At 48.0% G+C, this 117,073-nt stretch overlaps 5 protein-coding genes and 2 pseudogenes across 9 annotated transcripts; 1 reads left to right on the forward strand and 6 right to left on the reverse strand.

The window, feature by feature from the left end:
* Positions 1–137: 137 nt before the first annotated feature.
* On the reverse strand, positions 138–13,000 carry LOC139395767 (uncharacterized). 2 transcript variants are annotated; one of them, XM_071143127.1, is made up of 3 exons: positions 12,422–12,980; positions 3,310–3,433; positions 138–738 (listed from the first exon to the last, which is right to left on the reverse strand). In XM_071143127.1, coding segments are annotated over exons 1-3 (675 nt in total). In that variant the 5' UTR covers positions 12,424–12,980; the 3' UTR covers positions 138–189. The 2 variants fall into 2 exon arrangements, 1 of the variants encoding a protein (XP_070999228.1); XR_011630581.1 differs by lacking the exon at positions 3,310–3,433 and having other exon boundaries at positions 12,422–13,000.
* Positions 13,001–13,709: 709 nt separating this feature from the next.
* LOC139395769 (U2 spliceosomal RNA) lies at positions 13,710–13,884 on the reverse strand (annotated as a pseudogene).
* On the reverse strand, positions 13,863–22,257 carry LOC139395765 (uncharacterized). 4 transcript variants are annotated; one of them, XM_071143124.1, is made up of 3 exons: positions 21,445–22,152; positions 17,452–17,575; positions 14,063–14,880 (listed from the first exon to the last, which is right to left on the reverse strand). In XM_071143124.1, coding segments are annotated over exons 1-3 (675 nt in total). In that variant the 5' UTR covers positions 21,447–22,152; the 3' UTR covers positions 14,063–14,331. The 4 variants fall into 4 exon arrangements, 2 of the variants coding, with proteins under 2 accessions (XP_070999225.1, XP_070999224.1); XR_011630579.1 differs by lacking the exon at positions 17,452–17,575 and having other exon boundaries at positions 13,863–14,880; positions 21,445–22,257; XR_011630580.1 differs by lacking the exon at positions 21,445–22,152 and having other exon boundaries at positions 17,448–17,887.
* Positions 22,258–22,751: 494 nt separating this feature from the next.
* On the reverse strand, positions 22,752–22,927 carry LOC139395768 (U2 spliceosomal RNA; annotated as a pseudogene).
* A 23,852-nt stretch (positions 22,928–46,779) lies between these two features.
* LOC139395764 (ribonucleases P/MRP protein subunit POP1-like) lies at positions 46,780–79,968 on the reverse strand. Its single transcript, XM_071143122.1, has 15 exons — positions 79,905–79,968; positions 79,304–79,570; positions 78,867–79,042; positions 77,852–78,112; positions 72,671–72,758; positions 69,361–69,572; positions 68,178–68,464; positions 67,010–67,103; positions 66,436–66,544; positions 65,159–65,278; positions 64,166–64,287; positions 63,074–63,262; positions 61,672–61,826; positions 52,320–52,502; positions 46,780–48,378 (listed from the first exon to the last, which is right to left on the reverse strand). Exons 2-15 carry the CDS (start codon positions 79,557–79,559, stop codon positions 47,559–47,561), a joined length of 3,072 nt encoding a protein of 1,023 aa, XP_070999223.1. The 5' UTR covers positions 79,560–79,570; positions 79,905–79,968; the 3' UTR covers positions 46,780–47,558.
* A 296-nt stretch (positions 79,969–80,264) lies between these two features.
* Positions 80,265–87,466, forward strand: LOC139395763 (2-iminobutanoate/2-iminopropanoate deaminase-like). The gene is made up of 6 exons (XM_071143121.1): positions 80,265–80,441; positions 81,348–81,453; positions 85,737–85,791; positions 85,884–85,952; positions 87,002–87,057; positions 87,238–87,466. Exons 1-6 carry the CDS (start codon positions 80,377–80,379, stop codon positions 87,295–87,297), a joined length of 411 nt encoding a protein of 136 aa, XP_070999222.1. The 5' UTR covers positions 80,265–80,376; the 3' UTR covers positions 87,298–87,466.
* Positions 87,467–92,882: 5,416 nt separating this feature from the next.
* On the reverse strand, positions 92,883–100,049 carry LOC139395766 (uncharacterized; the record flags this gene model as incomplete). The annotated part of the gene is made up of 4 exons (XM_071143126.1): positions 92,883–93,214; positions 93,522–93,648; positions 98,738–99,940; positions 100,032–100,049. Coding segments are annotated over 3 exons (1,319 nt in total), but the record flags the coding sequence as incomplete, so codon positions are not given.
* Between the last annotated feature and the right edge of the window lie 17,024 nt (positions 100,050–117,073).

A 117,073-nucleotide genomic window follows, 5' to 3' on the forward strand; every position in this document is an offset into this window, starting at 1 on the left:
AAAAAATCACTTTGTTAAAAGGCTGTCTTCAGTCCCTTGTACAGGAGGGGGGTGAGTCTTTATCAAGCTCACCTCATCCTGCTCTTTCTGAATAGATCATCGTCCCGTCCTTCGGGGCCCAGAGGAGATCTCTCCCCTAGGCGCATCGCCCTAGGCGCCGCAGCGCTGTCAGGCCGTGGCCGCCGGGACCTAGGGTGTTGTGGGGGACCCTTCGCCTGGGGTCGAGGCCCCCTTCCTTCCGTACCACCCCAGGGCTTCCGTGGCTACCATGGCCACTGCCTGGGGGGTGGTCTCTACGTTTTTCGCTACCAGCAGGTTACGGGAGGACCACAGTGCTTCCTTCAGGCACGTGAGGGTGGGCCAGAGCTTGGTGAAGGCCTTCGATGGAATGGGCCTTCGGCCCACCCCATACAGCACGAGCTGAGGTGTTAGGTCCTCCCCTGCTGGCAGACACGAGGTGATCAGGGGGCCTGCTTCCTTCCACAGGTCCCTGGCGGCTCTGCACTCCCAGAGCATGTGCCTCACCGACTCTTCTTGGCCGCAGCCTGGTCGGGGGCACGCGGATGTCCTCGCCATGCCCCGTGAGTGCATAACGGCCCTGACCGGGAGGATCTCGTGGGCGACCATCCAGGACAGGTCCCGATGCCGATTCAGGAGAGCAGGATGGGCCACGTTGCGCCAAACCGTTGTGGGCTCACCTATAGCGAGCCCGCGCACTGGACACACTGGTTCCCGATCCTGCACAAGAGAGAGAAGAGAGCGGTGTTTTGTTAAAACCGTGACTGTTTCTTTTTCCAGTTTAAAATGTCTTAAAAACTTCTGGAGCTGGACGTAGTGCGGGGGTAGCAGGAAAGAGACTGGGGCTCGCAGGTCGACTGGGATCAGCCTCAGAGTCCTGAGGTAAGATCCCAGCCAGAACCGTGCGAGGGCCTGGGTCTTGTTGTTGACCGGGGAGGTGGCAAGAGTCAGATGTAACGCTGTGTAGCGGCTGCCCAGGAACAAGTAGAGGTCAGGCAAGCCTTTCCCCCCCTTGGACCTGGGCCTCTTGACCACCTCCCTCCTCAGCCTCTCCCACTTGCCTCCCCACAGGAAGTAAAAAAGCGTCCGCTCCAGGTCTAAAATGCTCCTTCGAGTGGGGATAAAAACAGAACTGATTAATAAAAGCACAGGTAAAATCACAGCTTTAATGATTAAAACCTTGCCCTCAAAAGTCAGCTGTCGTAGTCCCCAAAAACCCAGTCTCTGTCTTACCGTCCCCAGGATTCCGCTCCAGTTACCGCTCCCTCCTCCCCCCCGGTCAAACTTTACCCCCAGTACCCTTATGTCCGTCAGTTTAACTGTCAGAGGTAGTCTGGTCAAGTCTGGGTCTGCCCACGGTCCGAAGAATTGGGCCTCTGTCTTGTCTCTGTTCAGTCTCGCCCCAGAGGCTCGTCCGTACCAGTCAGTCCTGTCCAGAGTCCTGTCGACGGATAAAAGGTCGGTACATAAAATGTTGACGTCGTCCATGTAAAAGACGCACTTGGCGGTCATCCCCCCACTCCCCGGGATACCCACCCCACTGATCCCTTGGTCCCTTCTCAAGACCTGTGCCAGTGGTTCAATACAGGCCACGAACAGAAGGGGAGATAACGGACAGCCCTGACGGACGCCGCAGTGTACTCCCACTGCTTTTGACAGATGCCCATTTACAAGGATTTTGCTGGTGATGTCCCCGTACAGCAGTCCCACCCAAGCTAAGAACCTGTCCGGGAAACCCATTTTTTGCAGTACCTTAAAGAGGTACTGGTGCGAGACCCGATCAAAGGCTTTTTCAAAATCTAAATTTAGGACTACAAGCCGCATGTTTCTGTCTCTCGCATAACAGATGGCATCTCGGATCAGTATCAGGCTGTCCGTGATCTTCCTTCCGGGCACGGCACAGGTTTGGTCCGGGTGGATCACCTCCCCTAAAACAGAAGACATTCTGAGTGTTAAAACCTTGGTAAAAAGTTTACAATCAAAGTTTAAAAGGGTAATCGGTCTCCAGTTTTTCAGGTCCGTCCTGTCGTTTTTCTTGTGTAAAAGAGTCACGATCCCCACTCTAAAACTGTCGGGTAGTCTGTCGAGGTGTTCGAAGTCAGTAAAAACAGTCAGAAGTTCGTCGGCTAAAACATCCCAAAAGGTCAGATAAAACTCCAAAGGGAGGCCGTCCTCCCCCGGTGATTTACCCCTCTTAAAACGTTTCAGTCCTTGGTCGATTTCTGTCCTCGTCAGGTCTTTTTTCAGGTTGTCTGTATTGGGTAAGGTCTTGTCGATGTATGTTAAAAGGTCCCCCATTGTTCCCTCGCACACATCTTTTACCCCAAACAGTTCCCCATAAAAGTCCTCGACCACTTCCTTTATTCCCTCTGTATCTGTTTTTAAAACCCTGTCCTTGTTTCTCAATCCTGTCATAATCCTACCCTTACTAACTATTTTCTTAAAAAAGTACCTAGTGCACTTCTCCCCTTCTTCTAATTCCCTTTCCTTGCTTCTTAAAATAACCCCCTTGCTTCTCTGTTCTGCTAAAAGTGCCATTTCCTTCTTTACTTCTTTAATTTCTTGGTTAAAATCAAGGCCCTGTTGGAATAGGTTAAAATACCTTTCCAGTCGCTTTTGCAGTCCCACCATGCGTCTATCTTTTTATCTGCTTTTTTCCTTTCCTATCTCTCTAAAGAAGGTCCTTGTCCTTCCCTTCACCATTTCCCACCACTGTGCTCGCGTGTCAAAGAAGTCCTGTAGCGTCTGCCACTGGCTGAACTGCTCTCTGTACTGACTAACTACTCTATCATCTTCTAGAAGGGAGCAGTTCAGTTTCCAGGGCCCTCTTCCCACAGTCACACCCGAAGATAGTGAAAGGGTGCACGTCAGCATTACGTGGTCTGAGAAGAAAGCAGGGGTTATTCTAGCATCAGTTGGGGGACAGTCCCGGGTAAACAGATAATCAATGCGAGAGGCTCTGGTGCCATCACCACTGGTCCAGGTGAAGCCCTCCTCTCTTGGATGCAGGGTTTTAAAACAGTCAGTCAGTTTAAAATCCCTGCACAGCCCTTGCAATAAAACACTTGACCTGTCTACCTTAAAATCCCCTCCTGCCCCTCTCCTGTCTGCTCTGCTTAAAACACAATTAAAATCCCCACCCACCACTAGAGGATCCCTCCCTAGCATGTGGGACTGCAGGTCCTCTAAAAGTGCACACCGGTCATGTTTATCGTTAAAACCATACACGTTTAACACGTTAAAATCCCTCCCCATAAAAGTACAGTTGGCTAAAAGAGCACGCCCACCTACCACCACCGTGCTCCCCTTCACCACCACCTGTGGGGTCTTGATTAAAATGGCAACACCGTCGTTCTTGTTAAAATTGGAACCACTCCAAATGGAGGGCCCGTGCCGCCACTTATCCTCCCATTTCCTGTAAGAGGATAAAAAGGGTAGACCACACTCCTGTAGTAAAAACACATCAGAGTTAAACCTTTCTAAAAAGGATAAAACTGACTGTGCTCTTGTTGCTGTCTTTACGCTCCTCACGTTTATAGTGGTGATTTTAAAAGCCATAAAAGGGGTGAGTAAAAACAGTGCTAGAAGAAAAGCCATTGAAAAGTTAAAAGGGGGTTAGTCTTCAGGGACTTTCTCTCTCTCCCTCCGGGGTAAAGGAGTTTGGAAGGGAGAGGAGGTTAAAATAGGACTTAAAAAGGAGACTTGATTGGGGGAGTTGGAGGGGAAGGTTCTGGGTTCCTCCTCCCCCTGGGAGCTCTCCCACTCCACCTTTCCCTTTTTCTCCTCACCCTGTTCGGGGTCAGAGAGCTCCTCAGCGTTTCTTTTACGTAGGGGGAGGTGGTCCTTCAGAATCTCCCCCTCCTCTCCCGTACCTTCTGACACAGTCTCCATGGTGCTTTCCGACACCGACCCTATGATGTCTGACCCACTTGGGGAGCTTTCGCTGAACATCTCTCCGGACCCGTCTTTCTCTGCCCTTTCTCCTTCAGGGGTCACATTAGTCTGGGGCAGGGGGGTTGGGGTGGGGAGGGTTTTGTCCTCTCCTCCCACTTCTTCCACCACTGCACCTTCCGCGCCCTCCACTACAGCCACCACCACCGGCTCCACCACTGTCTCCTCTACCACCACTACCGGCTCCACTACTGCCTCCTCCTCCACCACCGGCTCCTCCACTACCACCTCGGCAACTGCCGTTCCAGCCCTCTGGCGCTCGAAAGCCCGGTCCGCGGCCGCCCACTCCCTCCTTCCAGCCTTGGCCCTGTTGGCCCAGGAGGAGGGGCAGTCGCGGATGAGGTGGGACCGCTCGCCACTCCTCGTAGCGGTGGCCCACCTCCCGGCACTTCATGCAGACGACCTTCTGACAGGCGTCTGCAAGGTGGCCATGTTCACCACACTTACGGCACAGCTTGGGCTGGTCCTGGTAGTGAACATGGCCCCTGTTCTCTCCGAGGACTATGGTGGATGGGATGGCTTTTAACCCACCATAGCCCCCAGGGTCCTCCCTTTGCTGGACAGTGACCCTCCAGGCCCCTGTCCAGATCCCATCGAGGTCTTTTACCTGGATCAGGGGACCCTTCACGTTGCAGTACCTGCCCAGCCATACTGCAACGTAAAAACAAGCCGTAAAAACAACACCAGCACTGAAAAGCTTTAAATACATGACTGGAGCGCTTCCTGAGCGTTGCCAAGGTAACGCCAGGATCAGAAGCTCAGGTGTCAGTACGTTATATTATGTTGAGGCACGGCAAGGCTTGTTGCCAAGGTAGAGGCGTAGAGGCGGCAGGGTAGCCTAGTGGTTAGAGTGTAGAGGCGGCAGGGTAGCCTAGTGGTTAGAGTGTAGAGGCGGCAGGGTAGCCTAGTGGTTAGAGTGTAGAGGCGGCAGGGTAGCCTAGTGGTTAGAGTGTAGAGGCGGCAGGGTAGCCTAGTGGTTAGAGTGTAGAGGCGGCAGGGTAGCCTAGTGGTTAGAGTGTAGAGGAGGCAGGGTAGCCTAGTGGTTAGAGTGTAGAGGAGGCAGGGTAGCCTAGTGGTTAGAGCGTAGGGGCGGCAGGGTAGCCTAGTGGTTAGAGTGTAGAGGCGGCAGGGTAGCCTAGTGGTTAGAGCGTAGAGGCGGCAGGGTAGCCTAGTGGTTAGAGTGTAGAGGCGGCAGGGTAGCCTAGTGGTTAGAGTGTAGAGACCGCAGGGTAGCCTAGTGGTTAGAGTGTAGAGGCGGCAGGGTAGCCTAGTGGTTAGAGTGTAGAGGCGGCAGGGTAGCCTAGTGGTTAGAGTGTAGAGGAGGCAGGGTAGCCTAGTGGTTAGAGTGTGGAGGGGGCAGGGCAGCCTAGTGGTTAGAGTGTAGAGGCGGCAGGGTAGTCTAGTGGTTAGAGTGTAGAGGAGGCAGGGTAGCCTAGTGGTTAGAGTGTAGAGGTGGCAGGGTAGCCTAGTGGTTAGAGCGTAGAGCTGGCAGGGTAGCCTAGTGGTTAGAGTGTAGAGGAGGCAGGGTAGCCTAGTGGTTAGAGTGTAGAGGCGGCAGGGTATCCTAGTGGTTAGAGCGTAGAGCTGGCAGGGTAGCCTAGTGGTTAGAGCGTAGAGCTGGCAGGGTAGCCTAGTGGTTAGAGTGTAGAGGAGGCAGGGTAGCCTAGTGGTTAGAGTGTAGAGGCGGCAGGGTATCCTAGTGGTTAGAGTGTAGAGGCGGCAGAGTAGCCTAGTGGTTAGAGTGTAGAGGTGGCTAGATGATAAAGGGAGTCTAGATGATAAAGGGAGTCTAGATGATAAATGGAGTCTAGATCATAGATGATAAAGGGAGTCTAGATCATAGATGATAAAATGAGTCTAGATCATAGATGATAAAGGGAGTCTAGATCATAGATGATAAAGGGAGTCTAGATCATAGATGATAAAGGGAGTCTAGATCATAGATGATAAAGGGAGTCTAGATCATAGATGATAAAGGGAGTCTAGATGATAAATGGTGTCTAGATGCTAAATGGAGTCTAGATGATAAAGGGAGTCTAGATGATAAAGGGAATCTAGATGATAAATGGAGTCTAGATGATAAAGGGAGTCTAGATGATAAAGGGAGTCTAGATGATAAAGGGAGTCTAGATGATAAAGGGAGTCTAGATGATAAATGGAGTCTGGATGATAAAGGGAGTCTAGATGATAAAGGGAGTCTAGATGATAAATGGAGTCTAGATGATAAAGGGAGTCTAGATGATAAATGGAGTCTAGATGATAAAGGGAGTCTAGATGATAAAGGGAATCTAGATGATAAATGGAGTCTAGATGATAAAGGGAGTCTAGATGATAAAGGGAGTCTAGATGATAAAGGGAGTCTAGATGATAAAGGGAGTCTAGATGATAAATGGAGTCTGGATGATAAAGGGAGTCTAGATGATAAAGGGAGTCTAGATCAAAGATTTTAAAGGGAGTCTAGATCAAAGATTATAAAGGGAGTCTAGATGATAAAGGAAATCTAGATGATAAATGGAGTCTAGATGATAAAGGGAGTCTAGATGATAAAGGGAGTCTAGATGATAAAGGGAGTCTAGATGATAAAGGGAGTCTAGATGATAAAGGGAGTCTAGATGATAAAGGGAGTCTAGATCAAAGATTATAAAGGGAGTCTAGATGATAAAGGGAGTCTAGATGATAAAGGGAGTCTAGATGATAAAGGGAGTCTAGATCAAAGATTATAAAGGGAGTCTAGATGATAAATGGAGTCTAGATGATAAATGGAGTCTAGATGATAAAGGGAGTCTAGATCAAAGATTATAAAGGGAGTCTAGATCAAAGATTATAAAGGGAGTCTAGATGATAAAGGGAATCTAGATAATAAAGGGAGTGTAGATGATAAAGGGAGTCTAGATGATAAATGGAGTCTAGATAATCAAGGGAGTCTAGATGATAAAGGGAGTCTAGATCATAGATGATAAAGGGAGTCTAGATGATAAAGGGAGTCTAGATGATAAAGGGAGTCTAGATAATCAAGGGAGTCTAGATGATAAAGGGAGTCTAGATGATAAAGGGAATCTAGATGATAAATGGAGTCTAGATGATAAAGGGAGTCTAGATGATAAAGGGAGTCTAGATGATAAAGGGAGTCTAGATGATAAAGGGAGTCTAGATGATAAATGGAGTCTGGATGATAAAGGGAGTCTAGATGATAAAGGGAGTCTAGATCAAAGATTATAAAGGGAGTCTAGATGATAAATGGAGTCTAGATGATAAATGGAGTCTAGATGATAAAGGGAGTCTAGATCAAAGATTATAAAGGGAGTCTAGATCAAAGATTATAAAGGGAGTCTAGATGATAAAGGGAATCTAGATGATAAATGGAGTCTAGATGATAAAGGGAGTCTAGATGATAAAGGGAGTCTAGATGATAAAGGGAGTCTAGATGATAAAGGGAGTCTAGATGATAAAGGGAGTCTAGATCAAAGATTATAAAGGGAGTCTAGATGATAAAGGGAGTCTAGATGATAAAGGGAGTCTAGATGATAAAGGGAGTCTAGATCAAAGATTATAAAGGGAGTCTAGATGATAAATGGAGTCTAGATGATAAATGGAGTCTAGATGATAAAGGGAGTCTAGATCAAATATTATAAAGGGAGTCTAGATCAAAGATTATAAAGGGAGTCTAGATGATAAAGGGAATCTAGATGATAAAGGGAGTCTAGATGATAAAGGGAGTCTAGATGATAAATGGAGTCTAGATAATCAAGGGAGTCTAGATGATAAAGGGAGTCTAGATCATAGATGATAAAGGGAGTCTAGATGATAAAGGGAGTCTAGATGATAAAGGGAGTCTAGATAATCAAGGGAGTCTAGATGATAAAGGGAGTCTAGATCATAGATGATAAAGGGAGTCTAGATGATAAAGGGAGTCTAGATGATAAATGGAGTCTAGATGATAAAGGGAGTCTAGATGATAAAGGGAGTCTAGATGATAAAGGGAGTCTAGATGATAAATGGAGTCTAGATGAGATGAAAGGGAGTCTAGATCAAAGATTATAAAGGGAGTCTAGATGATAAATGGAGTCTAGATGATAAAGGGAGTCTAGATGATAAAGGGAATCTAGATGATAAATGGAGTCTAGATGATAAAGGGAGTCTAGATGATAAAGGGAGTCTAGATCAAAGATTATAAAGGGAGTCTAGATGATAAAGGGAGTCTAGATGATAAAGGGAGTCTAGATGATAAAGGGAGTCTAGATCAAAGATTATAAAGGGAGTCTAGATGATAAATGGAGTCTAGATGATAAATGGAGTCTAGATGATAAAGGGAGTCTAGATCAAAGATTATAAAGGGAGTCTAGATCAAAGATTATAAAAGGAGTCTAGATGATAAAGGGAATCTAGATAATAAAGGGAGTGTAGATGATAAAGGGAGTCTAGATGATAAATGGAGTCTAGATAATCAAGGGAGTCTAGATGATAAAGGGAGTCTAGATCATAGATGATAAAGGGAGTCTAGATGATAAAGGGAGTCTAGATGATAAAGGGAGTCTAGATAATCAAGGGAGTCTAGATGATAAAGGGAGTCTAGATGATAAAGGGAATCTAGATGATAAATGGAGTCTAGATGATAAAGGGAGTCTAGATGATAAAGGGAGTCTAGATGATAAAGGGAGTCTAGATGATAAAGGGAATCTAGATGATAAATGGAGTCTAGATGATAAAGGGAGTCTAGATGATAAAGGGAGTCTAGATGATAAAGGGAGTCTAGATGATAAAGGGAGACTAGATGATAAATGGAGTCTGGATGATAAAGGGAGTCTAGATGATAAAGGGAGTCTAGATCAAAGATTATAAAGGGAGTCTAGATGATAAATGGAGTCTAGATGATAAATGGAGTCTAGATGATAAAGGGAGTCTAGATCAAATATTATAAAGGGAGTCTAGATCAAAGATTATAAAGGGAGTCTAGATGACAAAGGGAATCTAGATGATAAATGGAGTCTAGATGATAAAGGGAGTCTAGATGATAAAGGGAGTCTAGATGATAAAGGGAGTCTAGATGATAAAGGGAGTCTAGATGATAAAGGGAGTCTAGATCAAAGATTATAAAGGGAGTCTAGATGATAAAGGGAGTCTAGATGATAAAGGGAGTCTAGATGATAAAGGGAGTCTAGATCAAAGATTATAAAGGGAGTCTAGATGATAAATGGAGTCTGGATGATAAAGGGAGTCTAGATGATAAAGGGAGTCTAGATCAAAGATTTTAAAGGGAGTCTAGATCAAAGATTATAAAGGGAGTCTAGATGATAAAGGAAATCTAGATGATAAATGGAGTCTAGATGATAAAGGGAGTCTAGATGATAAAGGGAGTCTAGATGATAAAGGGAGTCTAGATGATAAAGGGAGTCTAGATGATAAAGGGAGTCTAGATCAAAGATTATAAAGGGAGTCTAGATGATAAAGGGAGTCTAGATGATAAAGGGAGTCTAGATGATAAAGGGAGTCTAGATCAAAGATTATAAAGGGAGTCTAGATGATAAATGGAGTCTAGATGATAAATGGAGTCTAGATGATAAAGGGAGTCTAGATCAAAGATTATAAAGGGAGTCTAGATCAAAGATTATAAAGGGAGTCTAGATGATAAAGGGAATCTAGATAATAAAGGGAGTGTAGATGATAAAGGGAGTCTAGATGATAAATGGAGTCTAGATAATCAAGGGAGTCTAGATGATAAAGGGAGTCTAGATCATAGATGATAAAGGGAGTCTAGATGATAAAGGGAGTCTAGATGATAAAGGGAGTCTAGATAATAAATGGAGTCTAGATGATAAAGGGAGTCTAGATGATAAAGGGAGTCTAGATGATAAAGGGAGTCTAGATGATAAAGGGAGTCTAGATGATAAATGGAGTCTAGATGATAAAGGGAGTCTAGATCAAAGATTATAAAGGGAGTCTAGATCAAAGATTATAAAGGGAGTCTAGATGATAAAGGGAATCTAGATGATAAATGGAGTATAGATGATAAAGGGAGTCTAGATGATAAAGGGAGTCTAGATGATAAAGGGAGTCTAGATGATAAAGGGAGTCTAGATGATAAAGGGAGTCTAGATCAAAGATTATAAAGGGAGTCTAGATGATAAAGGGAGTCTAGATGATAAAGGGAGTCTAGATGATAAAGGGAGTCTAGATCAAAGATTATAAAGGGAGTCTAGATGATAAATGGAGTCTAGATGATAAATGGAGTCTAGATGATAAAGGGAGTCTAGATCAAATATTATAAAGGGAGTCTAGATCAAAGATTATAAAGGGAGTCTAGATGATAAAGGGAATCTAGATGATAAAGGGAGTCTAGATGATAAAGGGAGTCTAGATGATAAATGGAGTCTAGATAATCAAGGGAGTCTAGATGATAAAGGGAGTCTAGATCATAGATGATAAAGGGAGTCTAGATGATAAAGGGAGTCTAGATGATAAAGGGAGTCTAGATAATCAAGGGAGTCTAGATGATAAAGGGAGTCTAGATCATAGATGATAAAGGGAGTCTAGATGATAAAGGGAGTCTAGATGATAAATGGAGTCTAGATGATAAAGGGAGTCTAGATGATAAAGGGAGTCTAGATGATAAAGGGAGTCTAGATGATAAAGGGAGTCTAGATCAAAGATTATAAAGGGAGTCTAGATGATAAATGGAGTCTAGATGATAAAGGGAGTCTAGATGATAAATGGAGTCTAGATGATAAAGGGAGTCTAGATCAAAGATTATAAAGGGAGTCTAGATGATAAATGGAGTCTAGATGATAAAGGGAGTCTAGATGATAAAGGGAATCTAGATGATAAATGGAGTCTAGATGATAAAGGGAGTCTAGATGATAAAGGGAGTCTAGATGATAAAGGGAGTCTAGATCAAAGATTATAAAGGGAGTCTAGATGATAAATGGAGTCTAGATCAAAGATTATAAAGGGAGTCTAGATGATAAATGGAGTCTAGATGATAAATGGAGTCTAGATGATAAAGGGAGTCTAGATGATAAAGGGAATCTAGGTGATAAAGGGAGTCTAGATGATAAAGGGAGTCTAGATGATAAAGGGAATCTAGATGATAAATGGAGTCTAGATGATAAAGGGAGTCTAGATCAAAGATTATAAAGGGAGTCTAGATGATAAAGGGAGTCTAGATGATAAAGGGAGTCTAGATGATAAAGGGAATCTAGATGATAAAGGGAATCTAGATGATAAAGGGAGTCTAGATGATAAAGGGAGTCTAGATGATAAAGGGAGTCTAGATGATAAAGGGAATCTAGATGATAAAGGGAGTCTAGATGATAAATGGAGTCTAGATGATAAATGGAGTCTAGATGATAAATGGAGTCTGGATGATAAAGGGAGTCTAGATGATAAAGGGTCTAGATCATAGATGATAAAGGGAGTCTAGATGATAAAGGGAGTCTAGATCATAGATGATAAAGGGAGTCTAGATGATAAAGGGAGTCTAGATGATAAAGGGAGTCTAGATGATAAATGGAGTCTGGATGATAAAGGGAGTCTAGATCATAGATGATAAAGGGAGTCAAGATCATAGATGATAAAGGGAGTCTAGATCAAAGATGATAAAGGGAGTCTAGATGATAAAGCGAGTATAGATCTGTCGTGATAAGAAACCTTCAGCCCCGCCCATTGGCCGGCAGCGGGGTGCTAGAGGTGGTTAGCGTCCAGGGATGGATTGGACAGGGCACTATAGATACTTCAGGTTATCTCGGTATAACCTGGACCGCTCGCGTAGCCCTGCCTCTCTTTCTATATCGAAGAGTTGTCCGCGTAGAGAGGTCTTTTGCCTTGTCACTCTCAACGGTCTAGCTCTAAATGGGATGTGTGAACCTCACCTTTATCCTCTAGACTCTTTGCTTCACCACTAATTGGTCCTTGAGTTGTTATTAAGCACTAGTCCTACCAGTCTCTATATGATTTCCCTGTGGTTGAGTGTTTCCCCTCTGTGATGTATCTAGTTTAAAGTGTGAAGACCTTTAGTCAACTTAGTCTCACTACTCTGCCCGTCGGCTATGTATCGCTTGGAAAATAAAACTTAGATAGATCGATAAGACAATTAAATGAATCACTACTGGACACACCTTCCTCCTTGTCTTTTAATGGTAACTCATTCTGTCATAGACCATTGATCCCCGTTTCCAGTGTCCCGGTAGCGGGGAGTGTCAGAGTTGTTATCTCCCGTGCCGTTAACTGTCTTGGGAGGGCGTTTTACTCGAGACAAAATAAGACTACCGTTTATTTTTGAAAACACTCTGTTTTTTGTCTTTTACAATCAAACACACTTCAAAATACACAATTTGTTACTCGGTCACACACAGCGTTAATCAAAAACATGCAAATGACTTAATGCTCTTATAAAATGCCTGGTACAATGATAACACTTATCTCTATATTTAAATACTTAGAATAGTTATTTAATTACATTTGAGAGATGACGAGGAGACCCACGAGATCAGGAGCAGAGTTTCACTCGGTCAGAGTTCTGTTAAGAATTTAGATAGGTAGCGACTCCCCTCTACTGGCTGAGAGGTTGAATTGGAGTCGGTGCTTTACTAAATCGAGAGATTCAAGTTTGGCTCGGATGGGAGAACCCGCTGGTGATTCCCTGCCCCAAATGGAATACCAAAAAGTCTGTGTCCGCAACGAGGTCGCGATACTGAGCTCAATCGAGAGGCTACAGAGAACTCTTCTGGATATATTTGCATCAGCATCCACGTACCTGGCGCAAAACCACAGGGTCAATTCAGACATCCATAAGAGAAAGCAAGGGATAACCTTAAGGACTAGAGTGCCTCTCAACCCCGTTGAACTACCGCAGTGTCAGTGGCTCGCAACGAGGTCGAGATGCTGAGCTCAATCGAGAGCCTACAGAGAACTCTCTGGATATATTTGCATCAGCACCCACGTACCTGGCGCAAAGCGACAAAACAGCTGTTCGATAGTTAAACGGTATATCGGAGAGTCACTTCTCAGATCCAACAAGTTAGAATCTTTTAAGTAATTTGAGTCAGGTGTCAATTTACCCGAAGTCAAATGGTTGTCTAAATGAATTCAGAATTCAAGAAGTCAGCGCCAAAGTAATGGCAAATGTCTCTTTATATACCTTTTGATTCTCCTCCCATTCCCTCAGAGCAGAGAGGGTGATGACATATCTTACAACAGGAAATACTTTTCTTACAGTGCATATATGGGCCTCTGGTTATGACAGAGCCTATTACTCTAGCAACAATGAGGAAATACTTTTCTTACAGTGCGCATATGGGCCTCTGTTTATGACAGAGCCTATTACTCTATCAGCAATGTCTATCAGCTGTTCCCATTCAGGGGTGTCATTTGAGGCAGAGGGTGATTCTTCCTGACACCAGTCAGGTTCAATAGTTAATGTTTTAACTACTTTATTACTTAGCTCTGTGTGTATATTAATGTTTTAACTACTTTATTACTTAGCTCTGTGTGTATATTAATGTTTTAACTACTTTATTACTTAGCTCTGTGTGTATATTTGCACTGTTGAGGAAAGTTTGCAAGTAAGTATCCCGTGTGACGAAAAAAATATTTGATTATAACAGCTATCGTAGTCAGTAAAACGGTGACCGATTTGATTTGACCAGCACTATCTAGCCATCACTGACATTGAAATGAAGTTGCTCAATGTGAAGATACAATATAGATCAACGAAGCAACTCTGTGTGATTTCTCTTTACAATGAAAGGGGGTGCACCGTTCCTGGAGGTACTGCAATACCAGGTCGATGCGTGGAGTGGACGGAGCAAGCCCCTATTCCATCTCCCTATTCCAAAAATCAATTTAATATATGGTCCCCAGATAGGGGACGTATCAGATATTAAACTGATAAGAACAGATTTTTTCTTTTGGAAAAGTTTTATTGATACATTTCCTTTAAAAACAGCTCATACATTTTTTACATCATTGATACACATAAAAACGGCAACAAAGCATAAAACACAGCATTTGAAAGTTACATTTAAATTTGTTAAAAAGTACATGTTGTTAAAACCAATGAAAACAACCATGGATAAAAGTACTTTCCTTGTAAAAAACATCAAATCTGTAAAAGCCATTTAAAATGTGTACTAATGATCTAACAAAGGTAAAACATTTTTAAGACATGAAAAACCATGTTAAAAAGTCACTTTGTTAAAAGGCTGTCTTCAGTCCCTTGTACAGGAGGGGGGTGAGTCTTTATCAAGCTCACCTCATCCTGCTCTTCTGAATAGATCATCGTCCCGTCCTTCGGGGCCCAGAGGAGATCCCTCCCCTAGGCGCATCGCCCTAGGCGCCGCAGCGCTGTCAGGCCGTGGCCGCCGGGACCTAGGGTGTTGTGGGGGACCCTTCGCCTGGGGTCGAGGCCCCCTTCCTTCCGTACCACCCCAGGGCTTCCGTGGCTACCATGGCCACTGCCTGGGGGGTGGTCTCTACGTTTTTCGCTACCAGCAGGTTACGGGAGGACCACAGTGCTTCCTTCAGGCACGTGAGGGTGGGCCAGAGCTTGGTGAAGGCCTTCGATGGAATGGGCCTTCGGCCCACCCCATACAGCACGAGCTGAGGTGTTAGGTCCTCCCCTGCTGGCAGACACGAGGTGATCAGGGGGCCTGCTTCCTTCCACAGGTCCCTGGCGGCTCTGCACTCCCAGAGCATGTGCCTCACCGACTCTTCTTGGCCGCAGCCTGGTCGGGGGCACGCGGATGTCCTCGCCATGCCCCGTGAGTGCATAACGGCCCTGACCGGGAGGATCTCGTGGGCGACCATCCAGGACAGGTCCCGATGCCGATTCAGGAGAGCAGGATGGGCCACGTTGCGCCAAACCGTTGTGGGCTCACCTATAGCGAGCCCGCGCACTGGACACACTGGTTCCCGATCCTGCACAAGAGAGAGAAGAGAGCGGTGTTTTGTTAAAACCGTGACTGTTTCTTTTTCCAGTTTAAAATGTCTTAAAAACTTCTGGAGCTGGACGTAGTGCGGGGGTAGCAGGAAAGAGACTGGGGCTCGCAGGTCGACTGGGATCAGCCTCAGAGTCCTGAGGTAAGATCCCAGCCAGAACCGTGCGAGGGCCTGGGTCTTGTTGTTGACCGGGGAGGTGGCAAGAGTCAGATGTAACGCTGTGTAGCGGCTGCCCAGGAACAAGTAGAGGTCAGGCAAGCCTTTCCCCCCCTTGGACCTGGGCCTCTTGACCACCTCCCTCCTCAGCCTCTCCCACTTGCCTCCCCACAGGAAGTAAAAAAGCATCCGCTCCAGGTCTAAAATACTCCTTCGAGGGGGGATAAAAACAGAACTGATTAATAAAAGCACAGGTAAAATCACAGCTTTAATGATTAAAACCTTGCCCTCAAAAGTCAGCTGTCGTAGTCCCCAAAAACCCAGTCTCTGTCTTACCGTCCCCAGGATTCCACTCCAGTTACCGCTCCCTCCTCCCCCCCGGTCAAACTTTACCCCCAGTACCCTTATGTCCGTCAGTTTAACTGTCAGAGGTAGTCTGGTCAAGTCTGGGTCTGCCCACGGTCCGAAGAATTGGGCCTCTGTCTTGTCTCTGTTCAGTCTCGCCCCAGAGGCTCGTCCGTACCAGTCAGTCCTGTCCAGAGTCCTGTCGACGGATAAAAGGTCGGTACATAAAATGTTGACGTCGTCCATGTAAAAGACGCACTTGGCGGTCATCCCCCCACTCCCCGGGATACCCACCCCACTGATCCCTTGGTCCCTTCTCAAGACCTGTGCCAGTGGTTCAATACAGGCCACGAACAGAAGGGGAGATAACGGACAGCCCTGACGGACGCCGCAGTGTACTCCCACTGCTTTTGACAGATGCCCATTTACAAGGATTTTGCTGGTGATGTCCCCGTACAGCAGTCCCACCCAAGCTAAGAACCTGTCCGGGAAACCCATTTTTTGCAGTACCTTAAAGAGGTACTGGTGCGAGACCCGATCAAAGGCTTTTTCAAAATCTAAATTTAGGACTACAAGCCGCATGTTTCTGTCTCTCGCATAACAGATGGCATCTCGGATCAGTATCAGGCTGTCCGTGATCTTCCTTCCGGGCACAGCACAGGTTTGGTCCGGGTGGATCACCTCCCCTAAAACAGAAGACATTCTGAGTGTTAAAACCTTGGTAAAAAGTTTACAATCAAAGTTTAAAAGGGTAATCGGTCTCCAGTTTTTCAGGTCCGTCCTGTCGTTTTTCTTGTGTAAAAGAGTCACGATCCCCACTCTAAAACTGTCGGGTAGTCTGTCGAGGTGTTCGAAGTCAGTAAAAACAGTCAGAAGTTCGTCGGCTAAAACATCCCAAAAGGTCAGATAAAACTCCAAAGGGAGGCCGTCCTCCCCCGGTGATTTACCCCTCTTAAAACGTTTCAGTCCTTGGTCGATTTCTGTCCTCGTCAGGTCTTTTTTCAGGTCGTCTGTATTGGGTAAGGTCTTGTCGATGTATGTTAAAAGGTCCCCCATTGTTCCCTCGCACACATCTTTTACCCCAAACAGTTCCCCATAAAAGTCCTCGACCACTTCCTTTATTCCCTCTGTATCTGTTTTTAAAACCCCGTCCTTGTTTCTCAATCCTGTCATAATCCTACCCTTACTAACTATTTTCTTAAAAAAGTACCTAGTGCACTTCTCCCCTTCTTCTAATTCCCTTTCCTTGCTTCTTAAAATAACCCCCTTGCTTCTCTGTTCTGCTAAAAGTGCCATTTCCTTCTTTACTTCTTTAATTTCTTGGTTAAAATCAAGGCCCTGTTGGCATAGGTTAAAATACCTTTCCAGTCGCTTTTGCAGTCCCACCATGCGTCTATCTTTTTCTCTGCTTTTTCCCTTTCCTATCTCTCTAAAGAAGGTCCTTGTCCTTTCCTTCACCATTTCCCACCACTGTGCTCGCGTGTCAAAGAAGTCCTGTAGCGTCTGCCACTGGCTGAACTGCTCTCTGTACTGACTAACTACTCTATCATCTTCTAGAAGGGAGCAGTTCAGTTTCCAGGGCCCTCTTCCCACAGTCACACCCGAAGATAGTGAAAGGGTGCACGTCAGCATTACGTGGTCTGAGAAGAAAGCAGGGGTTATTCTAGCATCAGTTGGGGGACAGTCCCGGGTAAACAGATAATCAATGCGAGAGGCTCTGGTGCCATCACCACTGGTCCAGGTGAAGCCCTCCTCTCTTGGATGCAGGGTTTTAAAACAGTCAGTCAGTTTAAAATCCCTGCACAGCCCTTGCAATAAAACACTTGACCTGTCTACCTTAAAATCCCCTCCTGCCCCTCTCCTGTCTGCTCTGCTTAAAACGCAATTAAAATCCCCACCCACCACTAGAGGATCCCTCCCTAGCATGTGGGACTGCAGGTCCTCTAAAAGTGCACACCGGTCATGTTTATCGTTAAAACCATACACGTTTAGCATGTTAAAATCCCTCCCCATAAAAGTACAGTTGGCTAAAAGAGCACGCCCACCTACCACCACTGTGCTCCCCTTCACCACCACCTGTGGGGTCTTGATTAAAATGGCAACACCGTCGTTCTTGTTAAAATTGGAACCACTCCAAATGGAGGGCCCGTGCCGCCACTTATCCTCCCATTTCCTGTAAGAGGATAAAAAGGGTAGACCACACTCCTGTAGTAAAAACACATCAGAGTTAAACCTTTCTAAAAAGGATAAAACCGACTGTGCTCTTGTTGCTGTCTTTACGCTCCTCACGTTTATAGTGGTGATTTTAAAAGCCATAAAAGGGGTGAGTAAAAACAGTGCTAGAAGAAAAGCCATTGAAAAGTTAAAAGGGGGTTAGTCTTCAGGGACTTTCTCTCTCTCCCTCCGGGGTAAGGGGGTTTGGAAGGGAGAGGAGGTTAAAACAGGACTTAAAAAGGAGACTTGATTGGGGGAGTTGGAGGGGAAGGTTCTGGGTTCCTCCTCCCCCTGGGAGCTCTCCCACTCCACCTTTCCCTTTTTCTCCTCACCCTGTTCGGGGTCAGAGAGCTCCTCAGCGTTTCTTTTACGTAGGGGGAGGTGGTCCTTCAGAATCTCCCCCTCCTCTCCCGTACCTTCTGACACAGTCTCCATGGTGCTTTCCGACACCGACCCTATGATGTCTGACCCACTTGGGGAGCTTTCGCTGAACATCTCTCCGGAGCCGTCTTTCTCTGCACTTTCTCCTTCTGGGGTCACATTAGTCTGGGGCAGGGGGGTTGGGGTGGGGAGGGTTTTGTCCTCTCCTCCCACTTCTTCCACCACTGCACCTTCCGCGCCCTCCACTACAGCCACCACCACCGGCTCCACCACTGTCTCCTCTACCACCACTACCGGCTCCACTACTGCCTCCTCCACCACCGGCTCCTCCACTACCACCTCGGCAACTGCCGTTCCAGCCCTCTGGCGCTCGAAAGCCCGGTCCGCGGCCGCCCACTCCCTCCTTCCAGCCTTGGCCCTGTTGGCCCAGGAGGAGGGGCAGTCGCGGATGAGGTGGGACCGCTCGCCACTCCTCGTAGCGGTGGCCCACCTCCCGGCACTTCATGCAGACGACCTTCTGACAGGCGTCTGCAAGGTGGCCATGTTCACCACACTTACGGCACAGCTTGGGCTGGTCCTGGTAGTGAACATGGCCCCTGTTCTCTCCGAGGACTATGGTGGATGGGATGGCTTTCAACCCACCATAGCCCCCAAGGTCCCCCCTTTGCGGGACAGTGACCCTCCAGGCCCCTGTCCAGATCCCATCGAGGTCTTTTACCTGGATCAGGGGACCCTTCACGTTGCAGTACCTGCCCAGCCATACTGCAACGTAAAAACAAGCCGTAAAAACAACACCAGCACTGAAAAGCTTTAAATACATGACTGGAGCGCTTCCTGAGCGTTGCCAAGGTAACGCCAGGATCAGAAGCTCAGGTGTCAGTACGTTATATTATGTTGAGGCACGGCAAGGCTTGTTGCCAAGGTAGAGGCGTAGAGGCGGCAGGGTAGCCTAGTGGTTAGAGTGTAGAGGCGGCAGGGTAGCCTAGTGGTTAGAGTGTAGAGGCGGCAGGGTAGCCTAGTGGTTAGAGTGTAGAGGTGGCAGGGTAGCCTAGTGGTTAGAGTGTAGAGGCGGCAGGGTAGCCTAGTGGTTAGAGTGTAGAGGTGGCAGGGTAGCCTAGTGGTTAGAGTGTAGAGGCGGCAGGGTAGCCTAGTGGTTAGAGCGTGGAGGCAGCAGGGTAGCCTAGTGGTTAGAGTGTAGCGGTGGCAGGGTAGCCTAGTGGTTAGAGTGTAGAGGTGGCAGGGTAGCCTTGTGGTTAGAGTGTAGAGGCGGCAGGGTAGCCTAGTGGTTAGAGTGTAGAGGAGGCAGGGTAGCCTAGTGGTTAGAGTGTAGAGGAGGCAGGGTAGCCTAGTGGTTAGAGCGTAGGGGCGGCAGGGTAGCCTAGTGGTTAGAGTGTAGAGGCGGCAGGGTAGCCTAGTGGTTAGAGCGTAGAGGCGGCAGGGTAGCCTAGTGGTTAGAGTGTAGAGGCGGCAAGGTAGCCTAGTGGTTAGAGTGTAGAGACGGCAGGGTAGCCTAGTGGTTAGAGTGTAGAGGCGGCAGGGTAGCCTAGTGGTTAGAGTGTAGAGGCGGCAGGGTAGCCTAGTGGTTAGAGTGTAGAGGAGGCAGGGTAGCCTAGTGGTTAGAGTGTGGAGGGGGCAGGGCAGCCTAGTGGTTAGAGTGTAGAGGCGGCAGGGTAGTCTAGTGGTTAGAGTGTAGAGGAGGCAGGGTAGCCTAGTGGTTAGAGTGTAGAGGTGGCAGGGTAGCCTAGTGGTTAGAGAGTAGAGCTGGCAGGGTAGCCTAGTGGTTAGAGTGTAGAGGAGGCAGGGTAGCCTAGTGGTTAGAGTGTAGAGGCGGCAGGGTATCCTAGTGGTTAGAGTGTAGAGGTGGCAGGGTAGCCTAGTGGTTAGAGTGTAGAGGCGGCAGGGTAGCCTAGTGGTTAGAGTGTAGAGGAGACAGGGTAGCCTAGTGGTTAGAGCGTAGAGCTGGCAGGGTAGCCTAGTGGTTAGAGCGTAGAGCTGGCAGGGTAGCCTAGTGGTTAGAGTGTAGAGGAGGCAGGGTAGCCTAGTGGTTAGAGTGTAGAGGCGGCAGGGTATCCTAGTGGTTAGAGTGTAGAGGCGGCAGGGTAGCCTAGTGGTTAGAGTGTAGAGGTGGCTAGATGATAAAGGGAGTCTAGATAATCAAGGGAGTCTAGATAATCAAGGGAGTCTAGATGATAAAGGGAGTCTAGATCATAGATGATAAAGGGAGTCTAGATGATAAAGGGAGTCTAGATGATAAAGGGAGTCTAGATGATAAATGGAGTCTAGATGATAAAGGGAGTCTAGATCATAGATGATAAAGGGAGTCTAGATCATAGATGATAAAGGGAGTCTAGATAAAATATTATAAAGGGAGTCTAGATCAAAGATTATAAAGGGAGTCTAGATGATAAAGGGAATCTAGATGATAAAGGGAGTCTAGATGATAAAGGGAGTCTAGATGATAAAGGGAGTCTAGATGATAAAGGGAGTCTAGATGATAAATGGAGTCTGGATGATAAAGGGAGTCTAGATCATAGATGATAAAGGGAGTCAAGATCATAGATGATAAAGGGAGTCTAGATCAAAGATGATAAAGGGAGTCTAGATGATAAAGCGAGTATAGATCTGTCGTGATAAGAAACCTTCAGCCCCGCCCATTGGCCGGCAGCGGGGTGCTAGAGGTGGTTAGCGTCCAGGGATGGATTGGACAGGGCACTATAGATACTTCAGGTTATCTCGGTATAACCTGGACCGCTCGCGTAGCCCTGCCTCTCTTTCTATATCGAAGAGTTGTCTGCGTAGAGAGGTCTTTTGCCTTGTCACTCTCAACGGTCTAGCTCTAAATGGGATGTGTGAACCTCACCTTTATCCTCTAGACTCTTTGCTTCACCACTAATTGGTCCTTGAGTTGTTATTAAGCACTAGTCCTACCAGTCTCTATATGATTTCCCTGTGGTTGAGTGTTTCCCCTCTGTGATGTATCTAGTTTAAAGTGTGAAGACCTTTAGTCAACTTAGTCTCACTACTCTGCCCGTCGGCTATGTATCGCTTGGAAAATAAAACTTAGATAGATCGATAAGACAATTAAATGAATCACTACTGGACACACCTTCCTCCTTGTCTTTTAATGGTAACTCATTCTGTCATAGACCATTGATCCCCGTTTCCAGTGTCCCGGTAGCGGGGAGTGTCAGAGTTGTTATCTCCCGTGCCGTTAACTGTCTTGGGAGGGCGTTTTACTCGAGACAAAATAAGACTACCGTTTATTTTTGAAAACACTCTGTTTTTTGTCTTTTACAATCAAACACACTTCAAAATACACAATTTGTTACTCGGTCACACACAGCGTTAATCAAAAACATGCAAATGACTTAATGCTCTTATAAAATGCCTGGTACAATGATAACACTTATCTCTATATTTAAATACTTAGAATAGTTATTTAATTACATTTGAGAGATGACGAGGAGACCCACGAGATCAGGAGCAGAGTTTCACTCGGTCAGAGTTCTGTTAAGAATTTAGATAGGTAGCGACTCCCCTCTACTGGCTGAGAGGTTGAATTGGAGTCGGTGCTTTACTAAATCGAGAGATTCAAGTTTGGCTCGGATGGGAGAACCCGCTGGTGATTCCCTGCCCCAAATGGAATACCAAAAAGTCTGTGTCCGCAACGAGGTCGCGATACTGAGCTCAATCGAGAGGCTACAGAGAACTCTTCTGGATATATTTGCATCAGCATCCACGTACCTGGCGCAAAACCACAGGGTCAATTCAGACATCCATAAGAGAAAGCAAGGGATAACCTTAAGGACTAGAGTGCCTCTCAACCCCGTTGAACTACCGCAGTGTCAGTGGCTCGCAACGAGGTCGAGATGCTGAGCTCAATCGAGAGCCTACAGAGAACTCTCTGGATATATTTGCATCAGCACCCACGTACCTGGCGCAAAGCGACAAAACAGCTGTTCGATAGTTAAACGGTATATCGGAGAGTCACTTCTCAGATCCAACAAGTTAGAATCTTTTAAGTAATTTGAGTCAGGTGTCAATTTACCCGAAGTCAAATGGTTGTCTAAATGAATTCAGAATTCAAGAAGTCAGCGCCAAAGTAATGGCAAATGTCTCTTTATATACCTTTTGATTCTCTGCACCCGATCCGCTGCTCCTCCCATTCCCTCAGAGCAGAGAGGGTGATGACATATCTTACAACAGGAAATACTTTTCTTACAGTGCATATATGGGCCTCTGGTTATGACAGAGCCTATTACTCTAGCAACAATGAGGAAATACTTTTCTTACAGTGCGCATATGGGCCTCTGTTTATGACAGAGCCTATTACTCTATCAGCAATGTCTATCAGCTGTTCCCATTCAGGGGTGTCATTTGAGGCAGAGGGTGATTCTTCCTGACACCAGTCAGGTTCAATAGTTAATGTTTTAACTACTTTATTACTTAGCTCTGTGTGTATATTAATGTTTTAACTACTTTATTACTTAGCTCTGTGTGTATATTAATGTTTTAACTACTTTATTACTTAGCTCTGTGTGTATATTTGCACTGTTGAGGAAAGTTTGCAAGTAAGTATCCCGTGTGACGAAAAAAATATTTGATTATAACAGCTATCGTAGTCAGTAAAACGGTGACCGATTTGATTTGACCAGCACTATCTAGCCATCACTGACATTGAAATGAAGTTGCTCAATGTGAAGATACAATATAGATCAACGAAGCAACTCTGTGTGATTTCTCTTTACAATGAAAGGGGGTGCACCGTTCCTGGAGGTACTGCAATACCAGGTCGATGCGTGGAGTGGACGGAGCAAGCCCCTATTCCATCTCCCTATTCCAAAAATCAATTTAATATATGGTCCCCAGATAGGGGACGTATCAGATATTAAACTGATAAGAACAGATTTTTTTCTTTTGGAAAAGTTTTATTGATGCATTTCCTTTAAAAACAGCTCATACATTTTTTACATCATTGATACACATAAAAACGGCAACAAAGCATAAAACACAGCATTTGAAAGTTACATTTAAATTTGTTAAAAAGTACATGTTGTTAAAACCAATGAAAACAACCATGGATAAAAGTACTTTCCTTGTAAAAACATCAAATCTGTAAAAGCCATTTAAAATGTGTACTAATGATCTAACAAAGGTAAAACATTTTTAAGACATGAAAAACCATGTTAAAAAGTCACTTTGTTAAAAGGCTGTCTTCAGTCCCTTGTACAGGAGGGGGGGTGAGTCTTTATCAAGCTCACCTCATCCTGCTCTTCTGAATAGATCATCGTCCCGTCCTTCGGGGCCCAGAGGAGATCCCTCCCCTAGGCGCATCGCCCTAGGCGCCGCAGCGCTGTCAGGCCGTGGCCGCCGGGACCTAGGGTGTTGTGGGGGACCCTTCGCCTGGGGTCGAGGCCCCCTTCCTTCCGTACCACCCCAGGGCTTCCGTGGCTACCATGGCCACTGCCTGGGGGGTGGTCTCTACGTTTTTCGCTACCAGCAGGTTACGGGAGGACCACAGTGCTTCCTTCAGGCACGTGAGGGTGGGCCAGAGCTTGGTGAAGGCCTTCGATGGAATGGGCCTTCGGCCCACCCCATACAGCACGAGCTGAGGTGTTAGGTCCTCCCCTGCTGGCAGACACGAGGTGATCAGGGGGCCTGCTTCCTTCCACAGGTCCCTGGCGGCTCTGCACTCCCAGAGCATGTGCCTCACCGACTCTTCTTGGCCGCAGCCTGGTCGGGGGCACGCGGATGTCCTCGCCATGCCCCGTGAGTGCATAACGGCCCTGACCGGGAGGATCTCGTGGGCGACCATCCAGGACAGGTCCCGATGCCGATTCAGGAGAGCAGGATGGGCCACGTTGCGCCAAACCGTTGTGGGCTCACCTATAGCGAGCCCGCGCACTGGACACACTGGTTCCCGATCCTGCACAAGAGAGAGAAGAGAGCGGTGTTTTGTTAAAACCGTGACTGTTTCTTTTTCCAGTTTAAAATGTCTTAAAAACTTCTGGAGCTGGACGTAGTGCGGGGGTAGCAGGAAAGAGACTGGGGCTCGCAGGTCGACTGGGATCAGCCTCAGAGTCCTGAGGTAAGATCCCAGCCAGAACCGTGCGAGGGCCTGGGTCTTGTTGTTGACCGGGGAGGTGGCAAGAGTCAGATGTAACGCTGTGTAGCGGCTGCCCAGGAACAAGTAGAGGTCAGGCAAGCCTTTCCCCCCCTTGGACCTGGGCCTCTTGACCACCTCCCTCCTCAGCCTCTCCCACTTGCATCCCCACAGGAAGTAAAACAGCGTCCGCTCCAGGTCTAAAATGCTCCTTCGAGGGGGGATAAAAACAGAACTGATTAATAAAAGCACAGGTAAAATCACAGCTTTAATGATTAAAACCTTGCCCTCAAAAGTCAGCTGTCGTAGTCCCCAAAAACCCAGTCTCTGTCTTACCGTCCCCAGGATTCCGCTCCAGTTACCGCTCCCTCCTCCCCCCCGGTCAAACTTTACCCCCAGTACCCTTATGTCCGTCAGTTTAACTGTCAGAGGTAGTCTGGTCAAGTCTGGGTCTGCCCACGGTCCGAAGAATTGGGCCTCTGTCTTGTCTCTGTTCAGTCTCGCCCCAGAGGCTCGTCCGTACCAGTCAGTCCTGTCCAGAGTCCTGTCGACGGATAAAAGGTCGGTACATAAAATGTTGACGTCGTCCATGTAAAAGACGCACTTGGCGGTCATCCCCCCACTCCCCGGGATACCCACCCCACTGATCCCTTGGTCCCTTCTCAAGACCTGTGCCAGTGGTTCAATACAGGCCACGAACAGAAGGGGAGATAACGGACAGCCCTGACGGACGCCGCAGTGTACTCCCACTGCTTTTGACAGATGCCCATTTACAAGGATTTTGCTGGTGATGTCCCCGTACAGCAGTCCCACCCAAGCTAAGAACCTGTCCGGGAAACCCATTTTTTGCAGTACCTTAAAGAGGTACTGGTGCGAGACCCGATCAAAGGCTTTTTCAAAATCTAAATTTAGGACTACAAGCCGCATGTTTCTGTCTCTCGCATAACAGATGGCATCTCGGATCAGTATCAGGCTGTCCGTGATCTTCCTTCCGGGCACGGCACAGGTTTGGTCCGGGTGGATCACCTCCCCTAAAACAGAAGACATTCTGAGTGTTAAAACCTTGGTAAAAAGTTTACAATCAAAGTTTAAAAGGGTAATCGGTCTCCAGTTTTTCAGGTCCGTCCTGTCGTTTTTCTTATGTAAAAGAGTCACGATCCCCACTCTAAAACTGTCGGGTAGTCTGTCGAGGTGTTCGAAGTCAGTAAAAACAGTCAGAAGTTCGTCGGCTAAAACATCCCAAAAGGTCAGATAAAACTCCAAAGGGAGGCCGTCCTCCCCCGGTGATTTACCCCTCTTAAAACGTTTCAGTCCTTGGTCGATTTCTGTCCTCGTCAGGTCTTTTTTCAGGTCGTCTGTATTGGGTAAGGTCTTGTCGATGTATGTTAAAAGGTCCCCCATTGTTCCCTCGCACACATCTTTTACCCCAAACAGTTCCCCATAAAAGTCCTCGACCACTTCCTTTATTCCCTCTGTGTCTGTTTTTAAAACCCCGTCCTTGTTTCTCAATCCTGTCATAATCCTACCCTTACTAATTATTTTCTTAAAAAAGTACCTAGTGCACTTCTCCCCCTCTTCTAATTCCCTTTCCTTGCTTCTTAAAATAACCCCCTTGCTTCTCTGTTCTGCTAAAAGTGCCATTTCCTTCTTTACTTCTTTAATTTCTTGGTTAAAATCAAGGCCCTGTTGGCATAGGTTAAAATACCTTTCCAGTCGCTTTTGCAGTCCCACCATGCGTCTATCTTTTTCTCTGCTTTTTTCCTTTCCTATCTCTCTAAAGAAGGTCCTTGTCCTTTCCTTCACCATTTCCCACCACTGTGCTCGCGTGTCAAAGAAGTCCTGTAGCGTCTGCCACTGGCTGAACTGCTCTCTGTACTGACTAACTACTCTATCATCTTCTAGAAGGGAGCAGTTCAGTTTCCAGGGCCCTCTTCCCACAGTCACACCCGAAGATAGTGAAAGGGTGCACGTCAGCATTACGTGGTCTGAAAAGAAAGCAGGGGTTATTCTAGCATCAGTTGGGGGACAGTCCCGGGTAAACAGATAATCAATGCGAGAGGCTCTGGTGCCATCACCACTGGTCCAGGTGAAGCCCTCCTCTCTTGGATGCAGGGTTTTAAAACAGTCAGTCAGTTTAAAATCCCTGCACAGCACTTGCAATAAAACACTTGACCTGTCTACCTTAAAATCCCCTCCTGCCCCTCTCCTGTCTGCTCTGCTTAAAACACAATTAAAATCCCCACCCACCACTAGAGGATCCCTCCCTAGCATGTGGGACTGCAGGTCCTCTAAAAGTGCACACCGGTCATGTTTATCGTTAAAACCATACACGTTTAGCACGTTAAAATCCCTCCCCATAAAAGTACAGTTGGCTAAAAGAGCACGCCCACCTACCACCACTGTGCTCCCCTTCACCACCACCTGTGGGGTCTTGATTAAAATGGCAACACCGTCGTTCTTGTTAAAATTGGAACCACTCCAAATGGAGGGCCCGTGCCGCCACTTATCCTCCCATTTCCTGTAAGAGGATAAAAAGGGTAGACCACACTCCTGTAGTAAAAACACATCAGAGTTAAACCTTTCTAAAAAGGATAAAACCGACTGTGCTCTTGTTGCTGTCTTTACGCTCCTCACGTTTATAGTGGTGATTTTAAAAGCCATGAAAGGGGTGAGTAAAAACAGTGCTAGAAGAAAAGCCATTGAAAAGTTAAAAGGGGGTTAGTCTTCAGGGACTTTCTCTCTCTCCCTCCGGGGTAAGGGGGTTTGGAAGGGAGAGGAGGTTAAAACAGGACTTAAAAAGGAGACTTGATTGGGGGAGTTGGAGGGGAAGGTTCTGGGTTCTTCCTCCCCCTGGGAGCTCTCCCACTCCACCTTTCCCTTTTTCTCCTCACCCTGTTCGGGGTCAGAGAGCTCCTCAGCGTTTCTTTTACGTAGGGGGAGGTGTTCCTTACTCTCCCCCTCCTCTCCCGTACCTTCTGACACAGTCTCCATGGTGCTTTCCGACACCGACCCTATGATGTCTGACCCACTTGGGGAGCTTTCGCTAAACATCTCTCCGGAGCCGTCTTTCTCGGCCCTTTCTCCTTCAGGGGTCACATTAGTCTGGGGCAGGGGGGTTGGGGTGGGGAGGGTTTTGTCCTCTCCTCCCACTTCTTCCCCCACTGCACCTTCCGCGCCCTCCACTACAGCCACCACCACCGGCTCCACCACTGTCTCCTCTACCACCACTGCCGGCTCCACTACTGCCTCCTCCTCCACCACCGGCTCCTCCACTACCACCTCGGCAACTGCCGTTCCAGCCCTCTGGCGCTCGAAAGCCCGGTCCGCGGCCGCCCACTCCCTCCTTCCAGCCTTGGCCCTGTTGGCCCAGGAGGAGGGGCAGTCGCGGATGAGGTGGGACCGCTCGCCACAGAGGTTGCACGACCTTCCGTTCGTGCACTCCTCGTAGCGGTGGCCCACCTCCCGGCACTTCATGCAGACGACCTTCTGACAGGCGTCTGCAAGGTGGCCATGTTCACCACACTTACGGCACAGCTTGGGCTGGTCCTGGTAGTGAACATGGCCCCTGTTCTCTCCGAGGACTATGGTGGATGGGATGGCTTTCAACCCACCATAGCCCCCAGGGTCCTCCCTTTGCTGGACAGTGACCCTCCAGGCCCCTGTCCAGATCCCATCGAGGTCTTTTACCTGGATCAGGGGACCCTTCACGTTGCAGTACCTGCCCAGCCATACTGCAACGTCCTCCGGCTGTACGGTTTCATTGTACATACGGACAATAACGGTTTTAATGCTATTATCCGTCAGCTTGGTCACCTCAAACATCGCTGTGAGGGACCCCTGGGTGTTCAGGGCGTTCTGGAGTTTCCCCCAGAACTCCCTCAGGAAGCTGGCGTTGGCAAAACTGACATCGAAGCCCTTCCTATAGGGGAGGGCTAAGATGCAGTTTACCTGCGCGGGATGAAAGCCGAGCTCTTTCTGGAGGAATTTTCTGGAGAAATCCAATCTGGATAGCTCCATTATTTTTCCTCCCCTCTCCTTTAGAAGGAGGCGCACTGCATGGTGCCTCCTCATGCCAGCCTGTGCTGCTGACATGATGGAGGCCCACTCCCTTTACAGCCCAACACCAGTGAGAGGGGAGGGGGAAGGGAAGGGGAAAGGGAGGGGAAGGGGTGTAAAACAGCCAAGGAACTAGCAGGCTCAGCCAGACTGTGCTGAACAGGGCCTACCAGTACCACGGGACACACAACAAACTATCTAGCACAGCACCAAACTAATCTTATCAACAATGGGAAGGGACACAAGGAGGGATTTTTTTTATTTTTTTTTTGTGTGTAATTTTTTTAAATAAATTTTCCCCGGAGGGGAAAGGCACGAAGGGGAAGGACAATAATGAACAAAACAAACAAAAACGGGGGGAGGGGGGTGGGGCGAACTAACAAACAAACAAATTTAGGTAAGGGGAATTAAGGGGATAACAAAAGGAACACTGACCAACACAACACCTGCCAAACTTGAGGGCCGAGAGAGCTAGCAGGCCTCACCAGCAGGCCAGGCCAAGCTAACCAGCTAGCAAGCCTCACCAGTAGGCCAGGCCAAGCCAACCAGCTAGCAAGCCTCACCAGTAGGCCAGGCCAAGCCAACCAGCTAGCAAGCCTCACCAGTAGGCCAGGCCAAGCCAACCAGCTAGCAAGCCGGCAGGCCAAAGGTCCCCCAGTTGACAACACAAGACAAGAAACAGAGACAAAAGGCAATTTAGGGGGTGAACTAGCAAGTACAAGGTGGATGGGAGAATACGGTCAGACAAACACACAACAATGCAATGCCTGCCACGCCTAAAGGGCCAGGAGGCTAGCGTTCCAACAAGCCAGAAAGCCCCTCCGGCTAGCAGGCAACACAAAACTCAAAACAGTAGGAAATAATTGAAGGGGGGAGGGTAGGATACAAGGGGGAGGATAGGTACTAAACAGGACAAACAAGGGGAAACTGAAATTTAAATTAAATAAGAAAGAAAAGGACCAGAGGGCCTTCAAACTCACCCTACAGGTGCTGGTGCACCTGTAGTCCACCACCAGACCCACCACCTAACCCAGGACAAAAATAATAGTGAAACAATACAACAATAATGATTTTAAACAAAAGTAATTAGCACAATCTCCCGGGCGCCCTCCGGCCTGCGATCGCTTCTCTGATCAAGCGCAGCACTGTCAAGGACAATGCACGTGATCTTAGCCAAAAGGCCGAGAAGCGATACCCACAATGGTTTCGGGACGAAGTGGCCGTTCTCCGACACGTTAAATTCGAATATGTTTACGTCACAATGAGCTCTGTATGCTTTTTGTTTTCCATAAAAAATAGAATGCTTTCAATAAATGGTGACTTGGAGGGAGAGTTGATCAACGCCAGGAATGACCACGTTTGACTGTTACAATGTAACACATTTGTAGGTTCTAAGAACACGTGGTCGTCCGCCCTCCAATCAGAAATGAGAGAAAGAGTTGTTAAGTTAAAACCAGATCAACAGCCAAATTGGAATAATAATTTATTACGTGTGTGTTTGTGTGTGGGGGGGGGGGCAATTTGGAGATAATAATGTTGACGTAACATTTAATCTTGTATCAAGTATATCTGGTAGCATTGCTGCCGCAAACGAACTGAAGCAATTGTCCACTTGGTGGTGCCAGAGTTCCACCGACCGTCGCTTTTTCCTGGTTGTCCTGTGGTTGTCCTGTGTGGTACAGAAAAATGCATTTCAATATTGAACCACTTGACTTCAAGACATCGTCAACGAAAATAACGTGACCAATAAAAATAGCCTCTCTTTTGTAGACTTACTCAGTCACTATAACTAACTTCATAAAATGCCATTAGGCCTAATGAAGATACAATATATGTAAGTTACTTGATTGGTGTCTTGTGAATCAACCTGTATGTGCATTAAAGTTGAATATTTCCCCTGTATTATAGGATAATAAATAACCTGGTAGTTTCCACATTTAATGAGCCCTACATTAACCACATTTAATGAGCCCTACATTAACCACATTTAATGAGCCCTACATTAACCACATTTAATGAACCCTACATTAACCACATTTAATGAGCCCTACATTAACCACATTTAATGAGCCCTACATTAACCACATTTAATGAGCCCTACATTAACCACATTTAATGAGCCCTACATTAACCACATTTAATGAGCCCTACATTAACCACATTTAATGAGCCCTACATTAACCACATTTAATGAGCCCTACATTAACCACATTTAATCGATGTCAGCTTTGCCAACGCCAGCTTCCTGAGGGAGTTCTGGGGGAAACTCCAGAACGCCCTGAACACCCAGGGGTCCCTCACAGCGATGTTTGAGGTGACCAAGCTGACGGATAATAGCATTAAAACCGTTATTGTCCGTATGTACAATGAAACCGTACAGCCGGAGGACGTTGCAGTATGGCTGGGCAGGAACTGCAACGTGAAGGGTCCCCTGATCCAGGTAAAAGACCTCGATGGGATCTGGACAGGGGCCTGGAGGGTCACTGTCCAGCAAAGGGGGGACCTTGGGGGCTATGGTGGGTTGAAAGCCATCCCATCCACCATAGTCCTCGGAGAGAACAGGGGCCATGTTCACTACCAGGACCAGCCCAAGCTGTGCCGTAAGTGTGGTGAACATGGCCACCTTGCAGACGCCTGTCAGAAGGTCGTCTGCATGAAGTGCCCGGAGGTGGGCCACCGCTACGTTGAGCGCACGAACGGAAGTTCGAGCAACCTCCGTGGCGAGCGGTCCCACCTCATCCGCTTGCACGATTCTTGCAATTCTCCTTGGACCTCTCATCACCAAGCTGTTGTCACCCACAGGACTGTCCAGCCTCTCATCAATGAGCTGTTGTCACCCACAGGACTGCCGACCTCTCATCACCGAGCTGTTGTCACCCACAGGACTGCCGACCTCTCATCACCGAGCTGTTTCACCCACAGGACTGCCAACCTCTCATTAATGAGCTGTTTTCACACACAGGACTGCCGACCTCTCATTAATGAGCTGTTTCACCCACAGGACTGCCGACCTCTCATTAATGAGCTGTTTTCACCCACAGGACTGCTGACCTCTCATCAATGAGCTGTTTTCACCCACAGAACTGCCAACCTCATTACCGAGATGTTGTCACCCACAGGACTGCCTCCCTCTCATTACCGAGATGTTGTCACCCACAGGACTGCCGACCTCTCATTAATGAGATGTTGTCACCCACAGGACTGCCTCCCTCTCATTAATGAGATGTTGTCACCCACAGGACTGCCTCCCTCTCATTAATGAGATGTCACCCACAGGACTGCCTCCCTCTCATTAATGAGATGTTGTCACCCACAGGACTGCCGACCTCATTACCGAGATGTTGTCACCCACAGGACTGCCGACCTCTCATTAATGAGATGTTGTCACCCACAGAACTGCCGACCTCATTACCGGGATGTTGTCACCCACAGGACTGCCGACCTCTCATTAATGAGCTGTTTCACCCACAGGACTGCCGACCTCTCATTAATGAGCTGTTTTCACCCACAGGACTGCTGACCTCTCATCAATGAGCTGTTTTCACCCACAGAACTGCCGACCTCATTACCGAGATGTTGTCACCCACAGGACTGCCTCCCTCTCATTACCGAGATGTTGTCACCCACAGGACTGCCGACCTCTCATTAATGAGATGTTGTCACCCACAGGACTGCCGACCTCTCATCACCGAGCTGTTGTCACCCACAGGACTGCCGACCTCTCATCACCGAGCTGTTTCACCCACAGGACTGCCGACCTCTCATTAATGAGCTGTTTCACCCACAGGACTGCCGACCTCTCATTAATGAGCTGTTTTCACCCACAGGACTGCTGACCTCTCATCAATGAGCTGTTTTCACCCACAGAACTGCCAACCTCATTACCGAGATGTTGTCACCCACAGGACTGCCTCCCTCTCATTACCGAGATGTTGTCACCCACAGGACTGCCGACCTCTCATTAATGAGATGTTGTCACCCACAGGACTGCCTCCCTCTCATTAATGAGATGTTGTCACCCACAGGACTGCCTCCCTCTCATTAATGAGATGTCACCCACAGGACTGCCTCCCTCTCATTAATGAGATGTTGTCACCCACAGGACTGCCGACCTCATTACCGAGATGTTGTCACCCACAGGACTGCCGACCTCTCATTAATGAGATGTTGTCACCCACAGAACTGCCGACCTCATTACCGGGATGTTGTCACCCACAGGACTGCCGACCTCTCATTAATGAGCTGTTTCACCCACAGGACTGCCGACCTCTCATTAATGAGCTGTTTTCACCCACAGGACTGCTGACCTCTCATCAATGAGCTGTTTTCACCCACAGAACTGCCGACCTCATTACCGAGATGTTGTCACCCACAGGACTGCCTCCCTCTCATTACCGAGATGTTGTCACCCACAGGACTGCCGACCTCTCATTAATGAGATGTTGTCACCCACAGGACTGCCTCCCTCTCATTAATGAGATGTTGTCACCCACAGGACTGCCGACCTCATTACCGAGATGTTTCACCCACAGGACTGCCGACCTCATTACCGAGATGTTGTCACCCACAGGACTGCTGACCTCATTAATGAGCTGTTTTCACCCACAGAACTGCCGACCTCATTAATGAGATGTTGTCACCCACAGGACTGCCTCCCTCTCATTAATGAGATGTTGTCACCCACAGGACTGCCTCCCTCTCATTAATGAGCTGTTGTCACCCACAGGACTGCCTCCCTCTCATTAATGAGATGTTGTCACCCACAGGACTGCCTCCCTCTCATTAATGAGATGTTGTCACCCACAGGACTGCCTCCCTCTCATTAATGAGATGTTGTCACCCACAGGACTGCCTCCCTCTCATTAATGAGATGTTGTCACCCACAGGACTGCCTCCCTCTCATTAATGAGATGTTGTCACCCACAGGACTGCCTCCCTCTCATTAATGAGATGTTGTCACCCACAGGACTGCCTCCCTCTCATTAATGAGATGTTGTCACCCACAGGACTGCCTCCCTCTCATTAATGAGATGTTGTCACCCACAGGACTGCCTCCCTCTCATTAATGAGATGTTGTCACCCACAGGACTGCCTCCCTCTCATCAATGAGATGTTGTCACCCACAGGACTGCCTCCCTCTCATTAATGAGATGTTGTCACCCACAGGACTGCTGACCTCATTACCGAGATGTTGTCACCCACAGGACTGCCGACCTCATTAATGAGATGTTGTCACCCACAGGACTGCCACCCTCTCATTAATGAGATGTTGTCACCCACAGGACTGCCTCCCTCTCATTAATGAGATGTTGTCACCCACAGGACTGCCTCCCTCTCATTAATGAGATGTTGTCACCCACAGGACTGCCACCCTCTCATTAATGAGATGTTGTCACCCACAGGACTGCCTCCCTCTCATTAATGAGATGTTGTCACCCACAGGACTGCCTCCCTCTCATTAATGAGCTGTTGCCACCCACAGGACTGCCTCCCTCTCATTAATGAGATGTTGTCACCCACAGGACTGCCGACCTCATTAATGAGATGTTGTCACCCACAGGACTGCCTCCCTCTCATTAATGAGATGTTGTCACCCACAGGACTGCCTCCCTCTCATTAATGAGATGTTGTCACCCACAGGACTGCCTCCCTCTCATTAATGAGATGTTGTCACCCACAGGACTGCCAACCTCATTAATGAGATGTTGTCACCCACAGGACTGCCACCCTCTCATTAATGAGATGTTGTCACCCACAGGACTGCCTCCCTCTCATTAATGAGATGTCACCCACAGGACTGCCTCCCTCTCATTAATGAGATGTTGTCACCCACAGGACTGCCGACCTCATTACCGAGATGTTGTCACCCACAGGACTGCCTCCCTCTCATTACCGAGATGTTGTCACCCACAGGACTGCCTCCCTCTCATTAATGAGATGTTGTCACCCACAGGACTGCCTCCCTCTCATTAATGAGATGTTGTCACCCACAGGACTGCCTCCCTCTCATTAATGAGCTGTTGTCACCCACAGGACTGCCTCCCTCTCATTAATGAGATGTTGTCACCCACAGGACTGCCTCCCTCTCATTAATGAGATGTTGTCACCCACAGGACTGCCTCCCTCTCATTAATGAGATGTTGTCACCCACAGGACTGCCTCCCTCTCATCAATGAGCTGTTTCACCCACAGGACTGCTGACCTCTCATTAATGAGCTGTTGTCACCCACAGGACTGCCTCCCTCTCATTAATGAGATGTTGTCACCCACAGGACTGCCGACCTCATTACCGATATGTTTCACCCACAGGACTGCCGACCTCATTACCGAGATGTTGTCACCCACAGGACTGCTGACCTCATTAATGAGCTGTTTTCACCCACAGAACTGCCGACCTCATTAATGAGATGTTGTCACCCACAGGACTGCCTCCCTCTCATTAATGAGATGTTGTCACCCACAGGACTGCCTCCCTCTCATTAATGAGCTGTTGTCACCCACAGGACTGCCTCCCTCTCATTAATGAGATGTTGTCACCCACAGGACTGCCTCCCTCTCATTAATGAGATGTTGTCACCCACAGGACTGCCTCCCTCTCATTAATGAGATGTTGTCACCCACAGGACTGCCTCCCTCTCATTAATGAGATGTTGTCACCCACAGGACTGCCTCCCTCTCATTAATGAGATGTTGTCACCCACAGGACTGCCTCCCTCTCATTAATGAGATGTTGTCACCCACAGGACTGCCTCCCTCTCATTAATGAGATGTTGTCACCCACAGGACTGCCTCCCTCTCATTAATGAGATGTTGTCACCCACAGGACTGCCTCCCTCTCATCAATGAGATGTTGTCACCCACAGGACTGCCTCCCTCTCATTAATGAGATGTTGTCACCCACAGGACTGCTGACCTCATTACCGAGATGTTGTCACCCACAGGACTGCCGACCTCATTAATGAGATGTTGTCACCCACAGGACTGCCACCCTCTCATTAATGAGATGTTGTCACCCACAGGACTGCCTCCCTCTCATTAATGAGATGTTGTCACCCACAGGACTGCCTCCCTCTCATTAATGAGATGTTGTCACCCACAGGACTGCCACCCTCTCATTAATGAGATGTTGTCACCCACAGGACTGCCTCCCTCTCATTAATGAGATGTTGTCACCCACAGGACTGCCTCCCTCTCATTAATGAGCTGTTGCCACCCACAGGACTGCCTCCCTCTCATTAATGAGATGTTGTCACCCACAGGACTGCCGACCTCATTAATGAGATGTTGTCACCCACAGGACTGCCTCCCTCTCATTAATGAGATGTTGTCACCCACAGGACTGCCTCCCTCTCATTAATGAGATGTTGTCACCCACAGGACTGCCTCCCTCTCATTAATTAGATGTTGTCACCCACAGGACTGCCAACCTCATTAATGAGATGTTGTCACCCACAGGACTGCCACCCTCTCATTAATGAGATGTTGTCACCCACAGGACTGCCTCCCTCTCATTAATGAGATGTCACCCACAGGACTGCCTCCCTCTCATTAATGAGATGTTGTCACCCACAGGACTGCCGACCTCATTACCGAGATGTTGTCACCCACAGGACTGCCTCCCTCTCATTACCGAGATGTTGTCACCCACAGGACTGCCTCCCTCTCATTAATGAGATGTTGTCACCCACAGGACTGCCTCCCTCTCATTAATGAGATGTTGTCACCCACAGGACTGCCTCCCTCTCATTAATGAGCTGTTGTCACCCACAGGACTGCCTCCCTCTCATTAATGAGATGTTGTCACCCACAGGACTGCCTCCCTCTCATTAATGAGATGTTGTCACCCACAGGACTGCCTCCCTCTCATTAATGAGATGTTGTCACCCACAGGACTGCCTCCCTCTCATCAATGAGCTGTTTCACCCACAGGACTGCTGACCTCTCATTAATGAGCTGTTGTCACCCACAGGACTGCCTCCCTCTCATTAATGAGATGTTGTCACCCACAGGACTGCCGACCTCATTACCGATTTGTTTCACCCACAGGACTGCCGACCTCATTACCGAGATGTTGTCACCCACAGGACTGCTGACCTCATTAATGAGCTGTTTTCACCCACAGAACTGCCGACCTCATTAATGAGATGTTGTCACCCACAGGACTGCCTCCCTCTCATTAATGAGATGTTGTCACCCACAGGACTGCCTCCCTCTCATTAATGAGCTGTTGTCACCCACAGGACTGCCTCCCTCTCATTAATGAGATGTTGTCACCCACAGGACTGCCTCCCTCTCATTAATGAGATGTTGTCACCCACAGGACTGCCTCCCTCTCATTAATGAGATGTTGTCACCCACAGGACTGCCTCCCTCTCATTAATGAGATGTTGTCACCCACAGGACTGCCTCCCTCTCATTAATGAGATGTTGTCACCCACAGGACTGCCTCCCTCTCATTAATGAGATGTTGTCACCCACAGGACTGCCTCCCTCTCATTAATGAGATGTTGTCACCCACAGGACTGCCTCCCTCTCATTAATGAGATGTTGTCACCCACAGGACTGCCTCCCTCTCATCAATGAGATGTTGTCACCCACAGGACTGCCTCCCTCTCATTAATGAGATGTTGTCACCCACAGGACTGCTGACCTCATTACCGAGATGTTGTCACCCACAGGACTGCCGACCTCATTAATGAGATGTTGTCACCCACAGGACTGCCACCCTCTCATTAATGAGATGTTGTCACCCACAGGACTGCCTCCCTCTCATTAATGAGATGTTGTCACCCACAGGACTGCCTCCCTCTCATTAATGAGATGTTGTCACCCACAGGACTGCCACCCTCTCATTAATGAGATGTTGTCACCCACAGGACTGCCTCCCTCTCATTAATGAGATGTTGTCACCCACAGGACTGCCTCCCTCTCATTAATGAGCTGTTGCCACCCACAGGACTGCCTCCCTCTCATTAATGAGATGTTGTCACCCACAGGACTGCCGACCTCATTACCGAGATGTTTCACCCACAGGACTGCCGACCTCATTACCGAGATGTTGTCACCCACAGGACTGCCGACCTCATTAATGAGCTGTTTTCACCCACAGAACTGCCAACCTCATTAATGAGATGTTGTCACCCACAGGACTGCCTCCCTCTCATTAATGAGATGTTGTCACCCACAGGACTGCCTCCCTCTCATTAATGAGATGTTGTCACCCACAGGACTGCCTCCCTCTCATCAATGAGATGTTGTCACCCACAGGACTGCCTCCCTCTCATTAATGAGATGTTGTCACCCACAGGACTGCCTCCCTCTCATTAATGAGATGTTGTCACCCACAGGACTGCCTCCCTCTCATTAATGAGATGTTGTCACCCACAGGACTGCCTCCCTCTCATTAATGAGATGTTGTCACCCACAGGACTGCCTCCCTCTCATCAATGAGATGTTGTCACCCACAGGACTGCCTCCCTCTCATTAATGAGATGTTGTCACCCACAGGACTGCCTCCCTCTCATTAATGAGATGTTGTCACCCACAGGACTGCCTCCCTCTCATTAATGAGATGTTGTCACCCACAGGACTGCCTCCCTCTCATTAATGAGATGTTGTCACCCACAGGACTGCCTCCCTCTCATTAATGAGATGTTGTCACCCACAGGACTGCCTCCCTCTCATTAATGAGATGTTGTCACCCACAGGACTGCCTCCCTCTCATTAATGAGATGTTGTCACCCACAGGACTGCCTCCCTCTCATTAATGAGATGTTGTCACCCACAGGACTGCCTCCCTCTCATTAATGAGATGTTGTCACCCACAGGACTGCCTCCCTCTCATTAATGAGATGTTGTCACCCACAGGACTGCCTCCCTCTCATTAATGAGATGTTGTCACCCACAGGACTGCCTCCCTCTCATCAATGAGATGTTGTCACCCACAGGACTGCCTCCCTCTCATTAATGAGATGTTGTCACCCACAGGACTGCCGACCTCATTACCGAGATGTTGTCACCCACAGGACTGCCTCCCTCATTAATTAGATGTTGTCACCCACAGGACTGCCTCCCTCTCATTAATGAGATGTTGTCACCCACAGGACTGCCACCCTCTCATTAATGAGATGTTGTCACCCACAGGACTGCCACCCTCTCATTAATGAGATGTCACCCACAGGACTGCCTCCCTCTCATTAATGAGATGTTGTCACCCACAGGACTGCCTCCCTCTCATTAATGAGATGTTGTCACCCACAGGACTGCCTCCCTCTCATTAATGAGATGTTGTCACCCACAGGACTGCCACCCTCATTAATGAGATGTTGTCACCCACAGGACTGCCTCCCTCTCATTAATGAGATGTTGTCACCCACAGGACTGCCTCCCTCTCATTAATGAGATGTTGTCACCCACAGGACTGCCTCCCTCTCATTAATGAGATGTTGTCACCCACAGGACTGCCGACCTCATTAATGAGATGTTGTCACCCACAGGACTGCCACCCTCTCATTAATGAGATGTTGTCACCCACAGGACTGCCTCCCTCTCATTAATGAGATGTTGTCACCCACAGGACTGCCTCCCTCTCATTAATGAGATGTTGTCACCCACAGGACTGCCTCCCTCTCATTAATGAGATGTTGTCACCCACAGGACTGCCGACCTCATTACCGAGATGTTGTCACCCACAGGACTGCCTCCCTCTCATTACCGAGATGTTGTCACCCACAGGACTGCCTCCCTCTCATTAATGAGATGTTGTCACCCACAGGACTGCCTCCCTCTCATTAATGAGATGTTGTCACCCACAGGACTGCCTCCCTCTCATCAATGAGATGTTGTCACCCACAGGACTGCCTCCCTCTCATTAATGAGATGTTGTCACCCACAGGACTGCCTCCCTCTCATTAATGAGATGTTGTCACCCACAGGACTGCCTCCCTCTCATTAATGAGATGTTGTCACCCACAGGACTGCCTCCCTCTCATTAATGAGATGTTGTCACCCACAGGACTGCCTCCCTCTCATTAATGAGATGTTGTCACCCACAGGACTGCCTCCCTCTCATTAATGAGATGTTGTCACCCACAGGACTGCCTCCCTCTCATTAATGAGATGTTGTCACCCACAGGACTGCCTCCCTCTCATTAATGAGATGTTGTCACCCACAGGACTGCCTCCCTCTCATTAATGAGATGTTGTCACCCACAGGACTGCCTCCCTCTCATTAATGAGATGTTGTCACCCACAGGACTGCCTCCCTCTCATTAATGAGATGTTGTCACCCACAGGACTGCCTCCCTCTCATCAATGAGATGTTGTCACCCACAGGACTGCCTCCCTCTCATTAATGAGATGTTGTCACCCACAGGACTGCCGACCTCATTACCGAGATGTTGTCACCCACAGGACTGCCTCCCTCATTAATTAGATGTTGTCACCCACAGGACTGCCTCCCTCTCATTAATGAGATGTTGTCACCCACAGGACTGCCACCCTCTCATTAATGAGATGTTGTCACCCACAGGACTGCCACCCTCTCATTAATGAGATGTCACCCACAGGACTGCCTCCCTCTCATTAATGAGATGTTGTCACCCACAGGACTGCCTCCCTCTCATTAATGAGATGTTGTCACCCACAGGACTGCCTCCCTCTCATTAATGAGATGTTGTCACCCACAGGACTGCCTCCCTCATTAATGAGATGTTGTCACCCACAGGACTGCCTCCCTCTCATTAATGAGATGTTGTCACCCACAGGACTGCCTCCCTCTCATTAATGAGATGTTGTCACCCACAGGACTGCCTCCCTCTCATTAATGAGATGTTGTCACCCACAGGACTGCCGACCTCATTAATGAGATGTTGTCACCCACAGGACTGCCACCCTCTCATTAATGAGATGTTGTCACCCACAGGACTGCCACCCTCTCATTAATGAGATGTTGTCACCCACAGGACTGCCTCCCTCTCATTAATGAGATGTTGTCACCCACAGGACTGCCTCCCTCTCATTAATGAGATGTTGTCACCCACAGGACTGCCTCCCTCTCATTAATGAGATGTTGTCACCCACAGGACTGCCGACCTCATTACCGAGATGTTGTCACCCACAGGACTGCCTCCCTCTCATTACCGAGATGTTGTCACCCACAGGACTGCCTCCCTCTCATTAATGAGATGTTGTCACCCACAGGACTGCCTCCCTCTCATTAATGAGATGTTGTCACCCACAGGACTGCCTCCCTCTCATTAATGAGCTGTTGTCACCCACAGGACTGCCTCCCTCTCATGAATGAGCTGTTGTCACCCACAGGACTGCCTCCCTCTCATTAATGAGATGTTGTCACCCACAGGACTGCCTCCCTCTCATTAATGAGATGTTGTCACCCACAGGACTGCCTCCCTCTCATTAATGAGATGTTGTCACCCACAGGACTGCCTCCCTCTCATCAATGAGCTGTTTCACCCACAGGACTGCTGACCTCTCATTAATGAGCTGTTGTCACCCACAGGACTGCCTCCCTCTCATTAATGAGATGTTGTCACCCACAGGACTGCCGACCTCATTACCGAGATGTTTTCACCCACAGGACTGCCTCCCTCTCATTACCGAGATGTTGTCACCCACAGGACTGCCGACCTCTCATTAATGAGCTGTTTTCACCCACAGGACTGCCTCTGACTGGATGTTGTTTGTTTGTCGTAGCGTTCTCGGTAAACCCCAGACACTGTCATGCGTGAATAGCCCAGGAGGCCGATCACAGCACGCTCAAAATCGCTTGGGTCACTCGTTTTGCTCAATCGAACAGTAACTGAATGGCCGGTCTGCCTGCTTTTTATAGCAGGCCACGTGACTCACTGTCTGTAGGAGCGAACCATTTTTGTGAACGGGGGGGGGGGGTGAACCTAAAACTATAGTCAATAATAATAATACGTTTTATTTGGTAGATGCCTTTCAGGATATCGTACATGAAGTATATTTCATTTAGGCCTATGTAATGAATTTTAAATTATGCTTGAATATTTAAAATGGGGGAAAAATATAAAAAATATATAAAATTATAGCAAATCAGCTCATCAATTTCAAAATAAGGGGCGTGTTCTGGCACACGTCACTTACTGCTACCATGTGCAGTAAACAGTAGCTATCGCTGTGCAGGCTAGGCTACACACCGGTTAGCTAGCTAACTAGGTCTCACTAGACAACTACCGACTACTGTTTTGTAGCCTGAGAGTTTACCCAGGATCGGATCCACTCTTTGCGTCCGTGGACTACTCGTCTCTATTCTTCGTGGCCTTTCTCCGCTGGAGATCTGTTGGCGGATTGGATTGTCTGACTGACCGACTGACTACCACCTTTTTTGTATACGGTATTTCATTTGTTTTGATATGATGTATACGGTGATGATTTATGTAGTTAGATGTAGTTGAGGAATTAGTAAGAGCAGATACGCTTTAAAGTTCTGTGGTAAAATGGTTATATTGATTGTATAATTTAATACTGGGTTTACGCTACACGGAATGAACGGACCAACATTGCGTGACCAAAGTCACTTGAGTTCACTTAACTCCTTTACCGGGCGGGACTCTTTTTAGGCCCGAGGTACAGGACATTTCTGGAGGAACCAGAACTCATTGTATTATATTATTATGTGTGTGTAATCCATTGATGTTGCTAATACAACCCACGCAAAAGAATAGTTGTTTTTGAAGTTCTTTCAATGTTTTAAGGGTTTATGAAAAGTTGATTTCCCTTCTGACGTTTACATAAGTCCTTTGTATGGTGTAGACTTGACGGACCAGATGGGACTCATTCCCTCCCAAACTAAAAGGAGAAACCAATGTTTTCTCTGGTAGGCACAACCTACCTGGCACCCCTATAAAAAAAATAACCTCAAGTCAAAACCGTTACATAAAAAATGGCACCCCAGATGGGACAGCTCAACATTGAGAACTAACCAAAGCAAATATTTTGTGTGGAATTAAAACAATGGATTCACCCCAAGATAATGTGCTCATCCATTTCATACCTGTCAATGGGAATACACAGGGCCATTCTGACCATCAAGCTGACAACACAAATCATAATGGGAATGGAGATAATGGAGTTGATTTGGGCCAGAGCCCTGGGAATCTGAATGCTCGGTCTGGACCACAGGCCACAGGAGGTCTAACCAGTTACTCACTTATTGACATGGATCTGTGTGAAAGTACTGAGCCAGCCCTCCATCTGACACCCAACCTTCCTCCATTGTCTGGTTTATCTCCAGAGGTTGTAGTTTTACAACTTCAAGGTGACATCCTTGATATTCGTCGGACTCAACAACATCTCCAAACTCTTATCCACGATAAATTCAAATGTCTGAGGGAAGAGCAACAACAGAGTGCCATGGAATTCAGAAACTCACTGAGCATCTTACATGTGCTACTGTCCTGTCAAGCAGTCGAGACTCGCCCAAAGCAGACTTTCCCATCTCTGATGAGACCATATGGACAGCCCAACAGGATGATCCAGAAGTACAGGCTTTGTACCAGACTATCCTGGAAGATGGAGAAAAGATGGTCAATCCTACCACAAAGCTGACCATCATGGAAGACAAAGTCTACCGTGTTGTACAACTACCTCACAGAACCCTCTACCAATTGTACATACCTGAAACTCTACGCCTACAACTGCTTCAACATTTCCATGAAGACCCATTAGCTGGTCATTTGGGCAGGTTCAAAACCTACAAGCGGTTGCAAGCGTTACTGTACTGGCCACATCTGAGCATGGATGTGAAGTCACACATCCGAAACTGTCAGGTTTGTCAAATGTACAAACCAGAAGGTAGAAAGCCTGCTGGCAAGTTGCAGCAAACGGTGGTTACCCGACCTTGGGAAATGCTAGGAGTGGATTTGATGGGTCCATTTCCTAGAAGCTCCAATCAGAATGTGTACATGCTTGTGTTTGTTGATTATTATTCAAAGTGGGTGGAACTCTTTTCCCTGCGTCAGGCCACAGCAAGGACCGTCTCTAACATCCTTACGAAAGAGATCCTGACTCGCTGGGGAGTGCCTGATTACATCCTGTCTGATCGAGGTTCCCAATTTGTCTCTGATCTCTTTGAGGAGACCTGCCAAAGATGGAACCTGAGACAGAAGTTGACCACGGCCTATCACCCACAGACCAATCTCACTGAGAGAGTAAATCGAACCTTGAAGACAATGATTGCTTCCTATGTAGGGACCCAGCACAAACACTGGGACAAGCACCTTCACGAGTTTCGATTTGCCCTGAATTCTGCTGTGCAAGAGTCCACTGGAGTCACACCTGCAGAGCTGAACCTAAGTCGTCCCCTCCGAGGACCCTTGGATATGGTGCTACAGCCCCAGCAGATTACTCCAGACGCTGCTTGCTATGACCAGGTAGTCCATCTCCATGACTTGAGAGCTCTTGTCTCAAAGAACATGACCCAGGCTCGACTCAAGCAGAAGAGAAATTATGATAAGAACAGACGAGACATGCAGTTTCAGCTTCGTGATCGGGTGTGGCTTCGCTCTCATCCTTACTCGAAAGCTGAACAATTCTTCTCTGCCAAGCTCGCTCCTAAATGGCAAGGACCATATAGGATTGTGGAGCAGATGGGCCCTTTGAACTACCGAGTGGTGAAAGAGGACACAGGTGAAGATATGCGCGTTGTCCATGTCTCACGCCTTAAGGCCTGTTACCCCTCGGCTGAGGAATTGGAGGCGATTGAGCGCCGCAAGATCTTGGATATCTTTGAAGAGGAAAGTGAGGAGACTTTTCTCGGATTCCCAGACCCAGAAGTCTCACACCTTAAGGCCTGTGACCCCTCAGCTGAGGAGCGTGAGCTCCAAAAAGTCATGAGAATTTTTGTAGAGGAAAGTGATGAGGAGACCTTTCTCGGTTACCCCGACCAAGATGTGCCTTCCAGGGCAATGGTCGGCTTTTTCCAGGGGAGGGGGTGTGTGACGGCCCTGAATTATTTTGAGCCGTCTCAGTGCTTCTCCTTCCAATAGGGTGCTTGCCCTTTAATTCCCAATTAAATAGCCAGCATCAGCTGCGCAAAAGTGGCGTTTTGTGATGGAGACGTGACTGAGGATGTGTTCCCGAAGCTTCTCTATTCCGGTTGTTTTGTTGCTGTTAAACGTGTGTTTTGTAGCCTGAGAGTTTACCCAGGATCGGATCCACTCTTTGCGTCCGTGGACTACTCCTCTCTATTCTTCGTGGCCTTTCTCCGCTGGAGATCTGTTGGCGGATTGGATTGTCTGACTGACCGACTGACTACCACCTTTTTTGTATACGGTATTTCATTTGTTTTGATATGATGTATACGGTGATGATTTATGTAGTTAGATGTAGTTGAGGAATTAGTAAGAGCAGATACGCTTTAAAGTTCTGTGGTAAAATGGTTATATTGATTGTATAATTTAATACTGGGTTTACGCTACACGGAATGAACGGACCAACATTGCGTGACCAAAGTCACTTGAGTTCACTGAACTCCTTTACCGGGCGGGACTCTTTTTAGGCCCGAGGTACAGGACATTTCTGGAGGAACCAGAACTCATTGTATTATATTATTATGTGTGTGTAATCCATTGATGTTGCTAATACAACCCACGCAAAAGAATAGTTGTTTTTGAAGTTCTTTCAATGTTTTAAGGGTTTATGAAAAGTTGATTTCCCTTCTGACGTTTACATAAGTCCTTTGTATGGTGTAGACTTGACGGACCAGATGGGACTCATTCCCTCCCAAACTAAAAGGAGAAACCAATGTTTTCTCTGGTAGGCACAACCTACCTGGCACCCCTATAAAAAAAATAACCTCAAGTCAAAACCGTTACAATGTGCAGTAAACAGTAGCTATCGCTGTGCAGGCTAGGCTACACACCGTTAGCAAGACAACTACCATGTGCAGTAAACAGTAGCTATCGCTGTGCAGGCTAGGCTACACACCGTTAGCTAGACAACTACCATGTGCAGTAAACAGTAGCGAACGCTGTGCAGGCCAGGCTACACACCGTTAGCAAGACAACTACCATGTGCAGTAAACAGTAGCTATCGCTGTGCAGGCTAGGCTACACACCGTTAGCTAGACAACTACCATGTGCAGTAAACAGTAGCTATCGCTGTGCAGGCCAGGCTACACACCGTTAGCAAGACAACTACCATGTGCAGTAAACAGTAGCGAACGCTGTGCAGGCCAGGCTACACACCGTTAGCAAGACAACTACCATGTGCAGTAAACAGTAGCTATCGCTGTGCAGGCTAGGCTACACACCGTTAGCTAGACAACTACCATGTGCAGTAAACAGTAGCTATCGCTGTGCAGGCCAGGCTACACACCGTTAGCAAGACAACTACCATGTGCAGTAAACAGTAGCGAACGCTGTGCAGGCCAGGTTACACACCGTTAGCAAGACAACTACCATGTGCAGTAAACAGTAGCGAACGCTGTGCAGGCCAGGCTACACTATACAGTAACTAACACAGTGTTTGACAGGGAATAGACTTTAGGTAACTCCGATTGGAGTGGAGGGATTTTTATTGTCAACCATTTCAACTCGAGCTCTCAAATCCAAACAAAGATCTGTTTTCACAAAAATGGGAATCGAGGCAAACCAAAGAATGAGTGGTGTCTTCTCTACAGAACCGGTACAGACTGGTGTCTTCTCTACAGAGCCGGTACAGACTGGTGTCTTCTCTACAGAGCCGGTACAGACTGGTGTCTTCTCTACAGAGCCGGTACAGACTGGTGTCTTCTCTACAGAACCGGTACAGACTGGTGTCTTCTCTACAGAACCGGTACAGACTGGTGTCTTCTCTACAGAACCGGTACAGACTGGTGTCTTCTCTACAGAACCGGTACAGACTGGTGTCTTCTCTACAGAACCGGTACAGACTGGTGTCTTCTCTACAGAACCGGTACAGACTGGTGTCTTCTCTACAGAACCGGTACAGACTGGTGTCATCTCTACAGAACCGGTACAGACTGGTGTCTTCTCTACAGAACCGGTACAGACTGGTGTCTTCTCTACAGAACCGGTACAGACTGGTGTCTTCTCTACAGAACCGGTACAGACTGGTGTCTTCTCTACAGAACCGGTACAGACTGGTGTCTTCTCTACAGAACCGGTACAGACTGGTGTCTTCTCTACAGAACCGGTACAGACTGGTGTCTTCTCTACAGAACCGGTACAGACTGGTGTCTTCTCTACAGAACCGGTACAGACTGGTGTCATCTCTACAGAACCGGTACAGACTGGTGTCTTCTCTACAGAACCGGTACAGACTGGTGTCTTCTCTACAGAACCGGTACAGACTGGTGTCTTCTCTACAGAACCGGTACAGACTGGTGTCTTCTCTACAGAACCGGTACAGACTGGTGTCTTCTCTACAGAGCCGGTACAGACTGGTGTCTTCTCTACAGAGCCGGTACAGACTGGTGTCTTCTCTACAGAACCGGTACAGACTGGTGTCTTCTCTACAGAACCGGTACAGACTGGTGTCTTCTCTACAGAGCCGGTACAGACTGGTGTCTTCTCTACAGAACCGGTACAGACTGGTGTCTTCTCTACAGAACCGGTACAGACTGGTGTCTTCTCTACAGAACCGGTACACACCCAGTGACAATCTGAAGGCAGTCCCTTCGGTGAAAACAATATTGAACTAAAAAAAAATAACTGTCATTTCAACTCTAATGAAAAAATCCCAGAAAACCTTACAGGGAATTTATTCCACTCAAACAATGTGTCATTCAATGTGTGTAATGTTGTGTGTGCATGCCAGGCATTTCATATCTAGTACCCCTAACAGGGGTTGGGGTGAAGGGACTCACACTAGGCACAGTGTTTTATTTCATATCTAGTACCCCTAACAGGGTGTTTTATTTCATATCTAGTACCCCTAACAGGGTGTTTTATTTCATATCTAGTACCCCTAACGGGGGTTGGGGTGAAGGGACTCACACTAGGCACAGTGTTTTATTTCATATCTAGTACCCCTAACAGGGTGTTTTATTTCATATCTAGTACCCCTAACAGGGTGTTTTATTTCATATCTAGTACCCCTAACGGGGGTTGGGGTGAAGGGACTCACACTAGGCACAGTGTTTTATTTCATATCTAGTACCCCTAACAGGTGTTGGGGTGAAGGGACTCGCACTAGGCACAGTGTTTTATTCAGAACACAGTCTGTGGCTTTACATAGAGAAACGGTACTGTTGTGATATGGGATTGAACCTGCAGTACTCCTCAGACCTCTATGTTGATCTTAGGGAAGCAGTACTGTTGTGATATGGGATTGAACCTGCAGTACTCCTAAGACCTCTATGTTGATCTTAGAGAAGCGGTACTGTTGTGATGTGGGATTGAACCTGCAGTACTCCTCAGACCTCTATGTTGATCTTAGCGAATCGGTACTGCAGTGACCCGGGGTTCCGTAGCAGCACCAGTCCTCTCTGGCCGTCAGGCTGTCTGAGCAGGGTGTGTATGAGACCAGTAAGGCTGAGGAGCCCCAGAGCCTCTCCACAGCCAGCCGACAGGGAGAAGTCCCCCTGGGTCACCCAGCCCAGAGTCACCCTGGAGCAGTGGGAGGTGACGCTGGGAAGGGGCTCCGGCCAGAGACCCAGAGTCAGGGCTGAGGTACAGGAGGAAGAGGGGTTGGTGAGGCTGGATGAGGAGCTAGGATCAGGACCAGGGTTGACACTAGGGACTGAGGTAGAGGCAGGGTCAGACTGCTTGGCGGAGGAAGAGGGGTTGGTGAGGCTAGATGAGGAGCTAGGATCAGGACCAGGGTTGACACCAGGGACTGAGGTAGAGGCAGGGTCAGACTGCTTGTTTTCAGGCTTGGTGGAGGAAGAGGAGGTGGTTCCAGGTTTGTTGTGGTCCTTCTTGCGTGGCCGTTTGACACGGCTCTTGAAGTGGTCAGTGTGGAGAGGCTCCTGGGGCCCTGTGCAGCCCGGCTCCTTACGTACCAGCTGGAGGTCCTCTGCGGTGGGGACACACACCAGGGCGTGCTGCTCCGGTTGGCCCTTGGTGACGAGGGAGAGACGGATCCACACCAGGCTGCTGCCACCGTGTGGCGAGAGGAGAGACGCTGCAACGTTACGGTTGAGCTGTGGTGTTGATCCCGGGTTACGTGCCCTCTGACATTGAGAGGATGTGGGGCGACACCAAGCGGACAGCTGCCTTAGAGACTTCCTGTTCCTGTTGAACACAGAGACAACCAATTAGGGTTCAGTGTTTAAGCTGCGGAACCCAATCGTGGCTCAGGGTTTATAAAATACAGCCACTACTTCTAGGAAAACCATTTTCTATCCTCAGTGGACCAACAAAGTGGTCTTAAAAAGGTATGAACCGTTGTTTTTTAAAAACCCTCCAGTGATTCCCAGCACCAAAAAAAAATAATGGATTCAGCCAAAGCGCAGTAAAAACACAATCTGAGCTCATGAAGTCAGCCATTACTCTACAAACTGCTGATTTTAGGAGGATAATCTCTCTGCAGTTATTTGGGTCTGGATGTTACCATCATGAAAGGTATGCTGGGGAAGGGTTCTCATCATGAAAGGTATGCTGGGAAGGGGTTATGTTCTCATCATGAAAGGTATGCTGGGGAAGGGTTCTCATCATGAAAGGCATGCTAGGGAAGGGTTCTCATCATGAAAGGTATGCTGGGAAGGGGTTATGTTCTCATCATGAAAGGTATGCTGGGGAGGGGTTATGTTCTCATCATGAAAGGCATGCTGGGGAGGGGTTATGTTCTCATCATGAAAGGTATGCTGGGGAGGGGTTATGTTCTCATCATGAAAGGTATGCTGGGGAGGGGTTATGTTCTCATCATGAAAGGTATGCTGGGGAGGGGTTATCATCATGAAAGGTATGCTGGGAGGGGGTATGTTCTCATCATGAAAGGTATGCTGGGGAGGGGTTATGTTCTCATCATGAAAGGTATGCTGGGGAGGGGTCATCATGAAAGGTATGCTGGGGAGGGGGTATGTTCTCATCATGAAAGGTATGCTGGGGAGGGGTTATGTTCTCATCATGAAAGGTATGCTGGGGAGGGGTTATGTTCTCATCATGAAAGGTATGCTGGGGAGGGGTTATGTTCTCATCATGAAAGGTATGCTGGGGAGGGGTTATCATCATGAAAGGTATGCTGGGAGGGGGTATGCATCAGATCTGTCAGACACTACGCTACACTCTGGGCGGAAAAGGACAAGTCATTATTAAAACAACAATAGGGGTTTCATAAAAGGACAAGTCATTATTAAAACAACAATAGGGGTTTCATAAAAGGACAAGTCATTATTAAAACAACAATAGGGGTTTCATAAAAGGTGAAACATTATGAATGAATACTATAAGTCATGCAGAGAGGATTAAACTAATATTAGAGGTAATGAAAAACACTTTCTAGTGACATTCAGGACTCTATTCGGTCTAAGGCTGAAGCACTACAGATTCAGGACTCTATTCGGTCTAAGGCTGAAGCGCTACAGATTCAGGACTCTATTCGGTCTAAGGCTGAAGCGCTACAGATTCAGGACTCTATTCAGTCTAAGGCTGAAGCGCTACAGATTCAGGACTCTATTCAGTCTAAGGCTGAAGCGCTACAGATTCAGGACTCTATTTGGTCTAAGGCTGAAGCGCTACAGATTCAGGACTCTATTCAGTCTAAGGCTGAAGCGCTACAGATTCAGGACTCTATTCGGTCTAAGGCTGAAGCGCTACAGATTCAGGACTCTATTCGGTCTAAGGCTGAAGCGCTACAGATTCAGGACTCTATTCAGTCTAAGGCTGAAGCGCTACAGATTCAGGACTCTATTCGGTCTAAGGCTGAAGCGCTACAGATTCAGGACTCTATTCGGTCTAAGGCTGAAGCGCTACAGATTCAGGACTCTATTTGGTCTAAGGCTGAAGCGCTACAGATTCAGGACTCTATTCGGTCTAAGGCTGAAGCGCTACAGATTCAGGACTCTATTCAGTCTAAGGCTGAAGCGCTACAGATTCAGTACTCTATTCGGTCTAAGGCTGAAGCACTACAGATTCAGGACTCTATTCAGTCTAAGGCTGAAGCGCTACAGATTCAGGACTCTATTCGGTCTAAGGCTGAAGCGCTACAGATTCAGGACTCTATTCGGTCTAAGGCTGAAGCGCTACAGATTCAGGACTCTATTCAGTCTAAGGCTGAAGCGCTACAGATTCCGCTATAGAAATTGAAAGATAATTTCCCATTGAGCCGACATATGCCACGTTTACCGTGAATGCAGTCTCCACTTCCGCGGTAACATCACCTTTAAATGTCAAATCACGCTGTAACACTGAACTACCGTGATACGGATTGAATAGAGGCCTAACAGGATATAAAGAGGATTGAATAGAGGCCTAACAGGATATAAGGAGGTTTGAATAGAGGCCTAACAGGATATAAGGAGGATTGAATAGAGGCCTAACAGGATATAAGAAAGATTGAATAGAGGCCTAACAGGATATAAGGAGGATTGAATAGAGGCCTAACAGGATATAAGGAGGATGTTTGACTTAGGAACTTTCCTTAACAAAACATATCATTGCAGGAGGACCAACACAAGTACCAGTCATTTGTGAAAACATGGGCTAAGCAGGATACTTACTATAAGCTAGTTGAGATAAGTCTTCTAGACGGGTTAGCTGACAACGTCACTTCAATGAGGCAAGGCCGTGTGTTGTAATGATTCTGGTTGGTCAGACAACAACAATGACAAGAAGCTGCCTTGTGGGACTCGTTTCAGCTCGTTATCTTGTTCTTGACACCAGGAGGTGTTTTGACTGATGTCAAATTTTATTTTACCTTTATTTAACCCCTCCCCAGCATATACAGTCAGTTAAGAACAAATTATTATTTACAATGACGGCCTAGGAACAGTGGGGTTAACTGGTCTAGGAACAGTGGGGTTAACTGGTCTAGGAACAGTGGGGTTAACTGGTCTAGGAACAGTGGGTTAACTGGTCTAGGAACAGTGGGTTAACTGGTCTAGGAACAGTGGGGTTAACTGGTCTAGGAACAGTGGGTTAACTGGTCTAGGAACAGTGGGTTAACTGGTCTAGGAACAGTGGGTTAACTGGTCTAGGAACAGTGGGGTTAACTGGTCTAGGAACAGTGGGTTAACTGGTCTAGGAACAGTGGGTTAACTGGTCTAGGAACAGTGGGGTTAACTGGTCTAGGAACAGTGGGTTAACTGGTCTAGGAACAGTGGGTTAACTGGTCTAGGAACAGTGGGGTTAACTGGTCTAGGAACAGTGGGTTAACTGGTCTAGGAACAGTGGGTTAACTGGTCTAGGAACAGTGGGTTAACTGGTCTAGGAACAGTGGGTTAACTGGTCTAGGAACAGTGGGTTAACTGGTCTAGGAACAGTGGGTTAACTGGCCTAGGAACAGTGGGTTAACTGGTCTAGGAACAGTGGGTTAACTGGTCTAGGAACAGTGGGTTAACTGGTCTAGGAACAGTGGGTTAACTGGTCTAGGAACAGTGGGTTAACTGGTCTAGGAACAGTGGGTTAACTGGTCTAGGAACAGTGGGTTAACTGGTCTAGGAACAGTGGGTTAACTGGTCTAGGAACAGTGGGTTAACTGGTCTAGGAACAGTGGGTTAACTGGTCTAGGAACAGTGGGTTAACTGGTCTAGGAACAGTGGGTTAACTGGTCTAGGAACAGTGGGTTAACTGGTCTAGGAACAGTGGGTTAACTGGTCTAGGAACAGTGGGTTAACTGGTCTAGGAACAGTGGGGTTAACTGGTCTAGGAAGAGTGGGTTAACTGGTCTAGGAACAGTGGGTTAACTGGTCTAGGAACAGTGGGGTTAACTGGTCTAGGAACAGTGGGTTAACTGTTCCTAGGCCGTCATTGAAAATAAGAATTTGTTCTTAACTGACTTGCCTGGTTAAATAAAGGTAAAATAAATAAATGTATTGTTGGAACTATTTCAGAGGTGTCCAACTGTCTGAAGTGTATTCACACTCTAGAATGCCCTTCTACCCAATCAGAATGGAGTATTCAACAAAACAGACGCGTGTGTGTGTGACTATAGGTCAAAACAGATGGGGTAGGCGTCGACTGTTGTCAACAGATATATTATATTATATTCAGAATCATCCAGAAGTGGCATCTACCTCAAGACTGTGAAGTTACTCTGGGGTGGTGTCACTTCCTGTTCCATTGATGCGACTGCCTCCTCTCCTCCTCCTTCCTCCTTCACGATCAGCTCCCACTCCTCGACCAGCTGTTGCCAGGGACAACGGAACGGAGCCAGGCAGCCATGTTTGATGTAATTGGTCCGTTTGGCTGGTGGGCGCCTATACAGAGGTCAGGGGGTCATGCTCTAGTCAAACTGTTTCAGGGCAGGAGGGGGAGCCCAGTCGTTTATGTAACGATGATATATAACCCAGTCATTAGCCTCCACTTGATGAAATGAGCTCAGTTGAAATATCAAACTCAAAAGGATAGTTTATATTAAAAACTCTCACCGGTAATCTGACTTGAATCTTAACAGTGTTAACACAGATCCTGTATCAATATGTTGGTTTGAGAGCCAGTACAGTATGAAACATCCAGAATACCAGTGAGTTAGACTTTATCAAACACTACCAGACACCACCTTTTAACCTGGAGTTACAGGTGACACCGACCATCTCCTCAACACACCTGGAGTTACATCAGGTGATACCAACACACCTGGAGTTACATCAGGTGATACTGACCCTCTCCTCAACACACCTGGAGTTACATCAGGTGATACCAACACACCTGGAGTTACATCAGGTGATACCAACACACCTGGAGTTACATCAGGTGACACCAACACACCTGGAGTGACATCAGGTGACACCAACACACCTGGAGTTACATCAGGTGACACCAACACACCTGGAGTTACATCAGGTGACACCAACACACCTGGAGTTACATCAGGTGACACCAACACACCTGGAGTTACATCAGGTGACACCAACACACCTGGAGTTACATCAGGTGACACCAACACACCTGGAGTTACATCAGGTGACACCAACACACCTGGAGTTACATCAGGTGATACCAACACACCTGGAGTTACATCAGGTAATACTGACCCTCTCCTCAACACACCTGGAGTTACATCAGGTAATACTGACCCTCTCCTCAACACACCTGGAGTTACATCAGGTAATACTGACCCTCTCCTCAACACACCTGGAGTTACATCAGGTAATACTGACCCTCTCCTCAAGACACCTGGAGTTACATCAGGTGATACCAACACACCTGGAGTTACATCAGGTGATACCAACACACCTGGAGTTACATCAGGTGACACCAACACACCTGGAGTTACATCAGGTGATACCAACACACCTGGAGTTACATCAGGTGATACCAACCCTCTCCTCAACACACCTGGAGTTACATCAGGTGATACCAACACACCCGGAGTTACATCAGGTGATACCAACCCTCTCCTCAACACACCTGGAGTTACATCAGGTGAAACCAACACATGGAGTTACATCAGGTGACACCAACACATGGAGTTACATCAGGTGACACCAACACACCCGGAGTTACATCAGGTGATACCAACACACCCGGAGTTACATCAGGTGATACCAACACACCCGGAGTTACATCAGGTGATACCAACACACCCGGAGTTACATCAGGTGACACCAACACACCCGGAGTTACATCAGGTGATACCAACACACCTGGAGTTACATCAGGTGATACCAACACACCTGGAGTTACATCAGGTGATACCAACACACCTGGAGTTACATCAGGTGATACCAACACACCTGGAGTTACATCAGGTGATACCAACACACCTGGAGTTACATCAGGTGACACCAACACACCTGGAGTTACATCAGGTAATACTGACCCTCTCCTCAACACACCTGGAGTTACATCAGGTGATACCAACACACCTGGAGTTACATCAGGTGATACCAACACACCTGGAGTTACATCAGGTGATACCAACACACCTGGAGTTACATCAGGTGATACCAACACACCTGGAGTTACATCAGGTGATACCAACACACCTGGAGTTACATCAGGTGATACCAACACACATGGAGTTACATCAGGTGATACCAACACACCCGGAGTTACATCAGGTGATACCAACACACCCGGAGTTACATCAGGTGATACCAGCACACCTGGAGTTACATCAGGTGATACCAACACACCTGGAGTTACATCAGGTGATACCAACACACCTGGAGTTACATCAGGTGACACCAACACACCTGGAGTTACATCAGGTGATACCAACACATCCGGAGTTACATCAGGTGATACCAACACACCTGGAGTTACATCAGGTGACACAAACACACCTGGAGTTACATCAGGTGACACCAACACACCTGGAGTTACATCAGGTGACACCAACACACCTGGAGTTACATCAGGTGATACCAACCCTCTCCTCAACACACCTGGAGTTACATCAGGTGATACCAACACACCCGGAGTTACATCAGGTGATACCAACACACCTGGAGTTACATCAGGTGATACCAACACACCCGGAGTTACATCAGGTGATACCAACACACCTGGAGTTACATCAGGTGATACTGACCCTCTCCTCAACACACCTGGAGTTACATCAGGTGATACTGACCCTCTCCTCAACACACCCGGAGTTACATCAGGTGATACCAGCACACCCGGAGTTACATCAGGTGACACCAGCACACCTGGAGTTACATCAGGTGACACCAGCACACCTGGAGTTACATCAGGTGACACCAGCACACCTGGAGTTACATCAGGTGACACCAACACATGGAGTTACATCAGGTGACACCAACACATGGAGTTACATCAGGTGACACCAACACATGGAGTTACATCAGGTGACACCAACACATGGAGTTACATCAGGTGACACCAACACACCTGGAGTTACATCAGGTGATACCAACACACCTGGAGTTACATCAGGTGATACCAACACACCCGGAGTTACATCAGGTGATACCAACACACCCGGAGTTACATCAGGTGATACCAACCCTCTCCTCAACACACCTGGAGTTACATCAGGTGATACCAACCCTCTCCTCAACACACCTGGAGTTACATCAGGTGATACCAACACACCCGGAGTTACATCAGGTGATACCAACACACCCGGAGTTACATCAGGTGATACCAACACACCCGGAGTTACATCAGGTGATACCAGCACACCTGGAGTTACATCAGGTGACACCAACACACCTGGAGTTACATCAGGTGACACCAGCACACCTGGAGTTACATCAGGTGACACCAGCACATGGAGTTACATCAGGTGACACCAACACATGGAGTTACATCAGGTGACACCAACACATGGAGTTACATCAGGTGACACCAACACACCTGGAGTTACATCAGGTGATACCAACACACCTGGAGTTACATCAGGTGATACCAACACACATGGAGTTACATCAGGTGATACCAACACACCTGGAGTTACATCAGGTGACACCAACACACCTGGAGTTACATCAGGTGATACCAACACACATGGAGTTACATCAGGTGATACCAACACACCTGGAGTTACATCAGGTGACACCAACACACCTGGAGTTACATCAGGTGATACCAACACACCTGGAGTTACATCAGGTGATACCAACACACCTGGAGTTACATCAGGTGACACCAACACACCTGGAGTTACATCAGGTGATACCAACACACCTGGAGTTACATCAGGTGACACCAACACACCTGGAGTTACATCAGGTGATACCAACACACCTGGAGTTACATCAGGTGACACCAACACACCTGGAGTTACATCAGGTGACACCAACACACCTGGAGTTACATCAGGTGACACCAACACACCTGGAGTTACATCAGGTGATACCAACACACCTGGAGTTACATCAGGTGATACCAACACACCTGGAGTTACATCAGGTGATACCAACACACCTGGAGTTACATCAGGTGATACCAACACACCTGGAGTTACATCAGGTGATACCAACACACCTGGAGTTACATCAGGTGATACCAATACACCTGGAGTTACATCAGGTGACACCAACACACCTGGAGTTACATCAGGTGATACCAACACACCTGGAGTTACATCAGGTGATACCAACACACCTGGAGTTACATCAGGTGATACCAACACACCTGGAGTTACATCAGGTGATACCAACACACCTGGAGTTACATCAGGTGACACCAACACACCTGGAGTTACATCAGGTGATACCAACACACCTGGAGTTACATCAGGTGATACCAGCACACCTGGAGTTACATCAGGTGATACCAGCACACCTGGAGTTACATCAGGTGATACCAACACACCTGGAGTTACATCAGGTGATACCAACACACCTGGAGTTACATCAGGTGACACCAACACACCTGGAGTTACATCAGGTGACACCAACACACCTGGAGTTACATCAGGTGACACCAATACACCTGGAGTTACATCAGGTGATACCAACACACCCGGAGTTACATCAGGTGATACCAACACACCTGGAGTTACATCAGGTGATACCAACACACCTGGAGTTACATCAGGTGATACCAACACACATGGAGTTACATCAGGTGACACCGACCATCTCCTCAACACACCTGGAGTTACATCAGGTGATACCAACACACCTGGAGTTACATCAGGTGATACCAACACACCTGGAGTTACATCAGGTGATACCAACACACCTGGAGTTACATCAGGTGATACCAACACACCTGGAGTTACATCAGGTGATACCAACACACCTGGAGTTACATCAGGTGATACCAACACACCTGGAGTTACATCAGGTGATACCAACACACCCGGAGTTACATCAGGTGATACCAACACACCTGGAGTTACATCAGGTGATACCAACACACCTGGAGTTACATCAGGTGACACCAACACACCTGGAGTTACATCAGGTGATACCAACACACCTGGAGTTACATCAGGTAATACCAACACACCCGGAGTTACATCAGGTGATACCAACACACCTGGAGTTACATCAGGTGATACCAACACACCTGGAGTTACATCAGGTGATACCAACACACCTGGAGTTACATCAGGTGATACCAACACACCTGGAGTTACATCAGGTGATACCAACACACCTGGAGTTACATCAGGTGACACCAACCCTCTCCTCAACACACCTGGAGTTACATCAGGTGATACCAACACACCCGGAGTTACATCAGGTGATACCAACACACCCGGAGTTACATCAGGTGATACCAACACACCCGGAGTTACATCAGGTGATACCAACACACCCGGAGTTACATCAGGTGACACCAACACACCCGGAGTTACATCAGGTGATACCAACACACCTGGAGTTACATCAGGTGATACCAACACACCTGGAGTTACATCAGGTGACACCAACACACCTGGAGTTACATCAGGTGATACCAACACACCTGGAGTTACATCAGGTGATACCAACACACCTGGAGTTACATCAGGTGATACCAACACACCTGGAGTTACATCAGGTGATACCAACACACCTGGAGTTACATCAGGTGATACCAACACACCTGGAGTTACATCAGGTGATACCAACACACCTGGAGTTACATCAGGTGACACCAACACACCTGGAGTTACATCAGGTGATACCAACACACCTGGAGTTACATCAGGTGATACCAACACACCTGGAGTTACATCAGGTGACACCAACACACCTGGAGTTACATCAGGTGATACCAACACACCTGGAGTTACATCAGGTGATACCAACACACCTGGAGTTACATCAGGTGATACCAACACACCTGGAGTTACATCAGGTGATACCAGCACACCTGGAGTTACATCAGGTGATACCAGCACACACCTGGAGTTACATCAGGTGATACCAACACACCTGGAGTTACATCAGGTGACACCAACACACCTGGAGTTACATCAGGTGACACCAACACACCTGGAGTTACATCAGGTGACACCAACACACCTGGAGTTACATCTGACACCAATACACCTGGAGTTACATCAGGTGATACCAACACAGCCGGAGTTACATCAGGTGATACCAACACACCTGGAGTTACATCAGGTGATACCAACACACCCGGAGTTACATCAGGTGATACCAACACACCTGGAGTTACATCAGGTGATACCAACACACCTGGAGTTACATCAGGTGATACCAACACACCTGGAGTTACATCAGGTGATACCAACACACCTGGAGTTACATCAGGTGATACCAACACACCCGGAGTTACATCAGGTGATACCAACACACCTGGAGTTACATCAGGTGATACCAACACACCTGGAGTTACATCAGGTGATACCAACACACCTGGAGTTACATCAGGTGATACCAACACACATGGAGTTACATCAGGTGATACCAACACACATGGAGTTACATCAGGTGACACCGACCATCTCCTCAACACACCTGGAGTTACATCAGGTGATACCAACACACCTGGAGTTACATCAGGTGATACCAACACACCTGGAGTTACATCAGGTGATACCAACACACCTGGAGTTACATCAGGTGATACCAACACACCCGGAGTTACATCAGGTGATACCAACACACCTGGAGTTACATCAGGTGATACCAACACACCTGGAGTTACATCAGGTGACACCGACCATCTCCTCAACACACCTGGAGTTACATCAGGTGATACCAACACACCTGGAGTTACATCAGGTGATACCAACACACCTGGAGTTACATCAGGTGATACCAACACACCTGGAGTTACATCAGGTGATACCAACACACCTGGAGTTACATCAGGTGATACCAACACACCTGGAGTTACATCAGGTGATACCAACACACCTGGAGTTACATCAGGTGATACCAACACACCTGGAGTTACATCAGGTGATACCAACACACCTGGAGTTACATCAGGTGATACCAACACACCTGGAGTTACATCAGGTGACACCAACACACCTGGAGTTACATCAGGTGATACCAACACACCTGGAGTTACATCAGGTGATACCAACACACCCGGAGTTACATCAGGTGATACCAACACACCCGGAGTTACATCAGGTGATACCAACACACCTGGAGTTACATCAGGTGATACCAACACACCTGGAGTTACATCAGGTGATACCAACACACCTGGAGTTACATCAGGTGATACCAACACACCTGGAGTTACATCAGGTGATACCAACACACCTGGAGTTACATCAGGTGATACCAACACACCTGGAGTTACATCAGGTGATACCAACACACCTGGAGTTACATCAGGTGACACCAACCCTCTCCTCAACACACCTGGAGTTACATCAGGTGATACCAACACACCCGGAGTTACATCAGGTGATACCAACACACCCGGAGTTACATCAGGTGACACCAACACACCTGGAGTTACATCAGGTGATACCAACACACCTGGAGTTACATCAGGTGATACCAACACACCTGGAGTTACATCAGGTGATACCAACACACCTGGAGTTACATCAGGTGATACCAACACACCTGGAGTTACATCAGGTGACACCAACACACCTGGAGTTACATCAGGTGACACCAACACACCTGGAGTTACATCAGGTGATACCAACACACCTGGAGTTACATCAGGTGATACCAACACACCTGGAGTTACATCAGGTGATACCAACACACCTGGAGTTACATCAGGTGATACCAATACACCTGGAGTTACATCAGGTGACACCAACACACCTGGAGTTACATCAGGTGATACCAACACACCTGGAGTTACATCAGGTGATACCAACACACCTGGAGTTACATCAGGTGATACCAACACACATGGAGTTACATCAGGTGATACCAACACACATGGAGTTACATCAGGTGACACCGACCATCTCCTCAACACACCTGGAGTTACATCAGGTGATACCAACACACCTGGAGTTACATCAGGTGATACCAACACACCTGGAGTTACATCAGGTGATACCAACACACCTGGAGTTACATCAGGTGATACCAACACACCCGGAGTTACATCAGGTGATACCAACACACCCGGAGTTACATCAGGTGATACCAACACACCTGGAGTTACATCAGGTGACACCAACACACCTGGAGTTACATCAGGTGATACCAACACACCTGGAGTTACATCAGGTGATACCAACACACCCGGAGTTACATCAGGTGATACCAACACACCTGGAGTTACATCAGGTGATACCAACACACCTGGAGTTACATCAGGTGATACCAACACACCTGGAGTTACATCAGGTGATACCAACACACCTGGAGTTACATCAGGTGATACCAACACACCTGGAGTTACATCAGGTGACACCAACCCTCTCATCAACACACCTGGAGTTACATCAGGTGATACCAACACACCCGGAGTTACATCAGGTGATACCAACACACCCGGAGTTACATCAGGTGACACCAACACACCTGGAGTTACATCAGGTGATACCAACACACCTGGAGTTACATCAGGTGATACCAACACACCTGGAGTTACATCAGGTGATACCAACACACCTGGAGTTACATCAGGTGATACCAACACACCTGGAGTTACATCAGGTGATACCAACACACCTGGAGTTACATCAGGTGACACCAACACACCTGGAGTTACATCAGGTGACACCAACACACCTGGAGTTACATCAGGTGATACCAACACACCTGGAGTTACATCAGGTGATACCAACACACCTGGAGTTACATCAGGTGATACCAACACACCTGGAGTTACATCAGGTGATACCAATACACCTGGAGTTACATCAGGTGACACCAACACACCTGGAGTTACATCAGGTGATACCAACACACCTGGAGTTACATCAGGTGATACCAACACACCTGGAGTTACATCAGGTGATACCAACACACATGGAGTTACATCAGGTGATACCAACACACATGGAGTTACATCAGGTGACACCGACCATCTCCTCAACACACCTGGAGTTACATCAGGTGATACCAACACACCTGGAGTTACATCAGGTGATACCAACACACCTGGAGTTACATCAGGTGATACCAACACACCTGGAGTTACATCAGGTGATACCAACACACCCGGAGTTACATCAGGTGATACCAACACACCCGGAGTTACATCAGGTGATACCAACACACCTGGAGTTACATCAGGTGACACCAACACACCTGGAGTTACATCAGGTGATACCAACACACCTGGAGTTACATCAGGTGATACCAACACACCCGGAGTTACATCAGGTGATACCAACAGACCCGGAGTTACATCAGGTGATACCAACACACCTGGAGTTACATCAGGTGATACCAACACACCTGGAGTTACATCAGGTGATACCAACACACATGGAGTTACATCAGGTTATACCAACACACCTGGAGTTACATCAGGTGATACCAACACACCTGGAGTTACATCAGGTGATACCAGCACACCTGGAGCTCCATCACGTGAAACCGACACTCTCCTCACCTCCTGAACTTGGCCAGCAGCTCAGCCTCCTGTTCTTCCTGGAAGCTTGCTCCTGCAGGGCAGTCTGGGTAGTCGTGGGGAAAGTGAGGCTCTCCTTTATTCTGGGCGTGTTTCAGACTCATCCTCAGCCCTCCGATACGTACTCCTCTATAAACCTGAAGGAGAGGAGAGGGTTACTACTTTAGTTACCTCTCCTCCATCTACCTGGAGAGGGTTACTACTTTAGTTACCTCTCCTCTATTTACCTGGAGAGGGTTACTACTTTAGTTACCTCTCCTCTATCTACCTGGAGAGGGTTACTACTTTAGTTACCTCTATCTACCTGGAGAGGAGAGGGTTACTACTTTAGTTACCTCTCCTCTATCTACCTGGAGAGGAGAGGGTTACTACTTTAGTTACCTCTCCTCTATCTACCTGGAGAGGAGAGGGTTACTACTTTAGTTACCTCTCCTCTACCTACCTGTCGAGGAGAGGAGGTTGATCTGACATATTTGTAGTAATTAGTCATTTGTCTACTTAAAGGGGCTTCTCCAAATATTCTAAGGCCATTGATCTAGAGTAGTGCACTATATAGAGAACAGTGTGGGTCCTGATCTAGAGTAGTGCACTATATAGGGAATAGGGTGCGTCCTGGTCTAGAGTAGTGCACTATATAGAGAACAGGGTGCCATTTGGGTCCTCGTCTAGAGTAGTGCACTATATAAGGAATAGAGTGGGTCCTGATCTAGAGTAGTGCACTATATAAGGAATAGTGTGGGTCCTGATCTAGAGTAGCGCACTATATAGGGAATAGGGTGCGTCCTGGTCTAGAGTAGTGCACTATATAGGGAATAGGGTGAGTCCTGGTCTAGAGTAGTGCACTATATAGGGAATAGAGTGCCATTGGGTCCTGGTCTAGAGTAGCGCACTATATAGGGAATAGGGTGCGTCCTGGTCTAGAGTAGTGCACTATATAGAGAATAGGGTGAGTCCTGGTCTAGAGTAGTGCACTATATAGGGAATAGGGTGTCATTGGGTCCTGGCTAGAGTAGTGCACTATATAGGGAATAGGGTGAGTCCTGGTCTAGAGTAGTGCACTATATAGGAAATAGTGTGGGTCCTGGTCTATAGTAGTGCACTATATAGGGAATAGGGTGAGTCCTGGTCTAGAGTAGTGCACTATATAGGGAATAGGGTGCCATTTGGTCCTGGTCTAGAGAAGTGTACTATATAGGGAATAGGGTGGGTCCTGGTCTATAGTAGTGCACTATATAGGGAATAGGGTGGGTCCTGGTCTAGAGTAGTGCACTATATAGGGAATAGGGTGGGTCCTGGTCTAAAGTAGTGCACTATATAGGGAATAGGGTGCCATTTGGTCCTGGTCTAGAGAAGTGCACTATATAGGGAATAGGGTGGTCCATACCAGAGGGACCCAGAAGGCCATGCCCCAGGCCTTGGGTAGCAGCAGGTCCCATCCCGCCCCCCAGGACCCCATCTCTGTGCCCTGGCTCTTCCCAGACTGCTGCACCAGTAGGACGGGTACTCTACCCTGCAGGGGTGTGGGGAGTCTGGAGCCTGGGACCAGAACATCATTACGCAGTCTGTTTACTTCCTGTAGACAGAGAGAAGACTGGATATTGGAGACAAACCACTTTTCCATACAACGTTTTTATGCAAGTTACACCGTATGGAAATAAATCACCACAGGTGTGATACAATTTCACAAATCGTCAACAGAAAAATGTTCCTTAGACATGTTTATTTTGTTGGTAAAAATGTATTATGTCAGGCCATGATATGCTACGTTGTACTACGACGTGGTAAACCGGGAGAATTCTCCAGAACCTGTCAGTGAACTGTTGTCTAGGGAGAATGTTCCAGAACCTGTCAGTGAACTGTTGTCTATAGAAAATGCTCCAGAACGTCTAGAGAGAATGTTCCAGAACCTGACAGTGAACTGTTGTCTAGAGAGAATGCTCCAGAACGTCTAGAGAGAATGCTCCAGAACCTGCCAGTGAACTGTTGTCTAGGGAGAATGCTCCAGAACGTCTAGAGAGAATTCTCCAGAACCTGTCAGTGAACTGTTGTCGAGAGAGAATGCTCCAGAACGTCTAGAGAGAATGCTCCAGAACCTGCCAGTGAATTGTTGTCGAGAGAGAATGCTCCAGAACGTCTAGAGAGAATGCTTCATACATTTAGTGACTCTTCTTCCTGGGTTGAGTCTCCAGGAGGACATACATTTAGTGACTCTTCTTCCTGGGTTGAGTCTCCAGGAGGACATACATTTAGTGACTCTTCTTCCTGGGTTGAGTCTCCAGGAGGACATACATTTAGTAACTCTTCTCCCTGGGTTGAGTCTCCAGGAGGACATACATTTAGTGACTCTTCTCCTGGAGACTCAACCCAAGGAGGACATACATTTAGTGACTCTTCTTCCTATGGGACATACCCTGGGTAGAGTCTTCATACATTTAGTAATGATATATTAAACAGACATGGTGCTATGGTTCAGTACCTGGTCTGTCATCTTGTTGTGTGTGACGTTGTCGCGGACAGACCGGTCCCACAGGGAACTCTGGCTGAGGGGTTCAGGGATCCCCTTCAACATCAGTTCCCTCCTCCTCTCCTCGTTCACTCCTGAAACAACAGAGGGCATAGTGCCGTATGACCAGGTACTCAGGAGAGTCACCAAACTGTGTTGAGTAGGCCAGAGGAAGCACACAACTAGTTGGCAACATCTACAGCTTCACCGAGTAGCTCTATAGGGCCTACATCCACTAAATAAGGAAGTGGGTGATGCAACCCCCAGCCAGGTACTAAAAAGGTCAATAAGGAAGTGGGTGATGCAACCCCCAGCCAGGTACTAAAAGGTCAATAAGGAAGTGGGTGATGCAACCCCCAGCCAGGTACTAAAAGGTCAATAAGGAAGTGGGTGATGCAACCCCCAGCCAGGTACTAAAAGGTCAATAAGGAAGTGGGTGATGCAACCCCCAGCCAGGTACTAAAAGGTCAATAAGGAAGTGGGTGATGCAACCCCCAGCCAGGTACTAAAAAGATAAATAAGGAAGTGGGTGATGCAACCCCCAGCCAGGTACTAAAAAGATAAATAAGGAAGTGGGTGTGGACCTCTGAGGGCGTGGTCTGAGCACAGGGTCCTGCCAGGATTCGAACCTGGGACATCTGCATGGACGAGCAGAGGCTCCCCAGGAGCACAGGACCAGAGAATGACCCACAGAACCTCCCTACCCACAAAGCCTCAGGACCTATCACATTCACAAACACAGGGCCCTGTTCAGCAGGGAACAAATCTCTGACATTTTCTTGGATGCGTTCTCATTTGAATAGTCGGCTACGTCACAGTTTCACTCTGATTGAAAAGGTTAGGAGAACTAATGATGTAATGTAAACTATATCGGACCTGTCTGAACCACCCCACCCTGTCTCCTGGCTCAGAGGTTACCATGGCTACTGGCTCAGGGGTTACCATGGCTACTGGCTCAGAGGTTACCTTGTGCCTTCCTGATGTCGGACACGGCCTTGCTTCTCTTGTTTGGTAAGGTCAATCTGGGGTCATCCACCGTCAGACCCAGAACTGAGCCGGCTGGGACCTCCGCTGTGGAGTACACACCTGAGGAGAGGAGACAGGACAGACATGAGGTACGCTTTGGAGGAGAGACAGGACAGACATGAGGTACGCTTTGGAGGGGAGGAGAGACAGGACAGACATGAGGTACGCTTTGGAGGGGAGGAGAGACAGGACAGACATGAGGTACGCTTTGGAGGGGAGGAGAGACAGGACAGACATGAGGTACGCTTTGGAGGGGAGGAGAGACAGGACATACATGAGGGTACGCTTTGGAGGAGAGACAGGACAGACATGAGGTACGCTTTGGAGGGGAGACAGGACAGACATGAGGTACGCTTTGGAGGGGAGGAGAGACAGGACAGACATGAGGTACGCTTTGGAGGGGAGGAGAGACAGGACAGACATGAGGTACGCTTTGGAGGGGAGGAGAGACAGGACAGATATGAGGTACGCTTTGGAGGGGAGGAGAGACATGAGGTACGCTTTGGATGGGAGGAGAGACAGGACAGATATGAGGTACGCTTTGGAGGGGAGGAGAGACATGAGGTACGCTTTGGATGGGAGGAGAGACAGGACAGATATGAGGTACGCTTTGGATGGGAGGAGAGACAGGACAGATATGAGGTACGCTTTGGAGGGGAGGAGAGACAGGACAGATATGAGGTACGCTTTGGAGGGGAGGAGACAGGACATATACATGAGGTTTTAACTCCAACCCTGTTCCTGGAGAGAGACCCTCCTGTAGGTTTTAACTCCAACCCTGTTCCTGGAGAGAGACCCTCCTGTAGGGTTTAACTCCAACCCCAATCTAGCGCACCTGATTCTAATGATTAGCTGGTTGATAAGCTGAATCAGGTTAGTTACAACTGGGGTTGGAGTTAAAACCTACAGGAGGGTCTCTCTCCAGGAACAGGGTCGGAGTTAAAACCTTACAGGAGGGTTTCTCTCCAGGAACAGGGTTTGAGTTAAAACCTCCAGGAGGATATCTCTCCAGGAACAGGGTCGGAGTTAAAACCTACAGGAGGGTTTCTCTCCAGGAACAGGGTTGGAGTTAAAACCTCCAGGAGGATATCTCTCCAGGAACAGGGTCGGAGTTAAAACCTACAGGAGGGTCTCTCTCCAGGAACAGGGTTGGAGAGCCCCGATCTAATCTAATGAATGTAGGTAATGAATGAGGAATGTAGTTGTGAGGAACTCACCTTTGAGCATGTTGAAGACACCAGCTTGTTGTTGATGAAGAGACATGTTACAGTCATCTCTGCAGTGATCTGGCCACCAGAAGGGAGATGGTCTGGATTTACCTGTAGCCTGGAATACAGATAAAACACCTGACTAAACACCTTACACTGGAACAAACAGGATGTAGTATCTAGATAAAACACCTTACACTGGAACAAACAGGATGTAGTATCTAGATAAAACACCTTACACTGGAACAAACAGGATGTAGTATCTAGATAAAACACCTGACTAAACACCTTACACTGGAACAAACAGGATGTAGTATCTAGATAAAACACCTTACACTGGAACAAACAGGATATAGCCTCCAGACAAATCATCCCAGGTGATTAGCTGGCCTCCAGACAAATCATCCCAGGTGATTAGCTGGCGTCCAGACAAATATTCCCAGGTGATTAGCTGGCGTCCAGACAAATATTCCCAGGTGATTAGCTGGCGTCCAGACAAATCATCCCAGGTGATTAGCTGGCCTCCAGACAAATCATCCCAGGTGATTAGCTGGCCCCTAGATAAATCATCCCAGGTTCTTACATCACAGTGTGTGGCAGGGGCCAGGGTTTCAGTCAGAACGGAATGTGATAGAGGTCCAATCAGACGATACCGCACCATCTCCATGGTGAGGTCACTGCAAAACAATAAACAACAACATTCAGGAAGTCCACATGGTTGAGAATAAAGGGAGGGGTTTATAAAGGGAGGGGTTTTATAAAGGGAGGGGTTTATAAAGGGAGGGGTTTATAAAGGGAGGGGTTTTATAAAGGGAGGGGTTTTATAAAGGGAGGGGTTTATAAAGGGAGGGGTTTTATAAAGGGAGGGGTTTTATAAAGGGAGGGGTTTTATAAAGGGAGGGGTTTTATAAAGGGAGGGGTTTTATAAAGGGAGGGGTTTATAAAGGGAGGGGTTTATAAAGGGAGGGGTTTATAAAGGGAGAGGGTTTATAAAGGGAGGGGTTTATAAAGGGAGGGGTTTATAAAATTGACAGAAAACTCTAAAATATGACTAAATCAAAGCAGTCAGAACCCACCTGATGACTATACCAGTGGTACCAGTCAGAACCCACCTGATGACTATACCAGTGGTACCAGTCAGAACCCACCTGATGACTATACCAGTTGTACCAGTCAGAACCCACCTGATGACTATACCAGTGGTACCAGTCAGAACCCAGCTGATGACTATACCAGTGGTACCAGTCAGAACCCACCTGATGACTATACCAGTGGTACCAGTCAGAACCCACCTGATGACTATACCAGTGGTACCAGTCAGAACCCACCTGATGACTATACCAGTGGTACCAGCCAGAACCCACCTGATGACTATACCAGTGGTACCAGTCAGAACCCACCTGATGACTATACCAGTGGTACCAGTCAGAACCCACCTGATGACTATACCAGTGGTACCAGTCAGAACCCACCTGAACACTATACCAGTGGTACCAGTCAGAACCCACCTGATGACTATACCAGTCAGAACCCACCTGATGACTATACCAGTCAGAACCCACCTGATGACTATACCAGTCAGAACCCACCTGATGACTATACCAGTGGTACCAGTCAGAACCCACCTGATGACTATACCAGTCAGAACCCACCTGATGACTATACCAGTGGTACCAGTCAGAACCCACCTGATGACTATACCAGTCAGAACCCACCTGATGACTATACCAGTGGTACCAGTCAGAACCCACCTGATGACTATACCAGTGGTACTGGACCTCCAGGTTACGGGTGTGGTAGCAGAAATGGTACTGTATCCCAGGAGCTTCTTGGCTGGTGGCCCAGCAGCCTCAGGCTCCCTGGAGGACCACTTCCTCTTAGAACCAGAACCAGAGGCCTGCGCCGCCTCAGGACCAGCCCCAGGACCGGGGGCCAAGGCAGGGGTAGGGGCTGGCTGTGGGACAGGGAGGTCCACTGGAGCAGGTGGAAGGACAGCCTCAGAACACTGACAGACAGCCTGCAGCTCTGGGAGGAGGTCCTGACACAGAGCACAGGGCACAGTCACGACACGGGGCACAGTCACGACACGGGGCACAGTCACGACACGGGGCACAGTCACGACACGGGGCACAGTCACGACACGGGGCACAGTCACGACACGGGGCACAGTCACGACACGGGGCACAGTCACGACACAGAGCACAGTCACGACACAGTCACGACACAGTCACGACACAGAGCACAGTCACGACACAGAGCACAGTCACGACACAGAGCACAGTCACGACACAGAGCACAGTCACGACACGGGGCACAGTCACGACACGGGGCACAGTCACGACACAGAGCACAGTCACGACACGGGGCACTGACAGACAGCCTGCAGCTCTGGGAGGAGGTCCTGACAGAGCACAGGGCACAGTCACGACACAGAGCACAGTCAGAATGAATAGTACTTGACCGATCCCAAAGGGGACATCTGATTGGATAGTACTTTACCGATCCCAAAGGGGACATCTGATTGGATAGTACTTGACCGATCCCAAAGGGGACATCTGATTGGATAGTACTTGACCGATCCCAAAGGGGACATCTGATTGGATAGTACTTGACCGATCCCAAAGGGGACATCTGATTGGATAGTACTTTACCGATCCCAAATGGGACATCTGATTGGATAGTACTTAACCGATCCCAAAGGGGACATCTGATTGGATAGTACTTTACCGATCCCTAAGGGGACATCTGATTGGATAGTACTTTACCGATCCCTAAGGGGACATCTGATTGGATAGTACCTTTACCGATCCCAAAGGGGACATCTAAGTTCACCAGATTATAGACAACAATAAAGACATTACACCATCAATGAATAGTTAAATGGTTGTTCAACACTTCTACTACTGATTGATTCTGCATATTAGTCCCTCTGACCGTTTTCATGGTGGGGTGAGCCCAGATCCACAGCTGTCTGTGTGTTGATCCCTGGGAGCCCTGGTCCTCCTGGCCCCCCCGGCCCTGCGTTGTGGGTCTCCAGAGGAATGTGACAGGCCCCAGGGGCTGGAGAGGGTACTGTCCTGCTCTGTACACCACCACACTGCCCTGTCTCCTGCCTGACACACACATGGCTGCTGCAAACGTAGGCCCTGCAGGTACAACACACGTCATCGTCAATAATACCGTAAAGCAGCGAGTCACATATTTGTTAGACCACCCGACTCAAAACAATCCCACACTCAGTCACTTTCCGTACACTTGGTTCTCATCCATCCTCCACTGACCCCAACACAGACATTCATTATACATGTTAAGTCATCAATACGATCTAATATGGCAACACGAATAAGTGTATTTCAAGCTAGAATCCAACACATCTAAACTTTATACTGAAACACTTGTATATATTTTGAGACTAATGCTGCGTTTAGACGAGGAACATGAAGATCAGTCATACCAGTCGGCAGAGCGATGCTGCGTTTAGACGAGGAACATGAAGATCAGTCATACCAGTCGGCAGAGCGATGCTGCGTTTAGACGAGGAACATGAAGATCAGTCATACCAGTCGGCAGAGCGATGCTGCGTTTAGACGAGGAACATGAAGATCAGTCATACCAGTCGGCAGAGCGATGCTGCGTTTAGACGAGGAACATGAAGATCAGTCATACCAGTCGGCAGAGCGATGCTGCGTTTAGACGAGGGACATAAAGATCAGTCATACCAGTCGGCAGAGCGATGCTGCGTTTAGACGAGGGACATGAAGATCAGTCATACCAGTCGGCAGAGCGATGCTGCGTTTAGACGAGGAACATGAAGATCAGTCATACCAGTCGGCAGAGCGATGCTGCGTTTAGACGAGGGACATAAAGATCAGTCATACCAGTCGGCAGACTGATGCTGCGTTTAGACGAGGGACATAAAGATCAGTCATACCAGTCGGCAGAGCGATGCTGCGTTTAGACGAGGGACATAAAGATCAGTCATACCAGTCGGCAGACTGATGCTGCGTTTAGACGAGGGACATAAAGATCAGTCATACCAGTCGGCAGAGCGATGCTGCGTTTAGACGAGGGACATAAAGATCAGTCATACCAGTCGGCAGAGTGATGCTGTGTTTAGACGAGGGACATAAAGATCAGTCATACCAGTCGGCAGAGCGATGCTGCGTTTAGACGAGGAACATGAAGATCAGTCATACCAGTCGGCAGAGCGATGCTGCGTTTAGACGAGGGACATAAAGATCAGTCATACCAGTCGGCAGAGCGGGACAAGAAAGCAAGGAAGAGGCTGGCGGCAAAAACAAGCCGGCACGACGGCACGCCGTTGCTATGGTGATTTCACCAAACAGTCCAAATCAACATCAGGTAGAAAACAACACAGATGGTAAAAGTTGAATTTTTTTTTTTAAACTCTGGTTGAAATAATTTTTTTAAAACTCTGGTTGCCAAGTCCCGTCTACCGTGGTGGCTGATGGCATTCACCGCCGTGCCTCAACGGCGTTTACCGTTGCGCTCTCGTTGAAAACAAAGGACATCTTTGTTTGCCGTCTACATCGTACCATCTAAAACGCAGCATGACGTCTACCTCGTACCATCTAAAACGCAGCATGACGTCTACCTCGTACCATCTAAAGCGCAGCATGCCGTCTACCTCGTACCATCTAAAGCGCAGCATGCCGTCTACCTCGTACCATCTAAAGCGCAGCATGCCGTCTACCTCGTACCATCTAAAGCGCAGCATGCCGTCTACCTCGTACCATCTAAAGCGCAGCATGCCGTCTACCTCGTACCATCTAAAGCGCAGCATGACGTCTACCTCGTACCATCTAAAGCGCAGCATGCCGTCTACCTCGTACCATCTAAAACGCAGCATGACGTCTACCTCGTACCATCTAAAACGCAGCATGCCGTCTACCTCGTACCGTCTACCTCGTACCATCTAAAGCGCAGCATGCCGTCTACCTCGTACCATCTAAAACGCAGCATGCCGTCTACCTCGTACCATCTAAAGCGCAGCATGCCGTCTACCTCGTACCATCTAAAGCGCAGCATGCCGTCTACCTCGTACCATCTAAAGCGCAGCATGCCGTCTACCTCGTACCATCTAAAGTGCAGCATGCCGTCTACCTCGTACCATCTAAAGCGCAGCATGCCGTCTACCTCGTACCATCTAAACCGCAGCATGCCGTCTACCTCGTACCATTTAAAGCGCAGCATGCCGTCTACCTCGTACCATCTAAAGCGCAGCATGCCGTCTACCTCGTACCATTTAAAGCGCAGCATGCCGTCTACCTCGTACCATCTAAAACGCAGCATGCCGTCTACCTCGTACCATCTAAAGCGCAGCATGCCGTCTACCTCGTACCATCTAAAGCGCAGCATGCCGTCTACCTCGTACCATTTAAAGCGCAGCATGCCGTCTACCTCGTACCATCTAAAACGCAGCATGCAGTCTACCTCGTACCATCTAAAGCGCAGCATGCCGTCTACCTCGTACCACCTAAAGCGCAGCATGCCGTCTACCTCGTACCATCTAAAACGCAGCATGACGTCTACCTCGTACCATCTAAAACGCAGCATGCCGTCTACCTCGTACCATCTAAAACGCAGCATGCCGTCTACCTCGTACCATCTAAAACGCAGCATGACGTCTACCTCGTACCGTCTACCTCGTACCATCTAAAGCGCAGCATGCCGTCTACCTCGTACCATCTAAAGCGCAGCATGCCGTCTACCTCGTACCACCTAAAGCGCAGCATGCCGTCTACCTCGTACCATCTAAAGCGCAGCATGCCGTCTACCTCGTACCACCTAAAGCGCAGCATGCCGTCTACCTCGTACCATCTAAAGCGCAGCATGCCGTCTACCTCGTACCATCTAAAGCGCAGCATGCCGTCTACCTCGTACCATCTAAAGCGCAGCATGCCGTCTACCTCGTACCATCTAAAGCGCAGCATGCCGTCTACCTCGTACCACCTAAAGCGCAGCATGCCGTCTACCTCGTACCATCTAAAGCGCAGCATGCCGTCTACCTCGTACCATCTAAAGCGCAGCATGCCGTCTACCTCGTACCACCTAAAGCGCAGCATGCCGTCTACCTCGTACCATCTAAAACGCAGCATGCCGTCTACCTCGTACCATCTAAAACGCAGCATGACATCTACCTCGTACCATCTAAAACGCAGCATGATTGACAATTGTGGTTGTTTGTTTGTTGAGGAGGGAAAACACGAAAGCAAGTACTTACCAGTTTCCTTGCTGGTCAGCTTAGACAGAGCAGCTAACAGCTGTTCCCCTGGCCCCTGTAACTCCACACAGCAGTAGTACGACATGTCCTGGGTGGGGGGGGGGGGACAGTATGTAACCCAAAGTGAATCCTCTAACACTTCAAAATATAATTTTACAGTTTGGAAACCGCCAAAAGACAAATTTACCAAAATGCTGTATTCATATCTGATCACACAGCAAACATTTAAAGTGGCTGTCGCTCATGTTCGTACCGTGTGAACACCAGACCTGAGTAGAAAACAGTTAATTTATTATATACTTTAGAGACTACTATTGTAGAGATCCCACAGTAAACCTATTAGAACTGTTACAGAGACTACTGTTGTAGAGATCCCACAGTAAACCTATTAGAACTGTTACAGAGACTACTGTTGTAGAGATCCCACAGTAAACCTATTAGAACTGTTACAGAGACTACTATTGTAGAGATCCCACAGTAAACCTATTAGAACTGTTACGGAGACTACTATTGTAGAGATCCCACAGTAAACCTATTAGAACTGTTACAGAGACTACTATTGTAGAGATCCCACAGTAAACCTATTAGAACTGTTACAGAGACTACTATTGTAGAGATCCCACAGTAAACCTATTAGAACTGTTACAGAGACTACTATTGTAGAGATCCCACAGTAAACCTATTAGAACTGTTACAGAGACTACTATTGTAGAGATCCCACAGTAAACCTATTAGAAGAACGTCAAGTGTTACTGTATTATATTATGCCTGTATTTTAGTCATTCTGAAACTGTTGTACTTTGAATGTTAAGATGATTCATGTCCCCCACTGTTGTCTAGATCTAGCTCAATGTTAAGATGAGTCCATGTCCCCCACTGTTGTCTAGATCTAGCTCAATGTTAAGATGAGTCCATGTCCCCCACTGTTGTCTAGATCTAGCTCAATGTTAAGGTGATTCATATCCCCCACTGTTGTCTAGATCTAGCTCAATGTTAAGGTGATTCATGTCCCCCACTGTTGTCTAGATCTAGCTCAATGTTAAGATGAGTCCATGTCCCCCACTGTTGTCTAGATCTAGCTCAATGTTAAGATGATTCATGTCCCCCACTGTTGTCTAGATCTAGCTCAATGTTAAGATGATTCATGTCCCCCACTGTTACCTAGATCTAGCTCAATGTTAAGATGATTCATGTCCCCCACTGCTGTCTAGATCTAGCTCAATGTTAAGATGATTCATGTCCCCCACTGTTGTCTAGATCTAGCTCAATGTTAAGATGATTCATGTCCCCCACTGCTGTCTAGATCTAGCTCAATGTTAAGATGATTCATGTCCCCCACTGTTGTCTAGATCTAGCTCAATGTTAAGATGATTCATGTCCCCCACTGTTACCTAGATCTAGCTCAATGTTAAGATGAGTCCATGTCCCCCACTGCTGTCTAGATCTAGCTCAATGTTAAGATGATTCATGTCCCCCACTGTTGTCTAGATCTAGCTCAATGTTAAGATGATTCATGTCCCCCACTGTTGTCTAGATCTAGCTCAATGTTAAGATGAGTCCATGTCCCCCACTGTTGTCTAGATCTAGCTCAATGTTAAGATGATTCATGTCCCCCACTGCTGTCTAGATCTAGCTCAATGTTAAGATGATTCATGTCCCCCACTGTTACCTAGATCTAGCTCAATGTTAAGATGATTCATGTCCCCCACTGCTGTCTAGATCTAGCTCAATGTTAAGATGATTCATGTCCCCCACTGTTGTCTAGATCTAGCTCAATGTTAAGATGATTCATGTCCCCCACTGTTACCTAGATCTAGCTCAATGTTAAGATGAGTCCATGTCCCCCACTGCTGTCTAGATCTAGCTCAATGTTAAGATGATTCATGTCCCCCACTGTTGTCTAGATCTAGCTCAATGTTAAGATGATTCATGTCCCCCACTGTTGTCTAGATCTAGCTCAATGTTAAGATGAGTCCATGTCCCCCACTGTTACCTAGATATAGCTCAATGTTAAGATGAGTCCATGTCCCCCACTGTTACCTAGATCTAGCTCAATGTTAAGATGAGTCCATGTCCCCCACTGTTACCTAGATCTAGCTCAATGTTAAGATGATTCATGTCCCCCACTGTTGTCTAGATCTAGCTCAATGTTAAGGTGATTCATATCCCTCACTGTTACCTAGATCTAGCTCAATGTTAAGATGATTCATGTCCCCCACTGTTACCTAGATCTAGCTCAATGTTAAGGTGATTCATGTCCCCCACTGTCACCTAGATCTAGCTCAATGTTAAGATGATTCATGTCCCCCACTGCTGTCTAGATCTAGCTCAATGTTAAGATGATTCATGTCCCACACTGCTGTCTAGATCTAGCTCAATGTTAAGATGATTCATGTCCCCCACTGTTACCTAGATCTAGCTCAATGTTAAGATGATTCATGTCCCCCACTGCTGTCTAGATCTAGCTCAATGTTAAGATGATTCATGTCCCCCACTGTTACCTAGATCTAGCTCAATGTTAAGGTGATTCATGTCCCCCACTGTTACCTAGATCTAGCTCAATGTTAAGGTGATTCATGTCCCCCACTGTCACCTAGATCTAGCTCAATGTTAAGATGATTCATGTCCCCCACTGCTGTCTAGATCTAGCTCAATGTTAAGATGATTCATGTCCCACACTGCTGTCTAGATCTAGCTCAATGTTAAGGTGATTCATATCCCTCACTGTTACCTAGATCTAGCTCAATGTTAAGGTGATTCATATCCCCCACTGTCACCTAGATCTAGCTCAATGTTAAGATGATTCATGTCCCCCACTGCTGTCTAGATCTAGCTCAATGTTAAGATGATTCATGTCCCCCACTGCTGTCTAGATCTAGCTCAATGTTAAGATGATTCATGTCCCCCACTGCTGTCTAGATCTAGCTCAATGTTAAGGTGATTCATGTCCCCCACTGCTGTCTAGATCTAGCTCAATGTTAAGATGATTCATGTCCCCCACTGCTGTCTAGATCTAGCTCAATGTTAAGATGATTCATGTCCCCCACTGCTGTCTAGATCTAGCTCAATGTTAAGATGATTCATGTCCCCCACTGCTGTCTAGATCTAGCTCAATGTTAAGATGAGTCCATGTCCCCCACTGCTGTCTAGATCTAGCTCAATGTTAAGATGAGTCCATGTCCCCCACTGTTGTCTAGATCTAGCTCAATGTTAAGATGATTCATGTCCCCCACTGTTACCTAGATCTAGCTCAATGTTAAGATGATTCATGTCCCCCACTGTTACCTAGATCTAGCTCAATGTTAAGATGATTCATGTCCCCCACTGCTGTCTAGATCTAGCTCAATGTTAAGATGATTCATGTCCCCCACTGTTACCTAGATCTAGCTCAATGTTAAGATGATTCATATCCCTCACTGTTACCTAGATCTAGCTCAATGTTAAGATGATTCATGTCCCCCACTGCTGTCTAGATCTAGCTCAATGTTAAGATGATTCATGTCCCCCACTGCTGTCTAGATCTAGCTCAATGTTAAGATGATTCATGTCCCCCACTGCTGTCTAGATCTAGCTCAATGTTAAGATGATTCATGTCCCCCACTGTTACCTAGATCTAGCTCAATGTTAAGATGAGTCCATGTCCCCCACTGCTGTCTAGATCTAGCTCAATGTTAAGATGAGTCCATGTCCCCCACTGCTGTCTAGATCTAGCTCAATGTTAAGATGATTCATGTCCCCCACTGTTGTCTAGATCTAGCTCAATGTTAAGATGATTCATGTCCCCCACTGCTGTCTAGATCTAGCTCAATGTTAAGATGAGTCCATGTCCCCCACTGTTGTCTAGATCTAGCTCAATGTTAAGATGATTCATGTCCCCCACTGTTACCTAGATCTAGCTCAATGTTAAGATGATTCATGTCCCCCACTGCTGTCTAGATCTAGCTCAATGTTAAGGTGATTCATGTCCCCCACTGCTGTCTAGATCTAGCTCAATGTTAAGGTGATTCATGTCCCCCACTGCTGTCTAGATCTAGCTCAATGTTAAGGTGATTCATGTCCCCCACTGCTGTCTAGATCTAGCTCAATGTTAAGGTGATTCATGTCCCCCACTGCTGTCTAGATCTAGCTCAATGTTAAGATGATTCATGTCCCCCACTGCTGTGTAGATCTAGCTCAATGTTAAGATGATTCATGTCCCCCACTGCTGTCTAGATCTAGCTCAATGTTAAGATGATTCATGTCCCCCACTGTTGTCTAGATCTAGCTCAATGTTAAGATGATTCATGTCCCCCACTGCTGTCTAGATCTAGCTCAATATTAAGATGATTCATGTCCCCCACTGCTGTCTAGATCTAGCTCAATATTAAGATGATTCATGTCCCCCACTGCTGTCTAGATCTAGCTCAATGTTAAGATGATTCATGTCCCCCACTGTTGGGGATCTGTATTGAAAATAGTTCCCCAGAAATGTTTTAAAATATTTCAAACTAGAGTTTTCCCAGGTCTGGAGAACTCCTAACCTTATTGAGCAGTAATTTAAAACTAGAGTTTTCCCAGGTCTGGAGAACTCCTAACCTTATTGAGCAGTAATTTAAAACTAGAGTTATCCCAGGTCTGGAGAACTCCTAACCTTATTGAGCAGTAATTTAAAACTAGAGTTATCCCAGGTCTGGAGAACTCCTAACCTTATTGAGCAGTAATTTAAAACTAGAGTTTTCCCAGGTCTGGAGAACTCCTAACCTTATTGAGCAGTAATTCGAACAGGACCCTATAAAATCAGTCAATCAAATCAAAATGTATTTCCTATCAGTTGTCCCAAAGTGCTTCCCAGATATCCAGCCTCAAAAAGCCTCGGTGGGTATAGACACTAACCTGTAGTAGACAGTGGGAGCTCATGGCTCTGTAGCAGGCTCTGTAACACTTGTAGGTTGGCCTGTCTCCCAGATATCCAGCCTCGGTGGGTATAGACACTAACCTGTAGGAGACAGTGGGAGCTCATGGCTCTGTAGCAGGCTCTGTAACACTTGTAGGTTGGCCTGTCTCCCAGATATCCAGCCTCGGTGGGTATAGACACTAACCTGTAGTAGACAGTGGGAGCTCATGGCTCTGTAGCAGGCTCTGTAACACTTGTAGGTTGGCCTGTCTCCCAGATATCCAGCCTCGGTAGGTAAAGACACTAACCTGTAGTAGACAGTGGGAGCTCATGGCTCTGTAGCAGGCTCTGTAACACTTGTAGGTTGGCCTGTCTCCCAGACAGTAGCCCCATCTCTTGACCATGTGGAAGCGCTTGGCGTGCCAGATGTGCGTCTCCAGCCACAGGTTCTTCCGCTGGCGACGGTTGAACTCCAGAAGCATGTTGCCGTGGCGACGCCGGGCTTTACGGCTCTTGCTCTTGGACGGTTCCTTCTTCACCTTCTGACCAGCCTTCTGACTCTTCTCCAACTGGACCAGAGAGGAAACATACAGGATGTTTATATTAGTCTGGTTCTAGGTGTGGCTAGTCCAGCTCTAGGTGTGACTGGTCCGGCCCTAGGTGTGACCGGTCCGGCTCTAGGTGTGACCGGTCCGGCTCTAGGTGTGACCGGTCCGGCTCTAGGTGTGACCGGTCCGGCTCTAGGTGTGACCGGTCCGGCTCTAGGTGTGACCGGTCCGGCTCTAGGTGTGACCGGTCCGGCTCTAGGTGTGGCCGGTCCGGCTCTAGGTGTGGCCGGTCCGGCTCTAGGTGTGGCCGGTCCGGCTCTAGGTGTGGCCGGTCCGGCTCTAGGTGTGGCCGGTCTGGCTCTAGGTGTGACCAGTCCGGCTCTAGGTGTGGCCAGTCCGGCTCTAGGTGTGGCCAGTCCGGCTCTAGGTGTGACTAGTCCGGCTCTAGGTGTGACCAGTCCTTCCTCCATGTATGGACATGACAATAACAGAGACAGATCTGGGACCATGCTTTAAAGTCAAGAGAGAGAAAGGACGCGTTTCACTGTGACTGAGTGTGTGTGACTGAGTGTGTGTGACTGAGTGTGTGTGACTGAGTGCGTGTGACTGAGTGCGTGTGACTGAGTGCGTGTGACTGAGTGCGTGTGACTGACTGGGTGCGTGTGTGACTGGGTGCGTGTGTGTGTGACTGGGTGCGTGTGTGTGTGACTGGGTGCGTGTGTGTGTGACTGGGTGCGTGTGTGTGTGACTAAGTGTGTTACTTAGACAAACCCACCATGTTGTTGGCCATGTCTCTCAGCCTGCAGGGCAGTCTCTTGGTGTTATGACTCATAGCCCTCCTCCTCATGTGTTTAGGAAGAGCTCCAAACACATGGGAGCTGCCTGTTGTCTTGGTGACGGCCATCAACATGGCGTTCACCTCTGCAGCCCGGGCCTTGGCAAACGCTGAGGCTGAGGAGAGGAGGCACAGCACAGCACCACACATCACAAAAGACTGGCTGGGAGTCAATGGGTTGGAGCATCAGACATTATATTTACTCATTCTAAATGCCATTTGAATTGAATGTAATAAAAGCTGTTGATTTACAGCTGGTTCAACATCGACATGCAGAAGTGCTCAGTTAGAACCTGTATCTGTTTAAAAACCCATCGAGACATGAGCATCCTTTTAAAATACATTTGACAACTGTATGCAGAGGAAGGTGTTCTTACCAGTGATGTGTGTGGGCAGAGCCTGCGGGTATCCCCCGTGTCCTTCTCTCTGGTGGCCCCGGACCCAACCCCCTCCCTGGGCATGGCCAGAGTGGGAGGACCCCTGGCCCCATGGATGTGGAGACAGATCACGGCCTCGACCTGTATGAGTGTCCCCTCCGTTCCTCCAGTGTGAGCTGCCCTGGGAGGAATAGGTGACGTTGATCGGCTGGTTCCTCATCTTCTTATCGCGCATCCTGTGCTTGGCTGTAGACATTTTTGATAGCTCTGCAGAAAATAAACATGACTCATTGATAATAAGGCTAGTGGTGCTGTCAAAAATGATCCTATCGTGGGACACGAGCAGGCTACTAGCTACGATTTAAGAGTGAATTGCACTGTCACTGATCGGATGTTATTGTCAGCAAACCTTTGAAAGACTATCAATCTCCACCTCAGCAGTATAGCTAGCTAAATTAGCTACTTAGCAAGCTTGATACACATTGGGACATCATGCGACTACTTTGCATGACACAAACAGGCTACGCCAACGAGTTTTATGAAGTTATCCACTTCCATCACACCACAGTGTATTTGTAAAGGTAACTGAAAATATATTCACTTTCAAATCCTGAATGGAGGAACAGTGATATTTCAAAACCACGCCGTAAACTCACATTTACGTCTACAGCTCTTCCGCATAAATATGACGTGTATCTTGTTCCGGTTAAATTGTGTTCATGGGAAACGTAGTATATAGTAGATATTTTGAAAATGTTATTTAAACTTTATTTATGTAGTAGATATATTTAGTCGCGTCAATAAAATATGGCAAAATTGTCAGAAAATAAATGACACTTTCTGAATTTAGCGTCATTTTGGTTTTTGGGCAAGAATTAGTACCCTGCCAATACCCACAACGATTACAATGATATAAGTTGTGGGTCTAATGAAACTCCTAGGCCCGTTTAGTTGAGACTTTACGGTAGTAGACGCGCTCCACCAGCTGATCTGTCATTTCAGACCTCCACGGGCTTCAGAGCAGGAACTTCTTTGTTTTAAGTGAAGACTTTTTTTTGTGTCCAATTCTAATCATGTCTTCGATCATCAGGAAGATAATCAACACCACTAAAGCGCCAGCAGCTATCGGGCCGTACAGGTAAGTGGTCTGTGCAGCCTTTATCACACTGTTGATCTGAAGGTGTTGAACTATTTTTTTTTTTAAAATCAAATCAAATCAAATTGATCGCATACACATATTTAGCAAGATGCTATTGTGGTTGTAGCGAAATGCTGGTGTTCCTATCTTCAACGGCGCTATAGTATCTAACAGTGCAGGAGCGCGATGTTAAATAATGGAATATAGAAATATTAGGACGAGCAATGTCGGAGTCCGGAGTATTTATGTATATATAAGAATAGTATATTCTTGTTTGCATTCATTCAGTAAGCAACTATTTTAAACATTGTTCGTGTGTCTGCGCATGGTACTATGAATCACACATGCTGTATTGGCATTTCTGTTCTGTCTGCGAAGGGACATTCGCGGTCTGTTACGGTAGGGGGTGTCACCCTTTTTACCCAATAATCGTGGGAGGTGGAGCTGTAGCGCTGCTGTAAACTAGAGAGAGAGCTTTGAGTTTTATTTCAGGGTAAAGTGCTTTTTGACTGAAGGGCCTGTGACTGGCAGAGTTGGCACAGAGGGTATGTGTTGGAATGGAGCATTCTGTGGACTGGCACTGTCGTTGCGCACTCCACGTTCCCTTAAACGCCTACTGTATTACACACTATTGTATTACATGACATTCAGAAACAGTTCCCAGTATGGTTGCTCAGTTTAACCAGTAGGTGGCAGTAAAGTATCAATTTAGATACCTGGAAAGTCAAACAACAGTGTTGTGTTCTGGATGGAAAAGACTGGGGACGTTTTATTTGTTTGTAGTAGTAGTCGTAGTGTCTATTATATCTTGACTGTGACAGAGAACAACATTTCACCTGCCCCATGTTGGTACATATCTTATCAGCTGTCCAGTCCTGTGTTCATATTCGTTGTTCTGTCTCCCAGCCAGGCGGTGGTGGTGGACAGGACCATGTACGTGTCAGGCCAGCTGGGGATGGACCCTGCCTCTGGTCAGCTGGTGGAGGGAGGGGTCCAGGCTCAGACCAAACAGGTGAGGTGAAGCTTAGAACCCGTCCCCCCGTCCCCCCTCCTCCTTCTCAGTTACAACCACAGGACATAGAACAGGGATGAAGCAGATGGGGGGGGGGGTTTGTGAAACTCACTCCTCAGACTGAAGTGTTTCCACTCTTGCGCTGCTGAATAGCTGACTCGTCAGTGGTGAGACTAGACAAGATGCTTCAGGAGATCGGTCATCAGTGGTGAGACTGGATGAGATGCTTCAGGAGGTCGGTCATCAGTGGTGAGACTGGATGAGATGCTTCAGGAGGTCGGTCATGTGTGTTTGCGAGGCAGATGTCCTAGGATCAAGCCTCGGTATTAGCTGAATCAGGAGGAAGCTGTACTCATTAAGCGACATTTTACACTCATTAGATATAAAAGTTAATTAAACATTTAGGAATAGAATTACCCCAAACAATCTCTTCTCAGGTAGCCTAGTGGTTAGAGTGTAGAGGCGATAGGTAGCCTAGTGGTTAGAGTGTATGGGCGGCAGGTAGCCTAGTGGTTAGTGTATGGGCGGCAGGTAGCCTAGTGGTTAGAGTGTATGGGCGACAGGTAGCCTAGTGGTTAGAGTGTATGGGCGACAGGTAGCATAATGGTTAGAGTGTAGGGGCGGCAGGTAGCCTAGTGGTTAGAGTGTTGGGCCAGTAACCGAAAGGTTGCTGGATCGAATCCCTGAGTTGACTGGGTACAAATTTGTCATTCTGCCACTGAGCAAGGCAGTTAACCCATTGTTCCCCTGAACAACAACAGTTAACCCACTGTTTCCCTGAACAAGACAGTTAACCCACTGTTCCCCTGAACAAGACAGTTAACCCACTGTTCCCTTGAACAAGGCAGATAGTTAACCCACTGTTCCCCTGAACAAGGCAGATAGTTAACCCATTGTTCCCCTGAACAAGGCAGACAGTTAACCCATTGTTCCCCTGAACAAGGCAGGCAGTTAACCCATTGTTCCCCTGAACAAGGCAGTTAACCCATTGTTCCCCTGAACAAGGCAGTTAACCCATTGTTCCCCTGAACAAGGCAGTTAACCCACTGTTCCCCTGAGCAAGACAGTTAACCCATTGTTCCCCTGAACAAGACAGTTAACCCACTGTTCCCCTGAGCAAGACAGTTAACCCACTGTTCCCCTGAACAAGACAGTTAACCCACTGTTCCCCTGAACAAGACAGTTAACCCACTGTTCCCTTGAACAAGGCAGATAGTTAACCCACTGTTCCCCTGAACAAGGCAGATAGTTAACCCATTGTTCCCCTGAACAAGGCAGACAGTTAACCCATTGTTCCCCTGAACAAGGCAGTTAACCCATTGTTCCCCTGAACAAGGCAGTTAACCCACTGTTCCCCTGAACAAGGCAGACAGTTAACCCATTGTTCCCCTGAACAAGGCAGACAGTTAACCCATTGTTCCCCTGAACAAGACAGTTAACCCACTGTTCCCCTGAGCAAGACAGTTAACCCACTGTTCCCCTGAGCAAGACAGTTAACCCACTGTTCCCCTGAACAAGACAGTTAACCCACTGTTCCCCTGAACAAGACAGTTAACCCACTGTTCCCTTGAACAAGGCAGATAGTTAACCCACTGTTCCCCTGAACAAGGCAGATAGTTAACCCATTGTTCCCCTGAACAAGGCAGACAGTTAACCCATTGTTCCCCTGAACAAGGCAGTTAACCCACTGTTCCCCTGAACAAGGCAGACAGTTAACCCATTGTTCCCCTGAACAAGGCAGACAGTTAACCCATTGTTCCCCTGAACAAGGCAGACAGTTAACCCATTGTTCCCCTGAACAAGGCAGTTAACCCACTGTTCCCCTGAACAAGGCAGTTAACCCACTGTTCCCCTGAACAAGGCAGTTAACCCACTGTTCCCCTGAACAAGGCAGTTAACCCACTGTTCCCCTGAACAAGGCAGTTAACCCACAGTTCCCCTGAACAAGATAGTTAACCCATTGTTCCCCTGAACAAAGCAGTTAACCCATTGTTCCCCTGAACAAGGCAGTTAACCCACTGTTCCCCTGAACAAGGCAGTTAACCCACTGTTCCCCTGAACAAGGCAGTTAACCCACTGTTCCCCTGAACAAGGCAGTTAACCCACTGTTCCCCTGAACAAGGCAGTTAACCCACTGTTCCCCGGAACAAGACAATTAACCCACTGTTCCCCTGAACAAGACAATTAACCCATTGTTCCCCTGAACAAGACAGTTAACCCACTGTTCCCCTGAGCAAGACAGTTAACCCACTGTTCCCCTGAGCAAGACAGTTAACCCACTGTTCCCCTGAACAAGACAGTTAACCCACTGTTCCCCTGAACAAGACAGTTAACCCACTGTTCCCTTGAACAAGGCAGATAATTAACCCACTGTTCCCCTGAACAAGGCAGATAGTTAACCCATTGTTCCCCTGAACAAGGCAGACAGTTAACCCATTGTTCCCCTGAACAAGGCAGTTAACCCATTGTTCCCCTGAACAAGGCAGTTAACCCACTGTTCCCCTGAACAAGGCAGACAGTTAACCCATTGTTCCCCTGAACAAGGCAGACAGTTAACCCATTGTTCCCCTGAACAAGACAGTTAACCCACTGTTCCCCTGAGCAAGACAGTTAACCCACTGTTCCCCTGAGCAAGACAGTTAACCCACTGTTCCCCTGAACAAGACAGTTAACCCACTGTTCCCTTGAACAAGGCAGATAGTTAACCCACTGTTCCCCTGAACAAGGCAGATAGTTAACCCATTGTTCCCCTGAACAAGGCAGACAGTTAACCCATTGTTCCCCTGAACAAGGCAGTTAACCCATTGTTCCCCTGAACAAGGCAGTTAACCCACTGTTCCCCTGAACAAGGCCGACAGTTAACCCACTGTTCCCCTGAACAAGGCAGACAGTTAACCCATTGTTCCCCTGAACAAGGCAGACAGTTAACCCATTGTTCCCCTGAACAAGGCAGACAGTTAACCCATTGTTCCCCTGAACAAGGCAGTTAACCCACTGTTCCCCTGAACAAGGCAGTTAACCCACTGTTCCCCTGAACAAGGCAGTTAACCCACTGTTCCCCTGAACAAGGCAGTTAACCCACTGTTCCCCTGAACAAGGCAGTTAACCCACTGTTCCCCTGAACATTGCAGTTAACCCACAGTTCCCCTGAACAAGATAGTTAACCCATTGTTCCCCTGAACAAAGCAGTTAACCCATTGTTCCCCTGAACAAGGCAGTTAACCCACTGTTCCCCTGAACAAGGCAGTTAACCCACTGTTCCCCTGAACAAGGCAGTTAACCCACTGTTCCCCTGAACAAGGCAGTTAACCCACTGTTCCCCTGAACAAGGCAGTTAACCCACTGTTCCCCGGAACAAGACAATTAACCCACTGTTCCCCTGAACAAGACAATTAACCCACTGTTCCCCTGAACAAGGCAGTTAACCCACTGTTCCCCTGAACAAGACAGTTAACCCACAGTTCCCCTGAACAAGACAGTTAACCCACTGTTCCCCTGAACAAGACAGTTAACCCACTATTCCCCTGAACAAGACAGTTAACCCACAGTTCCCCTGAACAAGACAGTTAACCCACTGTTCCCCTGAACAAGACAGTTAACCCACTGTTCCCCTGAACAAGACAGTTAACCCACTGTTCCCCTGAACAAGACAGTTAACCCACAGTTCCCCTGAACAACACAGTTAACCCACTGTTCCCCTGAACAAGGCAGTTAACCCACTGTTCCCCTGAACAAGGCAGTTAACCCACTGTTCCCCGGAACAAGACAATTAACCCACTGTTCCCCTGAACAAGACAATTAACCCACTGTTCCCCTGAACAAGGCAGTTAACCCACTGTTCCCCTGAACAAGACAGTTAACCCACTGTTCCCCTGAACAAGGCAGTTAACCCACTGTTCCCCTGAACAAGGCAGTTAACCCACTGTTCCCCTGAACAAGGCAGTTAACCCACTGTTCCCCTGAACAAGGCAGTTAACCCACTGTTCCCCTGAACAAGGCAGTTAACCCACTGTTCCCCTGAACAAGGCAGTTAACCCACTGTTCCCCTGAACAAGACAGTTAACCCACTGTTCCCCTGAACAAGGCAGTTAACCCATTGTTCCCCTGAACAAGACAGTTAACCCATTGTTCCCCTGAACAAGACAGTTAACCCACTGTTCCCCTGAACAAGGCAGTTAACCCATTGTTCCCCGGGCGCCGTGGAAGTCGATTGTGGCAATTAAATGCGGAAGACACATTTCAGTTGAATGCATTCCCTTTCCCTCTATTTCTATCCCATACAGGCTCTGGTAAACATGGGGGAGATCCTGAAAGAAGCAGGGTGTGGATATGACAGTGGTAAGTTATGATGTTTTTATAAAAACTTGTATTAGATGTTTATAAACTGTATCTAGCAAAACCATGAATTTCCTGATTTTCTTTTCCCACAGTCGTGAAAACCACGGTTCTTTTGGCTGACATGAATGACTTCGTCAGTGTGAATGATGTCTATAAAACATGTAAGTTTCTCTGTTGTTGGGATCCTTCCTGTTGAATATTCATGTTGTTGGGATCCTTCCTGTTGAATATTCATGTTGTTGGGATCCTTCCTGTTGGATTCTCTGAATATTCATGTTGATGGGATCCTTCTTGTTGAATCCTCTAAATATCCATATTGTTGGGATCCTCCTTGTTTTGTTATGCTGATATGTATTAGAAGTATTCTGAAGGTTATCTGGCACTTCACATAGTGTCCACAAGGTGTCACTTTCCCAAGAGACTGAGTATGGTATGTAAGGGAGGCACACTTCATAGTGTCCACAAGGTGTCACTGTTTCCCAAGAGACTGAGTATGGTATGTAAGGGAGGTAGGGATGATCATTTTGCGGCACTTCCCTTGAGTAGCTTTGAGCACTGCCATGACAGTGACTGGAGTTAAAGGTACCTACCTTCATACAGATTCAGTCAGCATCTAAACCTCACTGACCTGATTGACAAGCCGTGTCTGTCTACGTAAGATGAGTCCCTAACAACTTGGACTGCATGTTGGTTAAGGGCTCTGTACTGCAGCGCCAGCTGTGCCACCAGAGACTCTGGGTTCGCGACCAGGCTCTGTCGTAACCGGCCGCGACCGGGAGGTCCGTGGGGCGACGCACAATTGGCCTAGCGTCGCCCGGGTTAGGGAGGGATTGGTCGGTAGGGATCTCCTTGTCTCATCGCGCACCAGCGACTCCTGTGGCGGGCCGGGCACAGTGCGCGCTAACCAAGGTCGCCAGGTGCACGGTGTTTCCTCCGACACATTGGTGCGGCTGGCTTCCGGGTTGGATGCGCGCTGTGTTAAGAAGCAGTGCGGCTTGGTTGGGTTGTGTATCGGAGGACGCATTACCTTTTAACCTTCGTCTCTCCCGTGCCTGTACGGGAGTTGTAGCGATGAGACAAAACAATTGGATACCACGAAATTGGGGAGAAAACGGGGTAATTTTTTGTTTTTAAATAGATAAAAAATGACGTTTAATTAAGTCTTGTATCAGATCTACAGTATGTAACCATGTCTGTGTTCCTCTTTTAGTTTTCAGCAGTAGCTTCCCAGCTAGGGCTGCCTACCAGGTCGCTGCTCTGCCCAGGGTGAGGATCTGACGCTTCGTCTCGTTACACTGTTTCCATGGCGATACAGAACCTAACCATGTGATGTTACTGACAACAAACCTGAGAAGTACTTGAATGCTATTTTTGTCTCTGTCTCTCTGTGTGTCTCTGTCTCTCTCTCTCTCTCTCTCTCTGTGTGTGTCTCTGTCTCTCTCTCAGGGTGGGCTTGTAGAGATTGAAGCTGTTGCTGTTCTGGGCCCTCTGACTGAGGTCTCTTGATGTAGCCTAAACGTCAGCGACAGAACAGGAAAAAAATCAACAACTCCCATGTCCCATAAAATGACGTGCCATCACAATACCAGCGTATAGTGAATCATTTCCATTGGTTAAGATGGTCCAATAAAACATCACTTCCTGTTTAAAAATAAAGTCAAAACAAATGAATAGAATGTATGTAGCTATTTTCCAAATGATTTAAACCACTGAGTGAGTTTATTGGTGAATAAATCTGTGACATTTTGTAGAAGACTGTTGCAGGTTCTACAGCATCATTCTTATTGGCTGCTGAGGACCTACGTGATGAGGTAATGGTTCTGGTACTTCCTGACTGACAACGGTTGCTCACCACATCAACTGTGCAGTCGGTCATCAGATGATGTGGGTTAGCTGATATGTTAACTACCTATCCAGGTATCAGGTGATGTGGGTTAGCTGATACATTAACTACCTATTCAGGTATCAGATGACTATATCAGATGTGGGTTAGCTGATACATTAACTACCTATTCAGGTATCATATGATGTGGGGTAGCTGATATCCAGGCATTTGTAAGATCTGATGTGGGTTAGCAGCGTAGTCCGACAGGAATCCAACCTGGGTGCTGCTTGCAATGGCATTATAGCCTGATACCCCCCTCTCTCTCCAGCACCAAACCAACCCCCCCCCCCCCTCCAGCACCAAACCAACCCCCCCCCCCCTCCCCTCCCCTCCCCCTCTCTCCTCCCCCTCTCTCTCTCTCCAGCTCCAAACCAAACTCAGTCTAGGTATTAGTAGACAAAGCTTTATTTCGACTGTACAGACAGTTTAGTGCAGAACACAGAAAGCTCTTATCAGAATGAATATATAACACTGTTTCAAGGTCTGGCATAGAAAAGAACATCAATCCTATTGCCCAACACACACAGTCATACACCTACTGAAAATCACAGTCTCAATGGCATGCAGAGCCATTGATAAGTTCAGGGGGAGGTTGACAGACTGAACCTTTTGGGAAATGCCAGCTAGGTATTAAGAGACTCCAAAGTTGTTGTTCAGGATGAACCAGACTCATGTGGCTGTCTTATCTAATACCAAGACCTTTGTTTAATCTTTTGCATTCCAGCCGGAGGTGGTTGTAGAAGGTAGAGGAGCTGTAGTGTGTGTTGACTCAGGTCTGTGTATGAAGGGAGAGGAGCTGTAGTGTGTGTTGGCTCAGGACTGTGTCTGAAGGTAACAGATTATTCCCAGGTGAAGAGAGGACAGGTAAAAAGTAGAAACCTACAAGTGACGGCTCCTTGTAACTCCATGTTGTTATAAATAACAAAGGTAGAAATCAAAGTTTAAATAACTTTATTTTATTTTTTTAACCATTGAGTGTTTTTCACACTGAATGGTTCATTTACACTCGATTTGGTACCTCATGTCCTACTGCATCGAGATCAGGACTCCTCCTCAAACAGACAGACTCATCATGAATCTATATATAGTGACATCATGTCCTACTGCATCGAGATCAGGACTCCACCTCAAACAGACAGACTCATCATGAATCTATATATAGTGACATCATGTCCTACTGCATCGAGATCAGGACTCCACCTCAAACAGACAGACTCATCATGAATCTATATATAGTGACATTTTGAAACAAACAAGGTGAGAAAGAGGAGAACTAAACAGACTGACCAGGTAAACGCTATGATCACTTGTTAAATCAGTGTAGATGAAGGGGGAAGAGACAGGTTAAAATCAGTGTAGATGAAGGGGGAAGAGACAGGTTAAAATCAGTGTAGATGAAGGGGAAGAGACAGGTTAAAATCAGTGTAGATGAAGAGGGAGGAGACCGGTTAAAGAAGGATTTATAAGCTTTTCGACAGTTGAGACATGGATTGTGTGGCTTTAAGAGCCGTTGAACTGGGTATGGTAGTAGGTGCCAGGTGCACCGGTTTGTGTCAAGAACTGCAACGTTGCTGGGTTTTTCACACAACAGTTTCCCGTGTGTATCAAGAATGGTCCACCACACCAAAGGACATCCAGCCAACTTAACACAACTGTGGGAAGCATTGGAGTCAACATGGGCCAGCATCCCTGTGGAACGCTTTCGACACCTTGTAGAGTCCATGACCCAACGGATTGAAGCTGTTCTGAGGGCAACTCAATATTAGGGAAGGTGTTCTTAATGTTTTGTTCACTCAGTGTAAATTCTCTTCTCAACATTACACTGTACACTCCGGGTCTACTGTTAAGCTCTTAGTATTCCTTATCTACCTGTTAAATAACCATATTGAAGTCATCATTAATTAATTAATGACTTCCCCCATCAGCAGGGTTCAGTCTAGTCCAGTCTAGTCCCCCATCAGCAGGGTTCAGTCTAGTCCAGAAGAACAGGTTGAGTTCCACATCAGCAGGGTTCAGTCTAGTCCAGAAGAACAGGTTGAGTTCCACGTCAGCGGGGTTCAGTCTAGTCCAGAAGAACAGTTTGTTAGGTTGAGTTCCACATCAGCAGGGTTCAGTCTAGTCCAGAAGAACAGTTTGTTAGGTTGAGTTCCACATCAGCAGGGTTCAGTCTAGTCCAGAAGAACAGGTTGAGTCCCCCATCAGCAGGGTTCAGTCTAGTCCAGAAGAACAGGTTGAGTTCCACATCAGCAGGGTTCAGTCTAGTCCAGAAGAACAGGCTGAGTTCCACATCAGCAGGGTTCAGTCTAGTCCAGAAGAACAGGTTGAGTTCCACATCAGCAGGGTTCAGTCTAGTCCAGAAGAACAGGCTGAGTTCCACATCAGCAGGGTTCAGTCTAGTCCAGAAGAACAGTTTGTTAGGTTGAGTTCCACATCAGCAGGGTTCAGTCTAGTCCATAATAACAGTTTGTTAGGTTGAGTTCCACGTCAGCAGGGTTCAGTCTAGTCCATTAGAACAGGTTGTTAGATTGAGTTCCACGTCAGCAGGGTTCAGTCTAGTCCAGAAGAACAGTTTGTTAGGTTGAGTCCCCCATCAGCAGGGTTCAGTCTAGTCCATTAGAACAGGTTGTTAGATTGAGTTCCACGTCAGCAGGGTTCAGTCTAGTCCAGAAGAACAGGCTGAGTCCCCCATCAGCAGGGTTCAGTCTAGTCCAGAAGAACAGGTTGAGTCCCCCATCAGCAGGGTTCAGTCTAGTCCAGAAGAACAGGTTGTTAGGTTGAGTTCCACGTCAGCAGGGTTCAGTCTAGTCCAGAAGAACAGTTTGTTAGGTTGAGTTCCACATCAGCAGGGTTCAGTCTAGTCCAGAAGAACAGGTTGAGTCCCCCATCAGCAGGGTTTAGTCTAGTCCAGAAGAACAGGTTGAGTTCCACATCAGCAGGGTTCAGTCTAGTCCAGAAGAACAGGTTGAGTTCCACGTCAGCAGGGTTCAGTCTAGTCCAGAAGAACAGTTTGTTAGGTTGAGTCCCCCATCAGCAGGGTTCAGTCTAGTCCAGAAGAACAGGTTGAGTCCCCCATCAGCAGGGTTCAGTCTAGTCCAGAATAACAGTTTGTTAGATTAAGTTCCACGTCAGCAGGGTTCAGTCTAGTCCAGAAGAACAGGTTGTTAGGTTGAGTTCCACGTCAGCAGGGTTCAGTCTAGTCCAGAAGAACAGTTTGTTAGGTTGAGTTCCACGTCAGCAGGGTTCAGTCTAGTCCAGAAGAACAGGTTGAGTTCCCCATCAGCAGGGTTCAGTCTAGTCCAGAAGAACAGGTTAAGTTCCACGTCAGCAGGGTTCAGTCTAGTCCATTAGAACAGGTTGTTTGGTTGAGTCCCCCATCAGCAGGGTTCAGTCTAGTCCAGAAGAACAGGTTGTTTGGCTTGTCTTCCTCTTTCAGAGCAGCTAGTACAAGTCAAGTAGTATTAATTATGAAACATTTTCCCACCGAGAAGCTGTTCAACACAACGTTGACTCCATATTGACAACCTTAAAGTGACCGTGTAGTCTGTCTCTGAACCTCAACTTCACAGTTTGTTGCTAAAGTAGTGCAACGTTTGGCTTCACCACAGCTGTCTGTTAGAGAGAGTCAGAGTTCAGTTGGAAGCCCAGCTGGCTTCAGGTAATTGGGAGTAAACGTTCAGGTGGAAGCCCAGGTGGCTCCAGGTAATTGGGAGTAAACGTTCAGGTGGAAGCCCAGGTGGCTCCAGGTAATTGGGAGTCAGAGAGTTCAGGTGGAAGCCCAGGTGGCTCCAGGTAATTGGGAGTCAGAGAGTTCAGGTGGAAGCCCAGGTGGCTCCAGGTAATTGGGAGTCAGAGAGTTCAGGTGGAAGCCCAGGTGGCTCCAGGTAATTGGGAGTCAGAGAGTTCAGGTGGAAGCCCAGGTGGCTCCAGGTAATTGGGAGTCAGAGAGTTCAGGTGGAAGCCCAGGTGGCTCCAGGTAATTGGGAGTCAGAGAGTTCAGGTGGAAGCCCAGGTGTCTCCAGGTTACATGGTTGGAAGCCCAGGTGTCTCCAGGCTACATGGTTGGAAGCCCAGGTGTCTCCAGGCTACATGGTAGGAAGCCCAGGTGTCTCCAGGCTACATGGTAGGAAGCACAGGTGTCTCCAGGTTACATGGTTGGAAGCCCAGGTGTCTCCAGGTTACATGGTTGGAAGCCCAGGTGTCTCCAGGTTACATGGTTGGAAGCCCAGGTGTCTCCAGGTTACATGGTTGGAAGCCCAGGTGTCTCCAGGTTACATGGTTGGAAGCCCAGGTGTCTCCAGGTTACATGGTTGGAAGCCCAGGTGTCTCCAGGTTACATGGTAGGAAGCCCAGGTGTCTCCAGATTACATGGTTGGAAGCCCAGGTGTCTCCAGGTTACATGGTTGGAAGCCCAGGTGTCTCCAGGCTACATGGTAGGAAGCCCAGGTGTCACCAGATTACATGGTTGGAAGCCCAGGTGTCTCCAGGTTACATGGTAGGAAGCCCAGGTGTCTCAAGGCTACTAGGAACAGGTGTCTCCAGGTTACATGGTTGGAAGCCCAGGTGTCTCCAGGTTACATGGTTGGAAGCCCAGGTGTCTCCAGGTTACATGGTTGGAAGCCCAGGTGTCTCCAGGTTACATGGTTGGAAGCCCAGGTGTCTCCAGGTTACATGGTTGGAAGCCCAGGTGTCTCCAGGTTACATGGTTGGAAGCCCAGGTGTCTCCAGGTTACATGGTTGGAAGCCCAGGTGTCTCCAGGTTACATGGTTGGAAGCCCAGGTGTCTCCAGGTTACATGGTTGGAAGCCCAGGTGTCTCCAGGTTACATGGTTGGAAGCCCAGGTGTCTCCAGGTTACATGGTTGGAAGCCCAGGTGTCTCCAGGCTACATGGTTGGAAGCCCAGGTGTCTCCAGGTTACATGGTTGGAAGCCCAGGTGTCTCCAGGTTACATGGTTGGAAGCCCAGGTGTCTCCAGGTTACATGGTTGGAAGCCCAGGTGTCTCCAGGTTACATGGTTGGAAGCCCAGGTGTCTCCAGGTTACATGGTTGGAAGCCCAGGTGTCTCCAGGTTACATGGTTGGAAGCCCAGGTGTCTCCAGGTTACATGGTTGGAAGCCCAGGTGTCTCCAGGTTACATGGTAGTTCTCTTGTTATTGCCAATAGAAGAAGAAAAGTGGCCCATCCATATTTCCAGGATGGGAAGAAGGCACTTTGGTGACAAGACTCTCCGTCTGAAATTACACCTTATCCCCCCCATCAGGGAATTAGGTGCCATTTGGGACACACCCTGACAGGAATATGTATTGAGCTGGTCTGTCATCGTTGTGGCAGATGAGTGTGTGTGTGTTTTAACTTCCTGGTCTGTCATCGTTGTGGCAGATGAGTGTGTGTGTGTTTTAACTTCCTGGTCTGTCATCGTTGTGGTAGATGAGTGTGTGTGTTTTTAACTTCCTGGTCTTTGGGTTGTGCATCTTATCTACAAATCGTCTCTGAATGTAAAAACGGAGGTTTTATCCAAGGAGGTTGTGTTTCCCAGGCCACTGAAAGACACAAACATAACATTTTTTATTTAGTTACATATGCTTGTATATGGAATAACATAAGTACATTATTCAATAATCGAGTTAATTAGATTCCTTGTTCATAGACATTAAGCATTATACCCTTATATACACATCATCAAGTCCTTGAAATGGGGGAAAATTCAAAATAATTTATATTCAATGAAAGATTCACACAATGTTGTTTTCCATTGAATTTGCTTAGTGGCATGTCACCATCTGTGAGAATAGTTCAATGTTTTTAATGAGTGTCTGTTCTGTCTGGGTATCATCTGGGGGGTCTTACCAGCGGCCTCCTCAGTTTGACCTCTCTTCTTAGTTCTGTTTCTTGTCTTTCTCTGCTTCCTGTGCCACTCCAGCCAACACCAAGGCCGCTGCTTCCTGTGCCACCTCCGACACAACCACCGGAACACCTGGAAAACAACACACACAAGAAATCAACGCCTGGCGGGTCGTGTGTGTGTGTGTGTGTGTGTGTGCGTGTGTGTGTGTGTTTGTGTGCGTGTGTGTGTGTGTGTGTGTTTGTGTGTGTGAAGTTAATGTGTGACATTCCAACATGAACGGCCTTCGTGCCATTGAACTTTTAACATAGAACAACAAAGACGGAGCAGAGAGCCCTAAAGTCAAACCTCTCTGTTAGCAGATTATCTTGTTCAGCAGAGCCGGCTTGGTGAATAGTAGCAGAGAGCCCAGAGTCAAACCTCTCTCTGTTACCAGATCATCTTGTTCAGCAGAGCCGGCTTGGTGAATAGTAGCAGAGAGCCCAGAATCAAACCTCTCTCTGTTACCAGATCATCTTGTTCAGCAGAGCCGGCTTGGTGAATAGTAGCAGAGAGCCCAGAGTCTAACCTCTCTGTTACCAGATTATCTTGTTCAGCAGAGCCGGCTTGGTGAATAGTAGCAGAGAGCCCAGAGTCTAACCTCTCTGTTACCAGATTATCTTGTTCAGCAGAGCCGGCTTGGTGAATAGTAGCAGAGAGCCCAGAATCAAACCTCTCTCTGTTACCAGATCATCTTGTTCAGCAGAGCCGGCTTGGTGAATAACCTGGTTATAGGGTGTGTGTCCAGCCATGCAAACAGCATTCACCACAGAGAGAGAGAGAGTTATGCAACTCCTGACAGTAGCATGTGCAACTGAAGGGGTGGGTCCTCTCTCTCTGCCTAAAAAGGACAGTTTGTTCCTTATGTGTTTGGAGAGTGGAGGGGCAGACGGACAGACTAGGAACCACTGGAGAGCTCTACTACTCAGTCTGCATGTCTGGTAGGTAGGTAGGTCGAGAGCGAGAGAGAACCACTACCCATAACCACAGGAACTGACTGTAGGCCTACACATAGTGGGCTGTACAGTACCTGTAACCATAGGAACTGACTATGGGCCTACACATAGTGGGCTGTACAGTACCCGTAACCACAGGAACTGACTGTGGGCCTATACATAGTGGGCTGTACAGTACCCGTAACCACAGGAACTGACTGTAGGCCTACACATAGTGGGCTGTACAGTACCCGTAACCACAGGAACTGACTGTAGGCCTACACATAGTGGGCTGTACAGTACCCGTAACCACAGGAACTGACTGTAGGCCTACACATAGTGGGCTGTACAGTACCCGTAACCATAGGAACTGACTGTAGGCCTACACATAGTGGGCTGTACAGTACCCGTAACCACAGGAACTGACTGTAGGCCTACACATAGTGGGCTGTACAGTACCCGTAACCATAGGAACTGACTGTAGGCCTACACATAGTGGGCCGTACAGTACCCGTAACCACAGGAACTGACTGTAGGCCTACACATAGTGGGCTGTACAGTACCCGTAACCACAGGAACTGACTGTAGGCCTACACATAGTGGGCTGTACAGTACCCGTAACCATAGGAACTGACTGTAGGCCTACACATAGTGGGCTGTACAGTACCCGTAACCATAGGAACTGACTGTAGGCCTACACATAGTGGGCTGTACAGTACCCGTAACCACAGAAACTGACTGTAGGCCTACACATAGTGGGCTGTACAGTACCCGTAACCATAGGAACTGACTGTAGGCCTACACATAGTGGGCTGTACAGTAGCAGTGGTTTTCCTGGTAGTGGATATAAAGGTAACAGAACTTTGGGCTCATCACATGTTCCTGGGCAGCACTACATAGACGGGTTACCTATAGCGAAACAGAGCATTGGTTTTCCTCTGTGACTCAGGGGAAATCTCCCCAACTCAAACAGACATGCTGGACTTATCTTCACCCTCATTTAAACACAGAATCATTTCACTATCTGCTCCACTAAAAGAAAGAGGGCTGATTCATGCTACAACTGTGATTATGAACATTTTATACTGCGATTGTGAAGATTCTATTGTGATTGCGAAGATTCTATCGTGATTGTGTAGATTCTATTCTGAAGCTTCTATTGTGATTGCGAAGATTCTACTGTGATTGTGAAGATTCTATTGTGATTGTGAAGATTCTATTGTGATTGTGAAGATTTATGGTAGGGTTCTGACATGCTTTGGCCAGAACAGTGGGATAATAACCTAATCTCAACTATTCCATGACAAGGGGCCATGAGTAAACATGAATTATCTACCTAATGACCTACTACGAGTCACTAGACAGACTCAATTCTCCTCTGCTCTCCCAACGGTCACGTCAAAATGTACAGTTCACTTGACAAACATTTGCATCTGAACTGAGGAGTGGGGAGAGAGGACATTAACATGTTTTATGTTATCCCAGGCAACAGTGCAGAAGTCTTATCTGGGTAATTCACAGAGCACAATGAGAGAGGGGGAGAGAGGACATTAACATGTTTTATGTTATCCCAGGCAACAGTGCAGAAGTCTTATCTGGGTAATTCACAGAGCACAATGAAAGACGGGGGGGAGGGGGGGGGGGCGAGAGAGAGAGAGGGGGGGAGAGAGAGAGAGAGAGCGTGGGGAGAGAAAGAGAGAGTGGGGGAGAGAAAGAGAAAGAGGGGAGAGAAAGAGAGAAAGGGGAGAGAAAGAGAGAGAGGGGGGAGAGAAAGAGAGAGAGGGAGGAGAGAAAGAGAGAGAGGGAGGAGAGAAAGAGAGAGGGAGGAGAGAAAGAGAGAGAGGGAGGAAGGAAAGAGAGAGGGAGGAGAAAGAGAGAGAGGGTGTCTCAGACTGCGTGACTGGGGCTATTGTGTTGGTCAGGGCCTCATGAAGAAGTGACACACTAGAACAGCTTTTAGTCCTTCAGTAGAGACTACTGCATGGTGTCTGGAGAGACTACTGCATGGTGTCTGGAGAGACTACTGCATGGTGTCTGGAGAGACTACTGCATGGTGTCCGGAGAGACTACTGCATGGTGTCCGGAGAGACTACTGCATGGTGTCCGGAGAGACTACTGCATGGTGTCCGGAGAGACTACTGCAATGAGTCTGTAGAGACTACTGCATGGTGTCTGTAGAGGCTACTGCATGGTGTCTGTAGAGGCTACTGCATGGTGTCTGTAGAGGCTACTGCAGGGTGTCTGTAGAGGCTACTGCATGGTGTCTGTAGAGACTACTGCAGGGTGTCTGTAGAGACTACTGCATGGTGTCTGTAGAGACTACTGCATGGTGTCTGTAGAGACTACTGCATGGTGTCTGTAGAGACTACTGCATGGTGTCTGTAGAGACTACTGCATGGTGTCTGTAGAGACTACTGCAGGGTGTCTGTAGAGACTACTGCAGGGTGTCTGTAGAGACTACTGCAGGGTGTCTGTAGAGACTACTGCATGGTGTCTGTAGAGACTACTGCATGATGTCTGTAGAGACTACTGCATGGTGTCTGTAGAGACTACTGCAGGGTGTCTGTAGAGACTACTGCAGGGTGTCTGTAGAGGCTACTGCATGGTGTCTGTAGAGGCTACTGCAGGGTGTCTGTAGAGGCTACTGCAGGGTGTCTGTAGAGACTACTGCATGGTGTCTGTAGAGGCTACTGCATGGTGTCTGTAGAGGCTACTGCATGGTGTCTGTAGAGGCTACTGCATGGTGTCTGTAGAGACTACTGCATGGTGTCTGTAGAGACTACTGCATGGTGTCTGTAGAGGCTACTGCATGGTGTCTGTAGAGGCTACTGCATGGTGTCTGTAGAGACTACTGCATGATGTCTTACAGGCAGCATTATCTGTCCTGATGTTAACAGGAAATCAGTTTTGGGGTCAGGATACCTCCTCCTAAATCAGTGAGGGTGTCTGATACCTTCTCCTAGTCAGTGTCGGATACCTCCTCCTAGTCAGTGTCGGATGTCTGATACCTCCTCCTAGTCAGTGTCTGATACCTCCTCCTAGTCAGTGTCTGATACCTCCTCCTAGTCAGTGTCGGATACCTCCTCCTAGTCAGTGTCGGATACCTCCTCCTAGTCAGTGAGGGTGTCTGATACCTCCTCCTAGTCAGTGAGGGTGTCGGATACCTCCTCCTAGTCAGTGAGGGTGTCTGATACCTCCTCCTAGTCAGTCAGGGTGTCTGATACCTCCTCCTAGTCAGTGTCTGATACCTCCTCCTAGTCAGTGTCTGATACCTCCTCCTAGTCAGTGAGGGTGTCTGATACCTCCTCCTAGTCAGTGAGGGTGTCTGATTTCTCCTCCTAGTCAGTGAGGGTGTCTGATTTCTCCTCCTAGTCAGTGAGGGTGTCTGATACCTCTTGGTAACCAGTGAGGGTGTCTGATACCTCCTCCTAGTCAGTGAGGGTTTCTGATACCTCCTCCTAGTCAGTGAGGGTGTCTGATACCTCCTCCTAGTCAGTGATGGTGTCTGATACCTCCTCCTAGTCAGTCAGGGTGTCTGATACCTCCTCCTAGTCAGTCAGGGTGTCTGATACCTCCTCCTAGTCAGTCAGGGTGTCTGATACCTCCTCCTAGTCAGTCAGGGTGTCTGATACCTCCTCCTAGTCAGTGAGGGTCTCTGATTTCTCCTCCTAGTCAGTGAGGGTGTCTGATTTCTCCTCCTAGTCAGCGATGTCTTCTCAGCTATTTGTGCCTGGGGCAGGGGAGGACCAACCATTTTCCAGATAAGCCTGATCCGGCAGGCTACAACAGACTGACTGACACACCTTATTTAGGTCAGGAGAGACAGGTGTTCTAGGTAACATATCAATTTAGTGAATCTATGAGCTGGAAGAACAATCATAACCTCCTTGGGGCTAATCAGGACAATAAATGGCAGCCATTTTGCTCTGTGGAATTTAATTGTCCCTCAGTACAAATCAGTTGGTGCTGTGTTACTGAGGTGAAATGTGACCACACCAGAATCGCAATGCAACTATTTGTGAGCCTGGTAAATACATCATATTTATCTTGAACTGTAAATGCAAAATAGTCCAAGAAACTCTATTTTTGCGGGACCTTCACACACTTAAGTGAGTGATGACTATAGCTACAGTATGTTCAAGTATTTTGGTATTCAAGTATTTCAACATGGTTGACGTTTGATGACGGTTTAAATATGTAGAGTGATTTTGTCCGTGAGGATGAAGCGTTAAAGGAGGAGTACATACCATCAATCTCTGGGATTGAGAGAGCAGGAGTAGGCGGGGCCACAGGAGCAGGGGTGGCTGGTGTTAGCTCTGGGGCAGGAGTAGGCGGGGCCACAGGAGCAGGGGTGGCTGGTGTTAGCTCTGGGGCAGGGGTAGGGGCGTCTGAGGGAGCAGGAGCAAGGGCGGCTGGTGTTAGCTCAGGGGCGGCTTCGGGAGCAGGGGTAGGAGTCTCTACTGCAGGCTCTGGGGCTGGAGCTGTCACCTCACCTGGGGCCTCCACTGGTCCTGGGGCCTCTACAGGCTCATTGGCAACGGCTGCTACAGGGGCCTCCACAGCCACAGGGGTGGTTATTGGCTCTGCTGCAGGCTCAGCAGCAACAACAAGGTCAGTTATGGGGCCACTGGGTGCAGGGGCCTCCACAGCGGGGGCCCCCTCTGGGACAGCGGCCACAGGCTCAGCAGCAGGGATTACTGGCTCAGGGACAGCGGCCACAGGGGCTGGAGCATCTTTGGTCTCCTCTTTTGGGGCTGGAGCTGGTGTCTCCGCTGTCGGGGGTGGAGCTGGGGTCTCCTCTGTCGGGGCTGGAGCTGGGGTCTCCTCTGTCGGGGCTGGAGCTGGGGTCTCCTCTGTCGGGGCTGGAGCTGGGGTCTCCTCTGTTGGGGCTGGAGCTGGGGTCTCCTCTGTCGGGGCTGGAGCTGGGGTCTCCTCTGTCGGGGCTGGAGCTGGGGTCTCCTCTGTCGGGGCTGGAGCTGCCTCTGGGACAGTTTCAGCCACCTCGACTGGGGCAGCAGCTTCCACAGGTGCAGCTGCCTCGACAAGGGTAGCCACCTCCACTGCAGCTCCAGTTTCAACAACAGGGGACTCCTCAGACACCACTGTCTCAGCAGGAGCCTCTGCCACAGGAGCGGCCTCAACCACGACAGCCTCAACAGGGGCCACCACCTCCACTGGGACCACAGCCTCTACTAAGAACACAGCCTCTGAAGGGACCTCTGCAACTACAGCTGCAGCCTCAGCAGGGGCTTCAGGGGGAACCTCTGGCTCGGCTGCAGCCAGCATCTCCAGGACCTGGTCCTCCTCCCATCCAGACCCCATGGTCTCCAGGGCCTCTGAGGCCATGATGACGGGTTCCTCAGAGTCATCAGTCAGGGCACTCTGGACAGGAAGCTGCATCTGGTCAGCGATGGTCTCCGTGTCCTCCGAGATGTGACCATTCCCGACAACTGGAATAAAAACACAGAAAAACATGGAGGTTCATGAGAGAAATGTATTTCCAGGTTTAACCTGACATCTGACACCAGATCCACCTGTAACGTTCCTGATAGACGATCACTGCACAGAAAAACATAGAGGTTCATGAGAGAAATGTATTTCTAGGTTTAACCTGACATCTGACACCAGATCCACCTGTAACGTTCCTGATAGACGATCACTGCACAGAAAAACATAGAGGTTCATGACAGAAATGTATTTCTAGGTTTAACCTGACATCTGACACCAGATCCACCTGTAACGTTCCTGATAGAAGATCACAGCAAAACGTTGTAACGTTCCTGATAGAAGATCACAGCAAACCATTTCCTCACTTTATTGAATTCCAAACATTGGTTAAGTTGAACTAATAATGAAGGATCACCGTGCTTCTACACCTGCATTGCTTGCTGTTTTGGGGGTTTTAGGCTGGGTTTCTGTACAGCACTTTGAGATATCAGCTGATGTACGAAGGGCTATATAAATACATTTGATTTGATCTGATAGGCTTGAATGCCTGAAATTCAAGCAATTATGACTTATCAGCATTGACCCCGTGTCTGTGTTGTCATGAACCAATCTAGTTGTGTTGTAGTCAACCATCTTCAGACACATGCAGCACTCTGCCACAATAACACCTAAAACATTCCATAGTAACTCCTGCTAACCCAATCCATGATCTACTGCCACAGTAACACCTACAACATTCCATAGTAACTCCTGCTAACCCAATCCATGATCTACTGCCACAGTAACACCTAAAACATTCCATAGTGACTCCTGCTAACCCAATCCATGATCTACTGCCACAGTAACACCTACAACATTCCATAGTGACTCCTGCTAACCCAATCCATGATCTACTGTCACAGTAACACCTACAACATTTCATAGTGACTCCTGCTAACCCAATCCATGATCTACTGCCACAGTAACACCTACAACATTCCATAGTGACTCCTGCTAACCCAATCCATGATCTACTGCCACAGTAACACCTACAACATTCCATAGTGACTCCTGCTAACCCAATCCATGATCTACTGCCACAGTAACACCTAAAACATTCCATAGTGACTCCTGCTAACCCAATCCATGATCTACTGCCACGGTAACACCTAAAACATTCCATAGTGACTCCTGCTAACCCAATCCATGATCTACTGCCACAGTAACACCTAAAACATTCCATAGTGACTCCTGCTAACCCAATCCATGATCTACTGCCACAGTAACACCTACAACATTCCATAGTGACTCCTGCTAACCCAATCCATGATCTACTGCCACAGTAACACCTACAACATTCCATAGTGACTCCTGCTAACCCAATCCATGATCTACTGCCACGGCCAACTAAAGAAAAGATTGTGCAACTGACAAGAGATGAGAGGTTTAAAGCTCAGTAAGGAGACGCAAGGTTAACATAGTCCGTATTTATCTGAAACGAGGTTCGTATTTATCTGAAACAAGGTCAGTATTGATCTGAAACGAGGTCAGTATTGATCTGAAACGAGGTCAGTATTTATCTGAAACTCGGTTAGTATTTATCTGAAACAAGCTTGGGGGGGGGGGGTGGGGGGGGTGGGATAACTAGTCCCCAAGGACCTGAAGTAATAATGTCCATGGTATTACATACAGGGTAATACATGCTGCTGATATAATGGAACATTCCATCTAAATCTATTACATACATGCTGCTGATCTAGTGGAACATTCCATCTAAATCTATTACATACATGCTGCTGATCTAATGGAACATTCCATCTAAATCTATTACATACATGCTGCTGATCTAATGGAACATTCCATCTAAATCTATTACATACATGCTGCTGATCTAATGGAACATTCCATCTAAATCTATTACATACATGCTGCTGATCTAATGGAACATTCCATCTAAATCTATTACATACATGCTGCTGATCTAATGGAACATTCCATCTAAATCTATTACATACATGCTGCTGATCTAATGGAACATTCCATCTAAATCTATTACATACATGCTGCTGATGTAATGGAACATTCCATCTAAATCTATTACATACATGCTGCTGATGTAATGGAACATTCCATCTAAATCTATTACATACATGCTGCTGATCTAATGGAACATTCCATCTAAATCTGTTACATACATGCTGCTGATCTAATGGAACATTCCATCTAAATCTATTACATACATGCTGCTGATCTAATGGAACATTCCATCTAAATCTGTTACATACATGCTGCTGATCTAATGGAACATTCCATCTAAATCTATTACATACATGCTGCTGATCTAATGGAACATTCCATCTAAATCTGTTACATACTGAGACTGAACCACTACAGTACGGTCAGTCACAAACTCCTTTATAATTTGTCAAATAACTACAGGTTTCCACATGGAAAATGTGCTTTAGATGTAATGGATTAGATGTCAGGGATTAGATGTCAGGGATTAGATGTCAGGGATTAGATGTCAGGGATTAGATGTCAGGGATTAGATGTCAGGGATTAGATGTCAGGGATTAGATGTCAGGGATTAGATGTAATGCAACAAATCAATCTACAGAACATAGAACAACGATGAGCTGTTCACTGTTGGTGTCGCTGTTGCAGATGCCAAAGTTCAGAAAGGTCAAATGCACCATTTGCTGTCAAAGGTGACACTGACTCTTCAGGGTACATGTCATGTTAAATCAACCATTATGTTGTGAAGAGGGGAACCGTGTCAAAGGTGACACTGACTCTTCAGGGTACCTGTCATGTTAAATCAACCATTATGTTGTGAAGAGGGGAACCGTGTCAAAGGTGCCACTGACTCTTCAGGGTACCTGTCATGTTAAATCAACCATTATGTTGTGAAGAGTGGAACCGTGTCACTGACTCTTCAGGGTACCTGTCATGTTAAATCAACCATTATGTTGTGAAGAGTGGAACCGTTTCCCCCCTTTTGTATTCTAATGCTTTGGTTGTTGGAGCATCCTGAAGTATTTTAAACTGCTGTTGAAATATGACTGAACAGAAGGTGGACCCCTTGGTAAGAGAGTCCAGTTGGTTTGACTCAGCAGTGAGGGAAAACAATAAAAGACACAGAGAATCTCTAGGACATGCGGGGGGGGGGGGGGGGGGGGGGGGGTTGAAGAATGTGATTTATTGAAAACAACCTGTGGTTTTCTCTGAGCCCTGAGGACAAGGTTCACCCTAGTTATGAAACTGAACGAGGAAGTGTATATGAATGATACAGACCAGATGGGGACATATCCATCAAAGTGGTAGGCTACCGGACACCTGGGAAACACACAACAGATCGTCTGAGACTGGTCCCAGATCTGTTTGTGTTGTATAGCCCACGTCTAGGACGTTTCATAATACAATGAATTACCATAGGAGTTGGCAAGACAGCACTAACAGATCTGGGACCAGTCTGCCTGCAAAAACAGTTCAGGAAATCTGTTCTTAGACTGATCACAACCCTTCGTATTATTTAATCCATGTCCCTGTTAACTCCATCTGATTGTTTCATGCATGACATAAACCAAAAAATGATCAAATTAGACACTGCAGCTTCCCGGTTTGGTTTGACTGTCGTTGTCCCTAAAGACCAGAGAGCAATGACTGGAAAGGAATGTGATGGGCTGGCACAAAATAGGAAGCAACCAGACCAATGGAAGACAAGCAAACAGAGAGAGATGGATTTGGAGGTCTACATGAGGAGTTATGGGTTGATGAGGAGTTATGGAGTGATGAGGAGCTATGGGGTGATGTGATGAGGAGCTATGGGGTGATGTGATGAGGAGCTATGGGGTGATGTGATGAGGAGCTATGGGGTGATGTGATGAGGAGCTCTGGGGTGATGTGATGAGGAGCTATGGGGTGATGTGATGAGGAGCTATGGGGTGATGTGATGAGGAGCTATGGGGCGATGTGATGAGGAGCTATGGGGCGATGTGATGAGGAGCAATGGGGCGATGTGATGAGGAGCTATGGGGCGATGTGATGAGGAGCTATGGGGCGATGAGGAGCTATGGGGTGGTGTGATGAGGAGCTATGGGGTGGTGTGATGAGGAGCTATGGGGTGGTGTGATGAGGAGCTATGGGGTGATGTGATGAGGAGCTATGGGGTGATGTGATGAGGAGCTATGGGGTGATGTGATGAGGAGCTATGGGGTGATGACTAGCTATGGGGTGATGAGGAGCTATGGGGTGATGAGGAGCTATGGGGTGATGAGGAGCTATGGGGTGAAGAGGAGCTATGGGGTGAAGAGGAGCTATGGGGTGATGAGGAGCTATGGGGTGAAGAGGAGCTATGGGGTGAAGAGGAGCTATGGGGTGAAGAGGAGCTATGGGGTGAAGAGGAGCTATGGGGTGAAGAGGAGCTATGGGGTGATGAGGAGCTATGGGGTGATGTGATGAGGAGCTATGGGGTGATGTGATGAGGAGCTATGGGGTGATGTGATGAGGAGCTATGGGGTGATGTGATGAGGAGCTATGGGGTGATGTGATGAGGAGCTATGGGGTGATGTGATGAGGAGCTATGGGGTGATGTGATGAGGAGCTATGGGGTGATGTGATGAGGAGCTATGGGGTGATGTGATGAGGAGCTATGGGGTGATGTGATGAGGAGCTATGGGGTGGTGTGATGAGGAGCTATGGGGTGATGTGATGAGGAGCTATGGGGTGATGTGATGAGGAGCTATGGGGTGATGTGATGAGGAGCTATGGGGTGATGTGATGAGGAGCTATGGGGTGATGTGATGAGGAGCTATGGGGTGGTGTGATGAGGAGCTATGGGGTGATGTGATGAGGAGCTATGGGGTGATGTGATGAGGAGCTATGGGGTGATGAGGAGCTATGGGGTGATGTGATGAGGAGCTATGGGGTGATGTGATGAGGAGCTATGGGGAGATGAGGAGCTATGGGGTGATGAGGAGCTATGGGGTGATGAGGAGCTATGGGGTGATGAGGAGCTATGGGGTGATGAGGAGCTATGAGGCGATGTGATGAGGAGCTATGGGGTGATGAGGAGCTATGAGGCGATGTGATGAGGAGCTATGGGGCGATGAGGAGCTATGGGGCGATGTGATGAGGAGCTATGAGGCGATGTGATGAGGAGCTATGGGGCGATGTGATGAGGAGCTATGGGGCGATGTGATGAGGAGCTATGGGGTGATGAGGAGCTATGGGGTGATGAGGAGCTATGGGGTGATGAGGAGCTATGGGGTGATGAGGAGCTATGGGGTGATGAGGAGCTATGGGGTGATGTGATGAGGAGCTATGGGGTGATGAGGAGCTATGGGGTGATGTGAAGAGGAGCTATGGGGTGATGAGGAGCTATGGGGTGATGAGGAGCTATGGGGTGATGAGGAGCTATGGGGTGATGAGGAGCTATGGGGTGATGAGGAGCTATGGGGTGATGAGGAGCTATGGGGTGATGTGATGAGGAGCTATGGGGTGATGTGAAGAGGAGCTATGGGGTGATGAGGAGCTATGGGGTGATGTGAAGAGGAGCTATGGGGTGATGAGGAGCTATGGGGTGATGTGAAGAGGAGCTATGGGGTGATGAGGAGCTATGGGGTGATGTGAAGAGGAGCTATGGGGTGATGTGAAGAGGAGCTATGGGGTGATGAGGAGCTATGGGGTGATGAGGAGCTATGGGGTGATGAGGAGCTATGGGGTGATGAGGAGCTATGGGGTGATGAGGAGCTATGGGGTGATGAGGAGCTATGGGGTGATGTGATGAGGAGCTATGGGGTGATGTGAAGAGGAGCTATGGGGTGATGAGGAGCTATGGGGTGATGTGAAGAGGAGCTATGGGGTGATGAGGAGCTATGGGGTGATGTGAAGAGGAGCTATGGGGTGATGAGGAGCTATGGGGTGATGTGAAGAGGAGCTATGGGGTGATGAGGAGCTATGGGGTGATGTGAAGAGGAGCTATGGGGTGATGAGGAGCTATGGGGTGATGTGAAGAGGAGCTATGGGGTGAAGAGGAGCTATGGGGTGATGAGGAGCTATGGGGTGAAGAGGAGCTATGGGGTGATGAGGAGCTATGGGGTGATGAGGAGCTATGGGGTGATGAGGAGCTATGGGGTGATGAGGAGCTATGGGGTGATGAGGAGCTATGGGGTGATGTGATGAGGAGCTATGGGGTGATGAGGAGCTATGGGGTGATGAGGAGCTATGGGGTGATGAGGAGCTATGGGGTGATGAGGAGCTATGGGGTGATGAGGAGCTATGGGGTGATGAGGAGCTATGGGGTGATGTGATGAGGAGCTATGGGGTGATGAGGAGCTATGGGGTGATGAGGAGCTATGGGGTGATGTGATGAGGAGCTATGGGGCGATGTGATGAGGAGCTATGGGGCGATGTGATGAGGAGCTATGGGGCGATGTGATGAGGAGCTATGGGGTGATGTGATGAGGAGCTATGGGGTGATGAGGAGCTATGGGGTGATGTGATGAGGAGCTATGGGGTGATGAGGAGCTATGGGGTGATGAGGAGCTATGGGGTGATGTGATGAGGAGCTATGGGGTGATGAGGAGCTATGGGGTGATGAGGAGCTATGGGGTGATGAGGAGCTATGGGGTGATGAGGAGCTATGGGGTGATGAGGAGCTATGGGGTGATGAGGAGCTATGGGGCGATGAGGAGCTATGGGGTGATGTGAAGAGGAGCTATGGGGAGATGAGGAGCTATGGGGTGATGTGAAGAGGAGCTATGGGGTGATGAGGAGCTATGGGGTGATGTGAAGAGGAGCTATGGGGTGATGAGGAGCTATGGGGTGATGTGAAGAGGAGCTATGGGGTGAAGAGGAGCTATGGGGTGATGAGGAGCTATGGGGTGAAGAGGAGCTATGGGGTGATGAGGAGCTATGGGGTGATGAGGAGCTATGGGGTGATGAGGAGATATGGGGTGATGTGATGAGGAGCTATGGGGTGATGAGGAGCTATGGGGTGATGAGGAGCTATGGGGTGATGAGGAGCTATGGGGTGATGAGGAGCTATGGGGTGATGAGGAGCTATGGGGTGATGAGGAGCTATGGGGTGATGAGGAGTTATGGGGTGATGTGATGAGGAGCTATGGGGTGATGAGGAGCTATGGGGTGATGTGATGAGGAGCTATGGGGCGATGTGATGAGGAGCTATGGGGCGATGTGATGAGGAGCTATGGGGTGATGAGGAGCTCTGGGGTGATGTGATGAGGAGCTATGGTGTGAGGAGGAGCTATGGGGTGATGTGATGAGGAGCTATGGGGTGATGAGGAGCTATGGGGTGATGAGGAGCTATGGGGTGATGTGATGAGGAGCTATGGGGTGATGAGGAGCTATGGGGTGATGAGGAGCTATGGGGTGATGTGATGAGGAGCTATGGGGTGATGAGGAGCTATGGGGTGATGTGATGAGGAGCTATGGGGTGATGAGGAGCTATGGGGTGATGAGGAGCTATGGGGTGATGAGGAGCTATGGGGTGATGAGGAGCTATGGGGTGATGAGGAGCTATGGGGTGATGAGGAGCTATGGGGTGATGAGGAGCTATGGGGCGATGTGATGAGGAGCTATGGGGTGATGAGGAGCTATGGGGCGATGTGATGAGGAGCTATGGGGTGATGAGGAGCTATGGGGTGATGAGGAGCTATGGGGTGATGTGAAGAGGAAATATATGATGATATAGTTGAACAGAGACAGATGTCAGTTAGATCTCAGGGATAGGACAACTGTTGTCTGTAGCTGGCTGGTGGGACAGAGACAGACAGACGGTACAGCCAGCTAGATCTCAGGGATAGGACAACTGTTGTCTGTAGCTGGCTGGTGGGACAGAGACAGACAGACGGTACAGTCAGCTAGATCTCAGGGATAGGACAACTGTTGTCTATAGCTGGCTGGTGGGACAGAGACAGACAGACGGTACAGTCAGCTAGATCTCAGGGATAGGACAACTGTTGTCTATAGCTGGCTGGTGGGACAGAGACAGACAGACGGTACAGTCAGCTAGATCTCAGGGATAGGACAACTGTTGTCTATAGCTGGCTGGTGGGACAGAGACAGACAGACGGTACAGTCAGCTAGATCTCAGGGATAGGACAACTGTTGTCTATAGCTGGCTGGTGGGACAGAGACAGACAGACGGTACAGTCAGCTAGATCTCAGGGATAGGACAACTGTTGTCTATAGCTGGCTGGTGGGACAGAGACAGACAGACGGTACAGTCAGCTAGATCTCAGGGATAGGACAACTGTTGTCTGTAGCTGGCTGGTGGGACAGAGACAGACAGACGGTACAGCCAGCTAGATCTCAGGGATAGGACAACTGTTGTCTGTAGCTGGCTGGTGGGACAGAGACAGACAGACGGTACAGTCAGCTAGATCTCAGGGATAGGACAACTGTTGTCTGTAGCTGGCTGGTGGGACAGAGACAGACAGACGGTACAGCCAGCTAGATCTCAGGGATAGGACAACTGTTGTCTGTAGCTGGCTGGTGGGACAGAGACAGACAGACGGTACAGCCAGCTAGATCTCAGGGATAGGACAACTGTTGTCTGTAGCTGGCTGGCTGGTGGGACAGAGACAGACAGACGGTACAGTCAGCTAGATCTCAGGGATAGGACAACTGTTGTCTGTAGCTGGCTGGCGGGACAGAGACAGACAGACGGTACAGTCAGCTAGATCTCAGGGATAGGACAACTGTTGTCTGTAGCTGGCTGGTGGGACAGAGACAGACAGACGGTACAGTCAGCTAGATCTCAGGGATAGGACAACTGTTGTCTGTAGCTGGCTGGTGGGACAGAGACAGACAGACGGTACAGCCAGCTAGATCTCAGGGATAGGACAACTGTTGTCTATAGCTGGCTGGTGGGACAGAGACAGACAGACGGTACAGTCAGCTAGATCTCAGGGATAGGACAACTGTTGTCTATAGCTGGCTGGTGGGACAGAGACAGACAGACGGTACAGTCAGCTAGATCTCAGGGATAGGACAACTGTTGTCTATAGCTGGCTGGTGGGACAGAGACAGACAGACGGTACAGTCAGCTAGATCTCAGGGATAGGACAACTGTTGTCTATAGCTGGCTGGTGGGACAGAGACAGACAGACGGTACAGTCAGCTAGATCTCAGGGATAGGACAACTGTTGTCTATAGCTGGCTGGTGGGACAGAGACAGACAGACGGTACAGTCAGCTAGATCTCAGGGATAGGACAACTGTTGTCTGTAGCTGGCTGGTGGGACAGAGACAGACAGACGGTACAGCCAGCTAGATCTCAGGGATAGGACAACTGTTGTCTGTAGCTGGCTGGTGGGACAGAGACAGACAGACGGTACAGTCAGCTAGATCTCAGGGATAGGACAACTGTTGTCTGTAGCTGGCTGGTGGGACAGAGACAGACAGACGGTACAGCCAGCTAGATCTCAGGGATAGGACAACTGTTGTCTGTAGCTGGCTGGTGGGACAGAGACAGACAGACGGTACAGCCAGCTAGATCTCAGGGATAGGACAACTGTTGTCTGTAGCTGGCTGGCTGGTGGGACAGAGACAGACAGACGGTACAGTCAGCTAGATCTCAGGGATAGGACAACTGTTGTCTGTAGCTGGCTGGCGGGACAGAGACAGACAGACGGTACAGTCAGCTAGCTCTCAGGGATAGGACAACTGTTGTCTGTAGCTGGCTGGCTGGTGGGACAGAGACAGACAGACGGTACAGCCAGCTAGATCTCAGGGATAGGACAACTGTTGTCTGTAGCTGGCTGGCTGGTGGGACAGAGACAGACAGACGGTACAGTCAGCTAGATCTCAGGGATAGGACAACTGTTGTCTGTAGCTGGCTGGCTGGTGGGACAGAGACAGACAGACGGTACAGCCAGCTAGATCTCAGGGATAGGACAACTGTTGTCTGTAGCTGGCTGGCTGGTGGGACAGAGACAGACAGACGGTACAGTCAGCTAGATCTCAGGGATAGGACAACTGTTGTCTGTAGCTGGCTGGCGGGACAGAGACAGACAGACGGTACAGTCAGCTAGCTCTCAGGGATAGGACAACTGTTGTCTGTAGCTGGCTGGCGGGACAGAGACAGACAGACGGTACAGTCAGCTAGCTCTCAGGGATAGGACAACTGTTGTCTGTAGCTGGCTGGCGGGACAGAGACAGACAGACGGTACAGTCAGCTAGATCTCAGGGATAGGACAACTGTTGTCTGTAGCTGGCTGGCTGGTGGGACAGAGACAGACGGTACAGTCAGCTAGATCTCAGGGATAGGACAACTGTTGTCTGTAGCTGGCTGGTGGGACAGAGACAGACAGACGGTACAGTCAGCTAGCTCTCAGGGATAGGACAACTGTTGTCTGTAGCTGGCTGGCGGGACAGAGACAGACAGACGGTACAGTCAGCTAGATCTCAGGGATAGGACAACTGTTGTCTGTAGCTGGCTGGCGGGACAGAGACAGACAGACGGTACAGTCAGCTAGATCTCAGGGATAGGACAACTGTTGTCTGTAGCTGGCTGGCTGGTGGGACAGAGACAGACAGACGGTACAGTCAGCTAGCTCTCAGGGATAGGACAACTGTTGTCTGTAGCTGGCTGGCTGGCTGGACAGAGACAGACAGAGATAGAGCCCCTCTTGGCATGGATGACTCGTGTGTCAACATGATTACCATCCAAAGATGACAGAGATCCCAGTCAAAACAGCTAGTCAATCCCTGGACAGAGGGAGAAGAGAGCTGGGGGATGGGACCCGGGGGCCCCACTGTGGGTTTGGCTGGCATACAGCTGGCGAGACAGTGCTGTTAGATGGGACAGATCACGACCATGCAGTGCCACATGTACAGAGTAGTAGCATGGTACAATAAAACATTTCAGAGGTGACGCCAGCCTCCCGGGACGAAGACAGAGAGCATCTCCAGGTGACCTGGCTGGCTAACTGGATGGTACTACAACAACACCCTGAAACAGACAGACACACTGCTAGAGATGGCACTACAACAACACCCTGAAACAGACACACTGCTAGAGATGGCACTACAACAACACCCTGAAACAGACAGACACACTGCTAGAGATGGTACTACAACAACACCCTGAAACAGACAGACACACTGCTAGAGATGGCACTACAACAACACCCTGAAACAGACAGACTGCAAGAGATGGTACTACAACAACACCCTGAAACAGACAGACAGACTGCTAGAGATGGCACTACAACAACACCCTGAAACAGACACACTGCTAGAGATGGTACTACAACAACACCCTGAAACAGACAGACTGCTAGAGATGGCACTACAACAACACCCTGAAACAGACAGACACACTGCTAGAGATGGCACTACAACAACACCCTGAAACAGACAGACACACTGCTAGAGATGGCACTACAACAACACCCTGATACAGACAGACCCAAACAACCTGTATAAAGACATACAGTGCCTTGCGAAAGTATTCGGCCCCCTTGAACTTTGCGACCTTTTGCCACATTTCAGATTTCACATTCACGCCCAATTTTTCAGTTTTTGATTTGTTAAAAAAGTTTGAAATATCCAATAAATGTCGTTCCACTTCATGATTGTGTCCCACTTGTTGTTGATTCTTCACAAAAAAATACAGTTTTATATCTTTATGTTTGAAGCCTGAAATGTGGCAAAAGGTCGCAAAGTTCAAGGGGGCCGAATACTTTCGCAAGGCACTGTACTGATGGTCCCTCTATAACAACCTGTATAAAGACATACTGATGGTCCCTCTATAACAACCTGTATAAAGACATACTGATGGTCAGACAGTAACAACCTGTATAAAGACATACTGATGGTCCCTCTATAACAACCTGTATAAAGACATACTGATGGTCCCTCAGTAACAACCTGTATAAAGACATACTGATGGTCCCTCTATAACAACCTGTATAAAGACATACTGATGGTCAGGCAGTAACAACCTGTATAAAGACATACTGATGGTCCCTCTATAACAACCTGTATAAAGACATACTGATGGTCAGACAGTAACAACCTGTATAAAGACATACTGATGGTCCCTCTATAACAACCTGTATAAAGACATACTGATGGTCAGGCAGTAACAACCTGTATAAAGACATACTGATGGTCAGACAGTAACAACCTGTATAAAGACATACTGATGGTCCCTCTATAACAACCTGTATAAAGACATACTGATGGTCAGGCGGTAACAACCTGTATAAAGACATACTGATGGTCAGGCGGTAACAACCTGTATAAAGACATACTGATGGTCAGGCAGTAACAACCTGTATAAAGACATACTGATGGTCCCTCTATAACAACCTGTATAAAGACATACTGATGGTCAGACAGTAACAACCTGTATAAAGACATACTGATGGTCCCTCTATAACAACCTGTATAAAGACATACTGATGGTCAGGCAGTAACAACCTGTATAAAGACATACTGATGGTCCCTCTATAACAACCTGTATAAAGACATACTGATGGTCAGACAGTAACAACCTGTATAAAGACATACTGATGGTCAGACAGTAACAACCTGTATAAAGACATACTGATGGTCAGACAGTAACAACCTGTATAAAGACATACTGATGGTCAGACAGTAACAACCTGTATAAAGACATACTGATGGTCCCTCTATAACAACCTGTATAAAGACATACTGATGGTCAGACAGTAACAACCTGTATAAAGACATACTGATGGTCAGGCGGTAACAACAGGGAAGTGAGAACACAGTGTGAGTGTATGTTAAATGATTACATCATGCCCTCAGCTGTGCCTGGTCCTGGTGTGTAGAAGCCATGTGGCAGGCAGGCCCAGAGCCAGGCAGGACCAGAGCCAGGCAGGCCCAGAGCCAGGCAGGCCCCATGAATGGACAATATGGTCCCTGTGTCAGCCCAGAACTCTGTGGGTACCAGGCCTCTCTGTGGGTACCAGGCCTCTCTGTGGGTACCAGGCCTCTCTGTGGGTACCAGGCCTCTCTGTGGGTACCAGGCCTCTCTGTGGGTACCAGGCCTCTCTAAGGATACCAGGCCTCTCTAAGGGTATCAGGCCTCTCTAAGGGTACCAGGCCTCTCTGTGGGTACCAGGCCTCTCTGTGGGTACCAGGCCTCTCTAAGGGTACCAGGCCTCTCTAAGGGTACCAGAGAGGTACCTACTCATTGTAGAATAATAGTGAAGACATCAAAACTATGAATTAACACATATTACATATTTTTTTATATTTGAGATTCTTCAAAGTAGACACATTTTGCCTTGACGACAGCTTTGCACACTCTTGGTATTCTCTCAACCAGGCTTAACCTGGAATGCTTTTCCAACAGTCTTGAAGGAGTTCCCACATTCGCTGAGCACTTGTTGGCTGCTTTTCCTTCACTCTGCGGTCCAACTCATCCCAAACCATCTCAATTGGGTTGAGGTCGGGTCATCTAATGCAGCACTCGATCACTCTCCTTCTTGGTCAAATAGCCCTTACAAAGCCTGGAGGTGTGTTGGGTCATTGTCCTGTTGAACAACAAAAGATAGTCCCACTGCAGAATGCTAGGTGGCCATGCTGGTTAAGTATGCCTTGAATTCTAAATAAATCACAGACAGTGTCACCAGCAAAGCACCACCACACCTCCTCCTCCTCCTCCTCCATTCCATAGCCTATAGGCCAATGCAGTAGGTCTATAACTTCCATAGCCTATAGGCCAATGCAGTAGGTCTATAACTTCCATAGCCTGTAGGCCAATGCAGTAGGTCTATAACTTCCATAGCCTGTACGCCAATGCAGTAGGTCTATAACTTCCATAGCCTGTACGCCAATGCAGTAGGTCTATAACTTCCATAGCCTATAGGCCAATGCAGTAGGTCTATAACTTCCATAGCCTGTAGGCCAATGCAGTAGGTCTATAACTTCCATAGCCTGTAGGCCAATGCAGTAGGTCTATAACTTCCATAGCCTATAGGCCAATGCAGTAGGTCTATAACTTCCATAGCCTGTAGGCCAATGCAGTAGGTCTATAACTTCCATAGCCTGTAGGCCAATGCAGTAGGTCTATAACTTCCATAGCCTGTAGGCCAAAGGTTCTTCCTCCTGATTATATAGAATGGGACCAGGGAGTCTAGAAGGTTCTTCCTCCTGATTATATAGAATGGGACCAGGGAGTCTAGAAGGTTCTTCCTCCTGATTATATAGAATGGGACCAGGGAGTCTATTTATCTTTTGGCATCCTGATAATGTGGTTGGGTCTAATTGTGTTGCTCTCCTGGGGCTCTGTGGGGTCTGTTTGTGTTTGTGAACAGAGCCTCAGGACCAGCTTGCTTAGGGGACTCTTCTCCAGGTTCATCTCTCTGTAGGTGATGGCTTTGTTGTGGAAGGTTTGGGCATCGCTTCCTTTTAGGTGGTTGTAGAATTTATCAGCTCTTTTCTGGATTTTGATAATTAGTGGGTATCGTCCTAATTCTGCTCTTCATGCATTGTTTGGGGTTTTGCGTTGTAAACAAAGTGCAGAGTTTCAATTAGGTGTTTGTCCCATTTTGTGAATTCTTAGTTGGTCCCCAGACTTCACAACCATAGAGGGCAATGGGTTCAATAACTAACTGAAGTATTTACACAGTACGGGCTAACTAACAGGTTGGGTCAGAACCCTATAGCCTCAGGGACATGACACAGTACGGGCTAACTAACAGGTTGGGTCAGAACCCTATAGCCTCAGGGATATGACACAGTACGGGCTAACTAACAGGTTGGGTCAGAACCCTATAGCCTCAGGGATATGACACAGTACGGGCTAACTAACAGGTTGGGTCAGAACCCTATAGCCTCAGGGATATGACACAGTACGGGCTAACTAACAGGTTGGGTCAGAACCCTATAGCCTCAGGGATATGACACAGTACAGGCTAACTAACAGGTTGGGTCAGAACCCTATAGCCTCAGGGATATGACACAGTACAGGCTAACTAACAGGTTGGGTCAGAACCCTATAGCCTCAGGGATATGACACAGTACGGGCTAACTAACAGGTTGGGTCAGAACCCTATAGCCTCAGGGATATGGCACAGTACAGGCTAACTAACAGGTTGGGTCAGAACCCTATAGCCTCAGGGATATGACACAGTACGGGCTAACTAACAGGTTGGGTCAGAACCATATAGCCTCAGGGATATGACACAGTACGGGCTAACTAACAGGTTGGGTCAGAACCCTATAGCCTCAGGGATATGACACAGTACGGGCTAACTAACAGGTTGGGTCAGAACCCTATAGCCTCAGGGATATGACACAGTACGGGCTAACTAACAGGTTGGGTCAGAACCCTATAGCCTCAGGGATATGACACAGTACGGGCTAACTAACAGTTTGGGTCAGAACCCTATAGCCTCAGGGATATGACACAGTACGGGCTAACTAACAGGTTGGGTCAGAACCCTATAGCCTCAGGGATATGACACAGTACGGGCTAACTAACAGGTTGGGTCAGAACCCTATAGCCTCAGGGATATGACACAGTACGGGCTAACTAACAGGTTGGGTCAGAACCCTATAGCCTCAGGGATATGACACAGTACGGGCTAACTAACAGGTTGGGTCAGAACCCTATAGCCTCAGGGATATGGCACAGTACAGGCTAACTAACAGGTTGGGTCAAAACCCTATAGCCTCAGGGATATGACACAGTACAGGCTAACTAACAGGTTGGGTCAGAACCCTATAGCCTCAGGGATATGACACAGTACAGGCTAACTAACAGGTTGGGCCCGAACCCTATAGCCTCAGGGATATGACACAGTACGGGCTAACTAACAGGTTGGGTCAGAACCCTATAGCCTCAGGGATATGACACAGTACAGGCTAACTAACAGGTTGGGTCAGAACCCTATAGCCTCAGGGATATGACACAGTACGGGCTAACTAACAGGTTGGGTCAGAACCCTATAGCCTCAGGGATATGACACAGTACGGGCTAACTAACAGGTTGGGTCAGAACCCTATAGCCTCAGGGATATGACACAGTACGGGCTAACTAACAGGTTGGGTCAGAACCCTATAGCCTCAGGGATATGACACAGTACAGGCTAACTAACAGGTTGGGTCAGAACCCTATAGCCTCAGGGATATGACACAGTACAGGCTAACTAACAGGTTGGGTCAGAACCCTATAGCCTCAGGGATATGACACAGTATGGGCTAACTAACAGGTTGGGTCAGAACCCTATAGCCTCAGGGATATGACACAGTACAGGCTAACTAACAGGTTGGGTCAGAACCCTATAGCCTCAGGGATATGACACAGTACGGGCTAACTAACAGGTTGGGTCAGAACCCTATAGCCTCAGGGATATGACACAGTACGGGCTAACTAACAGGTTGGGTCAGAACCCCATAGCCTCAGGGATATGACACAGTACGGGCTAACTAACAGGTTGGGTCAGAACCCCATTGCCTCAGGGATATGACACAGTACGGGCTAACTAACAGGTTGGGTCAGAACCCTATAGCCTCAGGGATATGACACAGTACAAGCTAACTAACAGGTTGGGTCAGAACCCTATAGCCTCAGGGATATGACACAGTACGGGCTAACTAACAGGTTGGGTCAGAACCCTATAGCCTCAGGGATATGACACAGTACGGGCTAACTAACAGGTTGGGTCAGAACCCTATAGCCTCAGGGATATGACACAGTACAGGCTAACTAACAGGTTGGGTCAGAACCCTATAGCCTCAGGGATATGGCACAGTACAGGCTAACTAACAGGTTGGGTCAGAACCCTATAGCCTCATGGATATGACACAGTACAGGCTAACTAACAGGTTGTGTCAGAACCCTATAGCCTCAGGGATATGGCACAGTACAGGCTAACTAACCGGTTGGGTCAGAACCCTATAGCCTCAGGGATATGACACAGTACGGGCTAACTAACAGGTTGGGTCAGAACCCTATAGCCTCAGGGATATGACACAGTACAGGCTAACTAACAGGTTGGGTCAGAACCCTATAGTCTCAGGGATATGGCACAGTACGGGCTAACTAACAGGTTGGGTCAGAACCCTATAGCCTCAGGGATATGACACAGTATGGGCTAACTAACAGGTTGGGTCAGAACCCTATAGCCTCAGGGATATGACACAGTATGG

This window comes from Oncorhynchus clarkii, unplaced genomic scaffold (assembly GCF_045791955.1).
Source record: "Oncorhynchus clarkii lewisi isolate Uvic-CL-2024 unplaced genomic scaffold, UVic_Ocla_1.0 unplaced_contig_2541_pilon_pilon, whole genome shotgun sequence".
Taxonomy (NCBI): Eukaryota; Metazoa; Chordata; class Actinopteri; order Salmoniformes; family Salmonidae; genus Oncorhynchus; species Oncorhynchus clarkii.

Bases quoted from the DNA above. Each gene is read 5' to 3' on its own strand.
- LOC139395765 (XM_071143123.1), bottom strand. From the start codon at position 17,757: ATGGCTTTTCTTCTAGCACTGTTTTTACTCACCCCTTTTATGGCTTTT. The intron at 14,881-17,451 runs GTAGGTGGGCGT...TCTCTTGTGCAG, and splicing joins TGAAGGGGAGCACAGTGGTG to GATCGGGAACCAGTGTGTCC.
- LOC139395763 (XM_071143121.1), top strand. From the start codon at position 80,377: ATGTCTTCGATCATCAGGAAGATAATCAACACCACTAAAGCGCCAGCA. The intron at 80,442-81,347 runs GTAAGTGGTCTG...TCTGTCTCCCAG, and splicing joins GCAGCTATCGGGCCGTACAG to CCAGGCGGTGGTGGTGGACA. The intron at 85,953-87,001 runs GTAAGTTTCTCT...TTCCTCTTTTAG, and splicing joins GAATGATGTCTATAAAACAT to TTTTCAGCAGTAGCTTCCCA.
- LOC139395767 (XM_071143127.1), bottom strand. The intron at 739-3,309 runs GTAGGTGGGCGT...TCTCTTGTGCAG, and splicing joins TGAAGGGGAGCACGGTGGTG to GATCGGGAACCAGTGTGTCC.
- LOC139395764 (XM_071143122.1), bottom strand. From the start codon at position 79,559: ATGTCTACAGCCAAGCACAGGATGCGCGATAAGAAGATGAGGAACCAG. The intron at 78,113-78,866 runs GTGGGTTTGTCT...TCTCTGGTCCAG, and splicing joins GAGACATGGCCAACAACATG to TTGGAGAAGAGTCAGAAGGC. The intron at 61,827-63,073 runs GTATGGACCACC...CCTCTCCTTCAG, and splicing joins TGGCCTTCTGGGTCCCTCTG to GTTTATAGAGGAGTACGTAT.